The 144,179-nt window shown below is 41.8% G+C and overlaps 1 long non-coding RNA gene across 1 annotated transcript; it reads left to right on the top strand.

Moving 5' to 3' along the window:
- The first annotated feature begins 44,529 nt into the window (after positions 1 to 44,529).
- LOC135979019 (uncharacterized) lies at positions 44,530 to 101,873 on the top strand. The gene is made up of 4 exons (XR_010596357.1): positions 44,530 to 44,658; positions 96,339 to 96,389; positions 97,985 to 98,041; positions 98,324 to 101,873. It is a non-coding gene; the product is annotated as an uncharacterized LOC135979019 (long non-coding RNA).
- Positions 101,874 to 144,179: the final 42,306 nt, after the last annotated feature.

Genomic DNA, 144,179 nt, shown 5'->3' with positions numbered 1-144,179 from the left:
GCAAGCCAGATGACCTGCTTCTTCAGTTAACCTAACTGTAAAGTTGTCTAAAGCAGAAGATCAATGCCAATCAGCTGCTACACAGAGTATTTGAAGATAAGTAACTTTACAGAGAAATTCAGGCTTCTCCCTAAGATGTCTTATCAGTAACTTAATAGGATACATCTGGAAAGTGTTTGTGTCCAGAAGATGTGCCTGGGATTCTAACTGACGCATTAGGTGGTCTTTTTTTTTTTAAAGTAGCAGAATCCTGAAAATCATAAGTAGAAAGGAAAAGACTTATAGGGTCACATTTGTCCTGAACTGGCCATTTCAGGACAGGATTCATTCCTACAATATATTTTCCAGTGTTATCTCCAGTCCAGTTTTAAATGACTCATGTGATGGGGCTTCCCGTGGGAGACTGTTCAATTAGTTCTCAGGGCCAGATTGAGATTTGGACTGTCCATCCACAAAAGGGTGTTAGAACTCCCCTTAAGTTCCTATGTAGGCTACTGGAATGTTGGGTACAGGTATGGAGAAGTTAGAAAGGTTACTCATGTGCTTACTCCTTCCGTGGAGTGAGTAGATGGAAGGTGCAAGGAATTGGTGGACTCTCAGCTCTGCCCCTTCTGCTGAGTGGCCAGAGTAGCTGAGACAGTGCAGGGTAGTATCCTGGTCCTAATTGTCAGCAATAAATTATACCCGCCAGGAGGAAAAAGGAGGCTTTGAGCAAAGAGGTGTCTGATTCATCATGCCTCTTGTGGCTACTCTCCCAAGTTGGTACAGCTTACACACCATTCCTTGTCCATGGCAGTGCTGAAAGTCACAACATAGTCCATAATTAAGAGGTGTTCCTCATATTTGTCCTAAATACTCTTTTTTGCATAATTTCATCCCATGCTGAGATAGAGTTTTCATCTGCATGGGGCAAGTAGCTCCACCAACTCTGTCCTTACTCCTTCTCAAGCTGGCTTTCAAATCCTGATGCACAGGGATGTCCTAATTCTATACCAGGACAAACAAGGAGTGTGCATCCCAAGTGGAGTTCTTAGATTCAGCCTTCATCTGCACAGCAGAACTGCTGCCATTCTGCTGTTTCCTGGCCATAATAGTGGGAGCAGTGTTTTCATCTTAATCTGCTGAAGTTCATCAAGGGTGCTGTTTAGGGTCCTAATTAAAAGTGGACAAACCATGTGGTAGGTTTTGTTATGAAGAAACCCAGGCCACCAACAAATGACCGTCTGATACTTTCCTGGGCTGCTTGACACAGGGTTCTCTAGGTGAAAAGCTCTAAGGCAGGGGTGGGCAAACTATGGCCCGCAGGCCAGATGTGGCCCGCCAGCTGTTTTAATCCGGCCCTCGAGCTCCTGCTGGGGAGGGGGGTCTGGGGCTTGCCCCGCTCCGGTGCTCCAGACAGGTTGGAGGCCGTGCCACACGACTCCTGGAAGCAGAGGCATGGCCACCCTCTGGCTCCTATGCTGCAGGGGCAGTGCCTGCGGACAGCACAGTGCTCAGAGCTGCCTGGCCACGCCTCCACGTAGGAGCTGAAGGAGGGACATGCCGCTGCTTCTGGGAGCTGCTTGAGGTAAGCGCCACCCGGAGTCTGCACCCCTGAGCCTCTCCCTGCGCCCCAACCCCCTGCCCCAGCCCTGATCCCCCTCCAAACCCCTCGATTCCAGCCTGGAGCACCTTCCTGCACCCCAAACTCTTCATCCCCAGCCCCACCCCAGAGCCTGCAACCCCAGGGTGACCAGATAGAAAGTGTGAAAAATTGGGACAGGGGGCAGGGGGTAATAGGCATCTATATAAGAAAAAGCCCTGAATATCAGGACTGTCCCTATAAAATCAGGACATCTGGTCACCCTACGCACCTCCAGCCGGAGTCCTCCCCCGCTCCCCCAACCCCGCTCCCTACTCCCCCGGCCCAGCCCGGAGCCCCCTCCCACACCCTGAACTCCTTATTTTTGGCCCCACCCTGGAGCCCGCACCCCCTCCCGCACCCCAATCCCAATTTTTTGAGCATTCATGGCCCGCCATACAATTTCTATCCCCATCCTATTCCCAAAACGTTTGCCCACCCCTGCTCTAAGGCCTTGTCTTCACTACTAAACTAGTTGTGTTTTTAGGTTGGGGTAGCTAAGCTATCCCATAGTAAAAACACAGGATAAGGCCCTTTAGTTTTATTGGGAAGTCAACCCCAGTAGTTGGTATAGGGCTGTCCTCAGCAAGTCTGTCATGTTAAAAGTAAAAGGCTTTGTCTTCACAGTGAAGGCACAGCCTATATCTCATTAACAACATCCTATAAAATCTAGAACCAATTGCTTTCCTCTCCAGATACTCAGCAGGATTATAGAAGATCAAACACAGATCACTAAAATGTGATGTGTTCTTATTACTTCATGGCTGCTTTGAATGATCAGGGTTTCAAACAAGCCCATGGGTGTGCTGTTTCCCTTCTGATGGCCATTGCGTGTTTTTTTTTTTCCCTAGAGCAGGCTTTTGTGTTTTTTTAAGCCATTGCTTCAAAGTGGATTTGTCAAGTTACACTGATATTTCTTATCTGTAAATAACTCCAAGAAAAAGACAGATTAATTCTTCCCAGTCTGAATAAGAAATCAGAGTTCTTATAATTATAAATCTGTGTGAGAGTTTAATGGGGGTTTGGTGAAAGATTGAATTTGTGGTGTTTTCCTCTTATTAGATTGATTCAGTTCACGAATAGTCTTTTGAGTGATGCAAATCCTCTGAGGCTATCAAAACGTTTCAATGGACTCCGTGCTGCACGTGAGAAGTTTCTATCTAGAAGGTCCGGAAACTTCTACCCCACTTTACAAGACATTGCTTTAGGAGCTCATTTTGATTCAGGAAACATCCCAATGGCAGCAGTTTATTGCTCTCTGTGCTGATCTTTTTTGGTTTTGTCTAATATCTAAAAATGAAAACTTTCAACTCACTTAAAATATAAATAGTGAAAGGATTGATTATTATTAATAAATACTCCTATCAAGAACTTTCCTTGGGAACTAAGGGCATTTTAGGAAATCTGTAAAAAAGCACTGAATATCTGAAAAGATAAAGATTGAAGAGTATGATAGTGTTTAGTTTTTGTTCCTGAATGTATTTGACTCATAGGATTGTTAGGAATACAGGCATTGGATAATGTGATTTTTATTTACAAGGACATATACTGATTTTTTTTATACACAATTCTTTCCCATATGATTTCCTGTAACATGTTATTTATTAGAGATGGCATGAAATTTGGTTCTGACCTCCACATTACAGGAATCTTCAGATGCAGGTGTCTGGGAGGCTCATTTGTAAAATATAAATCAGCTGCATAATTTAGGTGTTGGTCTAGTTTCCAATTTCAACCCTCGCTGAGCTAAAGGAGTATCCAGATCCCGTGTGGCCTAAGCCCATATTTCAAACATGGGTTTGAAAATTGCATACTTAAAGTTAGGCCTTTAAATCCATACTTGGGCACCTAAATGTCTGGTTTTGAAACCTATAGTAAAAGCTATTTCATCACATGGTTACCGAAGTTCAAAAATGTGGTTCTACAGAAGTATATTTCGTATATACAATATATGCAAACAACAAACTTTGGGGAGATCTGACATTTGAATCCAAACTGCACGGCTGGCCTTTGTCACTATCATGGGACAAACCAAAACTCCCAAACATGATGGAATGTTTGAAATCCAGATCTGGAACCAAATTTTGCAATTCAGACAATATATTAAATATATAAAGCCAAAGTTTCAACTATGGCTGAGGAGCACATAGAGAAAGCTGGGGGAAAGAAGTTGTGAAAAGATGGCATAAACTTTTGCACTCTCTCAGTCCTAATGGCCACTGTGTTGACAATGAGGTTTGAGGGAGGTCATGATGGATGGGCTTCACTGGCTCTGTAGCACTGGAGAATCTCCTTGCAATGGGGTGATCCTTCTGGGGCCAGATATGCTAGCTAGATTCTGCAGTCAGTGTGACCCAAATAGACCTGTGATCTGACCTAATATATTTTAAACAGAACTAAATAAAAATGGCCCCAAGAGAAACAAAAGAAGACCATAATAGCTCCATCAGCATTCTGAAAGCAGGTAGTGTTCCCACCTGCTCAAAACATTGTACCATCCAGACTTACCCATCTCTTGTGCTCTGATGTAGCTGCTAACTCAAACAACAAAAACAAAAGCAAAACCTAAACCTTATAGCTTGGCTTATTCTTGAGCAGTGGTTCTCAAACTGTGCGTTGGGACCCCAAAATGGGTCATGACCCTGTTTTAATGGGGTTGCCAGGGCTGCTTAGACTTACTGGGGCCCGAGGCCAAAGTCAGAGCCCCACCACCTGGGGCCAAAGCTGAAGCCCAAGTGCTTTAGCCCTGGGTTGCGGGGCTCAAGTTACAGGCCATATACCTGGGGCTGAAGCCCTTGGGCTTCGGCTTTGCTTCCCCACTCCCACCTGGGGTGGTGGGGCTCGGGTGGGCTCAGGCTTCGGTCCCCTCTCCTGGGGTCATGCAGTAATTTTTGTTGTCAGAAGGAGGTCGCCATGCAGTGTAGTTTGAGAACCCCTGTTCTAAAACTTCGCAGCCCATCCCATACACACATTCTCTCCCCATAGAGATGTGATAACCACAGTCTTGGCCAGTACACCAGGGACTGAACTATAGAGCTCCAGCACTAAAAATCGCAAGTCTCTACAGCCTGAGCTAAGGAGCCAGGGTCTTTTTCCTGAGAGCTGTAACAGAGTATCATCCTGTATGGATTGGGCACATCGCAGGACATGTAACACATATTGACTGGTGTGTTTCAGAGACACTTTAGCCCCTTATATGTGTATATATATAAAATCCACCCACCAATAGGAATTAATAGTTATTCTGCATCTTCATATAGGGCTCTTGCACCTGAGCTTAGAATGAATCAGCAGCACCTCCATTTCCATGCAGACTTGATTTGTCAATATAGAATTGTACATATATTATCCTGGAACATGTACATGCTCAGTGGTAGATACAGGAATGACAAATTGCAACTAACAAAACCATATCCAGACTGGCACTTCGCAGCCCACAGACATGTGAGGGAAGCCTAGAAGCCATTTTCTGAGCAATTGTTGCTGTTGTATCCATTTACAAACATGATAATGTTGTAGTACGTATATGAAATGCAAATACTCCAGAAACAGTTTATCATTTGATACCTGTCTTGTGGCTGTATCTCATTGCTGAAAATTGCAAAAAATACAAAAAATCTGTGACCAGGTTCTCTGGGAATAATCCCTAGGGAACTCTTTGGTGATCTACAAGGACATCTTTTATAGCATATAAGCATAGGTCATAGCAGAGCATGTCTTATCTACAGTAGTGATGGATGAAACACTTTAGATTCAGTCAATACCATTTCATGCCTTAGCACAATCTCTGATTTATTTTTTAAGGTTCAGTAATGGCCCCAGTATCTTATTGCTGCTGACATTGGGGGCCCACCAGACATGGTAGCTTCTTTTTATCAGAAATTACGCAATACAAACAACCAGTCACTTTTCATATTTGTTTACTCTTTCTGGTGCACAAACTCTCCTGTCTTCTCTTAGCATAAATGTCTTTTTACTTCCTGTCATTGTGACATACATAACTACTACACTCAGAAGGAAAATACACATGCACAAATACAAAATGAGGAATACTTGGGTAGGCAGTAGTACTGCTGAAAGGGTTCTGCAGGTTATAGTGGATCACAAATTGAATATGAATCAAAAATGTGATGTAGCTGCAAAAAAGCGAAAGATCATTCTGGGATGTATTAACAGGAGTGTTGTATCTAAGACACAGGAGTTAATTGTCCCACTCTACCTGCCTCTGGTGCGGCCTCAGCTGGAGTACTGGGTACAGTTCTGGGTGGCACACTTTAAGAAAGTTGTGGACACACCATAGAGAGTGCAGAGGAAAGCAACAGGAATGATAAAAGGTTTACAAAACCTGATCTGTGAGGAGAGCTTAAATGTTTAATCTTGAGGGGAAAAAAAGACTGGAGTGGGAGAAGGTCCCAATGACAGTCTTCAAATAGGTTAAGGGCTGTTATAAAGAGGACAGTGATCAGTTGTTCTTCATGTTCACTGAATGTGGGACAAGAATTAATCTACTTAATTTACAGCAAGGGATGGGTTAGATATTAGGAAAACTTCCTAAGTATAAGGATAGTTAAATGCTGGAATAGGATACAAAGAAGGTTGTGGAATCCCCAGGACACCTGGGATGGTTTTGGTAAACTCAGCATCCCCCTCAGCATAGGGGGATGGACTAGATGACCTCTTGAGGTCCCTTTCAGCTTTAATTTCCTAGCATACAGAATCATAGAAGAGTACCACAATAAAGCAATAGAAATAGAGATTCTCTAGGTTTTAGTCAGAAGGAGAGGATGGAAGAGGATAAAGTATGGGCCAGATCAGATGAGAAACATTCACATAAAAAAGAATCTGACACATCAGAAAAGGGCAGACAAATAAACAGTGAAGTTTTTAAAGTGAAAATGCTAGAAGTCTAAATAATAAGATTGGTGAACTAGAGTGCCTCATGTTAAAGGAGGATATTGATATAATCGGCATCACAGAAACCTGGTGGAGTGGGAACAATCAATGGGACACAATCATTCCGGGGTACAAAATATATCGTAAGGACAGAACAGGTTGTGCGGGGGTGGAGTGGCACTATATGTGAAAGAAAATGTAGAATCAAATCTTAAATGAATCTACGTGTTCCATAGAATCTCTATGGATAGTAATTCCATGCTCTAATAAGAATATAACAGTAGGGATCTATTATCGACCACCTGACCAGGACAGTGATAGTGACGATGAAATGCTAAGGGAGATTAGAGAGGCTATCAAAATAAAGAACTCAATAATAGTGGGGGATTTTAATTATCCCCATATTGACTGGGTACATGTCACCTCAGGATGAAATGCAGATACAAAATTTCTTGATACTTTAAATGACTGCTTCTTGGAGCAGCTGGTTCAGGAACCCACAAGGGGAGAGGCAATTCTTGATTTAGGCCTGAGTGGAGCACAGGATCTGGTCCAAGAGGTAACTATAACAGGACTGCTTGGAAATAGTGACCATAATATAATAAGATTTAACATTCCTGTGGTGGGAAGAACACCTTAACAGCCCAACACTGTGGCATTTAATTTCAGAAAGGGGAACTATGCAAAAATGAGGATGTTAGTTAAACAGAAATTGAAAGGTACAGTGACTAGAGTAGGAGTACTTGTGGCACCTTAGAGACTAACAAGTTTATTAGAGCATAAGCTTTCGTGGACTACAGCCCACTTCTTCGGATGCATACAGAGTGGAATAAATATTGAGGAGATATATATACACACATATAGAGAGCATAAACAGGTGGGAGTTGTCTTACCAAATCTGAGAGGCCAATTAAGTAAGAGAAAAAAAAACTTTTGAAGTGATAATCAAGATAGCCCAGTACAGACAGTTTGATAAGAAGTGTGAGAATACTTACAAGGGGAGATAGATTCAATGTTTTTTAATGGCTCAGCCATTCCCAGTCCTTATTCAATCCTTTGTTGATTGTGTCTAGTTTGCATATCAATTCCAGCTCAGCAGTCTCTCGTTGGAGTCTGTTTTTGAAGTTTTTCTGTTGTAATATAGCCACCCGCAGGTCTGTCATTGAATGACCAGACAGGTTAAAGTGTTCTCCCACTGGTTTTTGAGTATTATGATTCCTGATGTCAGATTTGTGTCCATTAATTCTTTTGCGTAGAGACTGTCTGGTTTGGCCAATGTACATGGCAGAGGGGCATTGCTGGCACATGATGGCATATATCACATTGGTAGATGTGCAGGTGAACGAGCCCCTGATGGTATGGCTGATGTGATTAGGTCCTATGATGATGTCACTTGAATAGATATGTGGACAGAGTTGGCATCGGGCTTTGTTACAAGGATAGGTTCCTGGGTCAGTGGTTTTGTTCAGTGATGTGTGGTTGCTGGTGAGTATTTGCTTTAGGTTGGGGGGTTGTCTGTAAGCGAGGACAGGTCTGTCTCCCAAGATCTGTGAGAGTAAAGGATCATCTTTCAGGATAGGTTGTAGATCTCTGATGATGCGCTGGAGAGGTTTTAGTTGGGGGCTGAAGGTGACAGCTAGTGGTGTTCTGTTATTTTCTTTGTTGGGCCTGTCTTGTAAGAGGTGACTTCTGGGTACTCGTCTGGCTCTGTCAATCTGCTTTTTCACTTCATCAGGTGGGTATTGTAGTTTTAAGAATGCTTGATAGAGATCTTGTAGGTGCTTGTCTCTATCTGAGGGATTGGAGCAAATGCGGTTATATCTTAGAGCTTGGCTGTAGACAATGGATCGTGTGGTGTGTCCTGGATGGAAGCTGGAGGCATGTAGGTAAGTGTAGCGGTCAGTAGGTTTCCGGTATAGGGTGGTATTATACCTACTGACCGCTACACTTACCTACATGGCTTAACAAGCATGTAAAAGAAACAGTGAGAGATAAAAAGGGATGTTTTAAAAAGTGGAAGTCAAATCCTAGTGAGGTAAATAGAAAGGAGCATAAACACTGCCAAATTAAGTGTAAAAATGTAATAAGCCAAAAAGGAGTTTGAAGAACAGCTCGCCAAAAACTCAAAAGATAATAACAAAATGTTTTTTAAGTACATCAGAAGCAGGAAGCCTGCTAAACAACCAATGAGGCTCCTGGACTATCGAGATACAAAAGGCGCACTTAAAGACGGTAAAGTCATTGCGGAGAAACTAAATGAATTCTTTGCTTCTTCACGGCTGAGGATGTTAGGGAGATTCCCAAACCTGAGCCGTCCTTTGTAGGTGACAAATCTGAGGAATTGTCACAGATTGAAGTGTCACTAGAGGAGGTTTTAGAATTAATTGATAAACTTAACAGTAACAAGTCACCAGTACCAGATAGTTTTCACCCAAGAGTTCTGAAAGAACTCAAATGTGAAATTGCGGAACTATTAACTATGGTTTGTAACCTGTCCTTTAAATCAGCTTCTGTACCCAATGACTGGAAGATAGCTAATGTAACGTCAATATTTAAAAAGGGCTCTAGAGGTGATCCTGGCAATTACAGACCGGTAAGTCTAACATCAGTACCAGGCAAATTAGTTGAAACAATAGTAAAGAATAAAATTGTCAGACACATAGAAGAACATAACTTGTTGGGCAAAAGTCAACATAGTTTCTGTAAAGGGAAATCATGTCCTCCTAATCTATTAGAGGTCTTTGAAGGGAATCAACAAACATGTGGACAAGGGCGATCCAGTGGACATAGTGTACTTAGATTTCCAGAAAGCCTTTGATAAGGTCCCTCACCAAAGGCTCTTATGTAAATTAAGTTGTCATGGGATAAGAGGGAAGATCCTTTCACGGATTGAGAACTGGTTAAGACAGGGAACAAAGGGTAGGAATAAATGGTAAATTTTCAGAATGGAGAAGGGTAACTAGTGGTGTTCCCCAAGGGTCAGTCCTAGGAACAATCCTATTCAACTTATTCATAAATGATCTGCAGAAAGGGGTAAATAGTGAGGTGGCAAAGTTTGCAGATGATACTAAACTGCTCAAGATAGTTAAGACCAAAGCAGACTGTGAAGAACTTCAAAAAGATCTCCCAAAACTAAGTGATTGGGCAACAAAATGGCAAATGAAATGTAATGTGGATAAATGTAAAGTAATGCACATTGGGAAAAATAACTCCAATTATACAATATGATGGGGGGCTAATTTAGCTACAACTAATCAGGAAAGCGATCTTGGAGTCATAGTGGATAGTTCTCTGAAGACGTCTATGCAGTGTGTGGCAGTCAAAAAAGCAAACAGGATGTTCGGAATCATTAAAAAAGGGATAGAGAATAAGATGGAGAATATCTTATTGCCCTTATATAAATCCATGGTATGCCCACATCTTGAATACTGTGTACAGATGTGGTTTCCTCATCTCAAAAAAGATATACTGGCATAAGAAAAGGTTCAGAGAAGGGCAACTAAAATGATTAGGGGTTTGGAACGGGTCCCATCTGAAGAGATTAAAGAGGCTAGGACTTTTCAGCTTGGAAAAGAGGAGACTAAGGGGGGATATGATAGAGGTATATAAAATCATGAGTGATGTAGAGAAAGTAAATAAGGAAAAGTTATTTACTTGTTCCCATAATACAAGAACTAGGGGCCACCAAATGAAATTAATGGGCAGCAGGTTTAAAAGAAATAAAAGGAAGTTCTTCTTCACACAGTCAACCTGTGGAAGTCCTTGCCTGAGGAGGTTGTGAAGGCTAGGACTATAACAGGGTTTACAAGAGAACTAGATAAATTCATGGAGGTTAAGTCTATTAAGGGCTACTATCAAGGATGAGTAAGGAATGGTGTCCCTAGCCATTGTCACGGGGTGGAGATGGATGGCAGGAGAGAGATCACTTGATCATTACCTGTTAGGTTCACTCCTCTGGGGCACCTGGCATTGGCCACTGTCGGTAGACAGGATATTGGGCTGGATGGACCTTTGGTCTGACCCAGTATGGCCATTCTTATGTTCTTATGTAAGCAATTTGATTTGAATATTATCTATTTCTCTGTGACACCAGAGGCTCATATGTGGTTCACAGATCTGTGTTAGCAGCTCATGTCAAGCTTGACATACTCACTATAACACACACACTGTTGTCATAATCTGTATCTAAAAGATGGCATATAAGATATCATTGGAAAACTAATAATTCACTGATTATTAACATTCTTGTATGATGTATGCAGAAGGTGTGGTACACAAAGTTAGAACTATATTCTTAAAATGTATTTGGTAAGCAATGCATATGCACAGTCTGCCTTAGACAAAGGAATATGGGTTTACCTCAATTTACATATAAGCAGTAAACGGGATCATCAAACTAACAAGGGTGTGGGAAATTGCAGGAAACAGCACAATTTGCATTTTAGCAAACCCTCACAGGGAAAGAAAGAGCATGGAGCTTCCTTTACCACCAGACTCCTTGTTGCCTTCCTCACAGCTTGAATTAACTTTACTTGAGGTCTAACCTTCAGAAGACTCCATTTTAAAGGTTTACAGGTCTATAAAGACACGGGAGGCTGAACATCAAGTGATAAGCAATTGAATCAATTGATTCTGTACAATATTACTGTATTATAAAAGTGTATAGAGGGAGGTCTTTTCTAAAAGCTAATACATTGATGATTTAATGTCATTGTGAAGTGTATGTATTAAAACTATGAGGAAATATGGATACTTAATGATATTATGCTTTAAAGCCTGTGACCAAATAGGGAGAAACTGGTCTCTCCCAGAAAGAAAGGGAGCGTCACAGCTATCTACCTGTCTTTATGTAAATTAAGCACGATGGAATCAAAACAATGGAAACCCTATTTACATATAGAGGGATGGGAAGCCCACAGGAAGAGAAGAACAGCCTGAGGGCATCCTGCCTCTTCAAGGAAGGCCATTGAACTTTGGAAGATATAAGCAAGGACAGAAGCCATCTTTGGCATCCATCAATAGACATGCACAAGAGGCTAGAATTCTTGCAATCTCAGAAAGATGGGTCCTTCAACCAAGGGTTACCTGGGGAGGGTTGAAGTCACTGGAAACTGAATATAGGCGAGAAACCTGCTTATAGAAAGATGTTTTCCTTAGGAAGACAAAGGAAGCCAGCATCTTGTACTTCTGAGGAAGGTCCTGACTGAGGGAATTAAAGAGAGAAGGGGAGTGAGGTAATATTTTTTTACTGGACCAACTTCTGTTGGTGAGAGACAAGTTTTCAGGCTTACACAGAGCTCTGTGTAAGCTCAACAGCTTGTCTCTCTCACCAACAGAAGTTGGTCCAATAAAGGATATTACCTCACCCACATTTTCTCTCTAATATCCCGGAACCACCATGCATACAACAATCCATTCTGACTGAGGGAATGCCAGCCATAGCTGGGAAGAAGAAGAATTGCTGAGATAAGCCATCTTAAACAAAGCCTGCACTTTGCTAGATTATGTTTTAGACTTTAGATGCATGTTTTCACTTTTATTTGCTTGCAACCCTTGCTAATTTTTATTCTTTTTACTTGGCATCACTTCACCTATGTTCCTGTTTTTAATAAATTTGTTTTATTTTTACTATAAACCAACTAGTGCTGTGTTTGCAGGGAAGGGTGTGTTTACCCCAACTAACAAGCTGTGATGTGCTTTTGTCTCTTTAAAGGAACAAAATAAATGTATTATTTCTGTAAACTGCCCCAGGAGAGGGCTGGACATTACAGAGCACATGGTTTTGTAAAAATTTGGGACTTGGAGTGTGTTGGGGTTACTCTGTTGATGGTAGCCAAGGCTGGTTGAAGCCGGAGTGGGGCTATGGGGCTGTAGAAAGGCTGTTGGGGGTCACACCTGCTGAACCAGGGCTGGCTGCATAGCACACAGACACTCAGGGTGTGACCTGCATGCTTGTAGGCTGACTATGAGCATCCTAGGCCAGCAGCTACAGTACCAAAATATAGTGAGGCACTCAGGGTTACAGGGTAAGACCCTCGCTAGTCTGGATTGCCCCCTGAATCATGTGACGCTCCACTGGAGGATTGCTGGCAGAAATATGTTTGGCCAATGAAAGCTTGTTTTGATGAATTTTTCCAGGCAGCATCTAAGGAATGACAACCATGTGGGATAAAAACATTACAACCTTTTGTTTTTGGCTCAAACAGCTCCCAGATGGATTAGAACAACAAGCTCACACAGTATTACTTGGTGCCATATTGAGTAGCCTGGGTTAATTCAGCTCTTCCAGATGTTCATTAGTCCCTGGGAAATGCTCTCAGCCTTTTATTTTTTTTATTTTTATTTTTTTTAAACTAGGTCCTTAATTTTTTTTTCATGATGAGGACAATCCCTTCACTCAAATCTGAAATTAGAATTGTCAGTTTCCTAGAGTTCATGCACTCGGTGATATTTGGATAATGCCAAAAAGGGTTTCATTACCATGCTCTAGCCTTGGCACAGCTTCAGGAAAATGCACATGCCATATTAGAGCGCACATCTGCTCCCCTTCCATTTTCTTTTAATGTACTACATGAGAGATGAATACTGTTTCCATTGAACATCATTGTAGTGGTGTGATAGGTAATAACCTGCCTTAATCTTTGTGGTATCTGTATGAATTTTTGACTTTGTATTAAGTCCCTACAAAATTTTAAACTCAAATCTGAACACTTTATTGAACATATGGTAACTGCCAGGGAACAGACAAAAGTAAACTCTTCATTTGCATGTTAAATTCTTTCCAGGAATACACTCATCAACAATATGGAGAGAGAATTAATTGAAAAATATGCAAAGGCTCTTGATTACTGGAAGAAAGAGATATGATAGGATTTATTATATGTAAACGTTTAAAGCTCAAAGAGCCCAGACAATATGGACTGTCCTCTCCACTAGACTAATGTAATTTGGAAATAGCTCCACTGAATTCAGTGAATGGAGCTCTGGGGAAGTGAATGGATCTCAAACAATGGTCAACCTATTTATCCTCTATGAATACCAAAGGCCTTGTCTGAGGGAGCATTCAGACAGATCCCACTGGAGTCAATAAAGCTATTCATGAAGTAAGATACTACTCAAAATTGGAACTTAACAAATAGGACTTCTGGGCTTGAACCAAAGCCCACTGGAGTCAACGGAAAGACTCCTATTGATTTGGATGGACTTTGGATCAGGCTATGTGTGAAGTGAGATAATGTCCCATACATACATAAATAAAGGACTCAATTATCAAGGAAAACATAACAGAGTGAATATCTACTATGTATTTTAGAATCATGAGGGGAATTTTTTTTTCTTCAAATTGCTTTCAGTGGGTTGCCTTGGTGTAACACGAAGCAAAATTTGATTTTTCAGATATCTACCTGCTTTGGAGTTATAGAAATTCACAAATTACAATGTCCTTATTTCTTAATTCCAAAATACATATTGGCCACTCATTAAAATGCATCTAATCATGCTGGTTCAGCTCAGACTAACCAGTTCACACCAAAACTCCAGTTCCAAAGAGCCTTGAATTTTGGAGTGTTTGAAATACAGATCTGAATTTTGCAGGCTATTTCTGTCCCAGATATAAACCATCAGAAGAGTGCAGAAACAAATGGCTGACAGTGAATTTGTAAATCAGGTGACAGGTGTTAAGTGAGAATTCCCATCAGTTTTAAAACAGAATGATGTTAGTGTTGGAAATCTCCCTTATACGCTTTCCTCACGAGTGGTTCTGTCCTCATGAGTTGGCGTCTCTGTTTTAAGCATTGGGTGGAAAGTGACTATATAAGATGACCTAATGAGTTGACAGTGTTCCTTATGAAAGTCACCTGATATTTTCTGTGTCCACAGAGTAACTTATGTCCCTCTTCAGTTATCTCTTTGGAGCAGAGACCACAGCATTTTCTATGGCCACAACTCAGCTCAGTTCATAGGCTATCACCTAAAATTTGGTGCATTTGGATCCAAGATTTTGAGTGGAGTCCACTGCTATTTTATATTATTTGAATAAATTTGAAACCTACTGTAGAACAACAATTGATCTTGGCATTTTAAACAGCATTTCACTTTTTTTCCTGAATGCAATCAAACTATTTTTTTTTTTTAAAACAAGGCTAAAATACACAATAAATACTCTAAATACTAACTAGACCAAAATATTCTAGATAAATATTTCCCTTGCTGTAATGGGAAAACAACAACAATATATTTTAATTACTACATGAAAATATATGGTAAGCATAAAAACATCTTTGTCACTGAAAATGTAAAATCCTGCTTCCTGGAGATGTCAGTGTTACCTTAAGACATGATTCTATTCATGTGTCGGGATTCAGGAACTCTATCAACTGATCGGAGAACTGAAACTGCAATGGAAATTTCTTATCCGAGAGTCGCCATCAATAAAAACACATGCTCATAAATACAGGAAAGCTTCAAAAGTTTAAATTGCTGCTTTTCGTTCTGCATTCTCACAAGGAACACTGTAGTAGCCTATGCCAGGGTGACTGGTGATGGCAGGAAGATGTCACTCTTAACTTAACCTCAATTTAGAAAATGCTGCTGCTCAGTAAGGTGGCATGTAACTAGAATGTACAAGGCACACTGCAATGAGTTGTAGTGCTGGGGGGAATCTATTTGTAGTGAAAACTTCTTAGCAAAAGTGGCGTGTTTACAAAATGTCCGTTGAACCCAAATAAATTTGCTAAAAATTGAAAATGTTCAGACAAAATGTGGTGAGGACAAAGCTTCTGCTGTTAGGATGATTTATACTGTGGCAGTGCCTCGAGGGCCCAGTCAAGGATCAGGTCTTCACTATGCCAGGCACTGTATATACACAGACCAAAAAGACAGCCCCTGCTCCAAAGAACTTACAAGCTGTATGTGTAATGAGTGGGAGCAGGTGGCTAACACAAACAGATGAGGGAGCACAAGATAACGGTGAGATTGTTCCGATTACTGTAATAAGCAGTGATTACAGCACAACTGTCACCTAAGAGTGTTTCTGGGTCTGTCAGACTTCCCTATGTGATCAGGAGAATTAGCAGCACCCCCCCTGAGGTGCTGTGCCCCCTGCTGTCAGACACAGCAAATGAGAGTTCTGGGTTAATGCTAGCACTGAGGAGTAAGAGCAAAGAGGTCATAGCTAAGTGTCTTGTTTACATGATGAGCTTCACTTTTACATCCATTTTCTCAGATATACCCATTCTCCACATCCTCTTCTGCCATGAGCTCATGAGAGTAAGGAGAGGGTGTGAAAGGGGCTTAAGGAGCTTCAGATTTTTATGACTTATTATGGCGGATTGCACATAGTGTGTGACTCAAGCATAGTCTGTATTCACATTTGCACTCCCTGCTGCCCAAGGACGGGCGGGATCAAGATAATAGTGATTAGAATAATGGAGTATCTTTACCAAACAACACTGGCACTTCTAAGGTCATTTAGGTCCCTGCAGAGCAGTTAAGCACATGTTTACCAGTAGAGTCCCGCTGACTTCAATAGGCCTTTGTTCTCCTGGTGCCACATCCCCTTTGTCATTTCTTCATGACAACTCCAGTTACCTTAAACAAAGGCAGAGCTTGTTGGCATGATCAATGATAACTGTAAATAGATGCATTTAACTGGCTGCCACAACACAAGCACCTCAAGATGAGCCAAAGTTTGTTACACAGTATGGAAATGCTGAATATGGTGCAGATGGACAAAGTCTCTCTCATCTTGAAGGTGGTCGGGCTTAGCCTAATTTGTCTTGCAATTGTGTGATGCCCTAGACTGTTGTTCTTCCTCCGTTGTCTTTGAACTGAGGCCCTTTTCCTTATGATATGACGATTACCCACCCCGGTACATCATTCTTACCGTCAATACACAGTAATGCTGTGCATCCCTTCCTTGTGCATAATCAAAGATTATCTCTTCAGATAGAACAGGTGTTCTGTACATATTGCTTTATTTTGGCTTCTTCTTTCTTTTCCTGTGTAAGTGTTGACAAGAATACTAATCTGCATTTAATAACCATTTCCCCAGGTCTGACCATCAGATGGTTTACATAAAGCCTCATTAACTTGTAAATTGCCTTTCCCACCTCTCTGAGAGCTGGGTTTGTTACCATGCTAGTTTGCATAGCCCTTATTTCCAGGCAGACTAATTGCTACTTACCATAACATAAATAACACAATAATAAACTTCAAGATTTCTACAATGCAAGTCATATTGGACAGGCAAGAGGCTGACTGGCACACCTCAATGTTTCAGTCCTGTTTTCCTTTAAGCTAGTTTTTAATTGGCATTTGCTCCTTGTAGTGGGTTGGCTGTCATCCCTCCCCCTCTGGCTCGGAGGTAGGCCACTCCACGTCAGTGGGTCACTGTGGGGTCAGCCAGTCGCAGGGGGAATTAGCAAATCGAGGGCTGCTGTCTAGGAAGCTCTGGGTCTCAAGCAGGGCAGAGTGGCAAACAGTCTAGGGACCTCAGGTCCTCAGGCAGGGTGGAACAATAGGCAGTTTTTTGCCGGGCCTCCTGACTCAGGCAGACGGCAAACAAACGCAGGCTTCTTGTCCTAAGGTACGTAGGCGGCCATCCAAGGGGTGGGGCAGCTGCAGGGGCTAAGGGGATCTGGGCCTCCCTACTCCACTGGGTCCCAGCCCAGGGCCCTGACAGTGGCAGAGGGCTCCGCCACTGGGTCAGCCGAGATCCCACCGAAACACGCCGACCTGAGCACCGACAGCAAAACTGGACTAAAGTGTGGTCTCCCTGGGTTATTTCCTACCACAATCCCTGGCGGCAAGGGGTCTGGCTTGTCTTTGCGCACCCAGGCACAGAGGGTGGTCCCTCCCCCTCCAGCTCCAAGGGAGGCCACTCCACCTCACTACCCTCCTATACATAGCACAATCAGATCAATGACAAGCACTGGTGTCACCAGCGTAAAACCAATTTTAGGGATGCTACACATCTCCATTGCCCAGACCTTGGTGCCCAGTGAAAAGGACCAGCGGTGATAGCCAGAGGTTATATTCTCTGAGCATTAGCTTTGAAACAGTATATTTCAGTCCTATAACTTAGTGTATATAAGTGGTGGGGTGGGAAAAATCTATTTAAAAGGAATCCTCTTTCTCAGCAAGCTCCTAAGGGCATAGGCGCTGACTGTGTGGGTGCTCTGGGGCTGGAGCACCCACGGGGAAAAATTAGTGGGCGCTCTGCACCCACCGGCAGCCAAGCTCCCCGCCCCGCCCTGCCTCACCTCCGCCTCCTCCCCTGAGCGAGCCGCGTCCCCCCTTCTCCGCCTACCTCCCAGCTCTTGCCACCACCAAACAGCTGTAGCAAGCTCCTGGAGGGGGAGGAGCACAAATGTGGCGCTCTCAGGCGGGAAAGAGGCAGGGCCGGGGCAGGGATTTGGGGAAGGAGTCGTAACAGGAGCAGGGAGGGGGTGGAGTTGGGGCGGGGTCGAGCACCTACCGGTGCCAGTAGAAGTCGGCGCCTATGCCTAAGGGTGGAGAACTACTAACGAACATTTCAAATGCAAGGCACTGGTGAGTGGGTGAGACACACAATAAGGAGCGGCAAAAGAAGTTTAAAGCAATGTCCATTAGTGTGGAATGTCTCTCCTGAGAGAGAGATGATTAGATTTTTTTTTTCTAACTTTTTTGCAAACTGTATGTTCAGTCTCTGTTCTGACCTGCAGTCTTGTTGCTTGGCTTTCTTTTAAACCTCTCTTTTTCCTTTCAAAATTTTAGGATGCAATCATTCTAAGGGCTCTGTAGTTGCATGGGACATCTTTTCTAACGACATTAAAGACAAAACTCCCTTTATAATCACTATAAGAATTCCATTGGGGAAAAAAGACCTGGGAATGAAAGAGCATGTTTCTTACTGATATGCAGTGAAGGGAGGAGCAAAAGTCTGGGAGCTGCATGGACCATGCTGTTCAGAGTTGGCAGAGGGGACAGATGAGGTCATTTACCCCAAAGCCCACTGAATGGTTTTTGGAGCTGCTCAGTAGAGGCTACTTGAGTCACCTATCATTGTCCCACCATGATGGACATAGCCTATAGAGTACATTGCCAGATTTCAGGATAGTGAGCATTATACCCAGCAGTAATGCAAGAAACCTACAGACTTCAACCTGTGAGACATTAGCTTATGCAGTTAGGCCTTTGAGCTTTAGCATAAGCAATTTGACCAACAGTGACCCATAAGAGGGCATTATATTTGTTGTTTTTGCCTATTTTGCAAAATGTAGTTTTGCTGAGATCTTGCATAAAATGCTGACAGGTAACTTGAAGAAGTCAGCTGATACCAGTTTGGGATATTTTGAAATGGGAACATCAGCAAATGTACAATTGCAGGGTTGCCATAGTAACAAGTTGACATGCATGCTAATAAGTTTGGGATAACTAATATACTAACTTATAGAATAAGAACACCCAACATTATTAGGGTGAGGAAGTTAGTTATAGACAAAGGAAGCAGAACACTCATATGAATATTCATGACAGCCACCAAACCCTATAAGCTGCCCACCCAGCCATGATGTAGGCAAGAGACCTTGACCATTGGACTCACTTTGCATGCCAGAAAGACAGGCTAGGACCCCTGTGGACCACCAGTTGCCTTCCTGTCTTTAGGTCTCCATGAGAATTGTATGAGTATGCATATGAGATGATGCGGAACACCAAACTGATACTGCACTATAGGATTGGGAGACTTTTGTTTTTATTAACTGTGTTGATAAAAATATTAAAAACTGTGCTTTGCCCTCCGTGAGTAATGCCAATGTGCATGTTAGGATCCCCAACCAGACAGTAATTGTGAATCTGTTGTGCCTGATTTGACCAAATTGCAGAGGTCTAATTGCTTGCTAGATGGGGATTTTAAATAATCAATATAATCAATAAATTAGGCAATATGGATGATTCACACTTCAACCCACACACACTTAGTAGAATTACAATGGTTCTGCTGCCAGGGTGATCTCCATGACTGTTGAGATGGGGGCTGGATTTGCCCCTGTAATAAACTTATCAGTGGGTTAACTGTGTTACTCAGAGTATTATGGCTTGAAGCCATGGTTCACCCCTCCCTTACTTCCTGTTTACTTAGTGTGTCTCCCCCACCCCCACTCTCCTCACTGTTATGTAGTGGAATAAAGCAGCACATTACTTATCAGACTTTAGGCTGGGAAAGTCTGTTTCTTGCGCACTAAGCGGTCCTATTACAAAAGTCTCTTACTGCACACTGTGTGACCTAGCAAGGTTGCTAGTATGGCTCAACAAGGTTCAGAGTATTGCTGAGGTGTTGTTCTCCTTAGTGCTGTCTTCCTCCTTCTGCACAGATATTGGCAGATGGGTGTTTACACTCAATTCAGATTGACACAAAATACAGATTTAGAGCAGTCTTTGTTCTGGCTGCTGTAATGCTGTGGTTTGGGGCCTAGCTTTAGCTGTTTTAGTTTTTAACTGCTGTTGCATGATTATACAAATTGATAAGAGACGTTTTATGTGATGGTCCCAAAGATTCCATTCCTAAACTAGACTCCCATATTTTTAGCTTCCCAAAATTGTCACATTAGATTTAATCAATTTTTTTAGATGGCAGCAGTGAAAATGCCGATCCAATTTAGAGTCATTTGCCTTTTGGCAGTAGATGGTGTATTACGATTGGTATCCATCGTCGTCATACTCCTCAGTGAGTTCGGTCAGAGGCGCCTGGGCAGACATGTTTTGTCTCCTGGAGACTCAGTCCTGTCGGCAGTCCTATTGCATCGTCTTGACGATGATGGCTAGCAATCATAATGCAGCATCTTCTGCCAAGCACCCAGAAGATGCCGACAGCTATCAGTCATGCTGCACTGTCTGCTGCCAACCTAAGATGTAAAAGATAGATGGACCAGATTTGTTCTGTATTCATTTGCTTCCCCCTCCCTCCGTGAAATCAACGGCCTGCTAAACCCAGGGTTTTGAGTTCAATCTTTGGGGGGGCCATTCTGTGTGACAGTTGTTTGTGTTTCTCCCTGATCCACAGCCACCTTTGTTGATTTTAATTCCCTGTAAGCCATGTCGTCACTCGCTCCTCCCTCCCTCCCTCCCTCCGTCAGACAATAGTTTCGCGCCTTTTTTCAGCCCAGACACCATAGCACTGGGATCATAGATCCCGCTCAGATCACCGCAGCAATTATAAGCACTATGAACACCATGCGCATTGTCCTGGAGTATATGCAGAGCCAGGACATGCCAAAGCAAAACCAGGCAAGGAGGCGATTGCAGCGCGGCGATGAGAGTGATGAAGAAATTGACATGGACATAGACCTCTCACTAACTACGGGCTCCAGCAATGTGCAAATCATGGTGTTACTGGGGCAGGTTCATGCCGTGGAACGCCGATTCTGGGGGAAACAAGCACAGACTTGGTGGGACCGCATTGTGTTGCAGGTGTGGGACGATTCTGAGTGGCTGCGAAACTTTCGCATGCGTAAGGGCACTTTCATGGAATTGTGTGACTTGCTTTCCCCTGCCCTGAAGCGCCAGAATACCAGAATGAGAGCAGCCCTCACAGTTGAGAAGTGAGTGGCGATAGCCCTGTGGAAGCTTGCAATGTCAGACAGCTACCGGTCAGTTGGGAATCAATTTGGAGTGGGCAAATCTACTGTGGGGGATGCTGTGATCCAAGTAGCCAACGCAATCAAAGACCTGCTGATGTCAAGGGTAGTGACTCTGGGAAACGTGCAGGTCATAGTGGATGGCTTTGCTGCAATGGGATTCCCAAACTGTGGTGGGGCGATAGACGGAACCCATATCCATAAACTGCAAGGGGTACTTTTCAATGCTGCTGCAAGCCCTGGTGGATCACAAGGGACGTTTCACTAACATCAACGTGGGATGGCCGGGAAAGGTACATAATGCTCACGTCTTCAGGAACTCTGGTCTGTTTCAAAAGCTGGAGGAAGGGACTTTCTTCCCAGACCAGAAAATAACTGTTGGGGATGTTGAAATGCCTATAGTTATCCTTAGGGACCCAGCCTACCCCTTAATGCCATGGCTCATGAAGCCGTACACAGGCAGCCTGGACAGTAGTCAGGACCTGTTCAACTATAGGCTGAGCAAGTGCAGAATGGTGGTAGGATGTGCATTTGGACGTTTAAAAGCGCGCTGGCGCAGTTTACTGACTCGGATAGACCTCAGTGAAACCAATATTCCAATTGTTATTGCTGCTTGCTGTGCGCTCCACAATATCTGTGAGAGTAAAGGGGAGACATTTATGGCGGGGTGGGAGGTTGAGGCAAATCGCCTGGCCGATGATTATGCGCAGTCAGACACCAGGGCAGTTAGAAGAGTACAGCAGGGCGCGGTGCACATCAGAGATGCTTTGAAAACCAGTTTTGTGACTGGCTAGGCTACGGTGTGAAACTTCTGTTTGTTTCTCCTTGATGAACCCCCCTCCCGGTTCAGTCTACGTCCCTGTAAGCTGACCACCCTCCCCCCCCCTTCGAGCACCGCTTGCAGAGGCAATAAAGTCATTGTTACTTCACATTCATGCATTCTTTATTAATTCATCACACAACTAGGGGGATAACTGCCAAGGTAGTCCGGGAGGGGTGGGGAAGGAAGGAAGCGCCGGGAGGGGTGGGGGAGGAGGGAAGGACAAGGACACACTGCAGTTTAAAACTTTAACTATTATTGAAGGCCAGCCTTCTGATGCTTGGGCAAACATCTGGGGTGGAGTGGCTGGGTGGCCGGAGGCCTCCCCACCGCGTTCTTGGGCGTCTGGGTGAGGAGGCTATGGAATTTGGGGAGGAGGACTGTTGGTTACACAGGGGCTGTAGCGGCGGTCTCTGCTCCTGCTGCCTTTCCTGCAGCTCAACCATACGCTGGAGCATATCAGTTTGATGCTCCAGCAGCCAGACTCTTGCCTTCTGTCAGCAAGCAGATGCCACCTATCCGCCACTTGCTCTCTTCAGCCCGCGACCTCTCCTGTCGTTTATATTGTGCTTTTTTGCACTCTGACATTGACTGCCTCCACGCATTCTGCTGTGCTCTGTCAGTGTGGGAGGACATCTGGAGCTCTGAGAACATATCATCCCGAGTCCGCCGTTTTCTCCTTCTAATCTTCACTAGCCTCTGCGAAGGAGAAACATTTGCAGCTGGTGGAGGAGAAGGGAGAGGTGGTTAAAAAAGACACATTTTAGAGAACAATGGGTATACTCTTTCACATTAAATTTTGCTGTTCACATTACACAGCACATGTGCTTTTGTTACAAGGTCGCATTTTTCCTCTTATATTGAGGGCCTGCTGGTTTGCTGTGAGAGATCACTCACGCAGTAGCAGGCAACAGAATTCGGCTTGCAGGCAGCCATGGTAAGCCACAGTCTTTTGACTTTTTTAACCTTCATAACATGTGGGAATGGTTTCAAATAGCAGCGGCCTCACTTCCTATACCAAGCACCCGTTGGGTTGGCCATTTAAAATGGGTTTGCAATGTAAAAGGAGGGGCTGCGGTTTCCGGGTTAACATGCAGCACAAACCCAACTACCCTCCCCCCCCACCACCTAATTTTCTGGGATGATCACTTCACCCCTCCCCCCACCGCGTGGCTAACAGCGGGGAACATTTCTGTTCAGCCGAGCAGGAACGGGCACCTCTGAATGTTCCCTTAATAAAATCACCCCGTTTCAACCAGGTGACAGTGAATGATATCACTCTCCTGAGGATAACAAAGAGAGATAAGGAATGGATGTTGTCTGCATGCCAGCAAACACCGGGACCATACGCTGCCATGCTTTGTTATGCAATGATTCCAGGCTACTTGCTACTGGCCTGGCGTGGTAAAGTGTCCTACCATGGCAGACGGGATAAGGCAGCCCTCCCTAGAAACCTTTTGCAAAGGCTTTGGGAGTACATCAAGGAGAGCTTTCTGGAGATGTCCCTGGAGGATTTCCGCTCCATCCCCATACACATTAACAGACTTTTCCAGTAGCTGTACTGGCCATGATTGCCAGGGCAAATTAATCATTAAACATGCTTGCTTTTAAATCATGTGTAATATTTACAAAGGTACACTCACCAGAGGTCCCCAGTGTGCCCTCAGGGTCTGGGAGCACACCTTGGGAGAGTTCGGGGGTTACTGGTTCCAGGTCCAGGGTGCTAAACATATCCTGGCTGTTGGGGAAACCGGTTTCTCCGCTTCCTTGCTGTGAGCTATCTTCATTGTCTTCATCATCATCTTCCTCGTCCCCCAAACCCGCTTCCATGTTGCGTGATTCTCCATTGATGGAGTCAAAGCACAGGGTTGGGGTAGTGGTGGCTGCACCCCCTAGCATGGCATGCAGCTCAGAGTAGAAGCGGCATGTCTGCGGCTCTGCCCTGGACCTTCCATTTACCTCTCTGGCTTTGTGGTAGGCTTGCCTTAGCTCCTTAATTTTCACGCAGTACTGCTGTGCGTCCCTGTTATGGCCTCTGTCCTTCATGGCCTTTGAGACTTTTTCTAATATTTTGCCATTTCGTTTACTGCTATGGAGTTCAGCTAGCATTGATTCGTCTCCCCATATGGCGAGCAGTTCCCGTACCTCCCGTTCGGTCCATGCTGGAGCTCTTTTGCGATCCTGGGACTCCATCATGGTTACCTGTGCATGTTGAGCTCTGCATGGTCACCTGTGCTCTCCATGCTGGGCAAACAGGAAATGAAATTCAAAAGTTTGCGGGGCTTTTCCTGTCTACCTGGTCAGTGCATCTGAGTTGAGAGTGCTGTCCAGAGTGGTCACAATGAAGCACTGTGGGATAGCTCCCGGAGGGCAATAACGTCAAATTCCGTCCACACTATGCCAAATCCGACTTGGAAAGGCCGATTTCAGCGCTAATCCCCTCCTTGGAGGCGGGGTAAAGAAACTGGTTTAAAGGGCCCTTTAAGTCGAAAAAAAGCGCTTCGTCGTGTGGACGTGTCCAGGCCTAATTCGATTTAACGCTGCTAAATTTGACCTAAACTCGTAGTAGACGAGGCCCTGTGTGTCAACTGAGATTACCTAGTAGGCCCAACTGAGTTTGGGTACCTTCAGCTCTCCCCTTTGAGGGGGTTTGTGACCAGTGGTGTACAGTGATCAGACAGCGTCTTAAAGACCAAGGTTTTGTTTAATCTTAACAGCACAACAAAGCATAACATAATAGAAAAAAGATTTTAAAACAGTCTATCTACCTTCCTATCTTACCGAAAGGCTTACTATCCTTTGGTAGATATCCTAGGCAAGCCTCACTTTCCTAGTTACCCCTAACCTCTGGATGTCAATCTGTTACCTTAATTCTTTCCCCCCTCCCCCATGCGCCTGCTTAAGGGAGCACCAGGGACCGTTTAAATCTAGTCAGGGTCTTTGTGAAGGGTCAGGGTCAGTGTTCACAAGCGTCCCTCTCCTCTCAGGGCTTGTCTACACTGACAATTTACAAACTTTTGATGGAAATCAGGTAGGCCAGCTGCCTTGTTGGCAGAGGGGCAGGCTGCTTGGCTGGCTTGCCAGCTGTACAGCCTCCTGGCTGACTGGTGGGTAGGCTGCCCAACAAGCTGCCTGGCGTGCTACTGGCCAGCATGCTGACTGCTTGGCTTCCCAGCTGTTGATGGGTGGGTGAGCAGGGTACCTAGCCATCTCCTCAGCTGCCTGGCTAGTGGGCAGGCGGGCGCCCAGCCAGTGTGCCGCTGCCCAGCTGTATTTTTTTAAAAATGTATTTTATAACATTTGTTATATTATACCTCTTCCGATAAGAAACTGCAAATTGTCAATTAGAATATCAATTACAATGACCAGTTAAAATACCAATGAACAAACCAAATACCAAACCAGTCACCCATTTCAGTAGTAATTTACCATTACCAAGTAAAAATACTTATTTTCAATGGCCAATTGCAATACCAATCACCATTTTCTTTTACATTATAATTTTAAAGTAATTCAAATCTAATTAGAAAGTATAAAATACAAACATTGATAATGTAAGTCAAAATGTTTGACTATGTCACATTACAATAGTTGAAATGCTTAAACTAAGATAATATATAAAAAGTCAAGTTAATAAAGTCAAATACAAACAATTTGACTTTATTGACATGAAATATTTTGATAAGAAGAAAACAAAATGATGTTTGTTAGTCCTAAATGAAATTTCAGATTTTCATACCACAGGAAATTTCAAAATTTAAATTTTCCACTCCTGTTTGGAATGAAAAAATGTGAACTTTCCCACAGAGCAGGAATTCCAGATCCTGACCAGCTCCAGTGCTAGGTACTAAATGTGCACATACTGACAGTTCCTATCCCAAAGAGCTTGCTTTCTAAATAGATAAGACAGACAAAAGGAGGGAATCTAAATAAAATTAATCCTTTGATATGTAAAGATGGGGATATATTCTGTGTAAGTTGCCTTTTTTCACACATCAGTCAGAATACCTCCTTAGTACACAACAGCAGAGAAGAAGATGGGCTTGGTTAATGCATTGCCCATGCAGTATATCCTTAGTGGAGCTTGCTTTATGGAGCCCTCCCAAACTATCAACAGCAAGCACTAGCCAATAGATGGTGGGCGTGCACCGCAGGGGAATAGAAAAGTGCTCTCCAGAGTGCAAAATATTGGCCTTCTCTGTTGTGTTCTGTCTTGGCTAGCAGAAACCTTAGAGTAAGTCACTCATCTGGCACTCTTTCTGTTCCCTGGTGCTTGATTTGGCCCATAGTATATATGTAATGAAATACCTCAGTGGTGATGTCATTTATTTTTATAATATTCTTTTTGTCTGATAATATTCTCCTTTTTCCTCCTCTCACTTTAGTAGTATAACAGGGTCTCTATAGCGTCCCTACATATCCAGCCCCTTGGCCCTGCTCCTCAAAGACTCAGGGACACTCCAAGCTGGTGCAACTCCAATGCTCTTTATTTATGTCCATTTCCCACCACTAGTTTTCTACTATATACAGGCTATTTACAATGGCTTGGCCTAACACAGACCTGGTCAGCAATAGAGTAGCAGGCTCTTATCTCTCCCTGAGCCTCCCAGCCTTATAGCTCCTACCTAATGAGGCTGGCAGATGCAGTCAGTGATTAGGCAAACCTAGACTATTTACCCAGCTCCAATCCATTTCCCCTGATTGGGGCTGGAGTGGCAGGAGCTGATTGAGGCTCTCCCAGCAGTGCTCTGCCACAGGTAGCTTCCTACTGACTGCACATTGTTGTTTTTTCCCCCCGGGCTTGGACTTTATCTGTTTCTCTCTTTCTGCGGGGAGCCTCTCTTCTGCTTCTTTAGCACAGACACTGTGATTTTAGCAGGACCGGCTCCAGGGTTTTTGCCGCCCCAAGCGGCGGGGGAAAAAAAAAAAGCCGCTATCGGCAGCAGCTCCACCGCGCCACTTTCTTCTTTGGCGGGAATTCGGCGGCAGGTGCTTCCTTCCGAGAGGGACCCGCCGCCGAATTGCCACCAAACAGCCCGTCCCTTCCCCTTGGCCGCCCCAAGCACCTGCTTGCTGGGCTGGTGCCTGGAGCCGGCCCTGGATTTTAGCAATTCATTCAGTTTCAGACTAAAAAAAAAAAAAAGAGTATAATGTCACTCGGAAATATCAGCTCTCTTAGTGTGCCCAGAGTTAATAATTGTATTAGAAGACCCATGATTTTTGAGTGAAGAAAGTGAACATCAGTGTCTTAAAGGCGAGGCAACTTGTACTGGGTGAGGCAGGTAACTTGCAAAGAGAAGCGTTAGCACTGCTAATGGCGTTGGGGGATGAGGTCAGTAGCCATTTTCACCAATAGATCTTGGGATGTGAAGGAATGAAACGTATATGAGAATCACAGGGTAGGATTGCTCTGATGGCATTAATCTTTTAAGTAGACAATTCTGATTTATCATGTTGCTCTTAACTTATGATGGGCACTCCACTCATACCTTATATTCTAGGGTGTGAATGGGATACAATTCCAGATCTGGTTCTCCGGACCTCTAAAGGTTCTGAGATAGGGGCATTCTGTGTGTTGTACAAGATGTTGAAACTATTGGATATTATTTATTTATGAGTCCTTATTGTACTAGGGCATTGTCAAACACACAGAAAAATTCACCTAGAGCAGAGAGCCAGTGAGCACACACGCACCGGTTGGAATTTCACTCTAGAAATATAACCCATTAAAGAACCTATATTTTTCACTTGACATGTAATTCAATTTAATATTCAATCTCATTTTACATAATAAGAAACTTGTGATTAAAGAAGACTAAATGGTTCTGTGAAAGGACAGTGAGATGTTCTTTCTGTGTTCAAGGGTGAACAAGATCAAACATATCACTATTTCATTGGAACGGATCTGACTGGGCAGCAGTAGTCTCTACAGCACAATACCAACAGTTGTTTCAGAAATGCTGTTTGGTGTTCAGACCATGATTTGCTGTTTGGATTCAGCTGAACTTCACAGGCTTGGATCTACAGTGGTCATCAGCAGTTATCTCATTACCCCCAAATGTTTAGCCTTGTCTAGCTTGTTTCCTATGTTCTCTTCCTCCTATTCTCAATTAACTTGTTTACATTTTCAAAGTTTAAAAAAAATGCAAGTTCAATTTTGAGATATTACTATCATTCCTGTTTTTTTATCAAAGCAAGCATACAACTTTCATATTATTGCTAATTTTGCTTGGAACTGCAATAGCTCATGAGTAACAGTCATGTAAATCAAACTGGCTAGGGGCACAATCCCGCCACCCTTTCTCACATGAACAAATCTGTTGACTTATGCAGCAACAACTGGAATGAGCTAGGGGTGTGATGTAGCATTGGTCTACACTCCTTTTTTATTTTGAAGGGTGCCTTTTATACATTCCCATTTGTATCTTTGCAAAGCAAAATTCATTCTCTAGTACCAGTGATTTTGTTTTAATCCCTGTTTCCTCAGTCTGCGTCACATGAGGCGGTGATGCTACCAGCATATCAGTACCACCTAATGATTGACCCAGTTCTGCTACAAGGATCTCTGTAATACATAGCTCCTACCAAAGATGGCTATGGCTCAAACAGCTGGTGCTGTTACAAGATCATTTTAGTTTACTCTTTTGGATAACAGCCATTCTGCCGAGGAACTTCTTGCCTGTCATGCCAACAGACAGGAACTCACTGGTCATCAGCACAGTGATGATTTGGGAAGAAGCAGCTTTCTTGGGAGTTCTAGGCCCAGTGTCTTGCATCCAGTAGGAATTATTAGCAAAAACAACCCATCAGGAATGTTCATACATGCCACTCTAGACACTGTACGTTTTGTTAATGCTTTAAAAATATTTCCATGTTCAAATGGTTCAAATCACTTTGCTGTGAACAATGTTATTCATGCATTATAATTTCCCCGAGATGGCATTTCCCTAGGACATCAGGAACTAGCCATAAAATGGAATATATAAAAAGTCTCAGACAGAAACAACAAGTAGAGGCGTTTTGCTATAGACTGGGAAGAAACATACGGTAACAAAGGTAGAGTAATGTGCAGTAAAATTACTTGCCTTTGTGAGCTGGCACAAAATATAATTAAAATAAAGAACTGACATCTTATGTGACAGAACCTGAGTAGGCAGCACAGCATTTATCACCTCCTGTTCACTAGCTTTTCTCTTTTAAAATTAGTGAGATTTATCTTATATGACGCCTACTCATGGGTCTTGGCATAAACTAAAAACAAAAAAACCTATGGTGTAAAATAGAACATTAGCCTCCTTTGCCCAGCACACAGTGTTGATTTAAACCAGAAGGGACAAATTCATCCCTAGTGTCACTTAAATGAAGTTCTACTGGGGATGAATTTGGCCCCCATCGTTTTTTTTCCTGGCCATTCTATTTCTACTGGAAATAAGCAGAATGTGGGAACTACGCACTATAATGAGCTGTTTGCCGGAGAATTAGAACCAGATTTTGATCTCAGTTTCACTGATGTAAATCCAGAATAATTCTGCCAAAACCAGTTGAATTATTCTGGATTTATGCCAATGTAACCTTAATCAGAATATCTTCCTTGGATTTCAGTGAAGAGGGACCTGTGACATGCGGAAAACAGAAATAGATACTGCTATCTGGCTCTTAGGCTGTGCATGCTGGCTTGCCTGGTTCTTTGTGCTGAGTCTACCTGATTGTTTGTTTGTTTCAGCCAGTTGCTACAAAAGAAACCAATGGTATTTCCACCCAAGAGCTCCCTGGTCTGGTCTGATTCTGAAACAAGTAGTATAAAACCATTATGGGGGGAAAATAAAAACAGCAGGAATTGTTAATTGAAAGTTTTTGTGATACAAGTGCAGATAACTGTCACTGAGTAGGAGGGCTACAGGAGAAGAGGAGTTGTTTTATAAACATATTTATTAAATCAGAGCTCACAACAGAGATCAGGTAACAGTACACACTGTACAGTAGCTTTATTTACTGGCTTAAAACCCTCTCTTTACACGGGGGAACTGGTGAGAATATGCAGGTGGGCTGAGTCACTTTAAAATGCCCATACTTCCACCACAACACAACATCAAATTGGGAGCTCTGAAAGCAGCTGTGAAGTAGGAACAAACATGCAAGGTGATAATGTGCCCATTATGAAGCTCTCTGTATGCCAGAAATAAGGACCAGTGGCATGAGCACACCATTTGTCTGCGCATTAAATTATGTACTGTACAGAGTGTCCTTTTGCATTTTAGTAAATAAAACACAGTAATGACACATGGCTGGGCAAAGCAAAGATTGCTGATGTTAGGTCTCATGATGGAGAGAATGTAGCTTGTAAACAGCTGCAGTGAATATTTGGAATAACAATTCCTTGTGACAGGCTCTACATTCAGGAATTAACTAGGGGGCTTGATCCGTCATTGACTACAATGAGCGTTTGGGGTGAATGAGTACTATGTGATCAGTCTACTGTATTTTATTCGGATTGTCTGTCCTATCTAATCTATTTAGTAATTTATTAAAAACATAAGAATGGCCATGCTGGGTCAGAGCAATGATCCATCTAGCCCACTAATCTGTCTCCTGACAGCGGCCAGTGCCAGATGTTTCAGAAGAAATAAACAGAACAGGGCAACTATTGAGTGATTGAGCCCCTGCCATCCACTCTCATCTTATGGCAGTCAGAGATTTAGGGACACCCAGAGTATGGGATTGCATCCCTGACAATCTTGTCTAATTAAATAACCACTGATCGAACTATCCTCCATGAATTTATCTAATTCTGTTTTGAACCCAGTTGTACTTTTGGGCTTCACAACATCCCCTGGCAATGAGTTCCACAGGCTGACTGTACATTGTGTGAAAAAGTACTTCCTTATGTTTGTTTTAAACTTACTATTTATTCATTTCATTGGGTGACCCCAGGTTCTTGTGTTATGCGAAGGAGTAAATAACACCTCCTTATTCATTTTCTTCATACCAGTCATGATTTTATAGACCTCTGGCATATCATCCCTTAGACCTCTCTTTTCTAAGATGAACAGTCCCAGTCTTTTTAATCTCTCCTCATATAGAAGTTGTTCCATACCCCTCATCATTTTTGTTGCCCTTGTCTATACTTTTTTCAATTCCAATATATTGTTTTTGAGATGGGAGGACCAAAACTGCAGGCAGTATTCAAGGTGTGGGCATACTATGTCATTATGATATTTTCTGTCTTATTACCTATTCCTTTCTTAATGGTTCCTAACAGTGTGTTAGCTTTTTTGACTGCTGTTGCATATTGAGCAGAGGTTTTCAGAGAACTATCCACAATGATGCCAAGATCTTTCTTGAGTGGCAACAGCCAATTTTATATGTATAGTTGGGATTATGTTTTCCAATGTGCATTTTCCTTTGCATTTATCAACATTTATTTTCATCTGCCATTTTGTTGCTCATTCACCCAGTTTTGTGCAATCCCTCTGTGATCCTTTGCAGTCAGCTTTGGACTTAACTATCTTGAGTAAATTAGTAGTACTCTGATTATTATCTATTTGTTTTGCGGTAGCATCTAACAACCACAATCTGGAATAGGAGCCCCGTTGTGATAGGCACTGTACAAACATAATAAAAGTGCCCACCTTCATAAGAGCTTACAAACTACCAGGCTGTCAAGAGAGGATAGGTGAAGAAACACATGCGCACATACACAGTGGGAAAGGACAAGGCAACAGTGAAACAATCATTTTAAGATCAGCAGTCACAGCACATCAACTGCCTAGCCATTGTTGAGACTTTTTTGGCCTCATGTTCCGGTAGACTCTTTAAATCACTGGAACTTTTTAAGAGTGGCCATAGTAGTTACATATTAGTGACACTCAGTGATCAGCCTCAAATACAAGTTCACATATATACATAGTTTTACCACAAATGAACAATGGTACATAATGGTACACTCACTCACTATTACGTATAACAACATTATTCCCAAGAAACAACAACAACAAGAAGTTTACCAACAATTTGCACTCTCAGTTGAGATGTAACCAATATAGCCCACTTAACAGTGTCACTTATGACAAAATGTTTAGATCCCAAATCTGGATAATAAGAATAATACATTTTAAAAAGTGCTACAATTGTTCTGTTTCATTGAAATTTACATTTCTTTGTAGTAAATAAGAATAAGGTCAGGGAGAAAACATGAAGAAAGGAATGTCATTTGAACATGAGGTTTAAGCACAATGTAGAAGAAGTGTATCCTAAAAAAGGCCTGAACATATTAATTGAAATCTTTCGTACACTTGGGATTCCATTGGTAAACCAACCTGGCCATAACGGTTAATTGAATAAATTTGTGTGGTGTAAAACAGGGATAGGCAACCTATGGCACACATGCCAAAGGCGGCACATGAGCTGATTTTCAGTGGCACTCGCACTGCCCAGGTCCTGGCCACCGGTCCAGGAGGCTCTGCATTTTAATTTAATTTTTAAATGAAGCTTCTTAAACATTTTTAAAATCTTATTTACTTTACATACAACAATAGTTTAGTTATTGTGATGGGGCAAGGCCAGATGGCTTCAGTAAAGTAGTGAGGAACAGGTATGTTAGCCCCAGGTTAAACAAATCCTTGGTACCATGGTAACCAAATGGCAGTTGCTCCAGGTTAATCAAGACACTTGGGGCCAATTAAGATCCTTCTAGAAGGCAGTGGAGATAGCTACATTGATTGGGACACCTGAAGCCAATCAAGGGCTGGCTGGAACTCGTTAAAAGCCTCCCAGTTAGTCAGTGAGGTGCGCGTGTGAGGAGCTGGGAGCAAGAGGCGCAAGGAGCTGAGAGGGTGTGCTGCTGGAGGACTGAGGAATACAAGCATTATCAGACATCAGGTGGAAGGTCCTGTGGTGAGGATAAAGAAGGTGTTTGGAGGAGGCCATGGGGAAGTAGCCCAGGGAGTTGTAGCTGTCATGCAGCTGTTACAGGAGGCACTATAGACAGCTGCAATTCACAGGGCCCTGGGCTGGAACCTGGAGTAGAGGATGGGCCCGGGTTCCCCCCAAACCTCCCAACTCCTGATCAGACACAGGAGGAGTTGACCCAGACTGTGGGTTCCACCAGAGGGGAAGATCACTGAGGTGAGCAAATCCGCCAATAAGCGCAGGATTCACCAAGGTAGAGGAGGAACTTTGCCACATTATATATTATAGACTTATAGAAAGAGACCTTCTTAAAATGTATTACTGGCATGCAAAACCTTAAATTAGAGTGAATAAATGAAGACTCGGCACACCACCTCTGAAAGGTTGCCGACCCCTGGTGTAAAAGCTGGAACTCCAGAGTGCCATCTCCATCTGTCAATGTTATTTTGATAAGAGAATAGGTATATTTTGATAAGAGAAATGATCAATAGGTAACTTGTATCTTGGTAACCTGCAAAGAGTGGAAAAATGTTAGTGACAGTGTTCTGTAACAAGATAAGTGTGTTTAGCTTGAAGCTATGCTTCATATATACATGTTTTCATGTAAGCACATAGGCATAGGGAAATGAAGTTCCAGGAAAAAGAGTAAATATTTAAAGATCACTGATGAAGTATTGTTTTCTGCTTTCATTTGGGTCATGAAAAAATGATGGATGGTGTTCCTTCGTCTTTTCTGGGCCATATTTTCAACATCCACTCTGCTCTCTATTTTTAATGTTCTTTTTCCATATTGTCACTACTTTTACTCATCCTTCTAACTTCTAAGGTTATCCGATATTCAAATTCTGCACCATTACTTCAGATTCCCATTCTCTCATCTTATTATTTTTTAATTTATTATGACAGTACTGCTATCAGAGAACGGTGGCTGTGCTCCTTAACAATCCATGTGCAGTGTGGGAAGGTTTCTTGCATTCTCTCCCCAACTTGTGTACTCGTGTAGGGCTAGTCACCAAGCCCCAAATCTAAAGCATTTGATAGTATGTGTTTAAGACAGACACTACATAACAATTTATGAATTTTTATCAATAATAGTATTTCCACCTCCTGCTCTTATCTTCGCACCTTTTCCTTGCTGTGCCTTATGCATAGAAAAGTCTCCTTCTTTCGCATGCCACTCAATTGCCTCCTCTGCATTGAAATCCCTCCTCACAACACACTCAAAGCCTTTTCAGTGATAATCTGCCAAAGAAGGGAAGTATAATAAATAAATAAATAGATAAATAATCCCTGTATGATGAGATTGGATTTTATTTGGTCCACCAGTGAATTATGTGTCTGATCTATATCATCTGTCTAATTTAAACTCTAAATTCTTTGGAGGCAGGAGCTGAATCTTCCTCTTTGTAATGTGCAGTGTTGAACACATGGCTGACGGTTAATTTATATACATCGGCTGAACTATATTATGCCTAACATCCAAGTTTGCCACCACAGAACATCTTCTTGTGGCCCCTGGAAAAATGCCTTAAGTTTTTAGATCTGAACTATGGACAGGACATTCTGGGTTTTTTTCATCATTCTATTTCCAGTTCACATATACAGTGTCCACCACTGAGCTGTGAGAAGGAACTTCCTGGATTTAGGAAAAATGTGTGGAACCGCTCAGGCCACTGTACAGTCTATCAATACGGAAGCTCGAAAGCATGCCTATTCCATTGTCTCAAACAATGCTGCTGCTGCTGGTGATGCCTATTCTCTCAGTTGGGAGGGAAGAAAAGTACACACATAGGAACCCAACCACCTTTGCTGGTCACTGGAATTGGTCCTTGACAAGGGCTGTGCATAGTTTCCAGGGGCAACAGAAAGACTGTTTGCCAGTGGTGTAGTGGTACCACAAGAGGTTGGTGAACTAAGCTAAATGAGAAGTGAGGAAACTGTTTAATGGCATTTACCCTTCACTACACGACTGCTGTTTTCTGCTGCTGGATCACCCCAAGGTTCACAGAGAACATTTAAGATCTCCAGCTATGCAGCATCTCTGTTAGGTGTGAGGTTTTCAAACTCACACAGCTCTCATTAATTTCAGTGGAAGTTGTGTAGCTAAATCTCCTGCCCGACTTTGAAAATCTCCACCTGTAGTTCTTAGAATTATTATTTTCTTTGCACAGGTTATGAAAACAAATGTTTGTCAGATTTTTGTGCCTCACTGATGTGGTGACTGCTCTCCCATTCCCCTTGGCTAATTCTGAAAAAGGGGTTTTCCCCTTTTCTCTCCTTCTCTGCCTCTTTATGACTGTCAGTTATTTTGGGATCAATGATCAGCTGCCACTATTTGTAAGCATTCCCAGTACATTTCAGGTACCCATAATAGCTGCCAGCAACCTTTCTGGGGAGGCGCTATTTTGAAAAGGAGGTAAGGTCCAGAGCAGGAAGGAGATTACAATCAAGATGTTACCTACTCCTTCCTAGCTCTGCCATCACTGAGGCTGGAGTATTTCTCTTCAAGGTGCCCATTAGTGGCAATCAACTATTTTGAGACTCCATTCCAGATGTCTTCCACTGGCAAATTTCAGAAAAATAAAACTATAAAATAGAAAAATGCCTTAGAACAATGTTCCTATACTTGCTGCTGGGAAGGCAATAAGGCTTATGCTATTAAAAAAGAGCCAATGAACATACATTGGTAAACATGTGAGTGGCTGAGTGGTAATGAGCAAAGAGCTCATTTGATTTTATTTAGTTTTATTGATATTGCTCCACTAAGAGTGGTAATCTTAATGTAACTAAAGAGCTAGCAACAATATTTTCCTTCATATCTGTCTTATGGTTTGTGGTTGCTATTATACCAGTTGGAATTCAGGCTGGATAAAAGATGAAAAGTTTAATGAACCAGGGACTTCTTTAACATTTCTTGTTCCACATCTAGCCATTGGATTAAAAGAACTTTCATGTTCTTCTAGAAGAAAAAGTGTCAACCCTCTATAAGACTTACACAAGCCTGAGGATCCCAATTGGACTCAGTACCAGAGGGCCAAGATTATACAACACAACAGTCTTTATCTTCTTAACTTTTGCTTGCATCTGCACTTCAAAACAAAATACGATGATTCACAGCTTTGTGCTCAGCTGAATAAATTGAATGTTTTTTTTACGCTGAAAATGCTGACTCTAAATGTACTTGGAATTCTCTCTCTACTTTGTTACCCCTTTAAAAATAAAAGTAACAAAATAAAATATTTGTTCAAGAATCTTAAAATGATGGAAAACATTTAGTGCTAACTCTAAATTAAAAAAAACAGCTTTCAGCTTCAGTCCAGTCTGATAACACTTCTCTCTAAAATGTGTCCAATAGCAAAGCTCGACCCCAGTCCTTCCCTTGTATGGAATAGTCCTGTGTTCTCCCTAGGCCCCCATCTTCGAGGTGATGGGGTGTCTGGTTTCCATTTGGGTCTCCTCAAAGACACATTCCTGCATCCAGGGAATATTACTGGTCTACTAAAATAACATATGTAGCAAGCTTTTTTTCCTAGACTTAAGTCAATGGGACTATTTGCAGTCTAAGGTGCTACTGAATGTAAGTGTGGCAGAGCCTGGTTCATAATTTGCTTTAGCAGATCTTTTCCTTCCAGATAGTTACTTTCTCTATTACACCAGTTACCCTACTGCCCACAACTGTGGCCTATTGGTAAAATTCGGCAACATAGCAGAATCTGGATCACACAATTGGCTGCATAATTTAATTTGTTGTTTGTCATTGAAAAAAAAATCCTGAAATGTCCATGAGCTTCAAAGGGGAAAATGCCCACATCATAAAATACAACGAAAACAGCTGTATTATACAACTCCCCCCGGCCCCCACACCGCACCATGTCAATCCCTTGAAAATATAAGGCAAGTCAGATTTAGAACCTTTAATGAGAAAAAGTACATTGTGTGAAGTTTCTAATAAAAACCATAATGATCTCACAGAAACTGACAAAAATTACTCATGCTCTCATGGGCTTTTAAAGAGAGACTTATCACAGTCCTAAATATAGTGCTGTTCAGAAATGTGTTTGGGTGAAGGAAAGTGGGCTAGTGGTTGCATGGCTGCAAAGAGGCTGGTTTTATACCAGGTCTACAGTAGAAGAAGCTTGGGAATTTCCCAGAGGATTAGGATTTAATTAAATGAACTTGAATTACAAGAAAGCTCTGTACAGAATGAAGGAGTACATACATCTATCACAGCTAGCATAACAGCCGCCGAATTGCTGCCGAATCCGCGGACCTCCCGCAGGCATGCCGCCGAAGGCAGCCTGACTGCCGCCCTCGCGGGGCCGGCAGGGCGCCCCCTGTGGCTTGCCACCCCAGGCATGCGCTGGGAATGCTGGTGCCTGGAGCTGCCACTGGTGGAGAGAGACTGCAGCTGGGCCATGATACTGGCTGCCATTTTGAGGTGGCAAATGGGGGGTGGGGAGTGTGAAAAATGCCAGGCAGGACAGTTGAGGGAAGGGGCCTGAAAATGGTTGGCAGTCAGGGCTTTAGCATAACATGGTGGCCAATTGCCCAGCTGGAGTAGCCCCCATTTTGGAAAGGTGTGTCAAGGGCTGACAGGACAGTGTGAGAGGAGGGAAGGAGATGGGGACTTCAGACTCAGAAAGGCTTCTAGCTCATATCCACCTACAATGACTGCACCCATAGGCCTTCCAGAACAGAAGCTAGCACAGCATAATCATCATCATTAATAAATTATTAAAAAAGAAAAAAAGACTTACATGTCCATGTGCTCTCAGTAGGATCTGCCTTCTTAGTCCTGGTCTGTGCTGCTGCCTTAGAATCAGGCTGGTTGCTTGAGGGCAGGGATTGGGCTAGCCTTCTATCTGGCCAGTGTCATGTTTCCAAGTTCCCAAATTGGTCCTGGCTTTACAGGAAGATCTCTACTGGCCTCTTCATGCTATAGCCTCTGATAATCTTGCTGGTCATCCTTGAGGGTGTGGGACTGAAGGTGGGAAGCAATTCCACAAGCTGCCTGGGTTGGGTAGTTACGTAAACTCCTGTCCAGCTCCTCAAAATATGGACAGGTTACATGTCTTCTTCTGGACTTTCCCCCTGTCATCCCTTGTTTTAATGTAGATCCTCTGTGCTCTTTTGCTCTGTATCCAGTAGTGTTCGGCATTTTGGTCATGGCATTTTGCAGACATTGGCCTACCTATTTCATAGAATTATAGAAATTTAGGGCTGAAAGGGACTTTGAGGGGTCATCAAGTCCAGCTCGCGTGCTGAGGCAGGATCAAGTAAAACTAGACCGTCCCTGACAGGTGTTTATCCACCATGTTCTCTGCCTCCAATGATCGGTATTCCACAGCCTTTCTTGGAAGCCTATTCCAGACCCTATCTTTACAGTTAGAAAAGTTTTCCAAATATCTAACTGTAGCAGATCGCTGACTCACCGCCGTGGCGCTTCTTGCTGGTCATCTGGGAATTAGCTCTTTTCCAGCACTCAGAGCTCCCCCTTCTGGCCAGCATCTCTCCTGTCTCAGGCCCCCTGAGTGATTATAAAATCACTTTTATAAGAGAAATGGATCATATAATTAATTGGTTCATATGATATATATCTTTTTTAAAGCAATCATACTTTTTCTTCTGTTTTTAATGGGGAGGCTTTGTTGATCAACCTCAACATAGGGACAGGTATAGGGCATACCACACGTCCAAAGTTACACAGAAAACCTCTTTCTTTATATACAATTACACATTACATTATGTAATCATGCCAGAGTGGAGCTGAGTGTTGGAAAACAGTTAATTGGGTACTGTGGTTAGATAAATGGCACACCTAGATATATAATCTGTTTTCACAAATACACGCATCCCAGTTTTTGTGAGTGCAAAAACTTCAGACTTGAAATATTGCAGCCACATTTTTAGAGAGATATGAGCAAGCAGTGGTATCTGTGGTAGTGAGGGCAACTTGAAATATCAGGTTTTCCAACAATGTGTCAGCAAAAGAAGTTGCAACAAACCATTTAACATAATGTGTACAGATGTACTGCATATTACCTACATTAAGTTTTCCTTAAGGCCGTTCCAGTAGACTACTACAAACACGAATATTATTCTCTTGAAAGACTGACCATTCCTGGTTTATCCAGCAGAATTACAATTTAGAAAAAAAAAGTTAGTTTTGGGCTACTGGTCTTTACTGGAAGCTGCCTGGTTGGTTAGAAGGAAGACTAGAAATTCAATCAATAACTACTGGACCATTAAGAAGAATCTTTCTTGAAAGTAGAAAGAATGTTGTTGAGTTGTGTGGTGTATTGAACTGTGTTAAAATTACAAGCTATCAATTAATCACAGGGGATTTTTCTCATCCTGCTCAAAAGCTAGGGGCTCTGTAGGGAAGTATGTGATCAGAGTCAGTCTGCAGAGAGCCAGTGCCTCTCTATTTTAGGGAGCAGCCTGCTTTGTCTCTCCCTGTTTTGGGGTACTCATGTGTTATGAGTCTGATTTCTAAGAAATAAAGTAGCATTACATTACAACCTTCCAGCAAGAGTCTATTATGTTTTATCTAGCTTCTCTGTGTGTACACTGTGAACATCATAAATTAGATATTGGATTACATGTAACAACAGCACATACATAAATCAAATCATATTATCGGCTAAGTCTGCACTCTCTTGTTCTCTCACCAGTCCAAATTAGTAAAAAAAAAAAAAAAAGTGCAGGTCATCTGGAGATTTTCATTTAAGTGCTACAGGAAATGAGGCTGACGCCATGCCTCATTCATTCCTCACCTTATACAAGATACCCAGAAAAGGAGGATGGAGGTTGGGAATCACAACTTTAAAAAAAGGAGAAAAATACAATGCAAATAAAACAAATGTGAATATAAAAAAGAAAAACAGAAGTAGTGGAATGTAGGCATGGCTTGACATGAGTAACTGCATGTAGGGGAAGCCTCATTTCTTGGGAGATGGGATTAGGGAGATAAGTGGCTCAGCAGGCTGGAAAGAGGATGTCAGCACTAGCTAAAATAAGGGGAAACACCCAGGGAACTATTTACAATGGACAAGAGAAGCCAGGAACCTAAGATGAGGCAAAGGTTAAGTTGTGTGTGGGCAGAGCATGTTGGACAGGATTGGTTCCTACAAAGTAACCAAGCCAATCACAAAAACGTATGATGCAACGTATAGTCAATGCAATGTAATATGTAAATGTATATAAAGAAAGAGGTTTTCTGGGTAACTTTGGATGTGTAGTACGCCCTATACCTGCCCCCTATGCTTGAGGCTGATCCACAAAGCATAGCTTTGCAGTACGCCAAATAAAGGAACCTAAGTAACAAGACTAGAGTCAAACTGAATTTTTGAGGAACCAAGTGGGAGAGGTCTCGGGGGAACCCCAACAGTGTACAGTTCTAGTTGCAGTGGTTGTGGGAAGATTCTTGAGAGGGATTTGCAGACAAATACCAGGTACACACAAATACAACTACTCTCCAAACATCTTGAGACCAAAAGAAGGGGAGTCACAAATATTTGCAGCTAATTGAACAGAAAAGGGTAGGAACAACATTGGATCAAATTCAGATGTCTGAAGAGTATCAAGTCATAGGGAATTTCGAAAACGGAGAGGTCTGTTAATGAGGCTGGAGTTTACAATAATTTTAATCAGGCAGCATAATGATTACTACACAGCTGCAGATTTTGAAAGCTGTGGTTTTAAATCTGCTTTTTAACTTGATTTCAGTCTTGCTGTGTACAGTATATTTATCTTGGCACTTTACAGAGGAATCAGGAAAAATCCTGTTTCATAAAAATGATTATGGGAACCATAAAATAATCACTCATCCCTGAACTCTGGGAGAGGATTAGTCAACACTTTGATGTATTTGACCTTGAAATATAAGAGGAGATGTAGGCATGTGTGGGAGTCAGGGAGAGCTCCAACATTTAGTCAGCTGCCTTCCACCTTGTTCTGTAGATACTTTTTATCCTGGACCTTCTGTCTTCACTTGCAAATTATTCCTTGTGTGGTCTGCTTCCTCAAAATGCTGCTAAATCACTTTGAAGGAGTGAGATATGTCACAATGAGCATATGAAAAGTTTATAAGATCACTTTGTTTAACTAGTAGGCAGGAGAAAAAGTTTCTTAATGGCTACTAATATTAGTTTATTAAATGCATTATGACTGACAATTACATTGATTTCAGAGCATATTTTTTCTGAGAAAGAAGGGTACCTAAAATATCAAGAGAGAAAACTGTTGCAATGTAAACCCAGCAATATAATCATGCAGAAGTGAATTCTGCTATGGCACCTATGGCTGACAGAATCTGTATAAAGAGGCACAAGTGGAACAGAAATATGTATATTCTGTTTCTTTTGGAGGGAAATGATACATGATATAAGTGGGAAGGGGGGAAAGACAAAATTGTTCTCCTCTGGGTGTGTAATCATATGTTCTCAATGCATCTGCCTGTGAATAGCACAGCTTTAGTCTGTAGTATCCATAACCATATGACATTTTATTAAATACGAAGTATCCATGTGATAAAATAAAGCCAAAAAAAAAAACCCTTAACTTTTAATTTCCAGCTCCTTGAACTAGAAATATTTACATAAATGGTAATGAATTCCCATTGTCATTCAGATATGATTCCTACTGTATGAAGATCTGAACTGATGTTGTCCTGTAAGTTTGCCAGAACTGAACTATGCAAAATTAATTTAGCTGCTGTCAATATCTCATCTTGGACAAGTGGAAATGCTGGGTGTGATTTTTGTATCCTTGCAACTAAAACCAGGTAATCTTTATCTGGAATAAATTGCCTAGGGAAGAATCTCTATCTCTGGAGATTTTTAAGAGAAGGTTGGACAAACATCTGTCAGGGATTGTCTAGGTAATACTTAGTCCTGCCATGAGTGCAGGGGACTGGACTAGATGACCTCTCGAGGTTCCTTCCAGTCCTATGATTGTAGGTCTACACTTAAAAATTAGATCTACATAGCTACATCGCTTGGAGCTGTAAAAATTTTTGAACCCTGTGTGACTTAGTTAGGTCAACCTAATCCCTGAAATAGACATGGCTAGGTTGATGGAAGGATTCTTCTGTCAACCTAGCTACTGCCTCTTGGGGAGGTGGATGGAAAAACCACTTCTGTTGATATAGGAAATGTCTACACTAGGGGTCGGCAACGTTCCCGTCCCGGGCCTATGGGGGCGGCGGGAAACGGCACGGGCGAGGGATGTGCTGGCCGTGGCTTCTCGCCGCCCCCATTGGCCTGGGACTGTGAACCGCGGCCAGTGGGGGCCGTGATCGGCCGAACCTGCCGCATCAGCAGGTAAATAAACTGTCCCGGCCCGCTAGGGTGCTTACCCTGGCGAGCCACTTGCCGAACATTGCCGACCCCTACTACTCTACTCGATGGTGCTACAGTGCCACTGTAGTGATAGTGTAGACATACCCTACATCAGTTTTTATTGAGGAACATCAAGCAAGGATATATGTGTCCTTTATTGCCTCATGTATTGACTGCATACAGCGCCTCAGTTCGACATGAATTGATTAAGAACTGGATCATGGCTGGCCCATACACACAGCTGCCCAGGGGAGCAAGGAGCCTACCAAACCTTTCACATTCTACTGAGAGCCACCCTGGGAACAAGTCACTCAAAAGGAGGCAGACAGGAGGGAGTAGGAAGAGCCATGGCTCCCCCCGCCCGTCATCTGCACAGAGAGGACCTGGATGCTGTATCCCGTAAAGGGTTTCACAGATTGCATTCCCTCAAGCACAGCCAGAGAGCTCTGAGAGACAGAATTTCTCCAGTGTCCCCCCAGTGCTGCTCTGCATTCCCTTTTACTGTAGGCTGAGACTAAATGTTGCAATGTATCCCTGAGAAAACACTGTACATTACCAGTCAGATGCACCGACTAATGTTTCTTGTAAGGATGTCTTCCTAGTTGTTTGTGAACAATACAAACCATATTGTACTTTTCATGAGCTTTTTTCCATTACTCACTAAAAGTTATTGTAACTGAGTTTTTTTAGATGAAAGCAGAAATATCTCTTTCAAGATTGTTAAAGCCTCAACTGCTGTACTATCCCAGGAAAAGACATATGTTGTATACAGTTTTTACACTGGAGTAACGGGAACATATGTCGTTAGACTGTAACAATTTATATTTTTATTGTTGTAAAAAAAAAAAAGCATTGATGTTGGTGATGGGCAGTATGTGAAATAGCTGCACTTCATTTTAGCTTGTCTAAGAGTTATAGCTTCCCTTACTACCACCACTACTGGCACTGTACATATTCTGTGGTATTTCTTTGAATTAATTAGTCTTTATCCTTCCTATCTGAAGGCAGACAGAGGAACTTAATATATTATTACTAACTAATGAGAAATTCTACTGTCTGATGATTAAATTTTCAGAAGTAATTTGAAATATAGGCTGTATTTCCTTCACATGGAAACATCCTCAGATGGACTTAATTAATTAATGAACACTGTCTGGTCAGTGCTTGGAATGGCTACATACATGCTAACTAATATTACTATGATTATTACTTGTTGAGCTTACATTCCTCATTGTTTCTCACCATATTAGCCTAGGACTTGTGTTAACTCAAGTTATAAATCTGGTGTTGCCTCTCACTCGTCTCCTGTCTACCACAAATACCCTTAACTCAAGTTGGCTGGTCTGTCAAGGGTCAGAGGCTAAAGCTCAAGTTAGCACAATCTGTCAGCTGCTAACACATGTGCCCCATTGTGCAGACGCAGGGTAGCTTCTCTTGAGTGCAGCATGTTCTCCAATACCTTCCCCTAAATCTCTCGATATGTCTGGAAAGAACAAACAAGTTCTCCCACAATTCACTGGGAAACAATTTATGACCCTCTTGTGCAGTGGTGGGCAACCTGCGTCCCTCAGGCCACCAGACCATTTGTTTACATTTGCACAGCTGCCCGTAGCTCCCAGTGGCCACGGTTCGTTGTTCCCGGCCAATGGTAGTTGCGGGAAGCGGTACGGCCCGCAGGACGCAGGTTGCCCACTACTACTCTTGTGTGTCTTAGTGCTGCACATGAGTAAGTACAGCACCAATGTGGACACAGCAGTTCAAGTGTTCTTTTGCATTGTGGCCACCCTCGCTGGAACTAGGCGAACTCAAGAGGAGAAACTTGAGTATGGATAACTCTGTATAGAAGACATAATGTTAGTCTGTGTCTTTCTTATATGACTGTGTAGTGCAGGAGTCAGGAACCTTCTCCTTTACTCATAAATAAAGTGCAGCCAGAATTGCAGTCCCTGTGTTTGGGGGAGTATCACATTCTGGGGTGCAATCCAGACCAGTTAGCACTGTGTCACTGCTTGTCCTGTAACCTGGGGTGCCTCACAGTTCTTTGCTGTTGTAACTCCCAACTTGGGTTGCTCACAATCAGCCTGCCAGCATGCAGCTCACACCCTGAGTGCCTGCGTATAGTCACAGCCCTTGGTCCAGCAGCTCTGACTCCACCAACCAGGGTGAGAGACAGAGAGAGGGAGAATACGCGGGGTGTTTTGCCCCTCTCTGTTATCGTGCAGTCACCCTTTGAAATGCATTTTTCAGGGAGTTACCCCCAGATAAAATTCCTTCCCACGGTGAAGACTGAGGCATGGTGAAAGAGGTTCTATGTTGTTGTTTGTTAAAATGCAGATAGACCTGTTCCTGCCCCCTTCCGTGGCCAAAGAATGGCCACTCCACTGGTGATTGCCAATCCACTTTGATGACACCTGGCTAGAGGCGTCAGCTTGTCCTTTGTCTTTGAGAAACACCTGTCTGGTAAGCGTATTTCAGTCATAATTCCAGATTATGTTCATAACTTTACATATAATGTTGCCACACCCATTTCACCATATTATTAATCAGTGAGTTATTGGTTTTCAAATGACACCTCACAAGGCATGTATCGTACAAAGATTATGACAATAGCGTATAGGGTGTGAATACTGGGGTGCACTCAGTCACAGGGAGCACAGTGTTTGATATTGAAAAGCTCCTCCCTGGACAGTGAAGAGGGGCATAGCAGAGATTAGTTGGGCTTTGCCCCCTCCCCATGCTGTCTGGCAGAGGGGAATATACCACCACTTTTAAAGGGTAAACACAGATTTGTGCTCCCCCCATACCACCAAGCTAGTAGAATCTGGCTCCAGATTGACACTGGAATTTTTAGTGACATTTATGACATTAACATTTCAAACTTTTCGGTGCGTTATAATTTGCTATTTATTACACTCACAGAACTACAGGGGCATCGGTGAGGAGGCAGACACACTGCTGGTAAAGCTCTCTTCTTCCCATACAAGTCCATGTACCAGCATGGGCTTAACTACCTCTACTACATTAATTACCTCTTAGGTAGACAGTTGAAGGGAATTCACTGCTGTTGAGTAATTTCTATGTCTATAAATCATTTTAGAAATTCTTATAAGGGCAGAAACAAGATTTTGAGTTAAAAGGTTTGGAACCTCTGCTATCTGCTTGTTCTGTGACCTTCGATAAATCACTGCATTTCTCTGTGCCTTACTATTCCTATTTTACAAACAAGGAAACAAATACTTGTTTGGGAGCTATGAGGCTTCATTTGATGGTGGTAGATTTGGGTTAGGGCACTGTGAATAAAGTTCAGACCAACTGTCGCACTTTATCTACAGAACAGGTATAGGCTGGGCCAACAGAGACAACCATGGGTAGGTGTCTCCCAGCTCCCTCTGAATCAAAGACTATACACCACGTAGAATCAAAGCTCTCTTCCTGTCTGGGGTTTGGCTTTATTAACAGTGTGATAACAAAGTTCAGCTTGAGCTTTTTCACCATGTTTAGGGGCTTCTACAGTTCCTACCTCAGGACTGCTCAAGTCCCATCCTGGGTTCTCTGTTTCTCCTTGAGAAAGCCACTCCTGCCTCCTTTATATCTAAGTGGGATATGTTAAACCAGCCACAGCTACTAGTGGGAGCATAGCTTATTTCTCCTCCCTCCCTTCCCCAGATCCGGCACTGGCTGCTAAGGCACAAGTTATATACTTACTTGGAGAACTACACTTGGAGGTCTACACTACCCGGTAGTTCGGCGGCAAGCAAATCGAACTTCTGGGTTCGACTTATAGCGTCTTGTCTGGACGAGATAAGTCGAACCCGGAAGTGCTCGCCGTCGACTGCGGTACTCCAGCTCGGCGAGAGGAGTACCGTGAAGTCGATGGGGGAGCCTGCCTGCCGCGTCTGGACTGAGGTAGGTTCGAACTAAGGTACTTCGAACTTCAGCTACGTTATTCACGTAGCTGAAGTTGCGTACCTTAGTTCGAATTGGGGGGTTAGTGTAGACCTGCCCTAAGACAATGTTTTGTTAAGGAGTCCAAATTCAGTGTGAAATATTCAGTGGGGAAAAAAATAAGTCCCTCGGTCATATACAATCACAAATGGGGGATTGGATGCTTGAACATATATAGATCTAGTTCAATAGAAGAAATTCCATAATGTACATCAGACTGGATAGTACTGTGTAAGGTAAATAATGAAGATAAAGAGCAATAAAGAAAAATCCCAAACAACTCATGCATATTTAATTATTACACAAAGAGAGAAAAGCCACCCTTCTGAAGTTAAAGGGCCATTTCCAATGAACTACTTCAAAGGTTTGAGAATGGGAATGACACATACAGTGATCACCCCTAACATTTATGGAGATAGCTGCTATATATATATATATCTTTGACATACTTGGCTGACACACTCATTGAATGATGACACACTCGGTACAAAAGGCAAAACACACGTCTGCTGCACAGATCTGCCACAGTATGTGCCTCTGACACTCCAGTGAACAATGCTTCAAAGCAATAGCATGCACAGGATCCTGGAACAGAAAACAGGGTTAACGACACATATGGCCTGATTTTCAGTCCAAATTTTATCAAACCTCCCTTTTGCAGGTGTACTTTTCTGCTTGCAAATATGTCTGCGTGTATGTTAAATATGTCTGCATACAGATGTGTTCATAAAGTACCGCAGCCCAAGTATTTAGACTGAGAAGTGACCCAGAGGCAGCAACAAGAGTAGAGTCAGAGGAGGAAGGGACACTGAATAAACAAGAATATGTAGAGAACTATGTGCTGCCTTTGACGCTGGCACTGTTTTTATCTTCTGACGGCAAGGGAGTGCAGGGAGTTTGAAGAGTGCATGCAGTTACTGTGGGAGCAGGTGATGGAGAAGAGAAAATGTATATGTGACCACGCAAAACCAACCAACGCAGCTTAGACTCTGAAACCTGACTTGGTTCTATGAACTGCCAACACCTTGAGATTTGTAGAAATTATTTGGTGAGTAATTTTGAATGACAAATGCATTCAGGAAAAATCATGATCTGTTCACAGACAAATTTTCAATCAGAAGAAAAGGGGAAATTCATCAGATACATTTTTTACTAGTTATTCCCAATCTCTATTAAGAATTCAAAAATCAGAAGTCACTTCCGCATTTCTATTTTGCCTGAATAAAAAAAAGGGCTAATAGGAAAGATGACACAGTAGCTGTTCAGATATTATTTAAAATATTATGATCGCCTTTAAAAAGGCAGGCATCTGAGAGGAAGTACTCCTGCTTTGCATAAAATACATTGGTTTAGCATCAGTATTACCACTCTGTTATGTCAGAGCTACAGTTTTAATTTCCAAACCTTTGAAATCTCATAATTTTGCATCATGCTATGGTAATCAGCAGCAGCTCTTTAATAATGTAGAGGTTTTAAATAGACTTCAGGTAGAAATGACTATTCGTATGGCCAGACACATTTGTCTGAATCCAGAGACACCTATTTCTGGACTCCTCTTTGAAAGTTTCAATAAATTACAGTAACTGGCTTTGCAAAAAATACCTGGGTATATATAAATGTCAGACAAATAAATGTAAGCATTCCATTTTTCCATTTTGACAAAGGCAAATTGGCACATGATGAATAGTTCGATATAAGGTTTATATGGTCCCAAATAATACTGATAATTTAATTTGCCCAGTACTTTAACTAATTCTATGGCATTGTGGAAGGGGATAAAAGGTGAGTCTATTCATCCTTCCCAAACAATTATATTTGATATATGTTTAGCAGAAGGTTTCCTCAGTGCGACAGAGCAATTCACTTTGAATATTTAATTACCTTCTATTATTCTGTGCAATTTAAATCAGCCCCTAAATGGCTCCACTAATATGGGAATTTATTTTTTCTGACTTCTGACTATTAGAGAAAGGCTGATAAGTTTGTTAATTGTCCATAGAAGAAACAAGACTCAGTTTATGGAGCATATTAGACTAAATGTTTTAGTTCATTAGACAGATAAGCCTGAGATTTAAAAACTGTCTGACAGTAAGTGCCAAAGATTGAACACCAAAGATAATAGGGCTAGATTGTGACATTTAACCCCAGCCCTCAGAAGTGGGTGGTGCAGAGCTGCAGTGCCCTAGGGGGAGCTCTGGGAGGAATTGTGCCTTAGGAAAGGGACGGCATTGCCCTATCTTGTCAGCATGCAGGAGAAATGAACGCAATACAGTCGCTCTGAAATGGTGCAACCGACTTCTATCTTCACAGCTGTGCAGTCTGGGGGGCCTGTGTAGAGGTCTAGCAAGCCCTGTCTTCTCTGTCTCCTTTGGAGAAAATTATGCTGTGGCGGAGAGGCGTGGGAGAGGGAGATGGTCATGTGCCCTCCCTCCTGAGTGCAGAGGCTGTAACTGTCGCCAGCCCCTGTGTGAATGACCCTGTGTTTTTCCCTCCTCTCCCCCACACCCCAGCTCATGCAACAACACCTAGGAGGGCAGAAAGAGAAAGAAGGAAAGAAAGAAAGAAAGAAAGAAAGAAAGAATGCCTGGTACAGGTGCACTGATGCTCTTTTATAGATCAGAGGGCTTTGAGAGAATTCCACTAATGAGGCCTTAGAAGGTGATATGTGAGAGACCAGGATTTCATTAACTACCTCCCAAGTCAAATCTCTGTGATGATGTATTATTTTTGATAAGGGAAAAGCTGCCAGCTTGCTCCAGAGCAAAATAGCAGACACACCAAATACCAGGAATTCTACTTAAGCCTTTCAAACCTATCTTTGGCATCTGCATTTTCAGTAGGATCTCTCCCTGTCCCCCAGGAGAAGGACGTGTTGTATGTTTGGGGTCAAATAGGCGCAATTTGTCAAGAACACTATAAAAACATATAACTTTAACTATCTTGTAAAGATCTTTAAAATACTTTTACTGTGAAAACCGATATGTAAAACTGTTATTTTTTCCTTCTTTACCTAGTTTCCCATTTGATCTCGATGACAGTCCTTCAGTTAAACTGTTCTCAGTGAACTTAAATATAGTAACAGAACAAAGCATTCAAAAGGGTGTCCTGACTACTGGCTAGCACAGAATTTACTTCCCAAGCAGATTCAATGGCTGTATTCAGTACATCTCAAATGCACGCTTTACGAGTTACCTGTGCAATGCTAAGGAGAGCAAGTAGGAATGATCCTCTGTTAGCACAGGTATGTGAGGCTACTATGAAAGTCCAGAGAGCGGAACCCAGCTCCCATTCCCTAGTCAGAGAGGTGAGCTTTCCATTATGTAAGGGGGAGGGGCCTTATGGGAGGCATTTGAGTTATCATTTCTAGTAACCTGCAACAATAGGTGCTGGACAAGTTACATTTAGGCCATCTAGGGATGGTTAAAAGGCACACACAAAACTAGTTTTGGTGGCCAGACCTTAATAACCAAGTTGAAAAGTTGGCCAAAGGACATATGGAAGTTAACTGAGATCGAATGCACCAAAAGAGGCTCCTTTTTGCTCCTGGTATACACAGGGCCGGCTCCAGGCACCAGCCCACCAAGCATGTGCTTGGGGCGGCGCCTGGAAGGGGGCGGCGTGGCGCTCCGGCCTGAGAGCAGGGCCGCGACTGGGCTCATTGCCCTCCCTGCGACGCTCCGGCCGCCGGGGAGAGCAGAGAGCCCCGTCTGGGCTCTCTGCCCTCCTCCCGGCACTCTGGCCACCGGAGGCTCTCTGCCCTCCCCTAGGGCGTCAAAAAAGCCAGAGCCGGCCCTGGGTATACAACATCAGCGTACATCACTGGTGCGCTACTTGGCTTGTTTGCAAGCAGAGAGGAAAGCTAGCCCAGTGGGTAGTAGGATAGCTTAGGGCTTGGGATTAATTTCTTGCTCTGCAGCTATGTAACCTCAGGCAAGTCAATTAGGGTGACTATTTTATAAGTGTGTAAGGGAAAGATTCAGAAAAGGACTTAGGTGCATGGAATTCATAAAACTCCAGAGTAGCTGCTGCCAAATCTGGTAGGTGGCCAAACTCCCTCAGTGCCTACACTTTTGCAGTAAAAGTTCCCTAGGTGCCTACATTTCTGCTTCTGAGCACATGCCTTGTTGTTCCACACCAGGCATCCAGACGCCTGAGCCCCAGTGCAACTCTCACACCAGGGGAAGATAGGTGTTAATCTACTCTCTCTCTCTCAGCCCAGTGATTAGGGTACTCACCTGGGATGTGGGGGACCCTGGTTTAAGTCCTCTCTCCACCTGAGGCAAGAAGGGATCTGGAACCTCTCTGGAGAGTGCTCTAATCACTGAGCCTATGGGATATTCTGATGTGTGGCTACCTCAGTCTGTCCTGTGGAAAGTATTCCACTGTGGATAAATAATTAGAGTCATTGTGCCAGAGAGAAAGAGAGCTCAACAGAACAAACAAGCATGAGAATGATTCTGTAACCGGGTAGCTAGTGCACTCACCTGGGAGACTCGGGATCCAGTCCCCCTGCTCCAATGCCTTTTTAAATTACCCTGGTCTACAATTTTTGAGAAGTCGTCTGCTTCGGAGATAAAATGCGCTATTTATTATGTATTTTGATGTGCTGAATTCAAATATGACAATTAAAACAACTGATTGGCTACTGTTTCTAAGATATTTAAGTTTTTACATTTTATGTCTATGTATATTGTGTAGCTAGTAGAGTTTTAATCATAAATTGTAAACCTAGGTCTTTTCATGTGTTTATGGCTGCTTTACATGATAATATTTCACCTGTCCTGTTTATGTAACACTTTAAAAATCAGCAAAAGGGTTATATAAATAAAATTTATTATGAAAGAAAAGGCAAAAAACTATTATGTACATAGTTTAGTCCTATTCAGTGTCTACTCGGCGCTTCTTGGCTTGTCTCTTGTATTCATTAAATGGAGCATCTCTTGTCACTGTCCAGCAATAGTCTGCAAGAATTGATGGGCTCCATTTGCCCTGATAGCGTTTCTCCATTGTTGCAATGTCCTGGTGAAATCGCTAGCCGTGCTCGTCGCTCACTGCTCCGCAGTTTGGTGGAAAAAAATCTAGATGAGAGTGCAAAAAATGTATCTTCAGTGACATGTTGCAACCAAGGCTTTTGTATGACTTGAGGAGGTTTTCCACCAACAACCTGTAGTTGTCTGCCTTGTTGTTTCCGAGAAAATTTATTGCCACTAACTGGAAGGCTTTCCATGCCGTCTTTTTCTTGCCACGCAGTGCACGGTCAAATGCATCATTTCGAAGAAGTTCACGAATCTGAGGACCAACTAAGACACCTTCCTTTATCTTAGTTTCACTTAACCTTGGAAATTTTCCATGGAGGTACCTGAAAGCTGCTTGTGTTTTGTCAACAACCTTGACAAAGTTCTTCATCAGACCCAGCTTGATGTGTAAGGGTGGTAACAAAATCTTCCTTGATTTAACAAGTGGTGGATGCTGAACACTTTTCCTCCCAGGCTCCAATGACTGTCGGAGTGGCCAGTCTTTCTTGATGTAGTGGGAATCTCTTGCACGACTATCCCATTTGCAGAGAAAACAGCAGTACTTTGTGTATCCAGTCTGCAGACCAAGCAAGAGAGCAAAAACCTTCAAATCGCCACAAAGCTGCCACTGATGTTGGTCATAGTTTATGCACCTCAAAAGTTGTTTCATGTTGTCATAGGTTTCCTTCATATGGACTGCATTACCAACTAGAATTGATGGCAAAACATTGCCATTATGCAGTAAAACAGCTTTAAGTCTCGTCTTTGATGAATCAATGAACAGTCTCCACTCATCTGGATCGTGAACGATGTTGAGGGCTGCCATCACACCATTGATGTTGTTGCAGGCTACAAGATCACCTTCCATGAAGAAGAATGGGAAAGATCCTTTTGACGGTCACGGAACATGGAAACCCTAACATCACCTGACAGGAGATTCCACTGCTGTAGTCTGGAGCCCAACAGCTCTGCCTTACTCTTGGCTAGTTCCAAATCCCTGACAAGGTCATTCAGTTCACCTTGTGTTATGAGGTGTGGTTCAGAGGAGGAGGATGGGAGAAAATGTGGGTTCTGTGACATTGATGGTTCAGGACCAGAAATTTCATCCTCTTCCTCTTCCTCGTCTGACTCAAGTGAGAATGATTCTGGTGCATCAGGAACCGGCAGTTCTTCTCCATGGGGTATTGGGCGTATAGCTGATGGAATGTTTGGATAATGCACAGTCCACTTTTTCTTCTTTGACACACCTTTCCCAACTGGAGGCACCATGCAGAAGTAACAATTGCTGGTATCATCTGTTGGCTCTCTCCAAATCATTGGCACTGCAAAAGGCATAGATTTCCTTTTCCTGTTCAACCACTGGCGAAGATTTGTTGCACAAGTGTTGCAGCATATTTGTGGGGCCCACCTCTTGCCTGATCTCCAATTTTGCAGCCAAAATAAAGGTGATAGGCTTTCTTAATCATAGTGGTTATACTGCGCTTTTGTGATGCAAAAGTCACTTCGCCACAAACATAGCAGAAGTTATCTGCACTGTTCACACAAGTACGAGGCATCTCTGCTCACTTTGGCTAAACAGAAATGTGTCCCTTTGCAAAATCAAACACTGACAAATAAGAGCGCACAACACCGTATGATTTCTAGAGCTGATATAGGGCAATTTGTTCAGCAGAGTGATGTAAGCTTCGTTATGATTGCATCATCCATGACTTCTAGGAATAACATGATGAAATTCATATCATGTATGACGCAATACCAGCTTCAGATTGCATCATTCATTGTTTTGCCTAAAAAGCAAGTACTGTCCAAACCCGGTCATAGATTTATTCATAGATCCAGTCAAAGATGTATTTTAGTCATTTCTGGTTTAAATTGAGATCCCTTCCCTTTATAACTCACTTATCCTCCGCCATTCCCAAGTCAAGGGTTGTATATACTGACCCAACAGCATATCTTGAAAACTAGAGCCAATCAACAATTTTAAGCATCATTTTCGTTCTCAGTGACCTAGAATTAGTAAAATTTGACTACATTTATTTCAGAAGCATTTTGGCTGTAGAGCAGTGTTATTTATTCAGTGTAACCACTTCAACAGGAGAAACTGAGGGAGCCCCATATCAGAGTATCCCAGAGCCCCCTGGCTAGGGCACACAGCTGAGAAGTGGCAGATCCTTGTTCAAATCCCTTTGCCCCCTGAGTTGGAGAAGAGACTTGAACCAGGGGTCCGCCACATCCCAGAGGAGTACGTTAACCTCTGGGCTATAAGGTAAATTGGGGTTCCTTCTTCTCTCCTCTATCTTGCAAAAACTGCATAGATGACTAACCCCGAGAGAAGGTTTGCAGTTGAGAATTCATGCAGCCTAAATTTAGGCACTGAACTCCCTGATGGGGTGGAGCTTAGAACACACCCCTGGCCTTAGCCCCTTACATTGGCTAGAATAGGCAGGGAGCTGCTGAGCATGTAGGCTTTTATGAATCCCTTTTACAGGCGCTGATCTCTCCTCCATTCACTGTTTAGGGAGCCTAGGCCCTTAACTCAGGCTGTGAATTCTAGCGATTTTCTAGCTGCCTAAAAGGTAGGCGCGGCAATGCTTAGTGTTGCCATGAGTAAGTTCCTTTGTGAATCTAGCCCTAAGTCCCATTAACCTAACATCATAGGTTACAACAAGGGAGGTTGTGGAATCCCCATCATTGGAGGTTAAGAACAGGTTGGACAAAAGCCTGTTGGGGTGGTCCTGCTGCAGCACAGGGCGCTGGACTAGATGACTACTTGAGGTCCCTTCAAGCCTTACAGTTCTATGATTCTATAACACAGTCAGGCAGTTTTGAAAAAAAATTACCCTTAGTTTCTCTATGCCTCAGTTCTCCATCTGCAAAATGGGGTTACTATACTTTCTATCCTCACAGGGAAGAATAAATACGGAGGTGAAGATAAATACAATAAAGATTGTGAAGCCCCATCACTGTGTTAATGGGGGCCATATAAATATTGTAGATAGGTAGAGCAGCTCGACAGTGGTAACACTCCCCAAATTGCTAGGCCTGGGTGAACAGTTCATTCAAAATGTTAAAGAGGGGAATATAGTCTATGTAATCCCAAAAGGGTACTCAGGAAACAAACAAACAGAAACCTGGCCAACTGGCGGGGGGGGGGGGGAATCAATGTACGATATGCAACTTCAGCTATGAGAATAGCGTAGCTGAAGTCGACGTATCTTAGATCGACTTACCTCCCGTCCTCACGGCGCGGGATCGATGGCCGCGGCTCCCCCGTTGACTCCACTTCCACATCTCACCCTGGTGGAGTTCCAGAGTCGATGGGGAGCACGTTCGGGGATCGATTTATCGTGTCTAGATGAGTCGCGATAAATCGATCCCCGATGGATTGATTGCTACCAGCCGATCCGGCGGGTAGTGAAGACGTACCCTTAGACTCAAAATGGGCCCTATGTGCCCTTCCATCACAATGAGCTCCAGTGATATACACAGTAAAGTCAAAGATGACACAACCTGGCATAGACATACTAATCATGTGGCAGAGCCACAGCCTAATTATAGCCAACATGCTAGAGAGACTCCTTTATTGTGACTGGCAACACCATCAACTGGGTTATAATAACAGAGAAATCTAGCAAAGTCTACACATTTGTCTTGCATGGGGAACTGGAGCAAGAACTAACTATAAGTATCCCTACACCAGCTACAAAGACCATAGTTCAACTCGATCAAGGAATTGCACCTTAAATTCAAGAAAAGATCAGCCAGTGACCTTTGAAAGCCAAACATTGCTGAACTAGAAAGATATTTACCTACCCATCTTATTAACAGTTATTGGTTAGTTCAGTAATTTTCACTAGACTCACAGTGCCATTTATTCAGCATTAAACTCACACTTTGGAGGAAGTTTTGAATCTAGAGGTGAGGTGTTTTATAGGCATGCTAGGGTGTTTGCAGTGATGGTTGCAATACTGGAAAGTGTTAGAGCAAACACTTTTCCTACTTTGCACAACACTTAATTAAAAAACAAATATTTATAAGTCAAAAAACTTTTATCTTGGGCATTTAATAATGATGCTATTGTTCCACCACTGGGAAACGGATGAGAATTTGGTTTATTGCAATAAGTAAATATGCAAGATGCTTTCAGCCCAACTGTTTTCCTCCTTAGCCCTGTCCTTTCACTCTCTTCGCACATCCTTTGTCATTCCTCTCCTGTCCTCATTTCGTTCCTCAACAAGCCCATTTTGGGGTTGCTTAATTCCCAGTGTGCTGCTTGATTTCCACTCTGAAACTCCATTATGTCTAGGGCTCACTATGACTGCTCCTAAAGTTTGATGGACAAAATATTTTAAATAATAAACTATGAGGAATTTAAGAAAGAAAACCAGGATCTGTAACAGGGTTCACAACAGCTGAAGAAACCTGCCCAATGAACAAGGGGAACGAAGAACTTTCAAAATGAGAGGTTTAATAGACATATCAAATTTTGCTGCACAAATTGATGTAAATGAATATGCCAAAGGAATGAAGTTCTAAAAAGTTGTATCAGAAAACAAAGATCTGACTTCTAAAATAGTTATTCTTGGTGTAGTAGTTATTCTTGGTGTAGGAGTCAATCATGTGGATAGTCATGACCACATCAGGTGAATGAAAAAAAACTGTACCCTGCCAGCAAAGGTCCCAAAGTTGTAGAGCCCTGGAGGGATGGCAGCAGTAGAAGTAATGTATATGCTTTTATTATGTACAAAATTAGCAAAAGCTTAGATCAGTTGCTGGGGAGCTGCATCTACATTATCTTTTGGAGGAGCTAGAGTACTGAGTCATGATCTCAACTCATAAACCAAACATCTTATATAGTTTTTTCTATGCATGGCTGTGTGTAGGCTGAATTTGTATCTCAGGTATGAAAAGATTATTCTCACTGATAAAACATGCCTTTATCAGATTGACAGGGAACAAGAAAACAGATGGCAATGTCTTTTTTTTTTGTATCATTCTCTCTTCATTTGTACAGGCAGGGCCAAACACAGCCCTCAGATGCAGTTGTGCAACTTAACTTCAGTGGGATTTGCTCCTGACCATCTAAGGAGAGAATTTGCCTTTAAAGCGCTAAACTTTCTGATATGCTCACTCACTCCAAAGATACCCTGGGAACGAATGAAGACATAATATGCAAAATAGAAACTGTTCAATCCAGTCCTCAGCTGAAACTGATCACAGCAGAAGGAGCACACAAGCATATAGAAATGAGCCTGAGCGAGGAAGTTTGGATCTTGGATCCAAATTTTACTTATGTTTGAGGGTGTTCAGATTTGTGGTTTCAATTTGGGCCTTTTATGGACACGGGTTCAAACCAGGACATCAAGAGTATGTCTACGCTACAATTAGACTCCCACAGCTGGGCTCGGGCTAAGGGGCTGTTTAATTGCAGTGTTGATGTTCGGGCTTGGGCTGCAGCCTGAGCTCTGACTCTCCCACCTTTCAGGGTCCTAGATCCCAGGCTCCAGCCCAACTCAAACATCTACATGGCAATTAAACAGCCTAGTGAGCCTGAGCCAGCTGGCATGGGCCAGCTACGAGTTTTTAATTGTAGTGTAGACATCCCCTTAGATCTGGAGCCAAGCGTTCCCAAAACAGAGAGGTGATTAAATTGGACCAGTTCCTAATTGTGATTTCATGGAGGCAACATTTCAAAGGCATGTTGACTAATCACCCAAATTAATGGGTAATTAACCAACATATTGTCTTGCAATGGAAAGGGGACTCTACACTATCAAAAGTCAACGTTTCAATGTTCTGTGGTTCCTTAACAAAAAGCTATTGTATTCTACAATAATCCTCCATAAGACTATATTATTATTTATATAGCTGCCATAACATGGTACTTTGTGAAAAGTAGCATATGTTAAATAAAGAGCAGAGTAGCTGTCCCAAACAGCTTATACTGCACCCAGAAGATACAAGTCAGTGCAATACAGTGTGTCATATGCAATACAAAAGAATATAGTTAGGAGTGAAATAAGCAAACAGGATGGTATGTGGTCATTGCATCTGGAATGTTTTGCAAAGCAAGGGCTCAAACAGTCACAAAACTTACTACCATGTACAAAGTACTCCAATGAGTGGTCCCATTGATTTGAATGGGACTATTTGTAACAGAAGCATTCAGTTTGCTAATACACCTCTACCCCGATATAATAATGCAACCCAATATAACGCGGTAAAGCAGCGCTCCAGGGGGGCGGGGCTGCGCACTCCGGCGGATCAAAGCAAGTTCGATATAACACGGTTTCACGTATAATGCGGTAAGATTTTTTGGCTCCCGAGGACAGTGTTATATTGGGGTAGAGGTGTATTTGGCATGGTCAGGCCCCAAGGTACGCTGCAGTGTCTTGGATCACCTCAGTAGAATGCTCTCATGTTTTTATACAGGATGCCAGTGGGTAAGAATAGGGGAAATGAAATCTGTCCACTTACTAAGCTTGTTCAGCACCAGCAATTATCAGCTGCCCTGTGTATATCAATAAGCTCTCTCTATTTGAGCAGCTGGGGTGGTGTTTTCCAAAGTGACTGCAGTGTAGTGATTAGATTGCTGTCTCCTGCCAGCTAGCACATTGAGGCTGCTGGCTGAATAACAACTATGGTAGACAGGCAGGGTTATTCCTAAAGTGCTCCTGAGAGGATCACTGATTTTTGATTGATTTATTTTTTTTCCTCATTGCTTGCCTGCAGGAGGCTTATAATAGGTTCAGCATCGTCAACTACTCTAGGTCAAGCCACTTCAACCCTAATGATAACTTTTCTAGAGATTTGGAGTTGAGACTTCAGTTAAGTCAGCGTATAACTTTCTCAGCTTTCTTATTATTTATTATTATTTTATTATCTGTTGTGCTTAATTACATTCAAATCAATTTCAGGGACATTAAGCAGATTTCTTTGGATAATGTTCACAATGAACAAGATGACAAATTTATATTAAATGCTTCCTCTCTGTTCTTCACAAGTCTGACAGCTGATGATGTGAGAGTTTTGCCTGTGTTTCTTAATGTCTTTTTCTCTCTCTCGACTGCTCTGACTGCATTATGTAATTCTGTGACTGTATTATTTATTATCTATTTAACTCTAATTCTATTCCAGTGGTAGCCATCAAGGAAGCACTTATCTAATATTGACTTTAACATGATATATCATGCTTGTTCTTTGGAAGTAATATTGAGGCAAGATATTTTTATTGCAATAAGATCCATGTTTTCTGCACATAATTTTGTAAATTATATATTCTTATAATATATTTACTGAGTGCTGCCAAGGCAGAATGCCAGATTTGACACCTATTTGTACATGTTTCAATGACAGTATTGCCAACTCTCGTAATTTTATCCTGAGGGTTGTGATATACGGTGTTTTTCATAAATCCCTGGCTCCTGGAGTCATGTTATTATGGGAGAATCTCAGCTATAATTAAAAACAAGTAAGTTGCTATCCCTCATGGTTGTAGAAAAAATATGAACATATGAATAAAAGGGCTAAAAAAGCAGAAAGCAAACAAGAACCCCTACATCTATTATTTTGAAAAACCTTGTTTTTTTTAAGCCAATCTCATAATTTTTGGAGGCCTGATTTATGATTTTCTGAATGCTTGGGATTGGTGTTACTGAAATGGCTACACAAGGTGCAACACAGTGGAGAGTCAGGTTAGTTGTGTTTTTAAAAAGAGCCTGTAATATTTTAGATCTTTACAGCAAATCCTAGGAGGCTAGATAAATTACAGCAAGCAAATTATCTTGGAACAAATTATTTGATATCTAATTAAATCCCCTACCATGAGTCCCATAAATCTAGTGTAATGAAGACTACCTGTAGTGTGTACTGCACTTGATAATTATTAAAGTTGGTGATTAATGATTAGCCATAAAACAGTATGAAGAATTTACTTCTTGGTAAATTAAAGAAGAGGAACTTAATGGTTTTTCCTTTTCAAGTCCTGAACTTTGCCAAAGGGATATTTTGGAAAATATCTGTAAAATAGGTATAACAATCCTGATCAGAGAATATTTTTATTTATCCAGAAAAATAAAAGCAAAGGCATGTTAAAGGAGAGAGGCTAATGGTGCTCTCTAGTGTAACGAAAGAACAAAAATCTATTTGTAGATTTTGTTACGGGCACACCCCACTTATTATTTGTAGAGATCATATCACCTGGTCAGATCATTTCTAATATCATTATGCCCCGATCCCACAAAGTTCTATTCTCCTCCTCTTCTCTGTTTCATCTCTCTTGGCCACAATACTTCTGAATTCAACCTTAGTAAAAACTCCTGTGCACTCAATTCTAAGTTTATGTGAACTGGTTCTAAGAAAATTAGAACTGGCCCAAACTTTTGCCCCTAATTAAACAGAATACTTTAGAGTTTGAAAAATCGTGGTTTACCCTTATATTTTCTTGTCTTTAATTTTTATATGTTTTACGCTTCTTGGGTCTGTCTGCGAAAGTAAGCGGAAGCCCTAAACTACATACCAGGAGAGAGATGTTTTTTCTATATATCCAGCTTTGCTGGCAGCAGAAAATATCTGGAATTGTACAAGAGACTCTGTGCTTGTGCAGGTTCCTTCTCTGTTTTGTGGGTTCATGAAGTTCAAATAAAGATCTGAATTTATGGGTGCTTCTCTGAGCCTATTGAGTGGTTTACCCATCACTAAGTGACCCCATATCAATATCTTTTTACTGTTTCATCCTTTTCTTCATCCTTTACCTCAATCCCATCAGCACTTGGCTTCAATTCCTTCAATTCATCCCAAAGCCGTTTATTAACTGACTTGCCTTCAACCAAAACTCCACCACATCGGTTTCCTTACTTGACTCAAATCTTGCATGTAACTCCTACCAACAAGAACATATGTGTTCAAAGTGATCCTGAACTTGCTTTTGACAGCTATATTTCACAGATTTGTAAATCAGCCACAGTTCCAAAACACCTCCTGCATTCCGTACTATTTTGACCACACCCTGTCAAAAGGTGAGCTTTTTTCTGTTTGCTTTATATAGTCTGTTACACACAAAAAACCCTAAAGTAAAATTGTTAAAGTTGCAAAGTCAAACACTCAAAAGTTAGAAAATGCCAGAATTAAGGTTGCCTGTGTAATCATAATTCAGTACCCTGGTGCATATGTGTTATGATACAGTCTTTAAGTTTTTTCCTCCACTTTTCTATGATGCTTATCACTATGGTATCTGAGTGCTTCACAAACATTAATGAATTTATCTTCATAAAATCCTTCTGTTGTGAGGGGGTGGTATTATGCTCATTTTACAGGTGGGGAGCTGCTGAGGCACAGACAGATTAGGTCAAAAGTTCCCCTTATTGTTGGATAGCCAATTTGAGGGCTGATCTTTATATAATATTAAATACTAAGAAGAATCAGCTTTAGGCATCTCAAATTGGGCACGAAAATTAAGGAAAACTTTTGACCTAATCTCTCTGTGTTGCTAGGCTAAGTCAGGTGACCAAGAGCCACATAACAGCCCAGACTAGAGGCAGCACTTATTTTGACAGGGAGATGCAGGGTCAGGGGAAAGTTCTGGAAGGGGCTTCCTGCACCTGCCATTTGGAAGATCTGGTAGGAGATAACTTCAGCGAGCAGGGGTAAGAGTCGTATTGGGGAAAAGCTTTAGGAAAGGCCAGGTAGCAGTACTTTCTTTTCAGGAAGAGTCTATGAAAGATTTGTGTTAACATTGAACTGTTTTGGTAAATAAAGAAAACCCGGAAGAAAGGGAGTGAAATTCTGCTGCTCTTGGGAGCTTGATTTGGCACACTGGCTAATCAGTTGTACCACCAGCATACGGGGCCTCAACAGACGTGAGACCGGGAATGACGCCAATAAGGGGAGGATATAGGCTTGGTATTTCTTCATATAGGGGCAGTATGGACAACGTCACGGAGGGGGAAGATACAATGAGTGAAGAGAGTGGCATTACTGGTGCAAAAGGATGAGAGTGGATGTGACAGATATTCTATATTCTATAAAGAATATTCTATATTCTATATATTCTATAAAGGTGTTTTTCTGATTTTAAGGGGGAGTAGTGCATGTAGTTATATGTGCTCATGGGGCTAAGTTATCTCTCCCCCCATGTCAAGTATCTGTGGTCCACTGTGACTAAGGAAAAAGAGGCTGAATTTTCCACATGGTTTCTGTACCTTCTAATGGAAGGTCTTAGTACAGTAAATACCTGTTGGAGTACACAACAGATGCTTAATAGGAAGTAATAGCAAAAAATTCAAGGTCTTTGTCTTTCTTTAAAAATAAATAAAATCCATGCCCACACATTATACCACTATCGTTATAGAAGATGGTTGAACTCCTAACCCTGCTGAAGTCAATGGGAGTTTAGCCATTGATTTCAACTGAGTCAGGATTTTCCCCTCTGGGTTCTGTTATTTTAAAGTATTTATTTAGCTCTGAGGTGTTGGAGGTATTCTCTTCCTTTAACACAAGTTTCAGAAAGCAGTACTAAAATGAGCTTTTAAAAGTTCTCAGTTCAGGATTTTTACATATGGTCCTTTCCCCCTTGTAGTTACTGCACACCAATTACTTGAGATCACCACAACCTTCAGAGGCATCAGGAGGAGGGGAAAAAAGCACAATGCACTTTGACCACAAGGATTAGAATTGCCAGTGCTCTTTCTTATTACTCCCTTTACAAGACCATCTGCTGTAAGTCACCTGCAGATGAGCTGTATCTGCTGAAATGTACTGTAGGTCCAGTACATGTATGCCTGTGTTTCGTTTACAAGCAGCTCTGAGACCTCAAGAGCCTTAGCTACTTGAGTAGAGGACCTCAGCTGGATCTGTATTTCATGATCCCCTATCCCTTGAAATATAATTAGATACAGTTTAGTTAAAAATACCCATTTAAATGTTGCTGTTAGGTATTTGAACAACTCATACCACAAAGAACACATTTTAGAAACAGTACAAAGTGCCATGCAATTGTCTAATCTGCCTACACAACTGCAGATAAACTATCTCCCTATTAAATTCAAATCCGCATTCTTCCTCGCAAGACATAGTTTTCTTAAGATATTGTTTTTCATTTTTAGGGCTGACATATCTTAACATGATGGCAGCTGATGACAGGCTTAAGAAGGATTAGTAAAGACAGTCTAACGTATGAATAAAGCTTTGATGAAGAGCCTGGCCCCTGGATGATGATATTGCACATGTCATCTAGTTATACATCATGTTATGAAGTATACAGATTTTTATTAAATTCTGGTAAATGTCACAGTACTGATACAATACAGGACATTCATGATTCAGTGTCTTTCCTTAACAACTGTTCATCACTTTGCAAGGTTTTAAATGACACAAATTCATTCTGCAAATAGGAAAGCCGGTTCCCCTTTGCATGGTGTAAGAGCATAATTTCACTGCTATGCATTCCAGAAATAGCAGGGAAATTTGTCATGGCTCTCTGAATATTCTAATTTTTTCTCCTACATACAGACACATGCAATCCTTTGAAGATGGATAGCTACCAAATGAAATCAGTGATCTTGGGGTAAGGCAGAGGCCAACACTGCTTCTCTAGGTCTTATAACTTTAGTATACAGTCTGGTATACCCTAGACTAGACAAGACTAAATTGTACTATACAACCAATGTAGCACCTAGTGACATACAGATCATGCCACTTATGGGATGGATTGCTGCCCTCTAACAGAAATAGCCAAGACTAGAATATGCTTTGTTCTAAGCACATAGATCACATGGCTATTGAATGCAGAGTGTAAACATTCTAAAAATATGACGAGCATGATAGATATTGTATTGGGATGTGTCTTCTATAGTGAGAAAATGGAATTCCATTGGTGTAAAATGTATTTTAAAATAAAAAAATCTGAATATAGGAAAATTAGGTCTACATAAAATGTATGTTAGGAAATTTTGAGCCATCTCTAAATGTACCCACAGAATAACTTTTAAATTTTTCTTTTACTGCATAAAAATACTGCTTGTATGAATTTAATGTTCATTTAATGTTCATCTAGGTCAGCTAGAGCAATGTATCATGTTACTAATATATGTAGTACTGATACTGGTATCGGGATGTTTGGCCATATTTACTGAGGTGCTGTGCGAGACTGTATTTGAATAGTAGGCAAAGTCCACTTTTTTAAAGTTTAGACTAATGGTTTTAAACATATCTTGCTTCAGTAACAACTCTTGATGTTATAATACCACTAATTGCAACAAAATTTGATGTGAGAATAATACTGTCTGATTATTAGAGTGCTATCAGAGGTGCTCACAACACTGAGCTGTGACATTTCAGGTCCCTTTTCTCTCTTCCTAATGAACCAGCCAGATTAGAAGATGTCATTATAAAGGGACATCTCTATCTAGATAGTGGGCCAAATCCATCTCTGGAGTATTCCCATTGAAGTCAATAATTATACCTGGTATTCACTTGTCTCAGTATATTTACCAGCCAAGTTACCACTGTTAAGGAATCTTAAAGTGGAACAGTGCTGTAAAGACCAGGACAAAAGCCTCTTAAAACTAGTATATAATAGCATTGTATCTAATATTAGTGGTAGGGTGCTCAGAGGTGCACTAGGCAGCCTAGTGGTTAACACACCCAACTTCCAGCCCTTTGCCTCTCTGTCAGGGCAATAGAGGTACCTTTTCCTGGTGTCCACAATTCAAGAAGGAAGTTGATAAATTGGAGAGGGTTCAGAGAAAAGCCACGAGAATGATTAAAGGATTAGAAACTTGCCTTACAGCAATGAACTCAAAGAGCTCAATCTATTTATCTTTACAAAGAGAAGGATAAGGGATGACTTGATGATGGTCTATAAATACCTACCTAGGGGAAAATATTTAATAATGGGGTCTTCTAGCAGAGAAAGGTATCACAGGATACAATGGCTGGAAGTTGAAGTTAGACAAATTCAAACTGGAAATAAGATGAACATTTTTAACAGTGAGAATGGTAAATTGTTCCAATGGTTAATCAATGGTCCTGGTGGATTCTCTGTCACTGGCAGTTTTTAAATCAAGAGAGGATGTTTTTCTAAAAGATCTGCTCTATGAATTATTTTGGGGAAGTGCAATGGCCTGTGTCATCATCTGGTCTGACCTTTTGAGTAACAATGTTCCCTTCTGGCCTTGCAATATATGAATCTATATTCAACTGCTATCTCTTCCAGTTCAGGGCTTCTCTGGAGCACAGGCTTCCATGATGCGCCGCACTGTATGGTGGGTTGTAATCAAATGTCCAGTAGGGCATCTAGAATAAGATGATTAGACCCTTTTCTACTTATAGTTTCAGGCTAGATAGAAACTGAGATCTCAGTAAAACCACAAGGCCAAATCCTCGACCCTTCCATGGATGCTGGGTGACCATGAGATCCAGGCACAGAAGCTGGCCCTCTGCCCACAAATCTTGCCCGCTGTACACACACATATGCATGTAGGGGGAGAGGGAGTGGGTCAGTCATCTCTGCAGCACTTTCCCCCCCATTGTGGGACCCACCTAGAGCTCTCTGCATGGCAGTGAGCAGGAGCTGGGTGAGAGCACAGTAACAGGCGTCAAAGCAGGATTAGGGAGATATGTACATTGCCCCCATACAGCCTAAAGTAGTGTCCTAGTCAAAGATAACATAGTTCCAGGCCCATTTGCAGTAGGGAACCTCCTTGGAAGTAGTAGGATAACATGGGAGCCAATGCCAGAGGGGCCCGTCTTGCCAGTGAGTGGAGGGAAGTGTTGGGTCTCAGAGCTGCAGGAACAGACTGGCAGCTCATTTCCTGCCCCCATCACACCAACAGAACCAGGGCTAGATTAATCTTTTTTGGGCCCTGGCACCAGGACCATGGCCCCACCTGGCCTCTTCCCCCCAAGGCCCCACCTGCACTTTGCCCCAAGGTACTGTCCCGCTCAGCCTCTTCCGTCCAAAGCCCTGCCTGCTGCTCATATGGGGGGAGTGGGTGGAGAGGAGTGTGCAGGGGAGGGGATGGAGAGGAGAGAGCTGCAGGTGGAGCCTCTGAGGGAAGAGGCTAGTGGGGGTGGGGCCTTGTGGTGGAGTGGGGGCAGAGAGGAGGAGTGGGGGGCTACAGTCCAGGCAGCAAGGCCCCTTCTGAGTGTGGGCCTGGTGCCATGGCACCATTGGCACCATTGTAAACCGGGTACTGGACAGAACCATTTCAGAAGAACTTCATGAAGGGATCCTTCTTAGGGCAGGAGGGACCAGTCAGGTCCTCAGGTTTCATTCATTCCTTAGTCAGGAAAACTGCCATTGGCTCCTATAGGAGTGAGCAAGGGTTCAGTAATAAGGGAGTAATGTCTTCAGGATTTGGGTGTAGATCCTCAAAGATATTTAGGCACCTAACTCCCATTAAAATCAATGGAAGTTAGGCGCCTACATGCCTTTGAAGATCTGGGTTGTGGTTCATGATGGTCTTTCACTGCAACACCTAATATTTATATGGGGATTATTTATTTACTTGTGTATTTCTTTGCAACCATTTTTAAGAGGCACAGACATTATGAAGAATTAACGTTAAAGAATATTATTTGTATTGCCATAAGAACAGATGTTTTGCATGCTGTGGTGGCAGTGCAGATTTTATGTCCTTAACACATACCAATATGGTGGTAAATATTTGTACACATATACCCTTATTCATTTGCAATTTAGGAATCCAAGGCTAAATTTATTCTTCATTATTCAAATAGACTTTTGTATTTGCAATGGCTCCATTCTAAATGGTTTGTCTAGACAGCAGCCATATGCAGGATTGAATTATTGGAATCTTATCTATCTAATCTAAGGTTTCGTACAGCTACTCATCATCACAGCATCTGAACAAATTTCACACAACATAGACCAACAATACCAAAGTCCCTTGGAAACTTCAGGGAGGCTCTGGCTCTTTCCTCCATCAGTTTATAGAAAGCTCTGCTTGAAGGTTTTCTGTTGTGTTGTTGTTTTGGATGAGGGAGTTAGGCAGAGGCTGTGGCTGATATTGTGGATGTCATTCTGGTTTAAAAGCTTTTGGCCTTGGCTACACTTGCGAGTTACAGCGCTGTAAAGCCGCCCCCCAGCACTGTAACTCACTCCCCGTCCACACTGGCAAGGCATTTTCAGCGCTGTATCTCCGTGGCTGCAGCGCTACATGTATTCCACCTCCCCGAGAGGAATAGCGTGTATTGCGCCACTACTGCAGCACTGCGGCACCAGTGTGGCCACCCAAAGCTTTGTGACTGGCCTCCAGAATTATTTGGCAGTATCCCACAATGCCTGTTCTAGCCACTCGGGTCATCAGTTCAAACTATACTGCCCTGGCCTCAGGCAACCAACCATGTGACCCTCCCTTAAAATTCCCCGGGAATTTAAAAAATCTCCTTCCTGTTTGCTCAGCCCGGCATGGCGTGGAGTGCTATCAGCGAATCTTTCCAGGTGACCATGCCTCCATGCGAGCCCCGGCATGGAGCAATGGTGAGTTGCTGGACCCCATCAGTGTTTCGGGGGAGGAAGTTGTCCAGTCCCAGCTGCGCTCCAGCCGTAGGAATTACGAACTCTCAGTCTAGGAAGGCAAACATACCAAAGGTGGGAGAGAGGAATTAAATATGTATATATATTTCTTAAAATGTTGTAAATAAATATGAGTATTTGCTCATGAATTATTTCATGGGAATCATCAGTCCAGAGAGCACTTTTATTCTTTCCAAATAACTCTGAATATGGACAAATGCTCACTAAACTCAAGTTTTCGGAGTTTGTTGCCACAGAAAAAGTCAAGAGTGGTGGATCATTTACAAAGCAATCTTCCACAGTGAACAATGACAGGAACTATTACTGACAGACTTGAAAACATTCTAGGTAATAACGTACAATCCAGTATTTAGAGGAAAAGCTAAAGCATTACTTAACCAGACCTACTTAATTTTTTTCTAAAACAGGCAGTCATATGCCTTCCAACAGTGAGAACACATTCATCTAACAATCAGCTGAACTGAAATTGTGTGCAAGTTCATTTGTTACTTAAAAAGTTCAGAAGCCTCATTATTTACTTCTCTCAGAAAAATCAGAGAAACTATTGCTCAGACCACACTAAGTGAACTGATCACATGCAGATAGATTTCATTTTGTTGGATGGAAAACATTTCACAAAGAAAACAACAACAAATCAGTTAGCTGTGAGCCTCAAATGAATGTTAATATCATGTATGCGGTGTTGTTGTAGCCATGTCACTATTAGAGAGACAAGGTGGGTGAGGTAATATCTTTTATTGGGTCTTTTTATTGGACCAACTTCTGTTGGTGAGAGAGACAAGATTTCAAGCTATACAAAGCTCTTTCATTTCAGAGGCACTTAAATAGTCATGGTAATGGAGGACGGCAGCATTTGTCACCTTCCCCCAAAATTCCTCATTGCTTCTATTGTAGAAAATACCTGATTATGATCAGTCCTACAGTGTGCAAAGCACAGTAGAACATTCCTTCCAGGTGTTTTTCTTAGTCTTTGTCATGGAGGCACTTGGAGAAGCTGAAGGGAGAGCAGTGCATTTCACCACTGATGTGGATAAGAAATTGGGCAATCTTGTATGTCTCTTACTGCTTGTTGGGTTTGCATGTATTCATTATCCACTGAAAGCATTTGCAACAAGGCATTTGTGCTCTAAATGCCTTTAACAAGTCTTACGTGACTAAAAGGCTGGATCACAGTCTTGATACATAGATCAGAAAGAGGCTTTCTTCACAAAGACTGAGTACATGGTATAGACTGGACTTTCTGACAATTAAAGATGATCAAAGTAATTCATTACAAATTATATTCACTGTGAATTTTGCCCTTTTTTGATTAGCAAATTGTCTGTGATCTGATCCTGAATTTTCTTCAAATGCCAAAACCCAAAAAGCAGTGAGATATCTAAGAGATTGACCAATTGCTTAGGAAAGTTTCAGCCATACAAAACCTGTCATTCATAAGTATCACCAAAACATTTGGAAGAATAATTTTCTGACTGAATTGTTTACAAATGCATTTCAACTATTCAAAGCATGCATAGTGACTACACACAATATGGGTGGTCATCTATGTCACATGGTATTGTTTCTGTCTCCTGATTGGATGGCTGAAATATTTTAAAGAAGAGAATAATTAACAACAAATAAAGAATAAAAATTCATGATAAAGTTCATGAAACGTTTGGGATTTTGTGAGCATTTTCATGAACACCTGCTGGTTGCCTGAATAATATGAATCATAGGGAATTGAACTCGGTGCTTTTATTTATGAAAATCTTCATGAATGGTTTTACTATTTATCAGCTATATTAACAATGACCTGAATGTTCTTAAAAGCATTAAGGATGGTAGGCCTGAATTTCTTCTCACACAGGTTTTAGACTCGTGTGACTCCACTGACTTCAGGAAGTTATTCTTGATTTACACTAATGTAAGTGAGAGTTAAGTAATAAATGTGGAAGGTTCCAGTCTTATGCTTCATAGCTTTCTGGGAAGAGAACGGAACATAAAGAAAATGGTTTCAATGGCCAGAAAAGTTTGAAACATTGTATTCATGCTCTCTAGGCTGTGAATATTCCATTTACCCTGTTCACTGGGAAACTGTAAAGAGCTACGTACACATTATAAGATGATACGATGAAAGGGAATTCTACCTTACTTATCTTATCTACTTTCATGAAGAGAATTAATGTGTGCATGATCATCCACCCTACTCCCAGGTCAGTGGCATTGGATGTAATAGTTATACATGAGTCTTGCTCAATTTGAAACCACCGCAAGAGATGTGTGCTGAGTCACCCACCCTGAGTTACCTTGTTAGCATCTCAGTGCTTCAGTGCCTTCAGATCCTCATCAGGATCAAAGCCCTATTGTGCTGGGTGCTGCACAATGACACAGAAAGACACGATCCTGGTCCTGAAGCGCTTACAGTCTAATTTAAGACAAGACGTGACTCATGAGTGTGATAAGCCACAGGATGGAAGAGGGAAAGGGAAAATGAAGGCAACAGTAATAAGTTTAGATAGTAATACAGGCTGATGGTGTGCACAACTGGGTGCTTCGAAATCATTTAAAAGTCTTCTTGGGCTTCTTGCTCCTGACGGGCCCATCATTAGTTGACTGATTATTTGTAAGTGTCACAGCAAAAGTGGGTCTTCGGGAAGGAATGGAACGAAGAGAAGTAAGTTGGTGCTAGAGAATAATTATATTACTCATAATGTTCAAAAGAACATTTTAATGAGATAAAGTGTATGTGAAATACCCATCACAATACAGATCTACCCTTGCACAATAAGGAAAAGTGCCAATGGATGCTCAGATTGACATGCTATGTGCCTGCAATGCTAATGGATCCACATTTCAAATGTTTAAATCTTCCGTATGACCTGGCAGAAGTCACATACCATGACAGGATAGATAGGGAATATCAAGTAGATAGGAAGAATAGAAGAGCAACTAACTTGGCAAAATCCTCTCTTTAGTCAGGAACAGTTCAGGCCATAGCTACTCCAACAACTTCCATTGTGCTCCACTGAAGGTTTGTCAGCAGTGGCAATAACAGCTGTTCTGGGTCTCAAGATTTCACAGATCTCATCCCTAGAAAGAATCTGACCCAGATTACCTTTGTGCCAATCCATCTGCAGGCAAAGTAATTCAAACCTGCCGTGGTGCACTGACACCCCTGGGAACCAGGCAGGGATATTTAAAACCTCACTGGTGGTCAGATCCAACTCTCATTGATGTCAATAGGACTCTTTCCATTGCCTTCAAAGAGAACTGGATCAGACCCCATTTGACAACTGGAAAGAAGGGAGAAAGCACTAAATTAACATTGACAATTCAAAAACTAAACAGACAAGAACATACTGAGCAAATTGCCAACAACATTGTATGCACTGAAAAGATTGTTAACATGGCGGGAAATATTATAAACAGAGTTAAGATCCTGATTAGCACCAGAAAATGCAACGTTTTTTAGTTTTCTGCATTGGACTTGCCAAGTTTTAATTACATACATAGGTGTACTTATGATAGTCTAATACACTGCCTAATATATTGATTAATATACCTTACATAATATGTTCAGGATTTACTGATCATGACCTCTCTTTGGTCTTTTCTCCAAGGAGTGCCTGGCCTAACGTTCCTCCATATTGGCACAATTTCATGGATGGGATAGTCCAAGATCTCCTTCCACCACCTCCCTGTTACAGCAGTTGTACAAAGAACTCCTTTTCTTTGTGGAGTTTGTGTATCCTGCAGAAGTGTCCCAGGAAGGTTCTCCCCATAACTCACATGGCCCTGAGAACCTGAACAGCCACAGAGATTCTATACACTACTGAGGGTGGGATTTGCCCAAGGGCTCAGCACTGGCTTAATTCTGCTCCCATTGAAGTCAATGGTAAAACTTCTTCAGTGGGAGCAGAGGAGTTAGGTAATCACTGGGCACTTTTGGAAATCCCACCAAAAAATACACAACATCATGTTCACTCAGTGTGAAGGTCACAATTTTAAACCCTCAAGTGACTCATGAAATGCAAAAGTGAAACTTCTCAGGGGCTTGTTAAACTGTTAGTTTGTGCACAGATGCTTGTAGGGGTGAGTCAAGCCCCTTGACTTTTGAATGCTGCATTAAGTAGATTTTGGTATTTCATTTTTCTATTAAAAGAAAAAAAAAAAGGAAACCAAACATGAGAAAAAATAAAGGGACCAAAACAGGAGATAGACACATATATGCCTGACAATTGCACTTTGTCAAACTCATATATGTATCTAGAACAGTGGTTTTCAATCTTTTTTCATTTGCTGACCGCTAAAAATTTCAAATAGAGGTGCAGACCCTTTGGGAAATTATTTTATGTTCAAAATTAGCCTGGAAGCTCTTTTCTTATTGATGAGGAATCATGAGAGCGTTTCAGATGTTAACATTCAGCCATTTTTGAGTTACAATAAAAATTATGCAGGATTATAATACTTTGATTGGTCTCACATATTCTGGGGCATATATTAATCACTGGGGCCAAAACTGGGGAATAGAGCATGGTTTGGAGTGTGCATGTGATGCCATAAGCCTAGGGCTGTAACTGATCAGAAGATTCTCCATTAGGCCCCTCTACTCCCTAGAATTGTGAATGGCCCTTCTCCTCCTTGTCAGCTCCATTGTTTTGCCAAAGAAAATAACAACATGTAGAAACCTGAATAAATTAAATAGAATGTTCAAATCTTAATCTCATGTGTGTCATTTCCCCTTCATTTCCTTATCTTCTTTCCCTTTATTCTCCATTTCTTTATTCCTTTTCTTTCTCTCTATCCACATGTACCTTTCCCAATTTTGCTGCTTACTGTTTGCTCTACTGCCTCTTCTCTTCCTGCTTTTCTTTTCTTTACCCTCTTTCCTTTATTAATTATTATTATTATTACTCAGATTCCCATTTTTGTTGTTGTTCCTCTTCTTTTCCATGTCATGGAGTGTCCTCCCCCAACTGTATTTCATTGTGTATCCCCTGTTGAATTTTTGCTCTGTCCCTGCTTACCTTCTCTTTCATGGTATGTCCACCCCCTCTCTCACATTGTCTCCTTCTCCACAAATTTTTCCTGCTGTCACGCCAAATCTCCTTCCTCTTTATTTCATCAATCTGAAATCCTTCCCATTAAACCCTTCCACCCAGTATCTTCTCCGAATCTCAGCTTTCTCCCTCTGAGACTTCTCCGCATCTCAGCTCCTTCCTCTGCCAGTTGCTGAATTGTGGCCATCCAGCTGCTCTGCTCCTGAACTTTTCCTGAGTACAGAGGAGCAGGGGGTGGCTTAATTGACAGAGGACTCAGCCATCGCTTGTCTGCAAGACAAACACCTAGAGCACATGTCAATTGTGACTACAAAAACCCCGCAAAGAAAAACAAAAAACAAAAGTGTCTAGTTTTCATACAGTGTGTGCCCTGTGCAAAAAAGAATGAGAACTGTATGGGATGCCAGCAAAAGTGATTGTATAATGGCTTGCTTGATGACCTTGGGCAAATTCTGTCCCTTTTAAAGTCTCCTTCCTACTGTGTAAAATGGGGGTAATAATACTTAGCTGCTTTACAAAGTGTTTTGAGATTTATGGACAGTGATATATAAGATCTAATTTATTTCTATTGTTGTTATTGCTTCCAAATTTGATTCTTACCTTTATCTCCATCTGTTTAAATGCTCAGAATCTCGGGAGTACATGCACGATTATACAGACAACACAATTTGTCATCATGAGGACAGTCTGTGATGTGGATTCACGGAATTAAAGAGAAAAACGCTGTTCATAGACTTTGTATTTAAAGACCATAGTTAATATTCAGAAGGAGACTATGAGATCTACTTGCTGACCATTCAAGTTTTTATTCCCACAGTTCTTTCTGTAAATAGTTATGAAACAATGAAACAGATGTAGGATATTTGGAATAATGTTGTCAGCTGAATTATTTCTCGTAGAGTGGTGGGTTGTTTCTCTTTCTAGTCTGCTGAGATGCAGAGCTATACCCGAGAGGAATGACCTAGATACAGCCTCGGACTGACATATATTGTTTGAGAGAAAGGAGATTCTGTTCCATGTCAGTGATTGACATTGAACTACACTGAGGAACTAAGAATGTAATTCATAATGAAGAGAATTCATGCACTAAACAGTGGGTTTAGACAGGCTGAGAGGTGTGTGGTTTTGTTTTTTTGGAAAGAGTTTTGTCTATCAAAACTACTAAAAGAAGAGCAGATAGTGCTTAATGGGCCCCCATACTGTTGTTGTTTTTTTGTTGATTTATCCCTGCTGCACCAATCAACTCTGGTTATATTTTTGACTGCTGGTTAGGAGCATTGTAACTTGGATTGCCACGATACTTGCTTCCTTTAACCTGAACCACTCAAAATATCCTGCAGTGCTCTATACAAAAGCAGCAAAGATGCAAGATTCAGAAGCATGGAGCTGTTTTGATTTACCCCATTTTTGACCAAATTAAAACTGACCACTAAAAAGTGTTGTTGTTTTTTTAAACTAGGGGGTTAAAATGAATCTTCACCATCAACGCCTTGTACAATTCTCCTCCACTTATATTCTTGTTCTCATTTCCTCCTGCACTCTCTCCTCCATATACCTCCCTGTGTAAATGATCCCCGGGTTAAATGGGCTACATAAATGCAATATAAATATACATAAATATTTTGGAAAATGGAACACTGATAACTATGTTTTTGATAAAATATTTTGATAAAATATTAAATAAAAAAATCTCAAAACCCCAAATAGTTCCAAAAAGTCAACAGTTTTACACACAAAAAATCTGGTTTTTAAGCCTTTTTTTAATTATTAAAAACATTTAAAAAATGTGAACTCACTTCAAAACAAATAACTCCTCCCAATCTGGCAGCTATGAGAGAGCTGCTGCTTTATCATGAGGCTACAGTGATGAGTGCAGAATAAAAACCCAACTTGATGAGAGGGAGCCAAAATCTGTCCTTGATGTATGCACTGGAGGTTTTCTTCAGCTTGAAGAGGAGCCCAGATTGCACAGTGGAGGGCAGAATTCAGCCTTTATTAATTTTGCCATATTTCCGGATATAGGCCCTGATTCAGCTAGACATTTGCACACATGACTAACTTTAATCAGTGAGCAATCAGTGGTTTTCTGAAGCAGGGCCAGGCTTATTGAAAAGTGAGCATTTTGCTATAAGACAGGGGACAGATTCCGTAAACCTCCGTTTGTTTCTGTCCGCAGTTTCAATATTTCTGTGCAAGATTTAGAAAACTAAAACCTAACTAACAATAATTTCACAGTCAATGTGGTCCTGTTCTCTCTTGAAATGATACCTGGGAACAATGAACTCAATCCTGCAGATGTTCCTGAGACAACATAAGCTCTTTGGGACAGGGACCATCTTTTTGTTCTGTATGGCACTTCACACAATGGGGTTCTGGTCCATGCCAGAAGAAAAACTAAAGACAGACCTAAGTACATTTAGGAAATTTAAGAGATTTCTATAATCTCACTCTCAAACTGGAACATAAAATAACACAGCATGTGGCTATTTTATTGTTTAAATATACAAATTAATTAATTACCACTAGAAGATTTCAGTACATTCAGAAACTAATTTAAAATGCCGCTTGTTCATTATATTTTGAAAACCAGAAAAGAATGTCTGCCCTTTGAGTCTTTCCTGACAACATTTGTTGCCTCCTGTAGCCAATGTTTATGCTGAAACTATCCCAGTTCTTTTAGAAGCCAGGACCAGAGCTTTGAACATATGAACATAATGGCCCTACTGGGTCAGACCAAAGGTCCATCTAGCCAGTATCCTGTCTTCCGACAGTGGCCAGTGCCAGATGCCCCAGAGGGAATGAACAGCACAGGTAATCATCAAGTGATCCATCCCATTGCCCATTCCCAGTTTCTGGCAAACAGAGGCTAGGGACACCATCCCTGCCCATCCTGGCAAATAGCCATTGATGGACCTCCCATGAATTTATCTAGTTCTTTTTTGAGCCCTGTTATAGTCTTGCTATTTCTGAGTTTAATTTGGCTAGTTTGTCCACCCTCTTAAAGAAACTTGTTTTAGTTAGGAAAACTGTTTATATCGTGGTTTGGGCACAATAGAAAACCCTAGGATAGACATTATTATTTTTCAGATTCCAGCAACACTCCAGAAGAGGAAGACATAGTTTCTTCCCTGAAAAAAGTACAATAAAAAAATCCAAACAACCCCAAAACATTGTTTTAATCCCTCCACAGATCAGACACTAAGGCTTTACTCCTGCAATAAACTCCAGGTATGTGACCCTCTGAAACCAATGTTGAACTCACTGTACAACCATAGCCTGAGCTTTCATGATTTTAATTTGATAGTCCATATATTTATCAAAGTTTTCTACATGCTTGAACTGGCATAGAAGGCTGTAGGTGCATTTAGGTTCCCACATTTGTCGTCCCCTTCTGTTTGTACTACTTTGTATTCTCTTTGTGCTACTTTGTATTCATTATTTATGCATATATTACTACTTTAATTAATCAAAATAATATTTTGAAAAAAATGCTGTCTCCTTGCTTTGTCCTTCTCCTGCATTGGCAGCAAGAATAGATCAAGGCTGCTAAATCTACAGACAGCAAGTACTGGGATTTCTATTCTTAACATAGTACTTCTTTTTTCCCCTATTACAGTCCAGACTTGGAGATGTCAGCGAGTCACCATCACTATTTATTTGGTGTGTGCAATCCAGTCAAGCCAAGCCACAGTGTTCTTATCAACCATGTTCAAGGCATGAAGACCTCCAGGAAGTTGAGTCATTTTGCAGTTGTCAACAATATATGCCATGGTTTGTGGCTGCCCACATTAACTTAGTGGATGGTCTCTAAAACACCACCAAAATTCTGCTGCAGCACAGATTCCATGTCTGGTACAAAACCGGTTCAGAAGCTCCATTGCCTTCATGGTAAATCAAACCAAGATTGAGGTTGAGTGGGGTCTGAGACAAGATAATTATCTGTCACTTTCTCTGCAGACCATGAAACCCGCTATGCATCCTCTACTGTAAATCCTTTACCTGGTAAAGTTATCCACAATGGGTGCCGTCAGGGCAGATAACCATGTGATGGATTAAACAAGTCTTTAATTAATGGTAAATGAGGCATATCATGCAATTTCATCACAAGTTTTGCTATGCTTTCCTCTCTGTGAATACCGGGCAGAGTAATATTGCAGAGCAGTGTTTCCCAAACTTGGGATGCCACTTGTTTAGGGAAAGCCCCTAGCGTGCCGGGCCGTTTTTTTACCTGCCGCGTCCGCAGATCCAGCCGATCGCGGCTCCCACTGGCTGCGTTTTGCTGCTCCAGGCCAATGGGAGCTGCTGGAAGTGGCGTGGGCCGCGGGACGTAATGGCCACCACTTTCAGCAGCTCTCATTGGCCTGGAGCAGCGAACCGCGGCCACTGGGAGCCCAATCAGCCGTACCTGCGGACGCGGCAGGTACACAAACCAGCTCGGCCTGCCAGGGGCTTTCCCTAAGCAAACGGCATCCCAAGTTTGGGAAACATTGTTGCAGAGAACTGGAAACCATGGTAGAGGAGTAGATTTAAGTGTCCCTGAAATAATATGCATTGAGAACTATGTTCAGCTCTCTATCTGCTTGTGCATGATGTAAGTGGAAGACACATGACACAATCTTACTTCCACTTGATATCAGGCATCACTGATGACAATAATCGGCCATATGTTGGAATCCATTTTTGATTAAAGTTGTAAGTACCAGCACTTGATCGCATGTACTATGACCGTGGTGAAAACCAGCTTGATATGGTGAAATTCTTTGCAAAAATCAGACATTCAAGCACCTGAAAGCAGATGCTTAGAAGTTAACTTGGTCTGTAACTCAAAGGCAAGTGTGAATATTTCCCAGGTTTCAGCCAAAGCAATGACCTTTGCTTGGCACCAGATTCTAGGCAGTCTGGATTCCCCCAGAACTCTGTTGAAAAACCGAACAAGCCATTCCCGAATGCGAGGACCAGATTTTCATTAATTCAAGTGCAATTCGATCATATCCAGGATCTGTACCCATTTTTTAATCACTCAGCAGTTTATCCAATTCCAGACTAGTGAATGGCTCCATCTTAGTATCGGCTGGATTGCTCCTTAGGAAATTTGCCACTCGTCATGTATCTGTCGTTTGACAACTTTGTCAACAGGAGGTTTAGTGACCTTCAACAGATGACTGGCAATCTGATTTGGAATAGCTGCCAGTCTGCTTTGTGCACATGAATGTTGAGCTGCACCTCATCAATGAATTAAGCTCCAGCTTTTCTTGCTTGACTGCATAAAGTCAAGTGCCTCTGTCACTTCCTCCCATCAAGCCTGGCGAGCAGCATCCAATGGTTCTATAAGATGGGCTGCAATCTCTGGATCACCGAATTGCTCATACTGCCTCAGCAGGTCTGCAACATCCTCGTTCAAACATGGAATGTACACTGGTCAAAAGCCACGAGGAATTGTTGCACTTGCAGCTTTAAAAATGGCACAACAGAAATAACGGGTTGCATCTTCCACAGAGATGATGTTTAATGGGATGGTTACGATGCTCCGTACTAAGTACTCTGTAAAGGAGCCCCAATCTACCTTCCAGAAGTTCCATCTAGGCTTCGGTACACTCCTTGTAATTGGAAGATACATTCCCATCTGAATCAATGACAGACTATGTTGGCTATGTGGAAAATCATTAAGTACAGTACATGCTGCTGGCTGTGGGCAATTGGCAAATGACGTGACCCAGCACAGGTCTGAGCAGTAGTCCCTATTCCAACATGATGAATGGAAGTTACCACATTGCTTAGGGCTATGGATCAGTGCAAGATCATTATTTGTTGCCCAGTCCAACAATTGTTCACTGTTTGGATCTGAAGTCATATAACCCCACTCGCTATGGTGACTATTAAGGTTGCCAACACATACTGCTGGATGCTTAAGCCTTGGCAGAACCTGTGGACCCTATTTTTCACCCTGTGGCTTGTATACATCTGCCATTTGAAACCCACCATCTTCATGTTGCAAAGTCATGTTGCAAAAGGTTGAAGATTCAATATGGGCAGCATCCAATATATCACTATGGACGTATGTAGCTCAACCATGTTTCTTATGAAGATGGTGACTTAACAGATTGAAACAAATGATCTCAAACTGACGTGCTTCATTCAGCGTGATGAGAGTTTCTTGTAGACAAATGACATCAGCTAGAACTTTCTTTTCCAAAACACCAATAAGTTCCCGCTTGGCGGCAGATAACCCTTCAACATTCAGTGCCGGAACTATCATCATCATAGAAAATCATCACCCGAAACCTGTTTGACTGAGATTTGTAGTAATACTCAAATTCAATCTGCTAGTTGGATCATCTGTTTCTCCAGACCACAGACAAACTGCTGCTGGGTACTTACAGGGGGACGTGTTGTGAACACTGATCCATTGTCCCCCATCAGTTATTATCCATCTCATTACCTGAAATTGGGACAGGAGACCAGACAAAATTGAAGAGAAGATATTCTATAACCACTCATCATCTGCTTGGAAATCAGTAGCAGCCTTTTCATCATCTGCTTGGAAATCAGTAGCAGTCTTTTCACTGTACTCCATTCAATACCAGGAAAGTTTTTGTTTTTGATAAAATTAGACTACCTGGTGGAACCCCTGGACACAGGGCAGCTGGCCCATGTAAATGAAGTAGGTCCAGAGCCCCTGTGCCAGAGCAAGTGTTTCCATTTGACCAATTAAGAAGATGGGGCATCACTTGGGCTACAAAGGATCAGGGGAAGAAACCCACTGGGTAGGAGAAATCCAATGTGTCTGGGTAGACTGGTTCAGTCAGGAAGGGCAGGTGAGAGTTGCCAGAGACCAGGGGACTGAAGGAGTCATGGAAGGATGCAGAAGGTGGTTCCTGAGAGATGGCAGAAGGCAGGGAGCAGCAAGAGGGGTTTGCTGGCTGGTGTCCCCAAGCCAGAGAACCAGCAATGGAGAGGAGAGTGCAGGAGCTTACCTGCCGACATCTCCAGGGCTGAAGAGCTGACCAAGAGTAACCATGAGAGGGCCGGGGGAGTGAGGAATGCCCCCATGGCAAGGAGGCTCCTCAGCAGAGAGGCTGTGGTTGTTCCTGCTGGGGGGGTGGGTGGGGGGTTACACTCAAGTTGGAAAGACTGGGATTGCTGTTCTGGTACAAGGATGGGAGAGAACTGACAGAGAGTCTGGGTGTGGTTGAAGGTGCCAGTGTGTGGTATGTGGTGCATCCTGGGATGAGATGTCTTGAGAGTTAATGATTCACTAACTTTCACAGGGGTGAGAAATGGACTATATGTTTGGGACTGTTGTTATGAACTGTTTGGAGTCTGTGTTTATGTTTCTGTAGTAAACCAGCTCCAAGGAGGGTATTATTTTAGGAAAAGAGCCTGAAGTAGAGTTACTGGAGACACTGAAAGGGGAAATTGAGGCAGGTATGCCTGTCATGCTGTGGCCTGCTGCCCTATGACACCCCTCAGTCCTACGTGGGCATCCAAAACTGAAGCCTACCTTCACTGAAGTCAAAATATCACTTGAATTCACCGATATAGTGTTAGGCTCTTAGCCATTAGAGAAGTGAGTTTTGACCTTTGGCATGCATCTGATCCCACGTTTACTTAGGGAGTAAATTCTGTTCTTATTTCCATTCATCCAGGCAACAATTGAATATGTATCTTACCTCTCCACATTCAAGAGAGAGTAACTATCTAAAAAAGAAAACGAATGAAACTCCTGTTGAAAACATCTTTTAAAAATCCTCTTGATTTTCTAGCACAGAAAAGGAAAAATGTTATAGCATCTGTTCTGCTCAACAGGTTGGTGTGGATGGGGCGGGCGGTAGGTAGGGTCAAGGTCCCACCTCCTTTATGCCTCCTACTGAGTTCAGAGACTGCTTTTGTGATTGACCTTCATGCAGACTCCACAAAAGGTGTCTGTAGGGGGGTGGGGGGAAGGGGCTCCTTGAATGCCCCTCTCCTACTTGAGCAGGGACAGACACAATGTGGCCAAAAGAGAAAAAGAAAATCAAGTGTAGGCAAGGGAGAAGTTGTGGGGTTTTTTAATTGAGATACAAATGAAATGGAGATCTTATCTCTATGAAGGCTATTACAGACAACAGGAGCCAGAGAAAAGGGTGTGCTGGTGACTGGGTGGACAGATGTCAAAGAATGCAGTGATAGACAAGAAAAGAGCATGAAGAATCAAAATACTGAATCCTGCCACTTTATGACATACAGAGCTACACAGAGCATTTCTCTGCCCTGGCCCAGTGAACAGAAGTGAGGACTAGGACTTGCTTCAGCCCCATTCAAAAAAAAAAAAAAAAAAAAAAAGGAGGCAAAACCAGATCTTGATTCAGCAGTCCAGTACTTAAATACATGCTTAGCTTCAAGCATATGGTTAACGTCCATTGGAGTTGAACTCATGCTTATGTGTTTTCCTGAATTAGGGCCCAGAGGAGTATTTGTCAGGATCTTAAGAACCAGCTATTCATTCAATGTACTTTCAGAAGCCATTACTTATAAAACAAAATATTCTGCTAATTGCCTTTCTAAATGGAAACACTGTTTTACGCTAGCACTGTTTCTACAATCAATCAATCAATAATTTGTTATAATGTTGTATGTATCACATAGGATTATGGCTATTTCTAAAATAAAATTATGATTCTTTTTAAATGGTGCCTACAAGACTTGCTGTCTCTAGGTTGTTTTGTATGTCTGTGGTAAAAGCTATATGATATTCTTCTGTGAGCTATAAAAGCTGTTTTAAAGTAGGTAGTGATTTGATATCAATTACATATAGGCATGTGGCCAGTCCCATTGGCAAGAGCTAAATTGAATTGGATATTCAAAAAGTGGGAAGGTAAATATTTGGTTTCAAGTTTAATTAATAAAAGAGTAATACTTGGCACTGAAAGGTTCTTTCTACTTTTTTTTTTTTGCTCTGCAACCATGAATCAAGTCCAGCAGTGATTAAATAGATGCATGCATTCCAGCAACTGACTGCTGAAATTTCATGTTGGCTGATCCAAAAATGTAGCTATTACAATGATTTGACATCTAACTCCACATCTTGCCAGTGTTACACCATTTAAAACTAATTCCTCAGGAGTGACATCCAAGACACATGGATTACGAGGCATTAAATAATCATTTTGTAACATGCAGTCCCCCTAGCTTCTGAAAGTGGTATTCAGCATGGAACATTCTCAAACAACCTGAAACAATACTTTCCAGTCTCCTAAATTATATTTTCTCTCCCTAGATTAAGGAAAAGGCTTCTTTCTACGAGAAAATAACTTTGCAACTAGAGATGAGCTTGAGTGACAAAGCTGAGATTCAGATCTGAACTTTGTCAAGAGTGCTGAACGGCTTGGATCTAGGGTCAGGTACTAGTCCATGGCAGATTTGAACTGCTGTGGTGGTGGAAGTCAGCAGGAAAATCACCAGATCCAGCCCCCGACGATTACCTCTGCACACCAGCTACCCTCCTCTACTGTAATGGCCATTTGGGGCTCGGGACAGCTGGGTGAAAATCAGCGCAGTTAGGATGGCTCTAAATTACACCAAGAACTGGCCTGGTCTGTGGCTGGCCCCAGGATTGGGAGAGTATAATGGTGGCTTCAAGTCACTATTACTTCCCACATCTGTTTTGTACCCAGTACTGTTTGAATGATCTGAAGGATCCAGGTCCAAATTACTAAGGTATTTAAGGTGTCTGATAGGCAGCTAGGCTCCTAGTGAGTTTACAAAAGCCCCTGATAGGTTAGGCACCTAACTTCTGTTGAAAGGCAATGGGAGAGATGGAAATACTGTTTGACTGAGAAGCTGAGGTTTTTACATCATATTGTTGAAAGGGAAAAGGTCTTCGGAAACTAACAGCAATCTCTTCTTAACTAGCATGAGGACAAGCTTTCAAGCCTTCCATGTGTTATATTTAAGCTGACTGTTTAAAGCTCTGTGTTGGTGACTGGACACATTAACTGCACTCTGTTTTAACACATGCTTCCTTTCAGCACTGTTATCTGCCCATTAGGAATCAAAGCAAATCCATCTGGATCAAGAACACATGGTTTAAGAAGCGTGCGTCAGATTCAGCTATACAATATACCAAGTTCAGAGTAGTGCTCTTCCTAGTCCTAGTTATTTTGAGTGGGTGAGTAGTGTTTTTACTTTTCCTTGCTCTCGGGCAGACTATGAGAGTTATCATACATATGACTGTGAAGCCAGAAGGTACCACAGGAGGAAAAAGTTCAACATGTTTTGCTCAAGAGAATGAATGAGTTGATCTAAAGATAAAGCAGCACAATAGAGCAGATGCAAAGCCACAGATCTGAAGATTCTTTAATACTTTATCGCTTTGAAGTTTGAAACTTGCTCCTGAAATAAGTTTGTTATGTTTAAAAAGGGGCCTATGATGTCTCCTTTGACTGTGGTTCTCATTAGCAGCCAAAATTTCAGGGAAATGAGGATTAACAGTCAGTGTGGATTGACATAATGACAGCAGTTCAGGACAAAGGGTTTGTCTACACTGGTACTTCGTTGGCAAAACTTTTGTCATTTAGGGGTGTTAACCCCCCCTCCACCTCCCTGAATGACAAAAATTTTACCAACAAAAAGTGACGGCGAGAACAGTGCTTTGTCAGCAGGAGCACTCTCCTGCAGACAAAGCTGCTGCTGCTCGTGGGGGGTGGAAGTTTTTTGTCCGCTCTCTCCTGTCAACAAACAGCAGCTACACTGCGTGTCTTTTAGCAGCATGGCTGTAGTGGCACAGCTGTGTCGCTAAAAGCCTCGTAGTGTAGCCATAGCCAAAGTATTTTATAGGCGCCAAGGTCATGCCAGGCACGTCACAGAAGACAAACACATTCCCTACCCCATAGAGTTTACAGTCTTACATTTTAAATGTAATACATCAGGAGGTTGGGGTAATGAACAGTAGAGAGTTTGACTAACTGATGTTTACATGTCTCGTGATCCTTAGTGTACCTGTGTGATATTACCCTGCCTGAATGCATAGGTAGATCAAAAGGGGTTAAAGTCTTGAGGCAGAAAAGGCAAAACAGGAGGCTAGATAAAGAGCGTCTCTTCAAACCCAATAGCCAGGTTTACCGCCATGAATATGCACCCCTCCCACTCCTGTAAAGTAACCAAGTTACCTTTCCAACAGGCTGGAAAAGAGGGAGAAAGAAAAACGGATATTGTTATTTTTATTTTTACTTGGGAGGTGCTCACATTTTATGGTGGTAGGAGTCATGTAAGTGACCAGACAGACCTCCCACATACCTCAGCCCCATGTCTGCTAAACGCTTGATCTTATGACAAATCCTGAAGCCTTCTGTGGACATCCAAGATTACACTACAGTGCTACAAAACTTGCTGGCTTGTCTTTAACTAAAAACAAACTCTATGCACCAGAGTTGTGATTTAAACACTCCGCCTGCTTGTCTTGGATAATGAAAACTAACCCTCACACCAATAATGGACATGTTTTGGTAACATGGCTTCAACAGGAATGCAAAGAATGAACCGCTTTGGAATACAACAGTCAAAAAGAGAAAGAGCCAGATTCTATTCTCACTTCCATTCATGTAAATCCAAGTAACTCCACTGATTTCAAGTTCAAGCTTCCTAAGCCCTTCATAACTCTGTCCAATACGTATATGCCCTTGTTTCATTTTGCATCGTCTCAAAGCCCAATCTTCTTGGCCCAAACTTCCAAAAGTGATTGATACTGGATCAATTTTTGGGTGACACTTTTTAGAGTGAGCACTGGCCATCTGAAAATACAGCCCCTTTAAGTTTCTCAAGTTGAGCATGCAAAATCTCTTTTGAAATGAAGGTTTCTTCCACCCACTGGAGTTGTGTGCATAGTAAACACCTGTGTGAGGGCTTGAGACAAAACCATAGAGTATGACTTTGTTCTCAGCTCTTTCTTTTCTCTTAAACCCAATCCTTCCCCCTTTTCAGGAAGTCTCTTCCAAAATAATTGACTCCTCTTTCAGGCATCTCCAATTGTCCAGTTTGAAATAAACTCATCTAGGGACCCACTTTTTGGTGTGGTATAAAGAAAGGAAACACTGGCATTTAATTGTATAATAGGCCTTATCACTCTTGCTTGGAGTTAAACAACAATCCTTCTATGTGTTAATTTTCATGAACTTATCACAGTAGGTTCTTGGTCTGAAATAATGAAAGGCCTTCCTTGAACTCAAGTGGCTCATGTGTAACATGTTGAACCATTATGCAAAGATTCACAGTTTTAACTAGAAGGGACCTTTATGATCAACTAGTCTGACCTGCATTACACAAGCCATAGAATTTCACCCAGCATTTTTTTACCAAACCAACTAACTTTTGTTGAACTAAAACATATCTTTTAGAGAGATTTTGAGTCATACTTTAAAGACTACACTTGATGGAGAATCCACCCTATCCCTTGGTAAATTGTTCCATTGGTTAATTACCTTAATTGTTTAAAAAGTATGCTTTGGAACCATTATCTGAGCCTTTCTTTTCCCAATTTCACATTAATGTTTTAACCTTATGCGAAACAATAGAATAAGACAAACAAAATAACTTATATCTTGTTACATCCACTAGCCATCAATCTTTACGTAAAATTATTAGTGACCAGACATAATGGTGATGGGCACATGTAAATATCTGCTGAGTCAGATAGTCCTCAAGGAAGCCTTATCCTTAAACAACAAGAGAGTTAGCAGAGCTTGTCAAAGCTTCTCCCGAGTCAACATCCCATGTCTAACAGTCTTAAAAGGCTACCAACAACAAAAACAAGTGTTAAAGAGGTTCTTATCTCCACATTACATTAAAGGAAAATAACATTAACAGAGTTAATTACATTCAGTTTTATGCATTTAAGGAATGCATTGAAGGGAATTTAATAATTTAACAGAATTTGAGGAGTATAAAATTGGAAGAGGACTTGAGAGGATTTGCTTGACCTTTCAGATCCAAGAGCAGAACTACCTAAGTGGAAAGTCTCCGCAAATACGTGGAGAATTTGATAGATTAGAACATAGCTAAAAGTACTATAAATTAAAACAAAATAGGCAATAAAAATGTAAATGATCTGAAGCATTTTAATAAGAGTTTGTCAAGAACCATCCCTGTATAAGATTTTGTGATCAATGCCTCTGGAAACTTTTAGATGCTTATCCAAACTGAACTGGTTGATATTTGCCCTTTACTCGCCTCCTCCCAAAAGTGTTCTTTGATCCAAGATTTCAGTCAGGTTTTCTGTTCTCTAACTCTTCCTGAATGTTTTGTCTTAAACTAATTTTAAGACGTCCTGGATGTTTAGGCCTTTGTAGATGTGGGCCTGATCTGAAGTCTACTGAAATGAAGGAAAAGACTCCCACTGACTTCTGTGGGCGTTGGATCTGGTACTGGAAGAGTACTTAGTCCCAGGACAGTCATTAATGTTAAATTGCTGATTGGAAGCTGCATAGCTAAATTATTCTGCATTTAATTGAATATGTACCACCAAATCTTCAAGGAATATTCCAAACATATATCTGGAATTTGTTTTGGGTGGGATTTTAAATGAGTTGTCATTTTGTAGTTTGAACAGTTTTTATGTTCCCCATTGGCTCCTCTGCTCAAAGCAGTTTAAGTTTTCTAGCTGCACAGATGGGCTCATTAGCAGACTTTCTGATTCATTTTTCACCAGAGGGCAAAATTTGATCAATTTGTGAACTATGACGTGGATAGGTCTTTGAGGAGAGTTTGCTTGTAGTGCACCTCTAATACACAGCTAACACCCATTGCTTGATGAGATCTGCTGCTGCCAAAAATACAGTCTGCTAATGCAACACAAACAAGGGCAGCAATTCTGTTAGAAATTCACACACAATTTTTTTTGGTAACACATGGAGGTGGGTAGCATCAATATATTACACACCATGAATCATACTGAGCAAGCTGACGAGTCAGCAAAGCTGTGAGAGGATCCTGCCGTGTGACCATATCTGCCTACAGCTATCACTGCTGTTGTTGGAATAAAATAACATAGGCTATGCTCAATGGTATGACAAAGGCTGAGGGCTGATGCTCTCCAATGTAGACCGTTGCCAACTGGCTCATCCTACAGAAGGTTCAAACTCTTGGCAATAATTACTTATTTCTGAACTGCCATGTAGGCGTTGTAATCAATGGGCATTAAATGCTGACTCTGTGCCTGGTGTAGACTGATCCCACTTATTTTGTGCCAGTGTAACACCAAAATTGCTGGAACTACTCCTGATTCACATTGACCTCAATTGCAGGATTGGGTCCTTGCTTTAAAGCCTTGTCATAGAACAGCTGGTCAACTAACTTTCAAGATCATATATCTCATAGTGAATGAAGCACAAGTTATTTACTCCATTTATTTGCCATCAATTTTCTTAAGAGGTTTCTGCCATACTCAGGGCCGACGAGAGGGAGGGGAAGGGAAGCCGGTACAAATTACCAGGGCCCAGCGGTCCGGAAGGGGGCCCGGGGCCCAGCTTCCCCCCCTCTCGCGGGCCTGTTTAGCCGGCCTGCCCTTGCTGGGGGGCCCGAAAATTTTTTTTCACCACGGGGCCCGAACCCGCTCTTGGCAGCCCTGGTCATACTGTTTCTAGTTTATCTGGTTCTTGAGGATTCACTTAATTCAAACCTTTAGCATTTACTGGGAAGAAGATTCAAGCCTTTTGGTGCAAAATACTTGAGTAATGTATTTCAGATTCTTTGTTTTCTAGTGTATGTGTCCAAACTTAGTCCTTTATTTTCTTTTCATGATTCTGCCAAAGTATCACTATTCCTAGGGGAAATGTCTAAGATTGAAACTTTGCCTTCAGGTGAAGTCATTCTGTTATTAAAGTTCTCACAATTATAGTCATTCAAATAATACTGTTGTAAAATATAAAACTCTGATTATTGGACTCTGTTCCAAGATATTTCAAATAGCTGCTGTTTTCTATGGAACACTTGAGACCCCTGAAAGAGAAGCCACACAGATATGACTTCACAGATATTTCTGGAACATTTTCCCATGAGAAGAGTTGTATTTATTAGGGTCCAGTTTTGCAAAGCTCTTAAGCACATACTAACATCCCATAGACTTCAAAGTTAAAGTGAGCACATGTTTAAGCACTTTGCTGAATAAGACTGAAGCACATGATTAAAGTTAAGTACATGCTTAAGAGGCTTGATGAATTGGGATCTAGATCCTCAAAATGGTTTCTCTCTCAGCTTTTTCATGTGGTCAATAATAGTGCACTCACTTATGGATCTGAAAGTGCTTCACAAAGGTGAATAAGAATTAGGGAGTTCCGTTTTGCAGATGAGGTAACTGAAATGAAGATGTAAGAAAAAACTATTATTTTGGCAAATTATCTGCAAGAGCATACAACTCCAACCAAAGTCCTCTCTCAGTTACCATGTATGCATTTCTCTTGTCAGTGGACACTATAAAAACATAACCTGAAAGCTGTTCGTTTCTTGAAAAAGATAGGTACTATGTCCCAAATTGTGGATCTTTTTACACAGAAGATATTCTTATATTCAAAATACTATCAGGTTCAACATTGCTGGAGGTATCTCCCTCAAATAATCAAACATCTTTTGGGCAGGAAACAAGCAGAGAAATTTAATTTCCCAAAGTGGATTATTCTATTCTATTCGAACAGGGATTATTGTGGAATCCATTTTGCAACCTTAAATAAAGTGGGGACTACCACCCATTAACCATAAAAGAGAAAGGATCACATAACAAAGAGAGAAGAGGAGTGAAACGAGAGATTATACAGAAAGGAAGAATGAGGGATTCAAGGGAAAGCTACAGGAGAACAAGAAATGAGAATTTATTCAAAGAAAATTCCAGTTACCACTTTATAATTCTGTTCTGTTTGTTCAGGTTTTTATATCATGTCCATCATCATGTTACAAAGGAAAGTTAATTGAAAGGGGAAATTTCATGTTTGAAAGTGATTACCAAATCTTGCGTTGATGTTGCTTTTTAGAAAGGCTTCTCCTTCCTTACCCCATTTTTCTTCATTTCTTTATATATTTATTGCTACTGCTGTTGCTTTAAAACAAGGTGACCAGTGGATGGGTATTTGACAGTTTCAGAACATATTTACATTTTAAAAGCAAGACCATTCCATAGTTATGGAAAGGTACAGAAAGATAACATTTACTTATATAGGGAAATTTTATATATTCACAAGTTAGGAAATGAAAGGAAAGCTTAGATTACTACCTCACAATATAGTATATATCTGCTGCTGAAGGGTCCAAATCTGTTCCCATTGAAGTCAATGGGAGAAAACCCAATATGCTCAAAAGCATTAAAAGTTGGCTGTTGTATTTTGCCTATTTTAATACAGAATCCAAAATGGGAAAAGGATCATTTGATGGGGAGTCGTCCCCTCCTCCCCCCAAGTTCTGAAGCAGAAAATTAGGCCAATTAATTTTAGGCTGCACCTGGATGAAACCTAGGGCATGCTAGGGCCTAATTGCTGATGCAGTCCACCTAGGAGAGTAGCTGGGCGGGAGCTATAAAGAGAGGAAATTGGTAGGCTCTAAGGGGGAAGTCTGCAGTTATACAAGGGATATAGGGATAAGATACAAGGGATAAGAGCAGGAAACTGTAAGGACAGAATAGCGAGTAGTAAGGTCTGGAAGAGTAAAAGCCCAGAGCTGCTAAGATCAGGGTCCCTGGATTGGAACCTGGTGTCAAGGGCAGGTCTGGGTTCCACTATCAGCCACTGTGGGAGTGATACACTAAGGACAGCTAGAAGCAGACTTTGAGGATACCCTGGAAGTGGGGAGAACTTTAATGGAACTTGGCCAGAGGACTAAGCTGTGAAGAGGCAAGTGGTGCAGATCCCAGCATGGGAGAGGCCACAGAATAAGCCAGGGGAACGATGGGCTGAGTAACTGCAGAAGAGGGCATCAGACCAGTGGGTTGCAGAGCTCGCTCCCCAGTTGAGTCACAAGGAGGTACTGCTGACTGGTGAGTATCACAGATCAATTTTAGGCTATTCATGTCATAGAAGAAGTGTTGAGGTTTCTGGATTTATAATTTAAGCACTAACAGTTAAATTAGCTAATTAACAAACAGCTCTTGGTTTAGTATTACTACTTGAATTTGTATTTCAGCAAACAAAAGGGGGATTATGTACTATGGAATATCAAATTTATGGAAGAGAGACTGCAAATAATAATGACTACTATAAAGCATTTTTGTAATTAAGGAAAACCATTACAGAGACTATTTTGTTGGAAAATATTTGGTAGACAAGCACATACATACTTTAAACCAGACAAACAGGAAAAGTGCATCTCTTTGCTATTAGTCCCCTGACCCCAGAAACAAAGCTTCCTTAGTTATTGTACATTATGTAGTACTGGGTATTGTCATTCTGCAGCCCTGTTGGGTATCAGCCATTTTTCAGTGATGTCAGCCTGCTGCTAAAAGTGCAATTGTCAAGCTCTAAGTGTGGTGGTTGTAGTAGATTGTTTATTACACTTGCAGCTGTACAACCACTGTAGTGATGGCAGGCAGATTTTATCCACAGAGATTGTGTTAGGCAACAGAGGTTACACTGCCCTATGTTAAATACAGGTGTAAAAAACGCAAAAGTGCTGCTCAGGAAAGCAGCATTAATGCTAGTGGGCTGACCTCAGTCAGGTGCTACCTATAACAAATTGGGTGCAACTTGCAGGGAAATCACTGAGCCAGATTCAAGGCTGGATTGGACAATAGTGAAAGTTGCATATCAAATGTAAGCTGGTGGTGAAATAAGTGAAACTAGCTTAGTATAATTTGGACCAATCAGACAGTCTGTGACTGTATGTAATTGCAACCTGAGGGGTGGGGGTGGGGACAAAAGAGGGCATGCAGTTTGAAAAACCAACTAATATGGAATACAAATAAAAATTACCTTGGTATGACACCACTTCTGGTGTTCACTTTGGTCTGTGGTAAAGATTCCATTGACTCCAAAATCAGTTGTACTCGTTAATGCTGGGGTCTGAATTTGATCACAGCATAATATCAAATGAGTGTAACTTGACCCTCAAAGTGTCATGGCAGCACGTAAGTCACAACCAGTAACCACTCAGCCCTTTTCAACCTAAAGGTGATGCCTTCATTTCATCAAAATCCTTCAGCCCAACACAATATGAAAAGTGGGCTTGTCTTTGAAGAAGGGAAGGAGCAAATGTAAGTATTTCCTTGGGGTACGTGTGGGGGGAGTTATGACAGCAAAATTAATTCCTATTCATTTAACTTGTGGAATGCAACATTTAATTTTAACAAAGGCACTGGCATATTCATAACTACTCAGATGTTCCTGCTGTGTGGTAACCTTCACTTTAGAATAGGCTATTTACTGCCAAAGAATGACCACAACCAACTATTCTAAAATTCACACACTAATCAGTGGTTCAGGAACCTATTCCCCTCCACAATAATGGGGCGGGGGAAGGGCAGTCACTTACCAAGTCAGCTCATCAGAAAATCATAATTCCACTTAGCTAGAGAAATAGAGATTGAATGGAAGGGAGGTGTTAAGGCAGATACAAGAAAATCCTGGTTTTTTTAAGCTTCACAGGTTGGAGTAAAAGTAGCCATACAATAGGTCTCAGAATCATCCTGCTCAACATAAAGCATTATGGCTTTGGGAGGCTCGAGGAAGTGGGTGGAAGGACTGAACTGTGCCTGCATGTATGGAGGAGTAAAACGTGCTCTGTAATAGTCATAATACTCCTTTTGTTCTCAATAGAACAAGATGCTCAGCATTCATGATGAAGGGAGTTAAGGGTGCTCAACAATTCTCATTATTGTTTCTTTTAAAAGTCCTCAATATAGTCTTTAATCTAGTGCTTGCTGCTGGTGGCAGCTCATGTGCAGCAAAGACTGGACAGGAAACCCATCTTGTTGTTTTGCGGGTGCTCAGAAGTAAAAGAGCTCCTCTGCACCTTCATCCTTCAGTGCCTCTACACAAGTCAGGGGAAGATTTTTGTCATATGTATAAAAGGAGGAGTAAAGACATTTTAGATCATCAGATCCATCCTACTTCCAGTGTAGGGTCAGTCTCCCACTATGGCTGAGCTCAACACTGAGATCAGGTCACATGATTCCCATTCTAGTGCTCGACACTATGCAGTCCTTTCTGCCATTCTGAAAATACGTATATTGCACACAAATTATCTCAAAAGAATATTAAGGTTGCAAAGATACACACTCAGAAATTAGGAAATGGCAGAACTAAGTTTGCCTGTGGAACCTTAATTTGCTTCCCTTGTGTGAATGCATTATGACAGTCTTTAATTACATGATCGTATTTTTTCCCACAGGGCCCTTGTCTTATTCAATGCACAGTATGGACCTCTGGGGATGAATCGGGGTTGTGTAGTGAAAGAGACTAGTGTCTATAGGGCACCTATTTCATTTGTTGCAGATATTGAGAGGTGTGTGTTTGAAGTACAGGGGATTGTTGGGTCAAGGCCCGCCCAAAACTAATAGACCTCTCCTCAAATAAGGGCAAGGGGCCACTGATCCCAGGCAACAAGTCATTGCTGGGGATAATGAATGAAAACAGGTGCAGGAGAGGGGTCAAAGGTTGAAAATCAGGGCTCCACAGCTGACTGTAATGGTTATAAAGGGATCTCACAAAACTGGGTAACTGGGCAGTAACTGGGCTAACAATGTTAGGAAAGATAAGATAAGACAGAAAATATCATAATGCCACCATCTAAATCCATGGTATGCCCACACCTTGAATACTGCCTGCAATTCTTGTCACCCCATCTCAAAAACAATATATTAGAGTTGGAAAAAGTACAGACAAGGGCAACAAAATGATTAGGCATATGGAACAGCTTAGGAAAGGAGATATTAAACAGACTAGGCCTGTTCAGCTTAGAAAAGAGATGACTAAGGGAGGGGGGTAATGATAGGGGTCAATAAAATCACGAGTGGAGCTGGGTATAAAACCTAAGCAATCTTAATATGGCTAAATGTAAATGTATACATCTAAGAACAAAGAATGTAGACCATACTTACAGCATGGGGCGGACTCTTTTTCAGAATCACTGCTTCCAGGATAGATTTGGAAGTCATGGTGGCTAACCAGCTGATTAGGAGTTCCCAGGGTAACGCTGTGGCCAAAAGGACTAATGCAGTCCATGGATACATAACCTCTCTACTCCTACATGAGATGCCCGTTCATTTTACCTCTGTGTTTGGCACTGATGTGACTGCTGTTGGAATATTGTGTCCAGTTCCGGTGCTCACAATTCAAGAAGGATGTTGACAAATCGGAAAGGGTTTAGAGAAGAATGATGAGAATGATTAAAGGATTGGAAAACCTGCCTTATAGTGATAGGCTCAAGGTGCTCAATCTATTTATCTTGACATAGAGATGGTTAAGGAATAACTTGATTAGTCTATAAATACCTACATAGGGAACAAATAATAATGGGCTCTTCAGTCTAGCAGAGAAAGGTGTAACATGATCCAGTGGTGGGAAATTGAAGCTAGAGAAACTCAGACTGGAAATGAAGTGTATATCTTTAACAAACATTTCTCTGACAGATATTTTGGGGAAGTTCTATGGCCTATGTTATACAGGAGATCAGACTCGATGATCACAATGGACTGTTTTGGCCTTGAAATCTATGCATGAATATCTGAGTGATGAGAAAGGCGTGGCACGTAAAATGTAGCATCAAGTTGTCAAGAATAATCATATGCATCAATGCTGGAAGCAGTCAATGCCAGCTAAACAAAGATTCATTTTATGAAGAAGTCTATCGTGAAATTGTACATTTGTTTTGTATCTGCATGTCCATCATCTAATGGGTCTAGTTAAAAGGCATGCCAGAATAACTGAAAAAAAGCTCAGTTTAAGAAATTGTGTCTAGCCTACACAATAGACACAAGTCGTGTCCTGCCTGCTAGTTGCCAATAAAAGGAGAAGAAAGCGGAGGAGATAGAAACAAGAGGACTGTAACTGTTACAAAACTAGTAACTAATAAAAACTAGCAGTATCTTATTAAAGGGGACAAGATAAAGATGCCACATTTATTATGATAACAATTTGATTTATGACCAATAACTAATATCTTAATCCTTATACACACACATTATACCTAATACCTATACACACACACACACACACACACACACACACACACACACACACACACACACATCCATCAGATGTTCTGCAGCTGCTGCATAGTTACCAGTCCTACTTGAGTCTGTGGCTTGAGTTTGCAGCTTGGGTTCGTAGCTTGTGGCGGCTAACTGGTCAGGAAAGCCGGGCACAAGGATGAGCTGGGTCTCTGTTGGGCATGCACCGATGCCCTTCCATGTTGGCAGCAGAATGTTACCCTCCTCCAAAGTTTTCCATCTCACCCATCCTTTTTGTAGGCTTTAGTTTGAATCCAGAGTCTATAGGTCTTGCTGTGTCACGCTGCCTCTGGGTTTGGTGATTGATCACCCGTCAATTGCAGACATGACTTTCAGCCTGGGACCGGGCTTTGATCTTCCTTCTATTGTACCTTTTCTTTTTAGGGTGGATTCTTCTTACTTTGTTAGGGCTCTTTTCTGCATCTTCAGCCGTTGGTGTTTGAACTCTATTTAATCAGGACAGGCTGGGGCTGGAGGTTGATTCCATCATCCATACATACCTCATTCACACATCTAAACTAATAAGATTACAGCAGGGTTTGCAAAAATGAAGATTGCAGCAAGCCGTTACAAAATGGAGTAAGCGTTTTAAAATGGGGTTTGAATTACAATATGGCAAACAGTGAACAGAAGTTACACTGTAGGCAAGTGTAATAAATGGTGAACAGAAATTACAATATTGAAACAGTGCAAGTCTTAGTGATTTAAGCAGGAATTGGATTGATAGTGAAACTTACAAAGGCAGCTGACTGAACAGCTATGGCTCTTAACAAGCATCTTAATTGTTAATTAGCCAGTTATTGGGGTTAACCGGTTTTATGAATGAATATTGTTTCATTCATAAAACTTTACTTATGAAGTTACATTAATAAAGTGAACAATTAAAAACAATTTCATTCATCAGTTCTACATAACCATCGCTCTGTATCTTATCTCAGGAAACAGGTGAGATTCCTCAACTGTCTAAAAGCAAAATCTACTGATAAACAAGGTATTTGTTATCACCAGCTATCACACTCAGGTTACACTGGGATCCCCATACTACTTAGTAAAGTCTTATTTCTTGAAATTCTTACTTGAAAATATGTTCTATCAGATTGCTTTAGAGATGATTCTGCTTCCCAAACTCTACCTTATATACTGTTTCTGGTCTGAACTTTAAAAGTTGCCTGATAAAAAAGTAGATAGAAAAGTATATACAAGGAAATTTAGAGCGCTATTATACAGTGTGTATAAGGGTGGGTGGGGTTTTTTTTGTTTTTTTTCCCCCCCAACAAACTTTTTCTATTGTTTTCGTACATGCTGCAGTTACTCCCTGCCACGTGGTAAGACCTTTATGTATCAGGGTATCTCTGGTAAAACTGATGTTTAAAAGCCTCTTGAACTGTAAGATGACTGTGAGAGAAATAGCCAATATGAAAATGTAGACCTATTATAAACTTCAAGCATTCCAATTTCAAAGGGGATTCTTATTGGTAAGCTGCAAAGAAACTTTCTGCTGTGAGTTATTAAAAGGGGCAAGTTGTGACGTTTTACCCAGGTCAATTGTGGCTCTTTTGCCTTCTTGTTTGCGAAGGAAAGATGTGACATATCATTATCATGGGATGGATAATGTATTTTTAAGAATGCTGATGAATATGTGATTGAGAGCTTGGTTTCTTTATTAGGAACTTTTGCAATCAGTTGTTTTGATGGACTTTTTGAGGCCCTCATCTGACCTCAAGTTCTGGAAGTCAGAGGATGACCGTTGTTATCTGGATGAGGCCTTGTCAACTTCCTGAAAAGTAGTCTTGTGCCTATTTGATTTTTGGAGGGTATTATGGATTCCCAAATCATGTGGTACACAAGAACAGATATTTTAAGAGAGTGCTGGTTTAAGCAAGGATTTTTCCAAACTGGTGATAGCTTGAAGGTCATCTCATCTCCAGTGTGACTGGACTATGTTGTCTGTATCCAAAGTGTATTTCACACCTGATCTGCTCAGAAACATCGAAGGGAGACAGCTTTGACCAATCTCCCTGTAGCCAAAGAATCCTGTTAGTGTGAAGTGCTGTACCAGCAACATTATCATAAGAACGGCCATGCTGGGTCAAACCAATGGTCCATCTAGCCCAGTATCCTGCCTTCTGAGAGTGGCCAATGGCAGGTGCTTCAGAGGAAATGAACAGAACCAGGTTATCATCAAGTGATCCAACCCCTGTTGCCTATTCCCAGCTTCTGGCAAAGAGAGGCTAGGGACAGACACTTCCGAGCATGGTGTTTGCATCCCTGCCCACCCTGGCTAATAGCCATTGACGGACCTATCCTCTGTGAATTTATCTAGTTCTTTTTTGAACCCTGTTATAGTTTTGGCCTTCACAACATCCTCTGACAGAGTTCCACAGGCTGACCATGCATTGTGTCAAGAAATACTTCCTTTTGTTTGTTTTAAACCTGCTGCCTATTAATTTAATTTGGTGACCTCTCTTTCTTGTGTTATGAGAAGGAGTAAATAACACTTCCGTATTTACTTTCTCCACACCAGTCATGATTTGTCACCTTGGATGTAACTGTAGCTCCTGCTTCTTGTGAGTCTGAAGACTTCAAGAGCTGAAGAGTTTGACCCCTGTTATCTTATGTATTTTAATTTTTTTTCTATTTTTGTCTTTTTGCTGTTGTGCATGTCCTTGGACTGATCCATCTACTGAAAAGGCATGCTAGAAAAATGGGGGGCGGGGGGGGGGGGGGAGGGCAGTTCCATCACAGCCTTTTATTATTTATAAGGTATGAAAGTGTGGCTGCATGGACACATGTGTGAGGACCCCACAGTGTCTAAAACTCTGCCTTGTAAAATCATTGAATGTGTATTCCTTGTTCATTGAAAATCGCCATACAAACTCCAGCTGTCAGCTATAGACTGTTAAGTGAGAGCTGTTAAAATTCCACTGATTGGAATGTTTAAGATCTGTATTTTTCTTGGAGTGGAGGAGAACATTAGCTACCTTACTTTAGTGAAATTAAAGGAAGATGTTTCAATTGGCTTTGAGGTTATGGCTTAAACATAAACAATTTAGTTTCAATATTAAAATATTCAACTAGCTAAATTACTACTCTCCCATGAGTTTTCTAATTAGGGTTTATAACTAAGTGGACAGTCACCTACCTAGAGTTTTTTGTTTTAGGATTTATAGGTATTATCTACTGTACTAATCTGATGATTTGATTACTTGATTCAAATTCAATATAATTGTTAATTCATTGATTTACTGATTTCACCTTAGTTTGATAATTTTATTGCTTAATCCTTAGTCAGTTTGTTAGTGGTTATAGTAGTTTAACCTTAGTGGTATGTTTTCTTGATTTTATTTTTGTTTAACTTTAGTAAAATGTATAAACAGGATTTTGAGTCATATTTCTTTCAGTATGTAATATAGGCCAGAACCACTGAGAATCTGAGAGATCATCTGATCCAGGTAAGAATCTAATTTGCTCCCTGTAAATCACACTTTGATTCTTACAACTTTTTACCTTAAAAGAAATTAGCTGTGTTTTCTGGGGTTAGAGTAGATAAGAGGAGGATCTGAAATGTAATGTTCTATTAAGTAATCAAGGGAAGGTTTGTTATATAACGGAAGAGCTTCATATTGTTAAAGGTACCTTATAGTTTTGTTTGTAAAATGATGGTTTGCTAATGCAACTATGTGGCCAGTTGGATGGGAAGATGCAATGTACCACGGTTCTTCCCTCTCTTCTCCTCCCCCCCCCCCCCCCCGCCCTTAGTTTGGAGCTCCCTACAATACAGTCAGATGTTTTTGATATCTGGAAAGACAGTATGAACGTTGATCTTCAGCATTTGGCATTTTGGAAAATGTAGTTCAGTAATAACTGGGTGACCATTTTGTTGTAGACATGGTTGGTGGTTGTTGTGATTCGTTAAACTAATCACTAATGTGATTTGGTTTCACTGAAGGGATTTTTGTATTAAAGATCAGAGATTAGTTACCTGGTCTGTATGTTTATAGAACACCGAAGTGAGATACATTCTTTATTTGAATAGGAAAAAATATTAATGCTTATAGGTAGAAGATTATGGGTAATTTCAATCCACAAAGAGAACTGTGTTGGCCACCTTGATTTCTCATAGTAGAGATTATGCACTTGTAGAAGCAGGGTGACTAAAAATCAATGTTTTTTTTTTTTAAGTATTTTTTGATAAAATGCTTTGAGGAAAAATGATCTAAAGATAGTTTAATTAAGATACATTATAGTTCAAAGATTTCTCATCATGGAATAGGGATTATAAACTCTAATTCTATAGTATGAGACAATATAGTCATGTAATGCTTAAGAAAAGTTTTGTAAATGAGTTCCAATAGTTCATGGATTAGGGACCCAATCTTATGGGGTTCTAGGGTCTTGTGTATAGATTATTTAGGTTAATCTTTCTATCTATCCAATGGGACTCAGTGTTCAGTCTAGAATATACCATCAGAGATGCTTATTTTTTCAGTTTTCAAACTGTGGATTTGTGTCTCCAGAGATAACATGCTTGTTAACAGCAAAAATGTGTTTTTAAATAAATAAATAAATAATATATAGAGGTGAGAAATAACAGACCTCAACCCTATTGCCCCTCTGCAAATTTGTGTACAGTCAATCCTTACCTCTCTCTAAAAGTGCAAAGTTTCAAAACGTTCAATGAATAGAAGATTGTTGGGGGTGAAATAGATCTGGACAAGGAGAAGAAGTCTGGAGATAAATGTGAGAAGGGAGGGACAGGCAGTAGAAACAAAAGTGAAACTGTTTGAGCAGCATATTCTAGAAACCTTGAGGTCTTTCTGAGTGTAGCCTTCATTTATTTGAGATCTACCATACCATTCTCTCACTAGAAGGGAAAACCTATAAATGGCAGCAGGCCATAAAAGAGACCCAGTTCGGGAATATTTTAAAGAAGTTCCTCTACCTGTGGGTAAGACAGGCATGTGTGCAAAATGCAAACAGTGCAACAAAGAAATGTAAGGCCTGATTGCCCAAATGAAACAACATCCTGAGAAGTGTTACTTTTCAGGAGGAAGCTGTATTGAAGATGATGAAAGGAACATGTCTGAACATGCAGGATCTTCAGGTTGGTAAACTTTTTTTTATTTCATACTTCTTTCTTAAGGACTGCCTGCCTTCCTTCTGGACTATTCTTGAATTCTCATGTTTGAGCATAAAAAATAGTTGTTACTCTATGGTACTATCATTTTAGATGTAGTTGTGATTAAAAAATAGCTGGAATAGGCAGATCTTCCTTTTACAATTTCACCTTTAAAGTAGTAGTGAGTGTCAGTGAATGCAATGAGTAATACTAAATGAGCTGTATGGTAATAATAATTAAATAACTGCATTGACTTATTTTGTTTAGGAGAATTCAGCCTCAACCTACAGGATTCTGAAGACTATCCACCTTAAAGATCACCATCATTTTCTATAGTTTCAGAGTTATCTGCCAATGATAGTGTTTCAGTCACATCATGTATGTCACATAGGCACAGTATATCACCTGTAGCAAAAAGAAAAAAAACCTCCATCATCCAGAAACAACCATAGATAAGTTTGTGATAAGAACCAGCAGATTACAAAAAGAGGTAATTGATGAAAAAATTGCCTGGTTTGTTTATGCAACAAACTCTCCTTTCTGTATGATTGAGAACCCACACTTATTAACATGGTTTAGTCATTAAGACCAGGATACAGTCCACCCAACAGAGCAGATGGCGAATTGCTGGATAAAGAGAAATTGAGCAGTGTGCAAAAAGTATAAAAAGTAAAATTGTTAACCTTAGTCTTGATGGGTGGAGCAATGCCCACAATGATCCTGTTGTATGTGCTTGTGAGACAACAGAAGAAGGGAATGTCTTCCTTACAGAAACAATTGATACATCAGGAAATGCACACACAGCAGAATACTTACAAGAAGTAGCAGTAAAAGCTATAACAAAGTGGGGGGGGGGGGGAAATACAAATGTCTGGTACACAGTTTGGTCACAGACAATACCACAAATGTATCCAAGATGAGAAGAAATTATTGAGAAGAGAGTGAAGAGAATCCCAAGCTAATAACATATGGTTGAAGTGCTCGTTTGATGCACCTCCTAGCCAAAAACTTTAGTGTTCCAGAAATAAAGGCTAATGTTGTTGAAATTGCAAAATACTTCCATTAACAACCACTTTGCAGCAGCTGCTCTGAAAAAAGTGGGAGGAACCACGCTAACTCTCCCACAAGACATGCGATGGAACTCAGTAGTGGACTGTTTTGAGCACTATATCAAGAACAGGCCTAATCTGATGACAGTTTGTGAACAAAATTGTGAAAAATAGATGGCACTGTCACAGCCAAAGTTCTCAACATTGGGCTTAAGAGAAATGTTGAACACATGTTGAGTACCCTGAAGCCTATTTCTGAAGCCTTGAACAAAATGCAGGGAAATAGCTGTTTTATTGCTGACACTGTTAAAATTTGGAAGGAACTGAGTGAGATCTTAAAAAGAGAAATATGCAATGACAGAGTTAAATTACAAGTGTTTGTCCCATTCGTTTTTTTAATGCTATCTCCAGCTCATTTTCTTGCAAATATTCTCAATACTCGTTACCAGGGTCAAACCTTAACTGCTGAAGAAGAGGAGTTGGCTATGACGTGGATATCCAGCAATCATCCCTCCATAATGCCAACTATAATAAACTTCAGAGCTAAGGGTGAACCATTCAAGAAATAGATGTTTGCTGATGATGTTTTAAAGAAAGTCACACTAGTGAACTAGTGGAAGTCACTTAAGCACTTGGATTCAGACTGAAGTGATAATCTCACTGTTAACAGCAGTAGCTTCTTCTGCCGGTGTAGAAAGAATATTTTCTTCCTTTGGATTAATTCATTCCAAATGGAGAAATCGTTTGGGATCTGAAACAGCAGGAAAGCCTATTTTTTCTTTTCCAGAATATGAACAAACAGGAAAATGAAGATGAAGACGACTGAGTTAGCTGCAGAAGCCAATATTTTAAGTTTCTCATGTTGACCTGGCTGACATAGTCAATTTAATTTTTGTTTTTTTAAAATATTTCATTAACTAATTTAGTTAAACAATTTTGACAAAAACAAACCTGATTTTAAAAAACTTGAATGTTTAACTAAATTCAAAAATTCATATGCTTGTTTTGTTAAAATATTATGTTTGCTGTTGAAGAAAACTATCCAGAATATAAAACAATTTAAATGTCTATCTGGTGATGTTCTCCTCTTAATACAGCATGGCAAGAAAATCCTCCAAATATTAATGATAGTTCACCTCTCAATGACTTCATAAATATCTGCTTCAATTACCTTTGGTAAATGAAATAACCAAACAATCATTCGTTTTCTGATATAGCTGTAAAACTAATCTGAAACATTTTCAAAATAAATCACTTAAAAATGTATAGTGTGTACTTTCTAAAATGAAACCTACATCTATCTCTGAGCTGTGAAGAATATGTATTAAGGTTATAACAGCCAACAAGAATGCACTTTTATGTAGAAATCCATGATTAAATCGAGTCTTCCTGACTAGTGATTTAAATCATTTAAATCAAATCAATTTAATTTAAATCAAATCCACCTTGTATAGATGTAATATGGGCAAAATATTTGATGTAGCAGTAAGGACTGGAGCTGAGTTCTAGTGCCTATTTATATTGTCAATTAGCAGACTAGTCCTTAATCTTGGTGGTGAACTTTTTTAATTTTTAAAATAAACAGGTCTTAGTATGGTCCCCGTTTCTTACAGAGTCAGACCATATAGCAAGAAGATAGTGTATTAGGTAACATAAATAGTCTATCACTTTGTAACAAATCCATATGTTCCATAATACAGACACTATTACTAGATAAATTACACAGACACCTAGGAAACTGGAACTAGAATATTGAACTTTCAGCACCTGAAAAACAGCCCTCTTCCACCTGAACTATAGAAGATGGGAGATTGCATGCACACACCAGTCCCACCAGTCCCCTTGAAGGTCACCTTATTCTAGTATGGGAGGGAGTAGGGTGCAGTGCCATACAGCAGCTGTGTATGTTTGAGACAGCCTAATGTTAGAGAATTTGGACCATCTGAAGGATCAACAAATCCTACTGAAACTCCGCCTTTTTGATCCTATGCCACTGGTTAGGTCGAGCTTTTAGTATCCAATCTCTCTGAAAAGGCATTTAGATAAGTTAGGTGTCTACAACCACACATCACATTGTATGAGGCATCAGTGATCTGAACATCCTGTGGAAGCTCAGCCAGGTGAGGTTCCTGTTTTGTGTGCTCTGCTCATAGTTTTGTTCGGCTCTCATTGATGCTAGGGACCTATTCTTCTGTCATCCAGGCAGAGAGGATTTACACATGCAATTCACAATGAGGTTAATGGGAGTTCTGCTGGACACACCCCACACATCAATGAGAGAATAAATCCACTAGTGGGTTGAATAAACACAGCTGCTCATGACCTTGTCCAAACTTTTAATAGCATAAGAAAACCAGACAACCATTTTCTGTTCAATCACTTATAGAAGTAGGCCGGATTCATTTTTCCTTTTTAGCAGGGTGGATTGATTGAAATCAGCAAGCAGAAAACCTTGATTTAAATAATCAATTTTAGTCTTTTGAATTTGTACTTTTCCATTATTTTCCTAAAGACCAGCTGATTCTCATTGATTGGTAACCATTAAAACATGTTGATTTGCAACTAAATATAGCCTCTATACTAAATTTGATACTTTTTGCTAACTGGGAAGATAGACTGTCTCTGTACATTTATTTCAGCAAATTATACATCTTAACATACATTTATTCAGATTCTTAATTTTTACATAGTTTTATGTTGGAAAATGGTGAACGATGCATTTCTTATTTACTAGATTACTTTTTTTACTCATGATTTGTGTGTTTTTTGGATGGAAATTGGATTCAATTAATGTTTGTTAAAAAAAAAATTTCTTAAATAAAACAACCTTAAATATGCTGGATGTATAAGAAAACATACATTTATCAAAACATGTTTTGCATTTAAAACCAACCGATTTATTAAACAAAAGTATTATCTGAATTGAACCGGTTTTTTCTGGTCACCATATCTTTCACAATTTAGCACTAGGAGATCTCATCCTCTCACACCTAGTTTTTATTCATAGATTGGAAGAGGAAAACAAACTCTTACTTTTACAACTCTGAATTGGTTTCTTAATTGGGAATGAACTATAATCATTGAACTGAATAAACTGAAATGAGGAAAATATTCTCTCTTTACCTGCAAAAAGCTGTCAAAAGCTGGGTTTGCACTTCAACAAACATTGTTTCCAGGTGTTTAACAGTGATTTCAGCAGTTCAACTATTTGACTTTTTATAACATTATAACAGCAAATATGTACTCCTTAATATTATTTCTTTAATTTAAATTTTAATATATGATAGTAAGTTTAGGCCTTAAGGTATTATCATAATTGAAAATTAAATTTTAAATAGGTTTTTTAAAATGTTTAATTTAAATTTAAAAATCATGTTTAAATAAAATATGATTTTACAGTTTTTAAAATCTTTTTATCCACAATGCTTTTTAACTAATATCTGACTGAACATTTATAGATGTGTCTTGGAGGTTAAAACACTTACAACTCAGCCATTCCTTTGTCATAAACAGAAGGCAGGCAAAATGTCATCTCATTACTGCTGATTTAGTGAAGAACAATAAGTGAAAGTATTACAAATAAACACATCATTTGTCAATATGAGTCACCCTTATGAATAACAGGTATTGGGTATCTAATATGATATTTCCAGTTCTAAAGTAGATTAGAAGGCTGAAGTGTTTAATATCTATTTTGCTTTCGTCTTCACTAAAAGGGTTAATTGTGACCAGTTGCTTAATACAATTAATATTAACAAGGGGGAGCAAACACAAGCTGCAGTAGAGAATAATCAGGTTAAAGAATCTCTAGATAACTTAGATGTAGTCAAATCGGCAGGGCCTGATGAAATTCACCATAGGGTATTTAAGGACCTGGCTGAAAAATTTTTGGTACCATCAACAATTCTCTTCAAGAGCTCATGACATATGGGTGAGGTCCCATAAGCCTGGAGAAGGACAAATGTATCTTTAAGAATGGGAACAACCAATTATAGACCAATCAATCTAACTTTGGTCCTGGAAATATACTGGAACAAATTATTAAACAGTCAATTCATAAGCATATACAGGATTATAAGGTGATAAATAATAGCCAGCACAAATCATGCCAGAGCAATCTAATTTCCTTCCTTGATTGGGTTACCAGCCTAGTAAATAGGACAGAAGTAGAAGATATAATATATCTTGATTTTTAGAAAAGCTTTTGACACAATCCTACAGGACATTCTCATAAGCAAACTAAGTAAAGGTGGTCTAGATGAAATTACTGTAAGGTGGGTGCTCAACTTGTTGAAAAACCGTTCAAAGATAAGTTATAAATGGTTCGCTGTCAGACTGGGAAGAAGTATCTAGTGAGGTTTCACAGGGGCATGTCCTGGGTCTGGTATTGTTCAACATTTCCTTTCATGATTTGGATAATGGAGTGGAGAGTATGCTTACAAAATTTGCAGATGACATCAGATTGGGAGGGTTTGTGAACACTTTGGAGGATGGGATTAGAATTGAAAAGGACCTTGAGAAATAGGAGAATTGGTCTGAAATCAACAAGATGAAATTAATAAAGACAAGGAAAAAACAAATGTACAACTACAGCATGGGGAATAACTGGCTAGGCAGAAGTACTGCTGAAAGAATCTGGGAGTTAGAGTGGATCACAAATTAAACATGAGACAACTGTGTGATGCAGTTGCAAAAAGGCTAATATCATTCTTGGAGGTATTAACAGGAGAGTTGTATGTAAGATATGGGTGGTATCCCTCTCACTCTACTTTGCACTGGTGAGGCCTCAACTGGAATACTCCGTCCAATTCTGGGCACCACATTAGAGAAGATGTGGACAAACTGGAAAGAATCGAAAGGAGAGCAACAAAAATGATAAAAGGTTTAGAAAACTTGGCCTATGAGGAAAGGCTGAAAAAACTGGGCATGTTTAGTCTTGAGAAATGAAGAGGGATCTGATAAGTCTTCAAATATGTTAAGGACTATTATTGTAATCAATTGTTTTCCATGATCACTACAAGTAAGATAAGACGTAATTGTCTTAATCTTCAGCAAGAGAGATTTAGGTTAGATATTAGGAAAATCTTTTGTAACTATAATGATAGTTAAGCACTGGAATAGGTTACCAAAGGAAGTTGTAGAATCCCCATCGTTGCAAGTTTTTAACAGGTTAGACAAACAGCTGTCAGGGATGTACTTGGCCCTGTCTCAGCACAGGGGGAGGGACTAGATGACCTCTTGAGTTCCCTTCCAGTCCTGTGAGTCTATGATTATATTTGACATCAGAGCTTTCTTTGTCTACTTCAGTTAAATCAACATGGTGGGTAGATCATGAAGCCCCTCAAGGTATTTGCTGTAGAATACATATGCCTACAAAAGGGAAAGAATAAAATAAAAATCTGTTTTATAGTAGGGACCTGACTAAAAGCCCACTGAAATCAATAGGAATATTTCCATTTGTTTCAATGCACTTTGGATCAGCCCCTAGATCTGGTATATTGTGTGCAGAACTTTTTCAAAAATGTTATATGTTGGTGAAAATTTTAAAGAAAAATATGCCCCTTCTTTCACTGACAAATTTTGGAATTTTGAATTTTTTCAATCAACTCTACAGTTAGTTGAAAAATGGGGGGAAATGGTGGGTTGTTTTTTTTTTTGCAAAAATATATTCCTTTTTGTCAAAATTGTAATTTTTCCACCATCTCTGTGTGTGTCATGAAAAATTATCACATAGGGTCATGAATATTGGAAGACTAAACAGTTCAGGTGAGTTCATACCTTTTTGCCACATGTCCTTCGCCTCAGTACTGTCTGATACATGCAGGTACAAATAAAAGCAGATTTCCTGCATGAAGCATGCTCAGTTCAGTATCTTTCTCCCTGGCTATTTCAGAGGAACCAATCAGTTATAACTGGGGTAGAGATGGGAAAACGAGTGGTATTCAGACAAAGCTCCACCTACAGTCCCAGAGGAGCTGGATGTATCAGCTAAAATGACCACCTGAAGAAGAGCTCTGAGTAGCTCAAAAGCTTGTCTCTTTCACCAACAGAAGTTGGTCCAATAAAAGATATTGTCCCTCACCCACCTTGTCTCACCAATGTAATAGTTAATGATATTTAAAATATCAGTGTTAGGTGTCAGAATTAATACCTAGGATAGGGTGGCTCGCATAGCTCAGTAATATTATTTCTATCTGCCTAAGTGAAGACTCAGACAATGCAGATCGACTGAACAGATTTGTTGGTGGTCCCCACCAATTCCTCTGAAGGATTTAAACTCTCATTAGAAACAACAATAAAGCTAGCCTTTACATTTGCAGAAAAAATGTTCAGGTTTTGACATGAATGTCAATCTGACTTCTGAGAATACCAATGGACAAAGGTTGGGAATATGGATATGTCCATGCAATACCCACCATGCACAGGAGAGAATGGAAGAGAGGAAAGCAATAGAGGGAGGAATTTCTTTTTTGGAAGGAGTACTTATCTGTGCACTGAGACCCTTGTAGAATTCAGTAGAAAATGTCAGAGTGGTTTTTAGTTTTCATAACTGTATATTTTCTCAGGAGAGGGAGCAGGGAAGTGAAAAGAACTCAGAAATTTGATAATTCTATAACTCCACCTGAACCAAACATAATGCGATGTGAAATCATTTGTTGGTATAGCAACCCACCAATTCAATACTGCTAAGCATTTTAATCAGGTTTTATCTGACATATTTAGTAGAACTTCAATATTTTACTTCAGACACCATTAAATAACTGTTGATGAAATCTGGAAAGTACTAGTGCTGGTCACAGATTCTCTAGGATTTGGGTTTATTTGAATGCCCACATAATGTGGGCTCCCATCAATAATTCTCTAGCAGAGCATGTTAAATAACAACCCTTATTTACCATTACATAGACATGGATGGCCTCTAACTAAATGCAGATGCCAGTACTCACAGAGTATATTTTAAGATATCTAATCTAGATATGGAGCTTGCCCATATTTTCAATACTTATTTATGTATGAAAGCAAACTAAATCTGATTTTCCCCTTCTAATCCAAAATTGTGTATGTCCATGTGCATTACCACCTCAATCTCCAGTTTTCATGTTTATTTATTATTGGTGTTACAGCAGTGCTTAGACTCCAGTTGAAATTAGGACCCCATTGTAAGTGCTGTACACATTCACATAATAAAAAGCAGGGCTTGCCCAGAAAGCTCACCATGTAAATAGGTAAGACAGACAAAGGTGGGAGAAAATAAATCTTGCTAGGGTAGCATTATTCCCATTTTACAGATTGGGGGTGTGGGGGGCGGGAAATGAGGCATAGACAGGTGAAATGTCTTGCCCAAGATTACACTAGAAGTCTATGGCAGATCCATGAATTGTAGTTGAGTCCCATCCTGGGGCTTAACCACAAAAGCACCCTTTTTTGACCCAGTGGAAGGTAATATTTTATTTTTAATTAAAAGAATATTAAGGGTGCAAAGTCAAGCACCCACAAGTTAGGAAACATCAGAATCAAGGTTTCCCGAGCAACTGTAATTCTACCTCTGGACGTATGTACTGGGATACAGATTTTAATTACACAGTCACATACTATTGGTTTTTAAAGGATCCCCTAATTATGGGCTCATGCTGAGACAACAGAGTGGAGGAAAGATGCATATTTTGTCCCAATGGCCACAGTTGCTCTTTCCAGAGGTTATTGCTGTGCCCAAAGATTTACTTTTTTTGCTAGCATGATTAAAGGCCTTTACTTATATTTAACTGATTCTAAAGGCAGCCCTAGAAATTAGGACTTGTTTTTTTAAAAAATTCTTTTCAATCTCTAACAGCGTTGTCTTAGTTACAGCTTGGGAACTTGGGAACTGTGCTAGTGAAAATTGATTACTCAGACATGTGTGACTATGAGTCATCAGAGGGCTTGAAAAATAAGATGCCTGAGCTTTTTCTGCATGATTCCTTTCTTTATTTTGTAACTTGCTCTTGGACAACACAGTAACTTGATTGTGCAATGGCTTTAGGCAGAAGAGCAGGATACACTTTTATACCTATACATGAGATGATGTACTGGATTGTAGGTTAAAGATTCAACCAGAAACAAGGCCTTTGCCCATTTTATTTGCTAACCACAGTGAAAATATTAAATTGTCATTCCCTCTTGAGAATTCCACTTTCCTAGGAACACAGGAAGTGCCAGACTGGAGCAGACCCAAGATCCACCTGGTCCAGTATCCTGTTTCGGACAGTGGCCAGCATCAGGTGCTCTGAGTTCAAGTTCAGGAAACCCAGCATTAGGCAATTATTGAATAATTTACCTTTAGGGTAATTTATTCCTAAGCCAAACTCTAACTGATAGGGCTTATGACCTGGGACATGAGGACTTATCCTTGCCAAACTACTATTACTTTTTTCTCTCCCTACTAATATAATTCAGGATTTTTCATTATTTATGTAAATGTCTAATCCTTTTTAAACATCTTATTATTTTTGAAAAAATGTTGTCAATTTTAAATGTCTGCTTTACAGGTGCTGCCACGGGTAGTGGGCCAACTGTACCTCTGATCTCTCCTGGTGTCCTTGAGTGTCCCCTCTCCCAGGTTTCAGGCCTCCAGTCATCACCTGGCTCCAGCTGGAATCATATAGGCACCTGCGTGACAGTCTCGTTGTACTAATAGTGATTTACCTCAGCAGGTCTGACTTAGGCTCAGACCCTGCAGTTCTCTTCCCTCTAGGGCAGTGACCATGGTAAGCAGTGGCCAAAACAGCCTCCATAAAGCAAAGTATCATTTATTTAGGACAAAAAACATTGCAGAGAGAGCCTGTCATATAAACAATAAACATGCCTGTACACATTCTTGCTTACCAGGTAAATACTTTAAGTATTTATCCACAGTGGAACTGTCATTGGGCCAGAGAACGAGAGGAATGACCCTGTAGTCCAGAGGTTAGGGCATTCACTTGGGAGGTGGGAGACCTCTGGTCCAGTTGCTGTGCTCCAATCACTGTTTTATTATTTATCCACAATGGAACAGCTTCAACAGGAAAGAGTAAGGGAGCCTCACATCAGAATACCCCATAGCCAATGGTTAGAGCACTCACAACCTTTCTCCCTCTTGGGCGAAGAGGGGAAGTGAACTTGGGTCTCCTACATTCCTGGTGCATACTCTAACCACTGTCCTAAACAGAGCACCAACACTGCCTCTTCCAGCTGGATTTTGAACTGGACCCGATCTGGTATGCAGCCTCTGAGCATGCCTATGGTATCAGGACCTGCATGCAACATGGGTGACTGAACACCTATCCTCTGAGTTTGTGAATTGCTCTGCAGCTTAGGTGGGAGAGAGGTGTTTAGACAGCTAGACTGAGGCAACAGTGCATATGCACAGAGGCTGGAGACTAGGAAATTCTTACCCAAAAACCTAGGTGCTGAGGAAGTTTAGGCATCTACAGGGTTTGGCAGGAGTTTGGTGGAGCCAAAACTGGGACCTAGACACTTAAATCTGTGGGTTTAAGCACCTAGGGACCTTTGTGGAGCTCATTGAAAATCTGTATAGACTCTTCTGCAGAGCCTCTATCTGTGTCAGCTTGTCTCCTGTCACAGCTCACTGACCGCACCCTGGACAGCCCCTAGTGACTCATCACATCCTTCACAGGGACACTTTTCAACTCTTTATAGACCTCTGGTCTCTAGCCTGGCAGTACAGCTGTGTCACTTTGGCCTAGAAGGATGCCATTGTCTTTCAAGTGTGTGCATGGGTGTTCTTACCTCGGAAGCCAATGTGTCACATTCCAGTATAGACCCCCATTGCATACGAACACTATAAGCAAATAAGAGACATTCCATTATTCTCAGGATAAATTAAACCCACAGAGGAAATTATAATAATCCACCATAGTTATACAGTAACTTTACTTCAATGACTAAGTCACATACAATGTTCACAAATGGTTACATCTCAGTATTCATAACACTATTACATATGAGTGCCATGCCTATTCCAGGTGCTATGCCCTCAATCTAAGGAACTTGTCTACACAGAGTAGTAAAGCATATTACAGAGATGTAATGTGTAGAGTGCTCTAATGTACTGCACTCCAACTGTCCTGGGTAGACCTTGCAAGTGTGAACTAAAAAGTACCTAGTTTCAAACAGGACTACATTAACATGAACAAAGTATCTTTTGTAACTCTCACCAGCAGAAGTTGGTCTAATAAAGATATTACCTCACCCACGTTGTCTCTCTCTAAAATTGATATGTAAACACTTAACTAAATGGCTTTCTATTCAGTAGTGATAAAATCCCCATAGCTCTCACTTCTTTCTTTCATAGCATCATAGAAGGACTGGAACGGATCTTGAGAGGTCATCTAGTCCAGTCGCCTGCACTTATGGCAGGACTAAGTATTATCTAGATCATCCCTGACAGGTGTTTGTCCAACCTGCTCTTAAAAATCTCCAATGATGGAGATTCCATATTGTCCTCCCTGTGCAATTTACTCCAGTGCTTAACCACCCTGACATTTAGGAAGTTTTTCCTAATGTCCAGCCTAAACTTCCCTTGCTGCAATTTAAGCCTATTGCTTCTTGTCCTATCCTCAGAGATTAAGGAGAAAATTTTTTCTCCCTCTTCCTGTAACAACCTTTTATGTACTTTAAAACGGTTATCATGTCCCCTCTCAGTCTTCTCTTCTCCAGACTAAACAAACCCAGTTTTTTCAATCTTACCTCATAGGTCATATTTTATAGACCTTTAATCATTTTTGTTGATCTTCTCAGGACTTTCTCCAATTTGTCCACATCTTTCCTGAAATGTAGCACCCGGAACTGAACCCAATACTCTAGTTGAGGACTAGACAGCATGGAGTAGAGTGGAAGAATTTCTTCTCATGTCTTGATTACAACACTCCTGCTAATACATCCTAGCAAGATGTTGGCTGCCCCTTTTTTTTTTTTTTTTTTTGCATCAGTGTTACACTGATACATATTTAGCTTGTGGTCCACTATTAGCCCCAGATCCCTTTCTGATGTATTCCTTCCTAGGCAGTCATTTCCCATTTTGTACGTGTGCACCTGATTGTTCCTCCCTAAGTGGAGTACTTTGCATTTGTCCTTATTGAATTTCATTGTACTTACTTCAGACCATTTCTCCAGTTTGTCCAGATCATTTTGAATTTTAATCCTATCCTCCAAAGCACTTGCAACCCCTCCCAGCTTGGTATCGTCTGCAAACTTTATAAAGGTATTTTCTATGCCATTATCTAAATCACTGATGAAGATATTGAACAGAACCAGACTCAGAACTGATCCCTGCGGGACCTCATTTGATATGCCCTTCCAGTTTGATTTTTAACCACTGATAACTACTCTCTGGGAATGGTTTTCCAACCAGTAGCTCCATCTAGGTCATGTTTCCCTGGTTTGTTTATGAGAAGGTCATGTGAGACAGTGTCAAAAACCTTACTGAAGTCAAGATATACCACATAGGATATCAGGGATGGAAGGGACCTCAGGAAGCCCTCTAGTCCAACCCCCTGCTCAAAGCAGGACCAATCCCCAGACAGATTTTTACCCCAGTTCCCTAAATGGCCCCCTCAAGGATTGAGCTCACAACCCTGGGTTTAGCAGGCCAATGCTCAAACCACTGCTTTCCCCCTCCTCCCCATCCATAAGGCTTGTTACCCTGTCAAAGAAAGCTATTAGGTTGGTTTGACACTATTTGTTCTTGACAAATCCATGCTGACTGTAATCACCTTATTATCTTTTAGGTGTTTGCAAATTGATTGCTTAATTGTTTGCTCCATTATCTTTCTGGTTACTCAAGTTAAGCTGACTGGTCTGTAATTCCCTGGGTTGTCTTTATTCCCCTGTTTATAGATGGGCACTATATTTGCCCTTTTGCAGTCCTCTTGAATCTCTTCCATCTTCCTTGACTTTTCGAAGATAATCGCTAATGGCTCAGATATCTTCTCAGTTAACTCCTTGAGTATTCTAGGATGTATTTCATCAGGCCTTGGTGACTTGAAGACATATAACTTGTCTAAGTAACTTTTAACTTGTTCTTTTCCTATTTTAGCCTCGATCCTACCTCATTTTTACTGACATTCACTATGTTAGACATCAAGTCACTAGTAAACTTTTTGCTAAGAGATATGATTAGCAATATTCAATTAACAAATTTCACTTGCTCATCATACTGGGAGATCTACAAATCAATGTCCAGTAGCCTTTTGACAACATTCATGGTGTTACATGCTATTGGTTAACAGGAGTGCCATAGGAAGGTTGAGCTCCCACTGAAGTCAGATTTTTAGTTGTTGAGATCAGTGCAAGCTACAGGTGCTCAGCACCTGCAAAAATCAAGCCACCTGCCTAGATGCCTAAATATGGTTGTCAGTCCCTCATGTTAGTAGCCCAAGTTCAAAAATTTGGTTCTTAGTGGCTTGCCCCAGGACAAGTAGCATTTCAGTAACAGTCTCTGCTGAGCTGGTAGTGTCCAGTCCCATGGTTAATTTACAGGATCAAGCTGCCTCTCTAGACAAGCCCTGCTTAGAATAAAGATTTTATTTTCCTCTATTGGTCTGATCATAATCTTGATTAAATTAAGTAAGACTCTGTTTTCCCTGCCCGTAGGTGACCTTAAAACTCTCTACCTCTCATAGGCTTTTCTTTTTTAACTACACAAAATCAGCATTCAGAAACTGTACAGATACCTGGGATGTACTAAGCTATGTAAGGAGGGTGTGTATCTTAGAACTGGGACAGGGAAAGCATGGAAAGGGTTGTGATTTATGTTAGTTCCCCAGTTATGTGCCATTACTTGTCCCCAGCATGCTGGGGACATCAGCTTCCTTTTCAGACCTCACTTCTTGCTCTCCTTAGGTTAGCTGTGCACTATAAGTGTATTGGTATTGCTTTCATCTCCAGGGGGAAAGGGAAATGCTTTTACAGTTCAAGAATAACTAATGGCCTGTGACCCAGTTGTCTGAGAGTCCGCCCCTCACCCTATACCTTGGAGTGTCAGTGAACATCAGCTGAGATTCTCTCTGTCCCTGGTAGTGAACTCTCTAGGATTGGTGGCAGAGTTTTCTTAGAAGAAAGAGCCCCAGTTTGGCATTCACAGCCTACTAGACCACTAGTTTGATGGTCTTGTGGACATAATGCCTGCTGGACTGATTTTATTTAGCTTTTGATGGATTTGTATTTTGGTTTGTTAATTTCATTTCTTTTGGCTGTCAGTGCTTTCAATGGCACCAACAGTGGTGATTTAACTTGTGCTACCTATTGTGGATGGTTTATATAGTGGGATTATGAAGATAGGCCAGAAAACCTGGGCATGTTTAGTCTTGAGAAAAGAAGATTGAGGTGGGGCCTGATAAGTCTTCAAATAAGTTAAGGGCTGTTATAAAGAGGATGGTGATCAGTGGACATGGAGAACAATTGCAGTCAGGACAAGAGGAAATTGGTTCAATCTGCAGCAAGGGAGTTTTAGGTTAGATATTAGGAAGAGCTTTCCAACTATAAGGATAGTTAGGTACTGGATGAGGCTTCCAAGGGAGGTTGTCGAATCCCCAGCACTGGAGGTTTTTAAGAATTGGTTAGATGAACATCTATCGGGGATGGTCAAGGCCTACTTGGTCATTCCTCAGTGCAGGTGACTGGACTAGATGACTTCTCAAGGTCCCTTCCAGTCATATGTTTCTATGATTCTATCATAAGCTTTTACTTTTTTGTTTGAAACACCTAGTTGTCATGAACCTAGGCATTTTGTGAATTACTAAATTAAATAAGAGAGTGTTTTTGAAGGACTATAAAAAGAAGCGTTTCCATTTCCTCTTAACCAGTTTCAGGGTGTAACAGGCTGGCTTGTCCCTTTAATCACCTGTGCAGAGATCAGCTGATTCCCCTTTAAAGAGCAGCTGGATGCTGCAGAGAGAAAATCTCCAGGGAAACCAGAGTGGGGATGGAGAGAAACAGAGCAAGAGTACAGAAGGTGCTAGGAATGAGTAGGCCCCAGCAGAGAAACCTGGGAATTGTGAAGTCAGACTACAGGAAGGAAAGGCCTGGGGGCTGACCTGATAAGAAGGTAACTGAACGGACTTGAGGAGAGACTTGAGAACTTTGTTTTGAAAGTTAATTTAATAAACCAGAACTCATGAAGTGGTATGAGTGGACAAAAGATTCTGTGAGTTATTGGAGAAGAAACCCCTTGAAGGAGGAAATTGATGAAGGGCCCACTTATAGGACCACTTGGAGGTCATGTGGGGCACCCTGGGGAAGGCTACACTACCACACAGGGACATGGTATATCGTAGGAGAAAAGAATTAAAGGGATAAGTGAATTGTCAGGAAGATCATTAGGACTCCATTGGCATCAGAAAAACCGCTGGAGGAGGATGGGTTGATTTTCTTCACATAACAATCTCCTTATTAATATTTTTATTACAGCAATACCTAGATGTTCCAACAAAGTCTGGGGCCCCATTGTGCTAGGCACAGTACAGACAAGTATAGTAAAAGACAAGCCCTGCCCCAAGTGGCTTAGTCTAACTGGACAAGACAAGGAAAGGGTGGGAGAAAAGAAGTGTTATCATCCCTACATTACAGATAGGCACAGAGAAGTTAAATGACTTGCCCAAGGCACACAGGAAGTTGGTAGCAGAACCAGGAATTGAATCCAGCTCTGTAGAGTCCCAGGTCCACATTTTAACCACAACTTAATCTTTTGTCTCCAGATAATCTTCCTGCTCAAAAGATATGGGTGTTTTTTAATAATCAAAACATATGAAATGAAGTTAAACCTGGCCCCACGGCTCTTTTGTATTGCATAACTGCAATCCTATAACAAGTTATTTTATATTTCAGTCTACTTTTTACATTGCTGTCACCTTAAAAGGATGCTGAGCTGATAAAATTTGTGCCAGTTCCAACCACAGGCTCTGCAAAGCATTGCAAATTGACCATGGAGATTTTTTTAGAACCCTACAGTATCCTATCTGATCCCATTAACCATACAAGAGTAGCCAATGCTTTTTAGCTGACAGCATGGCTCTTTCAGAGCTCTTAAAACTCCTAGGACACTGGTAAGTGAAGTGGATAGTGAAGTGAAATTGCAAAAAATCCTGCTCTTCCCAGATGACCTGACCTCTGACTCATCTTGATCTTGTCAAATCACATTTATTTAATTTAAAGTAATACTGCTGAAAACATACAATTAAGAATTTCTAATAAGTGGTAATACATGGTGTATTTTCAGTATTTGGAAATTACATCATCCTGTATGTATCAAAAGAAAGATTGACAAATATCCCTAAAATAGCTATGGTGTGAATTCTCTTACTAGAACTGTATGAAAAGAACACCAGAAAATGCAGATACGGTGGGGAAGGAAATGATCAGTGAAGGATAGTCAGATATTGAAAAATGATGGAATGACTTGATTACAAATTTTATTATACTTAGCTACTGATCATATTATACCTTAGTGTAAATAACTTTTCAGTGTACTCGTAAATCAACCCTGTGTAAAAGTGAAGTCTTTTGAGATATTTTAAATTAGTCTTTAAAATGACCCTGCTCAGAAATGTTCACATTGCAGGATAATAGAGCTATGTGTGAAATGATATGCATTCAAGGAAAATGAGAGATAATGACCATGGCTCACTTAGATAAATCCATGTTTAAACCATAGACAGCTATATGCTCATACTAAATGTAGCTTGACAATGAAATCAGCCATGGTCCACTGTGTGAAGAACATACTTGTTAGACAGAACATCAATCAAAAAATGACTTCATTTTCAAAATGCTGCTGAATAAGAGAAAAACAACGGACACGGCATATCTGTCGTGTCAAGTCAGTGTTTAGTATTGTATTTGAAAATGGCACAGTCAAAATTTGGATCATATCTTATGAGACAACAGAGCATGTCCTGGAATGAGTTCTGTGGTTCTTGCTCAGTTCTTCCGCAACTTGATTTATCTGATAGCACAGTCTGACATGACAGCAGGGATTGTCCCCTGGTCAGTATTGCACTTTAGAATCCAAACATGCCGAAGGATTCTGAAATAGTTTTGCCACTATATTAAATGGTTTGAGTGGTGATCACACCTGGCTTATGTGGAAGGAAAACCAGTTTACTCCTCCAGTCTTATGTGCAACTGCTGATGTAAGCAAGGTCTGAAGGAGCTCTCCCCTGACAACTAGTGATGATCTGGCGAGAAAAGACTTCAAGACCAGATTGTATTTACATGAACACATCTACTCTGCCTAGGTATCCAACAGACAGAACTGTGTTGCCCAAATGATCAGCTTTGGATGGTGTTGGGTTACAAATCACTTGAGTATTGAATGCACAGATAATTAAATGTTGTTACCCTAATTGTACGAGTAAAAGTCAGCAGAACTATACTTAGCCTGTCCTGATTGAGGGGGGGTCAACCTGAACTGAACTCTCTCTAAGCAGGGGGTTTGGATGCCAGATCCCAGTGGAGAGTGAGAGGGGGTGGGGAAAGGTGTTCCTGCCTGGAGGTGTAGGCTCTGCCTAAGAGTCCTAGGCACCATTTAACCTGCCCCTCTCCACCATTTAAAGACAGAGCTAATTAGGTTCCATTGAAAGTCTTTTGTTTGGTTAAGTAATCACTAGAGCTGCAATCACCGATAATCAGGTCTAAGTGCTGCTTATATCTGCTATGGGACAGCAGTTTCTGCAGGAGAGACTGCCCAGCCTGCATTAGATGTGAGGTTCCCCCACTGAGAACTGAAATCAATGAGAGCTCAAAGCACTGACAGCTGGGTGAAACCTCAAAAGACCAACTTACAGAGGTCACACTAGAGAGGCAGGTGGCAGCAGAAGGTGACGGCGCAGGGCCATCAGTGACAGAGCAGATGGCACAATAGCATGAACGGTTGCACAAGCCGCAGCAGCGGAGTGAATGATGGCATGGCAGCAGGCAGCGACACAGAGTGAACAATGGCAACTGTGAGCCAGTTGCTGCAGCATCAGTGAAGGCATTGCTCGACGTTTCTTCCCCCCCTCCAGGTGGGAGGTGAACTCGTGAATGCAACTCTGAACTCTGCTGTCCTTGGTCAGCGAAGACCCAGCTGTGAGTGGGATGTGGCAGAGGGAGAGGAGTGGCATGTTAAAGGGATATTTCTTTGTTGGACTTTCACACCGCAAGGTGAGAAACGGAGGCAAGGACACTGCCCAATGTAGTCTGGAGTGGAAGTATTGCTCATGGTCAGATGTGTTCAAATCATGGTTGAGGTTTCCCCAAATTAATACCAGGTTCCTTTCCCCTTTGTATTAAAAGTTTTATCTGCTATAGACAGACTCAGTGCTTGTGAAAGGGGAAGTATTGCCTCTTTCAGGTGCCTAGGAGTGGAGTTTACTTTTTCCAGATTACTGGGTGGGGCTCAAACTGGTTCTATATTGTATTGTTAAGAGGGACCCATGGATAGTGAAGTTGGCCCTTGTTGCTGCCAACTGAACCTGGCTGAAGGGTTACACTTAACAATACCAGGTGTGGGGGGACTGTGCCATTTGTAGGAACAGATGAAGGGGTTAAAATCACTGCTAACACATTGTTTAAATGTGCTCTTCTAGGCTAAGCTAAAAGATACAAATATTGTTTCTAATATTGTGGAACATGAAGCCACTGCCTTCCTTTTTACAGTAATTCCAAATTTTTATTTTCTGTGAATTAAGACAAATACACACAGGGTCAAAATCCATTCAGTTTTGGGTGTCCAAAGTTAGGTTCCTCATTCCAGCTTTAAGTGCATAAATAAGAAATACAAAAAAAATTCGCAGAGGTGGATGAGCACCCGCCTTGCCTTAGGAGCAATGGGTGGAAGGAGGATTACTTCATCTGGCTGCCTTAGTCCTCCTTAGCGCAAACCCTGCTTACTCAGGCCTTATAGTGGGGAAGAGATGTGGGTGGCAGAGTTGTTTTGAAGACTTAAAGGTAGGATTGATTTGAGGTTCTTTGGGGTCACTAAAATGATGTACCTTAATTTTTTAAAAAGTAACAGAGGGTCCTGTGGCACCTTTAAGACTAACAGAAGTATTGGGAGCATAAGCTTTTGTGGGTAAGAACCTCACTTCTTCAGATGCAAGTAATGGAAATCTCCAGAGGCAGGTATAAATCAGTATGGAGATAACGAGGTTAGTTCAATCAGGGAGGGTGAGGTGCTCTGCTAGCAGTTGAGGTGTGAACACCAATGGAGGAGAAACTGCTTCTGTAGTTGGATAGCCATTCACAGTCTTTGTTTAATCCTGATCTGATGGTGTCAAATTTGCAAATGAACTGGAGCTCAGCAGTTTCTCTTTGGAGTCTTTTGACAGGTTTCAGAGTAGCAGCCGTGTTAGTCTGTATCCGCAAAAAGAAGATTACAGGCTGTAGTCCACGAAAGCTTATGCTCTAATAAATTTGTTAGTCTCTAAGGTGCCACAAGTACTCCTGTTCTTCTTTCTTTGGAGTCTGGTCCTGAAGTTTTTTTGCTGTAAGATGGCTACCTTTACATCTGCTATTGTGTGGCCAGGGAGGTTGAAGTGTTCTCCTACAGGTTTTTGTATATTGCCATTCCTGATATCTTAAATTTTTAGGTGACTGTGATGGTTCCTTGCCCTGTATTTGGACCTGGGGTCTAACAGGCCCAGTATGTCCAGCTAGAGTAAGCAGGATCTTCATATCCTCCCACCCTCTTAATTTCTGAGTCACCTTTGAAACACTTTTTCACTGTTACTTGCATCTAAATTCTGTACTACCTCTAGGCGCTTCAGTACTGCATCTCATCATCAAAGCTTTCTAACAATTGGTTACTCAATCCACCAATGGGAATGCCAACTCCTTTTTTCCTATTTGAGAGATCATGGGCAACTAAATGAAACAGCAAAGTAGCTTTAGGTTAGTGACACTATGATAGTGTTGTTTACCTATTGACAAAAGGATCAAAGAGGTGCCAGTGTACAGAACAATCTACGATAGAAGCTTGTATTAGCCATCGGCAATAAATTTGGCTCACGACAATGCAGTTAAACGTAACAACACTCTCCTGTTTTTAAGGAGAAGCAAGAATGGGCTGTGTGACAGCTACAATAAACGATAAGTCACATGAATGACTGATCTTGAACTATAAAACTTTCTGCAACAGGAACTATGAACTGCCACAAGCATTCCTGTCCAAGGCCACCTTGCCTGCTCAGAGAAGACTATCACATGTTAAGTTATTCAAAATAAGATTTTTTTTAACAATAAATCTACATGCACTACACATGCATTTTCCCCCTTAGGTAGGAAATGGAGAGGAACAGCATATGATAGATATGAGTTTCCTTTAATTTTCTTATTCTGAAAGGCACTCATCTGCTGTGGTAATAGATGTAATATGTGAAACTGAATAGAATGAAGTTTAGAAATAGCTGCAGATTAAGTTAAGATTCATTCTCATAAATTAGATTCTTTTGACGACCTGGACATTGGCAGATTTATATGAGAATTGCTGACTGAGGGGAAAAGCATAACTGACTACTGAGTAAAGCTACACTGAGCTGTTGATACAGCAGATCTATGCCGAGCAAGGAAGTTGAGGCATAGATGTTCCTCCAGAAACTGTCTCTATTTTAAATTGACTAAATTATACCAGTTCACAACTGCAACAAATCATCAGACACAAAAATTATGACCAACTAATGGAATACAGGAGAGACTTTAAAGCATGGCCAACAATAGTCACAAGTTTATATAAATCCCTGGCAATGACTGTAAGCAAGTCATGTAAAGGAAGTGGATTCAAATGTGAATTTGGATCCTCTGAAGGTACAAAAGAACAGCCTCGTAAAAAGGTCGTGAACATTTGCAAACACAGGTACAAAATCTGCTTGTCCACCGCTTCTTACAATGCTCATGCTGAAAAGATATTTTACTCAGTTGTCAATATTTATGGTTTTGGTATTTTTTGTGGGGCAGTGGATATTTGCAAGGCTGTGTTAAAACGATTAAATAAAAGTCATGCAATTTATTACAAACCATGCTATCAGATCAAGTTATTCAATTACTGGACTGGATTGCAATCTTCAGAAATTGATCAGACATCTTTATTGTAAGTTTCATATGCCATAGAGAAAGTTCATGCTTCAGTATTGTTGTACAAAAAAAAAAAAAAAATACAGGCCACTTACCTTAGGGACACTTCAGACCTGATCAGCTGTTCTCCATGTTTTAGCTGTTGTATATATTTTTAGTCTCAAAACACTTGATGAAGGAGGATGAATACAAATGTCTTCATTTTACAGATGGAGAAAGTGAGGTACAGACAACATGAGTGACTTACTCAGTGGCAGAGCTAAGATGAGAACCCAAATGTCCTGTGGAGTGGAGTGGTTACCCGCTCCTGCCCTGCAGGGCTTGAAACAGCCCAGGAGAGGGCTGTGGCTGGGGCAAGAAGCCTGGGCTGATTGGGGGAAAGTAGGCTTAGCTGGGGCCATGCCCCAATCAAGCCCAGCTGGCCCATATAAAAGGCAATGAGCCAGGGCCCAGTCAGTCTTCCTCTGCCTGTAGAGGGAGAAGAGCCTGGCTGCAAGGTACCAAGAAGGGAACCTAGATTGGAGCTGGGCTGGGGAAAGGCCTAGGGAGCCGGGGAGCTCCGGCCTAGGAAAGCCTCAGGCTGCAGGCGGTATTGGGTTGCAGGGGGCAGCCCAGGGGTAGGCAGAGGCAGCAGGTCCGAACCCCCTTTGCCCATGATGAGTGGCTTACACTGCAGTCTGCCCAGTGAGTGGGGAGCTAGATGGGGACTGGCAGTAGCTGAACACTGAGGTGAAGTGGGGATAGGGGGTGGGGGGTCCCCTGGGAGGGGGAGACCCTGAGGCTGTGAGGGGTTACTGCCAGAGGGGCAGCACCCCAGGTAAACAGGGCACCGGGGTCCTGGGAGGGACAGGGGGCCACAGGTAAGGCGGATCACTGGCCTGCAGAGGGCGCTCCGGATGCTAGGAGAGCTAATTCCCGAGACAACCAGCAGGAGGCGCCACGGTGGTGAGTCAAGCTCCTTACAGGCTGGCTCTGAGTCCAGGAACTCTATCCAGTAGATCACTTTGCCACATGATGAACCCAAGGGGGCAAATGAAAGGAAAGTCCTTAAGTCTCAATACAGCACTAAAACTAGCATGACCATATTTCCCTATGTTGAATACGGGACAATTGGTAAAATTACTCGAGTTCAACGGCAATCAATCAGAACTATGAAGTACAAATGTTTAAATTGACTGAGCCCCTGTTAAAAAGAAATACTGTGTAGTTGGATTCTTTTTATTTACCTTCTTACCTTTAAGGCTTTAGGCTTCATACAGGGAGGGGTGACACACACACCCCTACCCCCACACACGGGGAGAGGTGACACACACACACCTCTACTCCCCGCCCCACATACACAGGGAGAGGTGACACACACGCACACACACCCTGTACACCTCTCACACAGTGGGCGTGACCGACCCAACCCTCTCTGCCTGGCAAGTTCCGCCCTTCATACTTGGCTGGGTCCCAGGGATGGACCCGCCTCTCCCGGTACCTGGCACTATGTCTTCCTGAGGCAATGGGTGGGGGGAGCACCCAGGGTCACATGCCCCTCTCCCCAGATTTCTGCCAGGGTTCACACCAGAATGTGGCCAGCAGCAGCCTTTTGGCACTGCGCGTGAGGGAAGGGATGGGAGCTGCTTCCAGCTGGAGGAGAGGTGGTGGAGGGGGAGGGGAAGGGATGACCTGGCCCTATCTTTGCAGAGCTCATCTCTTCTTCTCCCCCCCCCACACAGAGCTGCAAGCAGCTCGTCCCTTCCTGCCTGCACAGTGTCAAAAGGCAGCTCACACCTCCAGGCTCCTGCTGGCCACTGGCATAACCCAGCCGCCTCCTGTCCCCCAGCCACAGCGTGGGCAGGATGGGGTTAAGTCCTAAGGATTCATTGTGCACCAGGGCCCAGGGAACCCGGCCAGAGACATGGCTCAGCAAGGGAGGGTGCCTAGAGGATGGAGCAGCCCTGGGCTCCCTGGGGGGCAGGACCCAGGGTGGGGGTGTGTGAAGAAGGTGCTAAGCACCTGCCGAGAGGGCTGCTGAGGAACCTGTAGATTTGGGGCGGGAACAGGCTGGAGATCACTTACACACACTCCAGAGCTTAGCTGAGGGGCGGAGAAGCTTCCCCCTGCCAGTGCTGTGCGGGGCTTTGGCACATGCAGGGCTCAGTTCCTCCTGACCAGCACCCCAGGCTAGAGAGTCTTGGGCTTTTCCAGGGCGCCAGTCCAGCCAGAGGCAGTGGGGGAAGGAAGGAGCCAGCCAGCCAGGCAGCTGGTGAGCTGAGCGCTCCGACCAGGGGCTGGTTCTCTGCATAGCGCTGGGAGCGGGACGCACCCCGCCGGTGAGGATATGGAGGAGCAGCATGGCTGGGGGGCGGGGAAGGGGCAAAGCAGGGAGAGGACAGCGACGGGGGAGCACATAAAGGGCCAAGGAGTGGGCAGCAGAGGCGACACATAACTGGCCACTGCCTGGAGCCTGCCCGCAATCACCAGCCACTGCAGCTCACAGTGCACCGCCAGCACCAGCCAGAAACAGGACAGGAGGCAGGGCCCTGCTGTCTGAGAGCCGGCACGCAGCAGGGGCTGCACTGATGGACCAGCAGAGGAGCGGCCACCCCACACACTGCATCTTTGCTCCACCACCAGCTTTGCAACCCCACCCCCATCATCAGCCACTGGACCCTCCCCCCCAAATCAATGCTAGTGGGAGGGTGGCTGGCAAGCAGGGATCTGGCCAGCAGCAGGACCTGCCAGTATTGATTTGGGGGGAGGAAGGAAAGGGAAGACAGAAAATATGAGATGATTTGCCCCTTTTTAAGAAAAAGTCAGGATACCTGCAGGAGGGCTTAAATACGGGATTGTCCCTTTAAAAACAGGACATCTGGTCACCCTAACTAAAACCCACATAAAATAAAAATATTTTATCTAACCAATGTATAAAGAATCATCCTTTCCAAAATTTGTAAACTGGTAAAAATTTAAACTATACCTCAGGCTAAACTGAAAACCACTAACAATAATCATCACTGACAGTGACAATATGTCAAAACAGCTGTGGGAATGTTTTTAATGACTTACTCTTGCCTCATAAATATGTTTGGAAAATATTCAATATAGAGTTGAGTTATGTATGTATATTGTATATAAGCCATATTTCTCATTCTCTGCTCTTAATTACTAAGGACATTTGTATAAAAACTGTATCTTTGTTCCTCTTTTCAGCTGTTTCTGCTGCTTAGTTCCCCTCATGGAGACGTAATCCTCAGTTTTGCTAGCAAGTGAAAAGATTGAAAACAAAGGAAGAAAAATGTAGCAAACAGCTATAATATAGGCAGGATTGTTTTCCAGGATGTGAAAATGTCCTTTAAGGTCAGTTTGTTTAATGGTTACAAGCCCAGATCTTCAGTCTTCTAGGTGGTGTTTTGACCTCATTGCAAATTGAGTGCAGTGAGTAGCTTGCAGGACGGGGCACCGTTAATGTGAAAGTACTGGACATCTTTGAACATTGAGTTTAGTGTCTTATTTCTGTTCTTAGTTTTTTGCTTTTTAAAGCTTATATGTTGTTTAGTTTTTTTCTTTCTTTACAAATTACTGCCAGGATTTTGCAATCATGAATACAGACTGCAGATAATACACTATTGGAGAGAATGTTCTGGTAAAGAGGGACAAACAAAAAAACTGGCCCAACTAGGTGATAATCAGCATAACAGAGGCCACTAGTGAGAAATGTGTTCTCCAGATGAACCAGATCATCATACGTATTGAGTTTGAAGTGGGGATACGAAAGAATTATGTCTGATGTTGTTTTTGCAGGAGCACAGCATATTATATAACATTTTCATTTTATATTTTACACATTATGTATAATATTAAACATGTGATATCATTTAATCCCATGGAAAGATTAGGTTCAATTCTTCTCTGATGGCAATTCATTTTAATCAAATTGATGGCACCCTACTTAATATCCTTTGGAGGCCATTTATTTGTAGCACACTGACATTTACATGACACTTGCATACTACAGTATTTGCACCTCCAAAATTCTTTTCATGACACCTATTGCTGGCATGTCAATAGAAGCTTTACTGCTGCAATCAGCTTCTTGTGTATCTTTCTAGTAAGGATAGGATTTCTTTTAATATTACTGACAAATACAGCATACATTGGATTCCATTAGTCTTCTGGCACCATAATGGGTACATTCAGACTTTCTATTCCCCAGATCTCTTTGAGTTTCACAATGGACAAATGTTATCAAAGCTGGTGTAGCTGAAAGGGAGAGAGTACTAGGTTGAGCACTAAGTGATGCAATTAGAAACTAAGTCAGAGAGGCAGGAAGAGACAAAGATATTTAGGGACAAGGACGAGAAGTTAAAATTTGATGTGACAAAAAAGCAAAAGCCAATAGGAGAGATTCAAAGTTGGGAGATGGGGGTGTCATGGTCAGATCAGGTGACGAAGGTAATTTTAGAGGCAGTGTTTTGTGTAGCATGGAGTGAGCAGTGATGTGAGTGTCAGGGAAGCCAGAGAGGAGAAGATTGCAGTAATCAAGATGGGAGATAATCAGAATATGGACAAGGGTTTCAATTGTTGGGACAAAGAGAAAGGATCAGCTCTTTGAAATATGATGGAAGAAGAAACATAAATATTTAGAAATGGCCTGGATATTAGAGGAGAATGAGAGGAAAGCGCTGAAGATGGCACCAAAGTTGGGTAAAATCAGAGAATGGTAATGGTGTCGATAGTAGCAAAGGGAGAGGGAAAAGGAGAGGGGTTGGGTGGAAAAATAAGGAGTTTGGTGTTAGCCACATGAAGTTTCAATGGTTGGAGAGATTTCAGAGTGACAGGCTGAAATGTGGAACTGATCAAGGAACAGAGGAAAACAAGTTAGGAATGAAGAGGTAGATTTCTGAGCAATCAGAATCAGTACAGAGCTGAAGGAAATTATACAGAAAGTTGCAAGAGACAGAAGAGCAAGTTCATATAATCTCAAAAATAGTTTTTCCTGATTATAACTTTCTGGCAGAAAATACTGAATTTTTACCAGTCATAAGGCTTTTGAACAATCTGTTCAGATTAATCATAGATGGTAGTTCTATCTCATGGCCAAAATTTCTCATAAAAGACTGAAGTATCTTTCTGTGTATTGGATTTATTTAGCTTTCTTTCTTATTCAAGAATTATATATATTATCCTGTCTTATTAACGGTTAAAGACGTTTTGGATTTCTGGAGTGAGTTGATTCCTTGTCGGCAGAGAGAGAAACAAAAGACGCAACAATCCTAGTCTATTTTATTCAAAAGTGTTTATATTCTTGAACAAAGAAAAGCAGCAACAAAGCTTCAGCAACAATTCCCCTCTCAGAACTCCAGCTAAATACCATTTTTAATACTGAGGTGTGTGTGTCTTGTAGATGGTCTCATGGCAAAAACTTGCTGAAATAAAATAGCAACTTCATTTTCTTCCTGCCTCCAGGGCCAGCTCTAACTTTTTTGTGCCCCAAGCAGCAAAACAAAGTGCTGCCCCCCCGAGCCAACGCCGAGCGCCGTGCCGCGCCACCCCCCCCAGCACCACCCCCCGCTGAGCGCCGCGCCACCGGAGCCCGCCCCCCCCCGCCGAGCACTGACGGAACAACTCCCCCCAGCGCCGCCCCCCGCGCCGCCCCCCCACCGAGCGCCGCACCGCCGGGAACCCCCACCCCCGAGCGCCGCGCCGCCGGAGCCCACCCCTCCCACCCAGCGCCGAGCCCCGCGCCGCCCCCCGCCAAGTCCCCGGAGCCCGCCCCCGCCCCCCGCCGAGCGGCGCTGGAACCCCTCCAGCCCCGTGCCCGCGCCGCCCCCCCCGCCAAGCACTGCACTGCCGGAGCCCGCCCCCCACCCCGCTGAGCGCCGTGCCGCCGGAGCGCCCCCCCCCCCCCCGCGGAATGCCGCGCCGCGCTCTCCCCACCGCCCCTTACCAGGTGCCGCCCCAAGCATGTGCTTGGGTGCCTGGTGCCTGGAGCCGGCCCTGCCTGCCTCCATCATATGTCTCTGTTTGCTAGAGACATATATACAAACATACCACTCAGTAGATTCCTCACCCTCTAAATGCTTATGCACATTTTCTTTTATTGCTAATGCAACTGTGTATGTGTTCTTTTAAAGTTCATAGATTGTTAATTCAACTTTACCTTAGTCAAAATAAAGTGCAACTTTTCAGGATTATTACTCATTTACTGTATTTCTTACAAACATGGTATTTATAAATAACAAATTTTCTTCCCCAAGATCATTTTTCTTTATTGTACAATGCACCTATCAATTAACTGGTATTAGGTCTGACTTTTTAAAATCTGACCTGTATTTTTGTGAAGCACAGTTTTATGTCTCCAGCTAACTGTGTGCACAAGGGCTCGTATTTAGATGTAGAGCTGAGCAGAAAATGGAATTGCTATTCCTCCCGAAATTCTGATATTTTGCAATTTTGTTTTCATCTGGAATTGAAATGAAAAGTTCAAATTTTGATTTTTTTCTCAGAACAGAAATTCAGAAATTGCTATTCAGAAACAGCTGAATGACCTCATCAAAATATTCTATTTTGACAGTTTTGTTTCAGTAATGTTGAAACTTTATATTACAATTAGGGCTGTCAATTAATCGCAGTTAACTCACACGATTAACTCAAAAATTAATCACGATTAAAAAATTAATCTCAATTAATCGCAGTTTAATCACACTGTTAAACAATAGAATACCAATTAAAATGTATTAAATATTTTGGATGTTTTTCTACATCTTCAAATGTATTGATTTCAATTACAAAACAGAATACAAAATACTCTGCTCCCTTTATATTATTATTGTTGATCACAAATATTTGCACTGAAAAATGATAAACAAAAGAAATAGTATTTTTTAATTCATTTTATACAAGTACTTTAGTGCAATCTCTTATCGTGAAAGTGCAACTTACAAATGTAGACTTTTTTTGTTACATAACTGCACTAAAAAAAATAACAATGTAAAACTTTAGAGCCTACAAGTCCACTCAGTCCTACTTCTTGTTCAGCCAATTGCTGAGACAAATAAGTTTGTTTACATTTATGGGCGATAATGCTGCTGGCTTGTTATTTACGTCACCTGAAAGTGAGAACAGGCATTCGCATGTCACTTTTGTAGACCGTGTTGCAAGGTATTTATGTGCCAGATATGCCCCATTTATATGCCCCTTCATGCTTCGGCCACCATTCCAGAGGACATGCTTCCATGCTGATGACGCTCATTTAAAAAAAATGTGTTAATTAAATTTGTGACTGGACTCCTTGGGGGGAGAATTGTATGTCTCCTGCTCAGTTTTATCTGCATTCTGCCATATACTTCATGTTATAGCAAATCTTGGATGATGACTCAGCACATGTTGTATGTTTTAAGAACACTTTCACCGCAGATTTGACAAAATGCAAAGAAGATTCCAATGTGAGATTTCTAAAGATAGCTACAGCACTTGACCCAAGGTTTAAGAATCTGAAATGCCATCCAAAATCTGAGAGGGATGAGGTGTGTAGCATCCTTTCAAAAGTCTTAATAGAGCAACACTCCGATGCAGAAACTACAGAACCCAAACCACCAAAAAAGAAAATCAACCTTCTGCTGGTGGCATCTGATTCAGATGATGAAAATGAACATGCATTGGCCCACTCTGCTTTGTATTGTTATTGAGCATCATCAGCATGGATGCATGTCCTCTGGAATGGTGGACGAAGCGTGAAGGGGCATATGAATGTTTAGTGCATCTGGCACATAAATACCTTGCAGTGCCAATGGCAATCGTGTCATGTGAATGCCTGTTTGCACTTTCAGCTGACATTCTTTGACAGCGTAACAAGCTTTGTGGATGGGGGGGAAGTGGTAGACGTAGTATATCTTGATTTTAGTAATACTTTTGATACTGTCTCGCATTACCTTATCATAAACAAACTAGGGAAATGCAACCTAGATGGAGCTACTATAAGGTGGGTGCATAACTGGTTTGAAAACCATTCCCAGAGAGTAGTTATCAGTGTTTCACAGTCATGCTGGAAGGGCATAACGAGTGGGGTCCTGCAAGGGTCAGTTCTGGGTCTGGTTCTGTTCAATATCTTCATCAATGATTTAGATAATGGCATAAAGAGTACACTTATAAAGTTTGCGGACGATACCAAGCTGGGAGGGGTTGCAAGTGCTTTGGAGGATAGGATTATAATTCGAAATGGTCTGAAGTAAATAGGATGAAATTCAATAAGGACAAATGCAAATACTCCACTTAGGAAGGAACAATTGGTTGCACACATACAAAATGGGAAATGACTGCCTAGGAAGGAGTACTGCGGAAAGGGATCTGGGGGTCATAGTGGACCACAACCTAAATATGAGTCAACACTGTAACACTACTGCAAAAAAAGCGAACATCATTCTGGGATGTATTAGCAGGAGTGTTATAAGCTAGATGCAAGAAGTAATTATTCTGTTCTACTCTGCGCTGATTAGGCCTCAATTGAAGTATTGTGTCCAGTTCTGGGTGCCATATTTCAGGAAGGATGTGGACAAATTGGAGAGAGTCCAGACAAGAGCACCAAAAATGATTAAAGGTCTAGAAAACATGACCTATGAAGGAAGATTGAAAAGATTGGATTTGTTTAGTCTGGAAAAAAGAAGATTGAGAGAGGACATGATAACAGTTTTCAAATACATAACAGTTTGTGGAGGAGGAGGAGGAGGGAGAAAAATTGTTTTTCTTAACCTCTGAGGATAGGACAAGAAGCAATGGGCTTAAATTGCAACAAGGGAGGTTTAGGTTGGACATTAGGAAACTCTTCCTTACTGTCAGGGTGGTTAAGCACTGGAATAAATTGCCTAGGGAGGTTGTGGAATCTCCATCATTGGAGATTTTTAAGAGCAGGTTAAACAAACACCTGTCACGAATAGTCTAGATAATACTTAGTCCTGCCATGGGTGCAGGGGACTGGACTAGATGACCTCTCGAGATCCCGTCCAGTCCTATGATTCTATGATGGTAAACAAGAGCAAATGTAAACAAACTTGTTTGTCTAAGTGATTGGCTGAACAAGAAGCAGGACTGAGTGGACTATTAGGCTCTACGGTTTTACATTGTCTTATTTTTGAATGCAGGGTTTTTTGTACATAATTCTACATTTGTAAGTTCAACTTTCACGATAAAGAGATTCCACTACACCTTGTATTAAGTGAATTGAAATACTATTTCTTTTGTTTTTTAGAGTGCAAATATTTATAATAAAAATAAAGTGAGTATTGTACACTTTGTGTTCTGTGTTGTAATTGAAATTAATATATTTTAAAATGTAGAAAAATCCAAAAGTACTTCAATAAATTGTATTCTATTATTTAACAGTGTGATTAATCTTACAATTAATTTTTTTAATTGCTTGACAGCCCAATTATAATATAATTGAAACAAAGTGAGAAAGTCAGAACTAAATACTCCATTTTGATTTCTGAATGTTTTGAAGTTTTTCCATAAAAAATGTGTTGAAATTGATATGTTTCTGTGAAACATTTGGTTTTGATGAAATAACATTGTTGGATGGAAAACTGTGGCATCAACCTTTTTTTTCATCCAGCTCTATTTAGATGCCTTGATTTATAGCCACAGTTCAATTGTGGGGGTAGAACTGTGACTACAAAAAAGAGGCGACCAGGGCATAGATGTCACTCAAGTCAGTCATAACTAACACAAACAAAATAACTCATCCATCAATAGCCTCTCTCTTCGCCTCCCCAACTTCACAAGCAAAAGGTCAGCCACTGGGCAACTGTATAGATGCCTAGTGGTCTAGTTCCCTGTGTGGCCTGCTGAGGTGGTCCATTCTCTTCTCTGCCCAACTGGTTTGTAGAGGAACACTGCTGTCTAGTTCATCCCACCAGCACTCCCTCCAGAGGCTAGCAGGAATGCCTTCTCTATGCCCTGGTGCTGTGGGGATTCTGCTCCTCTTTCAGCCTCATCTCTTCCCCTTAACTAACAAGTTAAGCCAGAGCAGCTTCAAGTCTAAATTTTCTCTAGCCCTGCCCCTCAACATGGTTACTCTTCTGCTTGTCTGTCCCTCCCAATACTGGTGGCTGTAAGTAGGGAACGGCAGCATCTGAGACTCCGTGTGTGGGTGTGGATGACCGACACTTCAATCCAGACTATTTTAGAATCTCCCTATTTATCTCCTTTTTAAAAAAATCTGCATGTACCCCTGTGTAACTTTCAGTTAGCTGTCCTTGTCAGTGACCTTCACTATACCCGTAAGAGTGTGTACTCATGGAGCAAAGTAATTGAAATAAGCTGTCTGTTTCTCTCTGGAAATCTGGTGAAAGCAACTCATCAAGTTTCCATTGGCCTAAAAAATAGACACATCTGCTGCAGTTATCATCAACTTTTTGGAGGAGGAGGTGGGGGATCCATAGTTCACTGTCAGGATTATTATTTCTAGGAGAATAGCTCAGGGTGAATTCATAATGTAGAAAACTTCAGGGCATGTGTATTATCCAACCAACCAGAAAATCCAGTTTCATTTGTGTTACAGTTATTCATCGTAATTGTATAAACAGCCTATTAAAACCCATAGGGCCCAATTCATTCCTCGGGAAACTGCACTGAGATCAGTAGAGTTACAACAGGGATGAATTTGGTGCTCTGTACTTTGTCATACTACCATACGGTGTGCAACAAGTTCTAAAAATGAGTTTATAATTAGAGGATCACATAATATGTGATCATGGGAAAAAAAAGAAATGTATTATATTGACTGACAAATGTCGTAATTGACAACAAAAAAAAACTCCCATGGTAATCACAGAAGACAAAGAATATAATGGACCAAAAGAATGAAACCTAATAATAATTAAGGTTATCCTAACACAAACAAGGAAAATTCAGGCTCTTTTGTTACCATTTAGAGTCTAGTTCTTTAAATAGGATTTGGTACAATTTAGCAGCTTTCATAATATGTGTCCCAAAGTGCTTTGCAGAGCATTGTTAGATATTAGTAGTGCAATAACAACATAAGCAAATGAAGCAGCCATAACGCATACCTCTCTTGCACCTTAGAAACTGTTTTAGTGAGAAAAGTAACCATTCCCAGGATAATCAGTTATCCCGTGCAATATGCAAATAATACCATAGGCTCTTTACAATTTGCTTGAATGGCCACTAGAAATGAAAAGAGAATCTGGACTGACACATCAGTTGGAGAAGGGTACCAATAATGGTGAAGTTCTCAGAGTATACCATAGCACCAGTGTAAACTCTGGATATTTTCTTCTGAAATTCTTTGAATTTGCACATTGAGGTTGTAAATGTATTTATCTTTCTTTTATTTAGCAGTGTTCTTTTTGGTAACTGTCATAAATAAAACGTATTGGGGATAGAAAGGATACCTTTACAAAATTGTACTCATCCTGTGATAGGTATTAACTGTTATGCATGTGTTTACCAAGGTATGCGGCTACATGGCCAGTGAAAGCTTCAGTGGTGCGATTAGATTGCCAATGATGGACATGAACCAAACATCCAGGCAGATGGATGTTAAGGACCTAGCTAGAGATCAGGGGCAGCACTCAGAGGGGGGAATTAATGAGACTATAGCCACCCAAACATTTGCCTTAGCTCTCCTGTAGCCACCCTCCCAGCGCAAAGGTCAAATGTTACACAGAAGTAAGGATAGCATGGTATGGCATTGCCCCCCTTACTTCTTTGCTGCTGCTGGCAGCGGCACTACCTTCAGAACTAGGTGGTCAGAGAGCAGTGACTGCTGGCCAGGCACCCAGCTCTGAAGGCAGTGCTGCCACCAGTAGCACAGAACTGCAGATATAAGGGTGGTGTGTGCTCACAAGATGTATAGCGCAGCTCCCCCAATTTTCTGTCTAGTCCACCTTACTCCACCCCCACCAGGAAGAGGCTGGCACTGCCCCTGGTAGAGATTGATCTGGGTGGGGCTCAATCTGCAAGAAAGCTACATCTTTTTGGGATTTGCCTTGTTGAAGTTGATGATGCAGTTTTCTTATGATGCCAAAGAACAAACATATTCAGATCTTTTGCTGAAATACTGACAGTGCTGTATATATCTCCTCTGCCAATACTCATACATGGTCAGTCAGAAAAACAAACCAACCAAAAATGTTAAACCTGCAAGTCAACTTGAAGAGTTTATGGGGTAGAAGACAACTGTCAGAATAATTATGGGCCTGATCTTTCTCCCTTGCGAAGGTTTACAGCAGTGGTTCTCAAACTTTTGTACTGATGACCCCTTTCACATAGCAAGCCTCTGAGTGCGACCCCCCCTTATAAATTAAAAACACTTTTTTATATATTTAGCACCATTATAAATGCTGGCGGCAAAGTGGGATTTGGGGTGGAGGCTGACAGCTTGCAACCCCCCATGTAATAACCTCATGACCCCCTGAGGGGTCCTGACCCCCCAGTTTGAGAACCCATGGTTTACACTGAGGGAACTTCATTGCATTCAGTGGTGTTATTTTTGATTTTCATGCGTGTGAGAACAGAATCAGAAATTTAGCAAACAGCATCAGAAGTTAATTTATTAGATCATTCAATCACACGCCAAATTCCTGTTGACTTAAATGGGTATTTGTCCCACAGGAATGCAAAAGGACTGGCCTCGTTAGGCAATATCACCATGTTCACTGCGATATTGCAACTTCTCAAAGTTGTAAAGTTAGATTATTCCTGTTTACTTTACCTCTCACAAGACTACTATACTCTGCTGTATTACACATTCCAGAAATAATTATTAAAATTATATATTTGAGTTAACAGTCTTGATTTGCTGATGGGGCTTCAGCAATTTGCATAACCTCTTTGTGCCTCAGTTTCCCCATGTGTAATGGAACTGGGAATAAGGCTAGTCATCTCACAAGGGAGTTGTGAAGAATAATTAGTTAATAAAAAGAAGAACAGGAGTACTTGTGGCACCTTAGAGACTAACAAATTTATTAGAGCATAAGCTTTCGTGGACTACAGCCCACTTCTTCGGATGCATCCGAAGAAGTGGGCTGTAGTCCACGAAAGCTTATGCTCTAATAAATTTGTTAGTCTCTAAGGTGCCACAAGTACTCCTGTTCTTCTTTTTGCGGGTACAGACTAACACGGCTGCTACTCTGAAACCTGTAATTAGTTCATGTTACCAATGTGCTTTTAAAAACATAAAGCTTTACGGGTGCTACATATGAATTATTATAATATATAACTATATAACTATATATATATATATATATATATATATATATAAGCAAGTGAACAACAACAAAAACTAGTGTTAATGCCACTAAAAAATCAAGTAAGAGACTTAAGGTGGAAGGCTTAATCTTCTGTGTGCTTATGGCTTAAGTATGATCTTACATTTTTAATCAGTGAATACATTATATAATATAAACTGGAATTTCTTATGTGATACAACCTTAGATAGGTTATGTCTACACTAGGGGTGTTATTCCCTGATCAAGCAGACATACCCATGCTAACTCTGATAGAGCTAGAGTAGCTGCGGCAGGGTGAGCAGCAGAAGCGGCTAGCCGCTCCATGTACAACCCTGTCTGAAACCCTAGGTGCATATTTAGGCAGCTAACCCATACAGCACTTGTACTGTCACACCTACATGTCTATTTTTAGTAAACTTTCTCACTCAGAGCTAGCACGGGTATGTCTACATGAGCTGGAAATTATATCTGACAGCTCTAGTGTAGACATACCAATAGAGTGAGCAGACATGCCAAACCCGCAAAAAAACCCTGCAGAAATTGGGTTTGTTTTTGGCTTAGTTGGCTTGTGAGTTGCTTGTTGGCTAGTTTTTGACTTGTTGCTTTTTTTTTTATTTTTTTTTATCAGCTCCTGGCAAGCAGGGGCAAGGTGGGGAGAGAGTCAGGGGTGCACAGCGGGCCCACCACAGTCCCAGACTGCACGCCGGGGGGATCTAATCACATACAGTGTTGGGGTTCTTAGGGAATGGCTTGTTTTGTCCTTGTTTTGAAATGGGATTAGCTGAATTTCTGGCTTATTATGAAAGTCGGGGTGCTTATTTACTGCGTGAAAGTTGGCAACTCTGAGAGTGAATTACAGTATGGGTATTATACCTTCAATCTTCAAACTTGGCCTTTAAGTCTCAAAGAGATCTAGAAAATAAATCAGATTCAATCCAAAAATAACTGTTGTTGTTCAGTGATGCATGCCCACAGTATTGACTTTGACATAATTCAAATATGGCAAAATGGACTTGGTTGAAACTTCCCCTCTCTCGTGCACACACACACTATCATCATAATCACAATATATGGAAAATATCCACCTAAAAGGCATTTGTTTGATGGTGGTTGCTTTTTAACCTTAAAAATAATAACTGCTACTGCTATAACACACCTTTTAATCCTTTAATAAAATCTAAGTAATTATTTTTATTGAATGCTGCTTAGCCCTCTGCTGGAGTGTTGCAAGGTAAATAAGTTTCATGCAATAAAAAGAAGCAATTAGCTTGAAGTAACATTCTCCAACCACAGTGCACAATGACAGGGCTCTGTTGTTCATTGTTGGCAAATGAAAAAGACACCCACAGGCTAACTGCAAGCAATGTTAAAGTAAAATATTGAACTGTTAGGAAAAATTGTGTCTTTTCAAAGTATGCATTGCCATTTTAACAGTGTTTGTTCAAACGTCATTAGTAACCTTTGGCATTTCATTTGGACTACTGAAAGCTTGCCACTAGGGTTACATTAATATTTGAGCAATGGCATTACACAAAAGAGGCAAGAAGTCGTGACTGTGAAAAGAAAAAGCCAGCCAAAATCTATCAGGAAAATCAGTAACATATATCAGTTGAGTGTGGAAACAAATGTGTTTCTCACTGTACCACACAGAGGAATTTTAGTACCTTAAAAGTCAAAGAGATCCTTATACAAAATGAATTCATGCCTGGATATTTTATTATCTAGTTTAACATTCCCTTTGACAAATAGTTTTTGTTATGCTTTCCCAGCACTAGTCAAGAGATATGACTTAGAGGGATCAAATTTGTTTTAATGAACCTAAATGTGCATTTTTTCCTGAGTCTGGGTAGATAAAGTCACATATCAGAATGACAATGACTTCTAAGTCTTAAATATGATCTACCCTTTATTAATAAATGCAAACCCCAGTGTAGACAGCCGTGTGTCAACGGGAGGGCTTCTCCTGTCAACATAGCTACCGCCTCTCACAGAGGTAGATTAACTATGCTGATGGGAGAAGCTCTTTAGTGAAGACACTAGTACACTGACAGGAGCGCTAGAGCTGCGCTGCGGCAGGATTTTAAGTGTAGACCTGCCCCCAATCATTTATCATTCAAGCTGCATTTCAAAGGGCCCAGTCCTTATCTGTTTACCTAGGGCATGATAGTCTTTTGGCCTATGTGCCCGGCCAGGATTTAAGGCTCTCCTTTACTCCCCTATATAGGCAGGCTACCCACATTACAGGCCTCAGTGAGGGCCACCTTAGAGGAGCAGCTACTTCCCCTGCCATGCAGGTGGGCAGGAAGTAGACAAGCAGGTACACAGAATGGGTGAAGCAAGGGCAGCAGCTCGTGGAGCTGAGCCAACTGAGGGAGAAGTAATTTACTACATGTAACAACCAATAGCAGATTATTTCTCCTCTGGAGGACATAAGGAACCAGGGAATGAGTTGTGACTCTTCCTTACCCAGAGCAGACGGTTGTGCCACAGTCTAGCCCATAAGCAGTAGTAGATTTGAGTTCATAGAATTCAAGTTTCATAATTTTTGCTCAATAAGGGCATTAAGTGATGTAGCATGGGGTGCACACCGGGACTGTTCAAAGCCCATTGAAGTAATGGAAATACTCCTATTTAACGTCAGTGGATTTGGTTTAGGCCCCCAAAGTGTGGATGCATTAGCATTTTACCTCAAGAATCAAGGTAAAGACAATTTAGGCTACAGCAGAAAATGAGTAAAATGATCTGATCTAAGTCCTCCTGTGTGTACATTGTAAAACAATCTTACAGTGTGGAATAATAGACAACCTGTGCCACAGAGAGGGCCAGGACTAGAATATAGAAGGTACTCCAGAGCAAGACTGAGAGTCATTGGCAGAGCAGGCTCGGGAAACTTGCATAAAATCTGCCCACAATATGGGCCTAATCATACAGTATTTTTTCACATTAAATTCCTGTTAAAGTCAGTGGAAATTTTGCCTAAATAAAGTTTTGAATAAGGACTTTAGGCTTTGTGGTGTATGGCAGTATCTAGTTAGTGCAAATTGTTCTTTTACTTCCATGAGCATTAATCACTCCTAAAAATACAACTTTTTCAAAAAATTGTAAACTCCAATAATCTCTTCAGCTAAGTCGGCAATACAAAAATGTAAAAGCAAAAGCACTGCTGTCATATTGCAAGTTAAATTCAAACCCATGATTAAAAGCTGTAAATATCATCACTGCTACCTGTAACTGGGAGTTTTTAGGACAGGTATCTATTGTCAATTTGGATGTTAAACTATAGACATTTTGGATGCCTTGTTTTGAACTCCAAAGAATTCATAAATTTATTTGACCCCTGGTTCCAGAGCAAAGACAGAAAGGAAGATCGGAACATCCCGCATTAACCCCTGGGCCAAGTTTTGGTCTCTAGTGTAATGTCATTGAGTTCAAATGTTGCCTATGAAGGTAAAGAAGTTATGAATAAGAAATATTATATTTAACCTGATGCTGTCCCTTTGATGCTGTATTTACTTGAACCTTGTTTCCCTTTTAACCCAGAGTTTGGAGTTAGTTTGGTCTTAGAACTTTGAGGGGTCTGCCTTTTGCACCCACTTTCTTCATTTTATATCACCAGTCTTAATATCTTGAATACTAAAAAGAGATGGGCTGAGAAAGTGATGTTTGGATCTGGATTAGGTTTTGGTTAGAGATTGAAGTCAATATCAAGGGTAAATTAAAGGATTACAGTTTGGTTCAGATCCAGTAATATTGTCAGAATGGTTTGAGATGTTTACACTATCAAATCCAGAGAAATAAACTCACTTTTAGATCTGATCCTGGAGCAAATCTATGAGAATGTGTTTGTGGGGAGCAGGACGAAAGGTTGTATCCTCGTTTACCCCCAAATTCAGTGTGATTCCCATTCCATTTCTGACCCTTCTCTAATCCAAACAGAATCTGACATTATCCTCATCTATCAGAATAAGCTCTTAAGGGATGTGAGGCACCAAAGCAGTACTTTTAGCTCCAGATAGCCATGGAAACAAGAGATTGGGAGTGGCAATTGCAGCAGGATATAACATGTGCCAGTATAATGAATTGTAACTAACCCACCAGGCTGGCCTTATGTTTCCATTTTAACAGACATTCATCTTTAAGGACATACAGTGTGCTTGTTTTGGATCTTAACACAAGAAGAATTACATTCTCTGGAAAAAAAATCCATCCTTCATTAATGAAACAATCATAACATGGGTGAAACTCAGCTTTGAGGCGTCCACCTTATTTTTCTCAGAGCTGGGAAGGTTATAGAAATTATCCCAAATGCTATTCAAATAATGCATTTATTATGTCAGGGGTTGTAATCTTGATGCGAGGATGGAGGACCATTGTAAAACAGTACAGAGCAAAGGGGTTGTTGCTGCAAAATCTCAATCAAAATATGAAATGAAAATTAAAATATATAAATCTCACTTCCTGTCACACACACAGGGCCGGCTCCAGGCACCAGGCAACCAAGCACATGCTTGGGGCGGCACCTGGTAAGGGGCGGCCAATCTTGGGGGGGGGGGGGGGGCAGCGCGGCGCGGCTTTCCGCGGGGGGGGGCGCTCCGGCGGCGTGGCATGCGGCGGGGGGGCGGCGCGGGGCGAGGCGCTCGGGGGGGGGGGTCCGGCGGCGCAGCACTCGGCAGGGGGCGGGGGACTCGGCGGGGCGGCACTCTTTTCTGCTGCTTGGGGCAGCAAAAAAGTTAGAGCCGGCCCTGCACACACACTCTAAGGACAGGATTTTAAATGGTCAGCCTCCCTCTTCCTGGGAACAATTTGTACCTACAATTTAAGTATGGATGGAATGTTCCACACAGCAGCAATCTATTTAATGCCACCCTTTACTTAGTTTTGTCATCTACTATTCCGAAAATGAATTTAGCTTTTTCTCTTGTTTTCATTACTCACATAAAATGAAACTTGTATTTCCACTGTGTTTCTACATTTGATAGGAAGTAACAAGCTCAGGAATACTGATCTGTTTTTTGTCCTAAGTAATACATGTTAGAAGCTGGCTATAATGAGCCCAAATAGCAACCCATTGAAAAAGTGACAAGTGCAAAAGAACTGTCAGTGCATAGGAAAAATATGTAGCATTCTGTTTTCATTTCCCCTAGTAAGTTTTCTAAATATTCTATTTTTTAAATGCTTTGGAAAAGTGAGCTATGACATTTGTATTTACCTACACCATTTCCCTAGTATGACTCTTTGACTCTTTACTTAAAAAGAATTCCTCAATGGTCTGAAAATACAAACAGAATTATTTTATAATGCTATATATATCCTACTTGTCCAAAACTTCAGAATATTCTCTAGAATTTTGCATCTGAGCTAGACAGGTTACTGAATTAGACAGTTACCATCAGTTGTTTCACATATTCAACCCTGGAGACTTGAATGTTTAATAAGAAAAAAACATAGTAAATATAATTTTCAGTTCAAAAATTTCAAACCAAATTCATTGAGTGGATATAAATGTAAAAGATCTGCTGGTCTCATAGCTAAAATAACACAATGATCCCAATTCTGGCTTTATTTCCTATGATTTGCAAGTGGCCATGACATGCTAAATAACACGCCACTATGGTTCGTAAACAATAGATTGTCTATTATTCTGTATTCATGTTACAAATTTATTTTATCCCAATTTGGAGCAGGGATAAAATATGTGAAAACCTGTAACATTCATTGGCAACAAAACAGCCCCATGAGTTACAGATGATTATGACATTATGGATGCTACAGTCTATTAGCTTCCTATGTGGTCTGCCTGAGCTCACATGGAAGAGGTGAACATAGCAAGTGTCTAGCAAGTGATCTGCAAGTCAGGTCCCTCCACACTACACACAAAGAGATATTTGTGCTGTCAGTCAGAATCCGTTGGTCCTGTGATGCTGCTTTGGTTTGTACCCCCTTTTTAAAAAATGTGTGTCTGTTTTCATGACTCCTATTGAGAGACAAAAAACAAACAATGAATAAGCTTGATGCAGCAGTCCAGCAAGCCTCTAGGATGGTCAAAGAATAGTGCTACAGCACACCAGTAGAAAAAGTGACACAACCTGAACCTGAATTTGTTAACCTTCTGGGAAATAGAATAAACCAGAATAAGGAATTGATGGCTTTTGTTAATATTTTCTTGACAAATACTCACAATGAAAGAAAACAGGCATCTTAAAACTAATTCCAAATAAAAAATGTAAAAAGGACTGATACTCAGAGGGCAAACAATGCTGTGGTGATTTATTCCAATACTAACATTGTCATGCTATTAGTCTAGTCTGAGGGTATGTCTACACTATGAAATTAGGTTGATTTTATAGAAATCAATCTTAGAAATCGATTTTATACAGTCTAGTGTGTACATTCCCAGTAAGCGCATTAAGTCGGCGGAGTATGTCCTCAATACCGTGGCTAGCATCGACTCAAGGAGCAGTGCACGGTGGGTAGCTATTGGAATTCTGGGTTAAACTCCCAATGCCTGATGGGGCAAAAACATTGTCACGAGTGGTTTTGGGTACATGTCAGTCTCCCCTCCCTCTGTGTAAGTAATGTCCGACAATCGTTTCGCGCCTTTTTTCATGGGTTACCTGTGCAAACACCATAGCATGGCAAGCATGGAGCCCGCTCAGCTCACTGCTGCTGTTGTGATCATTGTAAACGCCTCACGCATTATCCAGCAGTATGTGCAGAACCTGGCTAAGAGGCGCCAGCATGAGGACGATTGTGAGGAGAACATGGACACAGATGTTCCTGAAAGCATGGGCTCTGGCAATTGGGACATCATGGTGGCAGTGGGGCTGGTTGATACAGTGGAACGCTGATTCTGGGCCCGGCAAACAAGCACAAACTAGTGGGACCGCATAGTGTTGCAGGTATGGGATGATTCCCAGTGGCTGCGAAACTTTCGCATGCGTAAGGCCACTTTCCTTGAACTTTGCTCTGAAGCGCAGGAATACCAAGATTAGAGCTGCCCTGACAGTTGAGAAGTGAGTGGCAATAGGCCTATGGAAGCTTGCAACGCCTGACTGCTACCAGTCATTTGGGAATCAATTTGGAGTGGGCAAATCTACTGTGGGGACTGCTGTGATTCAAGTAGCAAATGCAATCACTGACGTTATAAGCAACAGAGGGTCCTGTGGCACCTTTGAGACTAACAGAAGTACTGGGAGCATAAGCTTTCGTGGGTCAGAACCTCACTTCTGACCCACGAAAGCTTATGCTCCCAGTTAGTCTCAAAGGTGCCACAGGACCCTCTGTTGCTTTTTACAGATTCAGACTAACACGGCTACCCCTCTGATACACTGACGTTATGTTATCAAGGGTAGTGACTCTGGGAAATGTGCAGGTCATAGTGGATGGCTTTGCTGTAATGGGGTTCCCTGACTGTGGTGGGGCGATAGACGGAACATATATCCCTATCTTGGCACCGGACCACCTTGCCAACCAGTATGTAAACCTCAAGGGGTACTTCTCAATGGTGCTGCAAGCACTGGTGGATCACAAAGGATGTTTCACCGACATCAGTGTGGGATGGCTGGGAAAGGTGCCTGACGCTCGCATCTTTAGGAATTCTGGGCTGTTCGAGCAGCTGCAAGAAGGGACTTACTTCCCAGACTAGAAAATTACCATTGGGGATGTTGAAATGCCAATAATTATCCTTGGGGACCCAGCCTACCCCTTACTCCCATGGCTCATGAAGCCGTACACAGGCAGCCTGCACAGTAGTAAGGAGCAGTTCAACTATAGGCTGAGCAAGTGCAGAATGGTGGTAGAATGTGCCTTTGCGCGTTTAAAAGCTCGCTGGCGCGCTTGTTGACTAGGTCAGACCTCAGCGCAACCAACATTCCCATTATTATTGCTGCTTGCTGTGTGCTCCACAATATCTGTGAGAGTAAGGGGGAGATGTTTATGGTGGGGTGGGAGGTTGAGGCAAATCGTCTGGAGGCCGATTTTGAGTAGTCAGACACCAGGGCGATTAGAAGAGCACAGCTAGGCGTGCCGCCCATCAGAGAGGCTTTGAAAACCAGTTTCATGACTGGCCAGGCTATGGTGTGACAGTTGTGTGTGTTTCTCCTTGAAGCAAACCCGCCCCCTTTGTTGATTTTAATTCCCTGTGAGCCAACCACCCTCCCCCATTCGATCACAGCTGGCAAAAGAAATAAAGTCACTATTGTTTTGAAACCATGCATTCTTTCTTTATTAATTAAAAAAAAGGGAGATAACTGACAAGGTAGCCCGGGTGGGGGAGGAGGGAAGGACAAGGCCACATTGCTTATTGTAGCCACACTACAAATCAAAACTGTTTGATTGACAGCCTTCTGTTGCTTGGGCCATCCTCTGGAGTGGAGTGGCTGGGTGCCTGGAGCCTCCTGCTCCACGTTCTTGGGCTAGGTTAGGTTAGGAGGATATGGAACTTGGGGTTAGGAGGATATGGAACTTGGGGAGGAGAGCAGGCAGTTGTACAGTGGATACAGCGGCGTTCTGTGCTCTTGTTGACTTTCCTGCAGCTCCACCAGATGCCTGAGCATGTCTGTTTGCTCTCCCATTAGCCTCAGCATTGCATCCTGCCTCTTCTCATCGCGCTCGCTTAATGCTTTCCTGGATTCTGCCACTGAATGCCTCCATGCATTCAGCTGTTCCCTGTCAGTGCAAGAGGACTGCATGAGCTCGGAAAACATGTCATCGCAAGTGCGGTTTTTTCGCCTTCTAATCTGCGATAACCTCAGGGACGGAGATGATAGGCGGAGCATAAAAACATTTGCATTGCGGGGGGATAAAAAGGGAGAGTAAAAAATTTAAGATGATATATTTCTGAGAACAAAAGGGAGACTCTTTCACAGTGAATCAAGCAATTCACAGCAGACAGCACATGTGCTTTAGGTGCCAGGTCGCATTTTGCCTTTTATATTGAGCGTCTGCCGATGTGGTGACACATCACACAAGGCTGGGCAACAGAATTTGGTTTCCAGGCAGCCATGGTAAGCCAAAGGATATGTGGGTTTGGCTTCTAACGTCTTGGTAACATGTGGGAATGTTTTCAAATTGCAGCACCCTCCTTTCCCATAGCAAGCAATGCCGGTTGGGTTTGCCATTTAAAAGGAAGGGATGAGGTTTTCGGGTGGATGTGCAGCACACACCTCTCCCCACCCCTCCGCATGGCTATTTGGGATGATCCCTGCACCCCTCTCCCCACTGCATGGCTATTCTCAGGGATGATCCCTTTTAGCCAAGCGCAAACAGTCCAGCATGAACGGGGTCCTTTTACTGTTCCCTTACAAAAATTCCCCTATTTCAACCAGGTGACCATGAATGATATTACTCTCCTGAGGCTAACACAGGAAGATATAGACTGAATGTTGCTTGAATGCGACCAAAACCCAAGACCACTTGTTGGCCTGCTTTGTGCTGAAGTAATTCCAGACTACTTGCTACTGGCTTGGTGTGGTAAAGTCAGGGCCGGCTCCAGGCACCAGCTTCTCAAGCAGGTGCTTGGGGCAGCCGCTCCGGAGAGGGGCGGCAGGTCCAGGTATTCGGCGGCAATTCGGCAGACGGTCCCTCACTCCGCCTGGGAGTGAGGGACCTCCCGCTGAACTGCCACTGCAGATCGCGATCGCGGGTTTTTTTAGATCACGATCGTGGCTTTTTTTTTTTTTTTTTTGGCTGCTTGGGGCGGCCAAAACCCTGGAGCTGGCCCTGGGTAAAGTGTCCTACCGTGGAGGATGAAATAAGGCAGCCCTCCTGTAGTGAGTCGGTGTGGCTCCCCTCCTGCCCAGAAGAGGGAGCCCACGTGCAGACCCCAGAGTGGGTGGGACCACCACCGCCTGTCCCCGCCCCCCGGAAGTCAAGGGGCGGGACAGGAAGTATAAAGGCCGGCCGCCAGAGCTCAGTCTGCGGCCAGCCACCACAGGGAGCAGACGTGCGGCCGGGAGCTCCCGGCCAGGAGACCGTCGAAGACCGAGGCCTGGACCCTAGCTGGTCTGAGCTACCCCGGGCACGCTACGAGGAGGAGCCGCCGGAGCCCGTCCGCTCCCATCACTGGGAGAATCCCTGGGAGCCCCACCCCACCAACCCTGAGGGTGAGACTGTACCCGAACCCCTCCGCCCCTGCTGCTACCCAGAGGAGCTGCCTGAGGACCGTTGGCCTGACTTCCCGGCAGAGCTACCGGACCTGCCACCGAGCCCTGGCCGAGAGGAGCCCATGCAGATGGACTGGCCCGAGCCCGGCGCGACGAACGAGGTAGGCTCTGAGGGGGATCATGGAAGTGGCCCGGGGGTAGCTGACCCCGGTCCGGCTGCAACTGAGTGTGAGCCAATGTCAGTGTGTTGCGGTCTGGATACCCCACTGACTAGCAGCGGCAGTAACCACTGCTAGGGCCCCGGGCTGGAACGCAGTGGAGTGGGTGGGCCTGCGTTCCCCCCTGCCACCCTCCGCTCACGGGTGGCAGGCTTCCCCCTCAGCCAACGTTCGGCTACAGCAGCCTAGGCATATCCTGTGCTTCTGAACTATTTGCTCGCTCAGCCCTGCAAACAAGGGCCTGAGCTAAACTGTGTTTGCCCCGCCCTGATCCAGGGCCTGGGCTCTGAACTGTCTGCTCGCTCAGCCCCTGCAAACAAGGGCCTGAGCTAAACTGTGTTTGCCCTGCCCTGATCCAGGGCCTGGGCTCTGAACTGTCTGCTCGCTCAGCCCCTGCAAACAAGGGCCTGAGCTAAACTGTGTTTGCCCCGCCCTGATCCAGGGCCTGGGCTCTGAACTGTCTGCTCGCTCAGCCCCTGCAAACAAGGACCTGAGCTAAACTGTGTTTGCCCCGCCCTGATCCAGGGCCTGGGCTCTGAACTGTCTGCTCGCTCAGCCCCCTGCAAACCAGGGCCTGAGCTTAACTGTGTTTGCCCCGCCCTGATCCAGGGCCTGGGCTCTGAACTGTTTGACCGCTCAGTCCCTCCAGTCAAGGGCCTGAGCTTTACTGTGTTTGCTCCGCCCCTGCAGTCAAGGGCCTGAGCTTTAACTGTGGTTGCTCTGGCCCTGCACCAAAGAGCCGGAGTTTCGGGACTAACTGACTGCTTGTTCCCACAGTAGTGAGTCGGTGTGGCTCCCCTCCTGTCTGGAAGGGTCGAGCCCCGGCTAGGACCTATTACACCTCCCCAGAAACCTTCTGCAAAGGCTTTCAAAGTACCTCCAGAAGAGCTCCATGGAGATGTCCCGGGAGGATTCCCGCTCCATCCCTAGACACGTTAACAGACTTTTCCAGTAGCTGTACTGGCCACGAATGCATCCCAATTCCTCAGGGCAAATCAAACATTAAACACTATTCCTTTTAAACCTTGTACTGTAGTTACAAATGTGCACTCACCAGAGGTGCCATCTCCGTCTTCAAGGATCCCGCCTTGGGAGGGTATTGGCTACAGGGTGCTGAAAAAGTCCTGGCTGCCAGGGAGAATTGATTCACCGCTTGCCTGCTGCCTATTCTCCTCCTCCTCTTCCTCATCCACAAAATCCTCCTTCCTGTTGCGTGAGACTCCCCTGTTGCAGGTGTCCACAGACAGTGGTGGGATAGTGGTCCCCCCCAGAATGCCATGCAGCTGATCATAGAAGCAGCATGTATGGGGCTCTGACCTGGAGTGACCATTTGTCTCCTTTGTCTTTTGGTTGGCTTGCCTGACCTCCTTAACTTTCACGCAGCACTGCTGTGTGTTCCTGTTGTAGCCTCTCTCCACCATGCCCTGTGCGAT

Source organism: Chrysemys picta, chromosome 1 (assembly GCF_011386835.1).
Source record: "Chrysemys picta bellii isolate R12L10 chromosome 1, ASM1138683v2, whole genome shotgun sequence".
NCBI lineage: Eukaryota > Metazoa > Chordata > Testudines > Emydidae > Chrysemys > Chrysemys picta.
The sequence above is the reverse complement of the archived record's forward strand: the minus strand, read 5'-3'. Positions and strand labels throughout refer to the sequence as shown.